Source organism: Pan troglodytes, chromosome 13, assembly GCF_028858775.2.
Source record: "Pan troglodytes isolate AG18354 chromosome 13, NHGRI_mPanTro3-v2.0_pri, whole genome shotgun sequence".
Lineage (NCBI taxonomy): Eukaryota > Metazoa > Chordata > Mammalia > Primates > Hominidae > Pan > Pan troglodytes.
This window is the reverse complement of record NC_072411.2, coordinates 144102676-144224571: the sequence shown is the minus strand read 5'-3', so window position 1 is coordinate 144224571 and position 121896 is coordinate 144102676. Positions and strand designations below refer to the sequence as shown.

Here is a 121896-nt window from a genome sequence, read left to right as displayed (position 1 = left end):
CAGGAGTGTGAGGAAGCCCTTACTTGTAGCATTTGCTAATTTCTGTTATGTATAGACTCCAACCATGGCTAATTTCACACTGCCCATGAGACAACACTGAATGAGGAGCCAGGAAGGGGTGCACTTGGTCCACTCCCCCAAGCCGATTCCAGCCACCTCCAGCACCCCACTGGGCCTATGCATATTGTAAACTATGAGAGCTGTTGGTGTTTTCTGTTCGTTAATGAGTCTTAATTCTAGCACATCTTGAGAAGAATGTTTCTATGTGCCAGATTGTCCAGGAGTGGGAATTTTCCAAGTTTCCAGTTAGGGCCACTGGTTGTACAAATGATGACAACTTGCCACAGATGGTTGGTCACCAGGGTTTCAGCAAAGAAGCTAGTAAACTGAAGATAGTAAAAGTGCATGTTAAACAGCATGGGTTTTTCCAAGCAGTTTTGTCAGCAGAAGTTTATTCCTTTTTGATTGAATTTAAAAATACAGAAAAAATAGAAAGGCAATATTTTCTAATGCAACTGGTCATAGCAAATCATTACGGTGATATGCTGCATGTTCTGGAAAATTAATTTGGGTTATAGAAATAATATGATGAAATGGTTAATGGGCATTCTTCCAATAACTTCTGGGAGCAAAAGAAATTAAAGCCAATTTAACTAGCAGAAATCCTTACTAAGTTAGAAGAGAAAGTGGAATTGAATAAGTGAAGATGTCAACACAAATGATTCTTATCTTTTGGAGAAAGTGCCTGATGCACACATGGAAAAGGTAAAATCAGAAGGTAGAAATTTAGCTTCTCTATTTAGGTGAGAACCTCCGCTCCACCGGGAGGGCTGAAGATGGCAAGATGGAAAGGGGGATGGATTCATGCCAGCTGGGGTCTAAGGGGGATGGATTCATGCCAGCTGGGGTCTGGATCTTCAGAACCAAGTTGGTGAAACAACTTGGCTTGAGGAATAAGTCTGTATAAAGGCCAAGGTTTATTTCGGTATATCCCAGGACCCAAGCTTGCCTGGACAGCCAAGTTCAGTGTCTCTGGCTAGTCGTAAATGAGGGAGGCACTTCCCAGCCTAGTAGCAGCCTCTTCTCTATTTGCTAGCCCACATTTTCCCCTTCCCAGATGTCTTTATCCACCTCCGTGGATAGCTGAAGCAAAGAATAGCAAAAATACCCACACTTCTGCCTGTTTTCCTAAAAATTCTCTATACTTTTACTCCAACATAACCAGGGCACTGATGGTGCAGTCCACATGTGCATAAGTTTGTTGTCTAAACTTCTAGGAGGGAGCCCTGCTGAGCAATTAGAACACAATGTAGGGTCTTCTAAAGATGACCTTAAAGGGATGAATAACAGTTAATACTAATGTCTCCACGTGAATCTAAGAGAATTATCAGTGAATTTACACAACAATTTCAAAAGGCAGAGACATTTGGGCACCAACATTGGGGTTTTTGTCTTCAATTAAACTCCAGATGAGCACTTCCTGGTGTCAGGAGTGGGCTCCATTTTCTAGTCCCACCAAAGCACTGGTGGGGATATTTCCTCCTGAGTCACCAGGTTCTTAATCCAATGCCCCTCCCTCTCATATGGGAAGGCGCTTCACATGTTCTGGGCCATGGTCAATACAGGGCTCCCTGTGTAGCTACCTAGGTGGGACTTGGCAATGTCTGGTGTCTTTCTGCTCTCTGATCCATGAGTAATGCATAGGCAGCTACTGATGAAAATTCCAAAGCTCATTGATGGGAGAAGAGCAACTAACGGGGCCACTAGGCGTGAGTGACTTGGTCAAGCTGCTCAAGTGGTGTTGCAAAGACTGAAGACATTAGCTTAATTTCTGTGCATTGATTCTGCTTCCTCATGTTGTACTGTTCCTGTTTGGGAAGAAAAAAAAGGAAAATTTACTCTTTCTTCCACTTTTCATTTCAGCTAAAAAAAAAATCCTACTTCTTTTCAGGGCAATGTGGATGCTGTAGTCAACTAGTGAGTGCAAAGTCATGCAGAAGGAAGTAGAGGAAAGAAACGTAAGAATATTATTATTTTGAGATTTTTTTGCCCTACTGGGAGCAAATTACACTAATAGAAAAGATTCTGCTAACATTATGAGCCAGACAGCCTTAGAGGTCCATGACAAATGGCAGGTATTTTAAAGAAAGAGCCTGAGAAGAAAATAAATGACATACTTTGTGTAGATGTTTCTCCTTCCACTGAAGGACAACTGTACAGTCTACAATACTTGTTGAGCTATCAAACTTTAAAAGAGCACTTATAAGAAGGAAACACAGATTTACTGTGATTCTGGCTATGATGTGTGAAGTGCCCTCTGGTTTTACCTTTTATTATCCTGAGATGGAAGGAAAATTGCCCAGTAAGACAGTATCTGTGCAGTATCATACAAAAACTGTATCTTTTAAGTTGAAAAGTTGGCATGAGATGAGGCACTTCTCAACCTGAGGACACCTTGACCTGCAGGTGTCTTTTACAGTGTGAGTGGTTCCTCACCTTGTCAAGGCTTTGCTCAAAAGCCACTTCTTATTAGCTCTACCCTTACTATTTCAGTTAGAGCTGCCACTCCGCACACTCAGGGACCCCTCACATGGGCTTATTTCTCCACCTTTTAACATACTGTGTCTTCTACCTATTTATTCTCTCTGTCTCTACCCGCAGGACATAAGCTTCACCAGGGCAGAAATTTTTGTCTCTTTTGTCACTGCTGCATCCAAGGTCCAGGCACATAGCAGACACTAAACAAATACTTGGTGAATAAATGAATGAATGGACAAATTACAGAACACATTTCTCATATAAGCAGTCTTATCTGTGGATGTTATTGTTCTAGGCCAGAAGAGTCTATTCATTACACGGTGTAACTGAAAGAATGCACAAAGAAGGTTGGTAAATGGAGATGTGCAGATTCTGTTGCTGTTTTACTTACTAAAGTTTGACAGTCTCCTTGCTTGTTTAATACAGCTGTAGAACATTAAGATACTGATTTGCTACCATTGTCAGTACTTTGTATGAAGCTTTTCCTATATTAACTAGAGATTCAAAGCAGGGAAGATGACTAATAAGAGAAATGTGGTTATGAACAATATAAGAGGTTGCAGAAAATAAAAAGATACAGGAAAGGAACCTGAAGAAGAGGAAGCCTCACCCCACACATTTATAAAATAGATGGGTCAACTCAAAGGGAGCAAATAAAATATGTCAGCTTGCTATTGATTAAATAGGCTTTGACAAGCCCCTGGGAAGTGTATATAATGTGATTTCTATGAATGAGGAGGCCAAGAACCAAACTATGGAGGATAAAAATGCCTCTCTAAAATTATTGCTTAGAAAGCAGACAGATTTCTTAGTTGCACTCCTATATTAATTAGTATATTATTACATTATTAATTACTATCATTTTGCTGAAACAATATAGTAGGTGGCATATACTATATGCTTAAGATTTATTGCATCAATAAATGGATAAAGATAGAAAAAAACCCAGAAAGTTCAGACAAACATAAGGAAGACACATTTAGAAACCACTCATCATTCCACCACTCAGAAATATCCACTGTTCTTTTTAAGTGAAGCCCTATTTTTAAGCCTCAAATTGTTATAAGGGAAACCACCATCTGTGGAGCTGAAGCCATCATTTGCAGAACTCCAGCACGGCAGATGTGCTGGTGCTGTGTTCCTGTATTTCAGGGTCCTCTGCACCATGCTTCTCCACCTGTGGTCCCCAGCTGCTTGCACTAGAGTCACCTGCAGTATTGTACTATTTATGTCAAATATGGATGCTCAAGCCCCGTCGTGCCTACACAGATTTTCTGGGGTGGGGTCTGGGCATAAACAAGCAGCTTGTTGCCCTAATGCACAGCACAGCCTTCACCCTGGGTCTAGACACACGGCTCCCAAGTCTGCCAGGCTGTGCACCCAGGCTCACCTGCAGAGCTTGCTAAAGCTCTGGAATGTACCTCCACCAGGTGTCGTTCATTTTAATGGTGGTAAAACCTGTGCCCTCCATTATCAAACATCTTTCCAGCTGATCCTGGGTAGACAGGCTTGGAACCTTGCTACAGATCAGTGCATTCCTACCTGACTTTGAAACGCTCAAACTCTTTGTTCCAGTGACTGACTGGGCTTTCAGTTAACATGTAAAGCAAATAAAGTGTTATTGCTCTATTCAAATCAGAGAATCTGGGCAGACTCAGGCTCCCCAAATCTCCACACTAGTCCTGAGGGGCTCTGGGTGAGAGGCGGTCTTGATGGTGGCCTCACGTGGCTGGGCTGAACTGCAGCCTCTGAAGACAGCACCAAGTCATTTTCATGTATTTGACCTCCCACAGGGGACGTAACAGAGGGTCTGGGTGTGGTCAATATATCATAAACATTTGTGGAATGAATACAGCACAGGAGGAGGAAAGCGTAACGTACTCGGATGTCTGCCAACCTCCAGGCGTGGCCCAGCTGGATGCCAATATTCAATTCACCCTTTGCTCCTCCTGTGCTGAATGGCCAGGTACTGTGTGGCCCAGGCGGGTGCCGGTAAGAAGGACAAATGAAATGCTCCTGGCTCTACCATATAAACCCTGTGTGCCTGGAAAACATTGCTTGATGTCCTATTAAGAATGTTGGATTCCAAGAGCAAATAAGCATTTCCCGCAGATGCTATAAATAACAGAACGACCACAATTTCTGAGGTAAAACTAAATATTAACTATTTCTGTATGCTTGACCCAATGTCAGTTTCCAAGAGCACTTTTCATAGTGGGTACAGGGAAGTGATGAAAATATATTAGACAGCATTTTGGTTGAGAAAATAGGGGGTAGGAAGGATTCTTGGCAGAGCTGTGCCCAGAATTCCCTGTGGTCCTGCAGACGCTTGGGTCCTCATTGTGGTTTGCTGTGGCCTCAACATTCCTCTGGCCTTCTCCCAGGAGGAGGTGAGGGAGAGATCAGTGAAGTTGCAAGTACTTACACCACCCAAATTAAGACAGAGAACAGCAACCACGTGACATGTGTATCTGCCAAAGGGGATGGAAAGAGGTCTATGTTACATTGCTGATCCTCCTGTCCCTTCTCAGGGGTGTCAGTCAGAGTCCCACTAGAGAAGAAACAAAGAAACATTCAAGATGGGATCATTTAAGGAGTGTTTAATAAAAGGACAGTGTACAAAATTGTGAGGAGGGTTTAAGAAAACCACAAGGGGTGGTGCAGACACCAGGCTGGTAACAGTGAGGCCTGATCCCCAAGTTGGCACTTGGAGCAGAAACAATGCCAGGGAGACGTCACCAGGGCACAGGAGAGGCCATTGCACATACACAGGTGTGCAAGGCAAGACTCCCTGAGAACCCTCAACAGCAGGTTTATGAATATTACGGGACAATGGCTGCTTCTCCTTGAGGAGGAGTAGAGAAGCAAGCTTGCTTACTGTTTCTTTTTCTTTTCTTTTTTTTTTTTTTTTGAGACAGGGTTTTACTCCCGCGGCCCACATTGGAGTGGATCGGGGCAATCTCGGCTTACTGCAGCCTTCACCTCTCAGACTCAAGTGATTCTTCTGCCTCAGCCTCCCAAGTAGTCGGGACTGCAGGGATGCACCATCATGCCCAGCTAATTTTTGTAGTTTTTGTGTGGGAGGGCTCTCGCCACGTTGCCCAGGCAGGTCTCGAACTCCTAGGCTCAAGCAATCGGCCCGCCTCCGGCCTCCCAAAGTGCTGGGATTACAGGCGTGAGCCACGGCGCCGGCCTGTTTACTGTTTCTGTGCATGTGAACGTGCGTCCTTTCTGAACTCTCACAGGGTGATGGCTAAATGTGCCACTAAATGATTTAACCCAGGGTTTAGAAGCCAGCCCTCTGACACCTTAACATCAGAAAGGCAGTTCTCCTAGAGTCAGGCCTGAAACAAGCATTCTTCTTGGGAATCACCCGTTATTGCAGAGGGGCCTGTAGACAGGGAACTGTGGTGGTTGGAAGGTGTGCGCACGGCCCTATGATTTAGGACCAGAGTTTCCAGAGCCTGTGCCCTGTGCCATGACCTCACAAAGTGCTGCTGAGTTTGTATCTCCCCTTCCCCCTTGGGTGGGACTGGAAGGCCAGAGGGGGCTGGAGTTGGGGTTTGCTTTTCCCCAAGTAGGTTAGACTGATGAAAAACTTGGGTCTGTTAGACTCTGGTGAAATAATTCCCCCTAAAGCAGCCCTCATGAGAACAGGGTGTATTTCAAAATAATCCTTTTCCCCTGGCTGTAAGTAAAAGGGGATATTTCCTCCCTCCCTTTTTTTTTTTTTTGAGACAAGGTCACCCTCTGTCACCCAGGCTGGAGTGCAGTGGCGCGATCTTGGCTCACTGCAACCTCTGCCTTTGGGTTCAAGCGATTCTCCTGCCTCAGCCTCCTGAGTAGCTGGGACTATAGGCACGCGCCACCACGCCCGGCTAATTTTTTGTATTTTAGTAGAGATGAGGTTTCACCATGTTGCCCAGGGTAGACTCAAACTCCTGAGCTCAGGCAATTGGCCTGCCTCGGCCTCTCAAAGTGCTGGGATTCCAGGCGTGAGCCACCGCGCCTGGCCGATTTTTCCTCTCTAATGTGGGAACCTGGTCGAGCTCTCGGAGGTAAAATTCACCAAGCGCAGGTCCCCCATGACTGGGTTCCCCTGGAGTTTTTCTCTCACTTGTCCAGGTGGCATCTCCAGAAATTCATGAGGGGCAGCTCAAGTCCCTGGCACTGGCCCCGCAGAGGTTCTGCTCCTGTCAGCTGAGGTTCTCGGAACCCACCTGTCTGTGTCTCCAGATTTGGGGGCCGTGCTTTGCCTGGTGACTCAGTTCTCCGACGGGTGAAGAAGAGTTGTTGATTTTCAGTTTGTTCATCCTTTTCCTTCCGTGTGGATGGGAGCTGGACTGGACCCTGGAGCCCGGAGCCGAGAAGTCAGGAAGATGATTCCGCAGGAGCTCAGGTGTGCCTGTCACCTGCACCCATGGTCCCTCCCCGAGAAAGCAGACCCGCGGTCCCTTCGAGTCCCTCCCTCCACGCTGCCCACCCTGCAGCAGGGCCTTCCTCATTCCCCTTCACCAGTGCTCACTGCAGGTAACAGAGGGGCTGGGTGTGGTCATTGTGCTGGACCCTGGAGCATCTGGGCATGCTCATGCTGATCTGGGCATACACCGCTGCAGTGTCCCTGAGAGAAGGAAAATAATCCAATAGAGACAAAATATATGTTTTTTTAAAAAAGAGGATCACCTGAAGGATGTTATCAGCAGCTTCTTAGCAGTGCTCATTTCACCTGCAGAAGCAGCTCTCTGCGTTTTGATTAATTCATTACTGGCTCTGAGATAAGGCTAGGACAGTCTGTATAGCGTGCTTAGAGATTAGGAAAAAACATTTCTTTTGCTGCAAACTCCTTCCTGCTAATCTTCCTTCTGATCTACCCTGGGCAGGGTGCACGGGTGGGAAATGCATGCAGCCATTCCACCCGTGAAGACGAACTAATAGAAATCCAGGCTTCTGAAGAAGGTGCCTCGGGGGCAACAACCCACCTTGCAGCAGGGTTCTTAGTGAATCCCACAACATACAACTGAATTGTGTAGCACAGATTTACAGGCACAATGAGGGTCAATGACAGAGAAGCGTGTCGACACCAGCTTAAAAACAATCAGGGGTTTTTGCACAGCAGGACAACACCTGGCTGCTGGGGAGGCTCAGAGTTGGGGTGCTCAAGGGTGTATGGGGCCATTCTAAATGAGCTCCCATCTTGGAGGCTGCTCTAGAAGCTAAGAACTTGCAGACCTGACTAAGGGCTGTAAACCTCATTTTGGAGTGCAGAGTCCCAGGCTGTGGTCTTGGGACCCCTGGGAATATGTTGAGCTGTCATAAGGGCCCTTCAAGCAACTGTGGTCTGAGACTGACATGTCTCCAGGTGTGGTTTTGGGTCCACCAAGGTGCTTAGATGCTTTTGTGATGAATTAAATACAAATTCAGTAAAATGTTACTAAACAAAGTGCCTTTTTGTCCTTATGCCCTTTCCCAGTAAATATTCTGAGAACAATAATATCAAGTATGTGTTCATGAGAAATTTTGACATAACTGTGTTTCATGCTGGCAGAGTCAGCAGCCACAGCAAAAACAACGTGAAGACGCATTCCGCCAGCTCCTGGGCGGGGAGGTGGTATGGGAGTGGGGCTCTAGCCCACCTGACTTGGCAGCTGGCCCCCAGCAGCCCGCTCAGCCATCATGCCCCGCTGGGCACTGCCCCATCATGGTCCTCAGTGTCTTCCCTTGGGACACTGGTGTCTTAGAGATGCTGGGGCACACATGGTGTTCACAGCCTCACATTTCAGGAATCAGAATGTATCTTAGTTACATGGCTTGTCATAGTTTAATTGGAAGTGTTTTTCCTCTCTCGGTTCCATGAACGCAATGGTGTGTCTACAGTCTAGAGCATCTTCGTGTGAGTGGAGCACAATTGATGCTGCTGGAGTCACTGGAGTGCTGGAGCTTAAAGGGTGGCCCAGTCTCAAAGGGCGCACCAGACCCTGTCCTAGGTCCACGGACAAATGCTCACAGCTCCCTCAGCCACCCCCACATTGCTACGAGAGGAGGACTGCCTTGTCCCTGTTTTACAAAAGAGGAAACTGAGGCACAGGTGGGTGAGGACTGGCCTGCAGGAGAGCCAGGCCTGCTCGCTGCACATCTGCACCGTGAGCCATCTCTACAGAGGGACAGACCGAAGCTGCCCAATTGACCCCCACACACAGTCAGCCGCCGGTCAGCTGCTGCACTGGTGATGTCACTGACAGGGAGAATCTGCTCCCACGGCTGCATCTCCTGCTGTCACCATCTCCTCTAAGCCTCCACTTCACTCAGCTTCATTTAATGGGGGACGTGTTCGTCTGTTCACAAACTCAACAAATGTCAAGTATTTCCTAAGCGTAGGCCCTGGGTTGAAGCCTCAGTGTGGGAATAAACAGGTTCGTGTCCCCATAGGGGTCGTGATCTAATGAGAAGAGAGACCAATCACATCACTTGGCTAATAAATAACAGGTTCTGAGATAGCTGCTGAGAGCGACAAGTATGGGGGCTATGAGAGTCTGTAAACCCGCTCCGGAGCGACAATTATGGGGGCTATGAGAATCTGCAAACCTGCTCCAGATGGAGAGGCCTGGGCTTTTTGTTCACCTCAAGCGTTGCATGAACTCTGAGGTTGAGAGGCACTTGACAGAAATGGCTGTGCTTACAGGAGCAGGGCAGACAGTGGAGAGAAGCAGAGAATGCGATGATCTTTTGCGTGGGAGCCAGGCAGAAACCAGGGAGCAGAAACGAGATTCACAGCAGGCGGGAAGGCGGCGAACTGCTGCCTTCAGGCAGATGCCCATGGTGACAGCCAGGCAGAAACCAGGGAGCAGAAACGAGATTCACAGCAGGCGGGAAGGCAGGGAACTGCTGCCTTCAGGCAGATGCCCATGGTGACAGCCAGGCAGAAACCAGGGAGCAGAAACGAGATTCACAGCAGGCGGGAAGGCGGCGAACTGCTGCCTTCAGGCAGATGCCCATGGTGACAGCCGGCAGAAACCAGGGAGCAGAAACGAGATTCACAGCAGGCGGGAAGGCGGGGAACTGCTGCCTTCAGGCAGATGCCCATGGTGACAGCCAGGCAGAAACCAGGGAGCAGAAACGAGATTCACAGCAGGCGGGAAGGCGGGGAACTGCTGCCTTCAGGCAGATGCCCATGGTGACAGCCGGCAGAAACCAGGGAGCAGAAACGAGATTCACAGCAGGCGGGAAGGCGGGGAACTGCTGCCTTCAGGCAGATGCGCATGGTGACAGCCAGGCAGATGCTGGCACAGGACCCACGCACCCACGGCGCCCTGCTGGGGCTGGTGGAGCAGCCACCCAGAGATGCACAAACCCTGATCCCCAGAGACTGAGTGTGTTGGGCATGGGGGAAAGGACACCCAGCTGCAGGTGGACTCAGGCTCCAAGCAGGGCCCTTGGGTGGGAGTTACCGAGGGTTACCCTTGGGGTCCTCATGTGGGAGGCCATCACTGCTGTGACCATGGAGGGGCCTAGCCAGGACCAAGGGCCTTGGAGCCTCTGGCAGCTGAAAGAGTGAGAAGCAGGTATATCAATTTTATATGATGCCACTTAATCTTTTTAGAAAGAATATACCTACATGAAGTAAGGAGAGAAAGGAGAAGGGGAATTCATGACCAACTCTGTGACCTGGTGGGGCCCAGGCCTCTGGTCCTCTCCAGACCCCGTGGGATGCAGCTGTGGTCGGTACAGCAGCCTCTCTTCACAGTGACCATTAGGTAGCAATTTAGGAATTCTTGACCCCAGTGTGAGGTCCACTTCAGTAACAATACCAAATTGTCACGAACACACAAGCTGTCCCTTTAAGAGGAGCAACGGTAAACTTGCTGAACGAAAGTGAATTTATTAAGTCATTGACCTCTGGAAAAGAATGATCCGGAGAGGGGTGTGTGTGTGGCTGATCTTCCCGGGCTTTGTGGCAGATCACGGGGCCCTTAGGAGGGAGGGGTCAGAAACCTCAGAACAGTGTCTCCATTTCATCGGAATGGCATGAAATGATTCCAGTTAGAAAAGAATGCTGAAGGTCAAATACGATGCAAGGCACTGGATGTATTTGCTAATTAGCATGTTAAAGAATGAGTCAGCTACGGGAGCAGGAGTGATCGCTAACCCGTAATAATAATCTGACTCTAATTGGAGAGCCGCCCTTTGGAAGCAGAGCTTAGAGAAGCAATTTGCAGAACACATCAAAAGAGAGATTTAATCACATATCTTTCTATTTGAAAATGTTAGCCTGTCGCTGTGTTGACATACAATCATTAATCTACCAGGTGAAAGATAGGAAGCTCAGCCCGCCCACTAATTCTTTTCAAAACATATTTTCTCTGATTGCTTGTTTTCTAACCAGGACACTGACTGTGTATGTGGCAGTTATCTTCCTGCTGCTAAACCGTTAATTGTTTAAATGTCCTGAGGTGATAACACGGAAAATCAGATGACTGGGAGCGTCTCAACATAAATTATGCAGACAGATGGAAAACAGAGCCCACATTTTCAGCCTTGAAAGGCAGCTCAGTGCCAGGCGCAGGGCAGAGAGGAGATATGGTGTGACCCAAGCAGGCTCCCTAAGACCCCAGGGTCACAGGCCCCCCCAAGCACAAGCTCTCTGTCCCTGGCGCATCTCATGTCCACAGACTCAGCAACGAGCTGGGCAGGGAAGGGAAAGAGCAGATGGACAGAAACAGGCCCAGCCAGGGCAGAGTCCTGCCGCCGATCCCTGCCAGGCCCAACCTTTGTGGGATTCCCAGGAGACCCCCTACCAGAGGTGAAGTTTGGGGCAAACCCGTGTGTCACTCTGCCTGAATGCCCCACCCCATTGACCTACTCTGTGGAGTACTTGTTGCCCCAAAGCCAGGTTCTGCCCCAGTGTTGGGTGCAGATGGGCACCGCAGCTGAGGGGCACTGGGAAGGAGGAATGGAGATGCGGGAGGCGAGAATGCGCCTGAGTCCATAAACAGTTTCCATTGTTCATGATCAGGGTTTCGGCCTGTGACGAGGTGGACAGGAGCGAGAGGCCGCCTCCACCCATTGGTGACCCAGGAAAGCTGAGAAGAGAAGAATGAAGTGAAAGAGGAGGGTAAGAGTGTTGAAGGTGTTCAGGGGAGCAAGCCCAGGTCGATGTGTTCTTTCCACAGCTCACTCCCTCGCCCTGCCTCCTGCTGGGCCTAGGGATGTAGCTGGTTCAGCAGAGCTGCCTCCTTCCCCAGAGGAACGACACCAGCCAGGAACCGCACAGGGTTACGCAGAGACACCAGGAAACAGAGGAACGACACCAGCCAGGAACCGCACAGGGCTACGCAGAGACACCAGGAAACAGAGGAACGGCACCAGCCAGGAACCACACAGGGCTACGCAGAGACACCAGGAAACAGAGGAACGGCACCAGCCAGGAACCGCACAGGGCTACGCAGAGACACCAGGAAACAGAGGAACGACACCAGCCAGGAACCGCACAGGGCTACGCAGAGACACCAGGAAAAATCAAACACTTAGGCAGGAAAAAGACGTTAGGCAGATGGAAAGCATACACTGCCCATAAATATCAAGAACACGAAAATGCTGCCAATTATCACTGCTCTTATTCAGCAACACATTGAAATCCCAAGCCATTGCAATACAATTCAAAATTACAAACAAACAAACAAAAAAACCCGAATAACTAGAAGAATAAAAAAGTAAAGCAAAAGATTGACTTTCTTGCGGATGCTATGATTCTATACATATAGAATTCAAGAGAATCTTTGAATAAATTACAGACATCAATACAAGAGTTCGGCAAGAGTGCAGAGAACAAGAGCTGTACTGGGAGTTCTTAGCATTTACTCTGGCAGTCACCAGATGGGGAATAGAACCCTAAATGTGGGCCATTCATGGCCACAGTAAAATCTATGACAGTCAGAGTTGAGCAAAATCCAAAAATATGTGCAAGACCTTCCTGGAGAGAACTACAAACATGTTATTGAAAGGCCCGAAGGAAGAATTTGAGGAGGAGAAGCACCAGTGTTTCGGACAGGAGTATTTGGATAACAGTAAATTCTCCAACATCTTAGCATTCAGTGAACATTCCATCAAGATTCATCAAAATATATGGGGACTTTAACAAACTGATTCCAGAGCACATATGGAAGAATATATGTGAATAAATATCTTCAGAAATGCTCACAGATGACATGGTGTAGTGCCTGTAATTGGTTTTAAAAGAGTCTGGGGGAGGAGGAGAGGCTGGTGGGGGAGCAGAGGCAATGAAATTGGGCCTGATTTGGTGATTTTTTGATGCTGAGGACAGACACATAGGAGCTCACTCTCCTATCCCATCTACTTTTGTTTTTTAACATTTTTAAAAATAACATAACGTTTAAAAGGTTTGAGGAGAAAAAACAGTTAAAACATTTTTTTTGGAAAAAAAAAAAAGCCAAATTGGAAGAGAAAGCAAATACATACAAAGGTATGGTAATGAAAACAGTGTGGCGTTAATAGGTTGGCAGAAAAGTGCAGAGCTCAGAGACAGACACTCGTGGGAGTCTGTGACCCGATGGAGACAGCTTCCTAAGTTTGGGAACAAGGCACTCAGCACACAGCCCAGGGACTGGGCTTTCATCTGGGGAACAGGGTTCCTGCCTCATTCCACCCTCAAAAGGATACTTTAGATAAATAGAAGCCTAGGTGTGAACAGCCAAAAACTAGTAGAATGAAATAGACCAGATGGATTTTGGGATAACCAGCACTGTGAGAAGAGGAAGGAGCAGAGTCATCAATGCAGGTCAGTGCCCGTCACGTCAGTAACATGCTCAAAAGACAGGTTTATGTCACGGATAAATGCAAATATACGGGTATGTGAAACTTAAAAAACAGTCATATAAAAATACAAACCAAATACCTCAAACTGGCTGCCCCGGGTGGGAGAGGCTGCAACTGTGTTGCTGTAAGGATCCTTCTGCCTTGCCAGAGTCCTTTCCAAAGGACTAGAAACCAACGTGGCAAAATATTTTGTTAATTCTGGTTGTGGGAATATGACTGTTCTATAAAATTATTTGTACTTTTTTTTGTCTTTAAAATGTTTCAAGACTGGGCGCAGTGGCTCACACCTGTAATCCCAGCACTCTGGAAGGCTGAGGCAGGTGGATCACAAGGTCAGGAGATCGAGACCATCCTGGCTAACATGGTGAAACCCCATCTCTACTAAAAATACAAATAATTAGCTGGACGTGGTGGCACACACCTGTAGCCCCAGCTACTCAAGAGGCAGAGGTGGGAGAATCACCTGAACCCGGAAGGCGGAGGTTGCAGTGAGCCGAGATTGTGCCACTACGCTCCAGCCTGGTGACAGACTGAGACTCCATCTCAAAAAACAAACAAACAAACAAAAATCAAAACTGAAAAGGGCAAAGAAGGAAGAAATCCAAAGAAACAACAAAATCGCTCCAAAGTAAGAGTCCAGTTAAGCCCTTCTAGGGAAAAGAACTGAAGGGTGTAAGGGCCCAGGGGCAGGTTGCGGAGTGAGGGAAGAATGCGCTATGATGGCTCAGGAAATAAATGCAAGAGGAAAACCTTCCAGATGTAAACATGTTAGCTGACAGAGAAGCCCAAAGAAGTAGAATAAATTGACGGGAAACAGCCCTTGACGCGTGGAACAGATCTGAGGAAGTCACACAGGATGACACGAAAAATAGCAATGCGACTGCAGTGACCTCAGAGAAGATGGTAGCTGTAGAGATGATGGGAAATAGCATGGGTGCAGTTGGTGCTCTTAAAGAAGACTGAAGAAATAAAGAAAATCAAAGAGCTGAGAACACAAAGCGTCTTTTAAAAAATGAAATATTTGTACCTGTTAATCTTCTGTTCCAAGAAAAAAAGTGATAAAGATCGATATCGTAAAATACCTTGACTTGTAACCAGACCTCAAGGACAAAGGCATCTTTTGGTAGCTCGAGGAAAAGAAAATCTATAAAGGCAGGAGAGGTATGGGCCCTGAAAAAGCTTTCTCTTCAGAAAACTCCAACTTCATGTTTCAACTTCATAACATTTACATTCTCTTTATTTATAATGCTCACATTGGTTGAGTCTTAGTTTCTCTGTTGAAGTGAAATTTTTTTTTTTTTTTTTGAGACGGAGTTTCGCTCGTTGCCCAGGCTGGAGTGCAATGGCTTGATCTCAGCTCACCGCAACCTCTGCCTCTCGGGTTCAAGCGATTCTCCTGCTTCAGCCTCCCGAGTAGCTGGGACTACAGGCATGGGCCACCATGCCCGGCTAATTTTATATTTTTAGTAGAGACGGGGTTTCTCCATGTTGGTCAGGCTGGTCTCAAACTCCCGCCCTCAGGTGATCCACCTGTCTTGGCCTCCCAAAGTGCTAGGATTACAGGTGTGAGCCACTGCGCCCAGCCTGTTGAAGTAAATTTTAACTTTGCCACCCTTTTTCTTGGCTTATTTCTTTGGTTGATTTTTGTCGTTATTGTTTGGATGGATTTTCCTTGAGTTTTTGATGACTTGAGAAAGATTGTCAGTTGCCTTTTTACTTAAAGGAAAATGTGGCTAGCTGGAAGAGGACCACATCCGCTTCCCTCGGGACCTCACAGAAGTGGGCGTCTCGGGCTCCAGGGACGCTGAGTCCGAGGCTGGCCCGGCTCTCCTCCACACCCCTGTGCTTATTCTTTCTCAAAGGACGTTGATACTGGTCCTTTGCTTTTCTGCTAAGTTTCACTTTCAGTGTTCTGTTTCAAATGCAAGAATCTGTGTTTATGGTAGATAAACACGTACCATAGGTGGATCGTTGGAACCGCAACCTGAACCCAGCATGTGCCATTTTAAAACGTCTTCAATATTTGATAAAATTAACTATGCTTGCGGCCCAATAAACAGTTCTTGAAATTTGAATGCATTTTTATTTAATAACTCACAAGATAAAACTTTCTATAAGCATCAGCCTCATGAATATATTTCCTATGGAAGAGTCTACAGAATTGTTTGGTTTTAATTAGAGAGTTATTTAAAAAACAACAATAGGGGCTGCTTTTGACTTTCAGCAGAACAAGATGATCTTTACCTGAAAACAAGATAAAAATTCCAAAGTCAGGGATATTGTGATTTACAACAGTGATTTGTGTAATCATTTGAGAGCATGCCTAACAGTCTCAGTTAACCCTTCCAGGCCCCCAGAGAAGCTCCCTCCTATACCTCAGCGCTGCTTCCCGGCTGTGGGAGGCTTCCTGGCAATGTCCCCAGGGATCGCTGTCACCAGCCACATGCAGATTCTGCAGGCTGGAAGCACAGCCCCATGCCAAAGGGGATGTCAGGAACACACGCGTGAACACACACTTGATCGGTGAGAAGAAGACCTGAAGGGCTGGGGGGAGCCGTTGTATTTAAAATGCAGGATGCCGCCTGGCTGGGTCATAGGTGAGGGAGGGCGCACCTGACGCCATGTGCTTCTTGGCTGCTGCTCGTGTGGCTTGTGTGCATGAGTGTGAGCGCGAGTGTGCATGTGTGTCTGAGAGTGTCAGTGAGAGTGTATGTGCATGTGTGGGACAGCTTGTGAATGCCTGTGAGTGTGTGCATGTGTGAAGCTCTCTGCATGCAACTGTATGTATGCAAATGTGTGTGCATATGTGTGTACTTGTAAGTATGCATGCATTGTGTGTATGCATGTGTGGGTGTGTTTCAGCATGTGTGTCAGTGTGTATGGGTGAATATGGGTGTGTGTGCATGTGTGTGTGTGAACATGTGTGTGTATGCGTGTGAGTGTGAATGCATGTGTGATTATGTGCATTGTGAGTGTGAACATTGTGCGTGTGTGAACATTGTGCATATGAGTGTGAATGTGTATATGCGTGTGAGTGTGCATGCATGTGTGTGAGTGTGCATGTGTGTGAGTGTGCATGAGTATGTTTGTGTTTCTCTGTGTGGAAAGGGTAGGGTGTCAATGTGTTCCCCGCAAATCCGTCCACAGCAGTGCTTTGCTCACAGGTGTTTAACTACACTTGTGCCCCCCGTCCCCACCTAGATTTTCATCTTAGGAGGCCAGGGCAGGGCCTTTTCTGTGTTAAACTCTCCCAGAGGCTGGGCTCAAAGAGCAAGGGCCTGGGTTAAACAGCGCTGTGCACAGCTGGGGACCTGCCCTGGCCTCTGGGCTCTGGGAAGAGTGGGGTTTTCAGGGTGGAGGCTCCAGCAGCTGTGTCCTGATCCTGCCCACTGTGCAGGAAGTGGCTCACAGCAATGCTGTGGGTGTCCTCAGGACCTGCCTGTGGGCCATGAGGCTGGGTCCAGGCCGGGGTTTGTGTAGACGGTGTGCCTCAGGGTAGGGGCTGGGCTATGCGGCCTCCATGTGTGGGTCCTCAGGGCTGCCCAGGAGGTGCTCATTGTTGGTGTCCTCCAAGCTGAGCCTTGGGAGGGGCGGCAGCTCAGGGAGAAAAATTGTTCTGAGATGACTAATTACAGAAAACTGGCTGGCACAACATCCAGTTCCTGAAGACCCTGTAGGAAAGCAAAATATTTCACTCCAAACTGTATTTTTTTGACCTATGTTGATACGGCCCTGCAAAGCCATCTTTTGTGGGGGAAATTTGCATCTGTAGAGAATCTCCATTAATGCAGCCAGGCCTTCCTTTCTAGGCCTTTCCCGGATCTAAGGGAGATTAAATGAGAGTCTGACACTTTCAAAGTCTGAAAAGAGACATTCACCTTCTATTCTCTCTGAAGACTGCGACCTGGGAGGCTTCATCTGCATAACAAGAACCGTGGTCTCCACAACCCCCTTATCTTAACCCAAGCCTTTCTTTCTAGTGACTTCAAGTCTTTAAAAAATGTTTAGCTCCGCCGGGCGCGGTGGCTCACGCCTGTAATCCCAGCACTTTGGGAGGCCGAGGCGGGCGGATCACGAGGTCAGGAGATCGAGACCATCCTGGCTAACACGGTGAAACCCCGTCTCTACTAAAAAATACAAAAAATTAGCCGGGCGTGGTAGCGGGCGCCTGTAGTCCCAGCTACTCGGGAGGCTGAGGCAGGAGAATGGCGTGAACCCGGGAGGCGGAGCTTGCAGTGAGCCGAGATCGCACCACTGCACTCCAGCCTGGGCGACAGAGCGAGACTCCATCTCAAAAAAAAAAAAAAAAAAAAAAAAAAAATGTTTAGCTCTTTCACCCAATTGTCAATCAGAAAATCTTTGAATCCACCTGTGACCTGTAAGCACCCCAAGTTGGAGATGTCCCACCTCTTTAGGCAGAACCAATTTACACCTTCCACGTATTGATCTATGTCTTTGCCTGTAACGTCTGTCTCCCTAAAATGTATAAAACCGAGCGGTGACCCAACTCCCTGGGCACACTTTCTCAGGACCTCTTGAGACTGTTCCCAGGGCCATGGTCACTCATATTGGCTCAGAAGACACCTCTTTAAATATTTAACAGAGTTTGGGGGGTTTTTTGGTCAACAATAGTATCAATTTGTGAACAGAAAATAAATTTGGGGGCCGGAAGATCACTAAGCTAAAGGGAAAAGTCAAGTTGGGAATTGCTCAGAGCAAACCTGCCTCCCACTCTAGACAATGTCATCTTTCTGCTCACTGAGACAAAAGCATATCTGATTGCTTCCTTTGCAAAGGCTCATCAGAAACTCAAAAGAATACAACCATTTGTCTCTTACGTTCCTGTGACCTGGAAGCCCCCTCCTTGCTTCAAGTTGTCCCCACCTTTCTGGATGGATCCAATGTACATCTTACATATATGAATTGATGTCTCCTGTCTCCCTAAAATGTACAAAACCAAGCTGTGCCCCGACCACCTTGTGCACACGTCGTCAGGACCTCCTGATGCTGGGTCACAGGCACGTGTCCTCAATCTCGGCAAAATCAACTTTCTAAATGGACTGAGACCTGTCTCAGACATTCGAGGTTCACAAATTGCAAGATACTATTTCCTAGAAGATGTTTAGTGAAATAAATATTGACCATTCCTGATATTTTTACTTTATCATTGTGAATCTACTTATTCTGAAATATAGTAAAACATTTTACTACATTTTCCAATCAATAAATTATCTGGTGCACATTGCCTTAGGACATCATATGAGGCTGAATGTGTTAGAAAAATCATAACTGAAAAATTTAAGAAATGAGGCCAGGTGCAGTGGCTCACACCTGTGTAATCCCAGCACTTTGGGAGGCCAAGGTGGGTGGATCATCTGAGGTCAGGAGTTTGAGATGAGCATGGTGAAACCCTGTCTCTACTAAAATTACAAAATAAAAATTAGTTGGGTGTGGTGGTGCATGCCTGTAATCTCAGCTACTCAGGAGGCTGGGGCAGGAGAATTGCTTGAACCCAGGAGGCAGAGGTTGCAGAATCGCACCATTGCACTACAGCCTGGGTGACAGAGTGAGACTCCATCACACACAGTGGAGTGATCTCGGGTCACTACAACCTCCACCTCCCAGCTGCCTGCCTTGGCGTCCCAAAGTGCCGAGATTGCAGCCTCTGCCAGGCCGCCAACCCGTCTGGGAAGTGAGGAGCCCCTCTGCCTGGCCGCTGTGCAATCTTCCAAGTGTGAAGTGACAGCCTTTCTGCAGGTGTACCCAACAGCTCCGAAGAGACAGTGACCATCGAGAACGGGCCATGATGACGATGGCAGTTTTGTCAAAAACAAAAGGGGGAAATGTGGGGAAAAGAAAGAGAGATCAGATTGTTGCTGTGCCTGTGTAGAAAGAAGTAGACATAGGAGACTCCATTTTGTTCTGTACTAAGAAAAATTCTTCTGCCTTGGGATGCTATTGATCTATGACCTTATCACCAACCCGGTGCTCTCTGAAACATGTGCTCTGTCCACTCAGAGTTAAAGGATTAAGGGCGGTGCAAGATGTGCTTTGTTAAACAGATGCCTGAAGGCAGCATGCTCGTTAAGAGTCATCACCACTCCCTAATCTCAAGTACCCAGGGACACAAACACTGCAAAAGGCCGCAGGGTCCTCTGCCTAGGAAAACCAGAGACCTCTGTTCACTTGTTTGTCTGCTGACCTTCTCTCCACTATTATCCTATGACCCTGCCACATCCCCCTCTGCGAGAAACACCCAAGAATTATCAATAAATACTAAAAAATAAAAAATAAAAAAATGAGCCATGCACCCTGGTACTGCACCCCCCATCTGGGTGCCTCTGGGGAGGGTCCTCGTGGCACCCTGGTACTGCACCACCCACCTGGGTGTGTCTGGGGAGGGTCCTTGTGGCACCCTGGTACTGCACCACCCACCCGGGTGTGTCTGGGGAGGGTCCTCGTGGCACCCTGGTACTGCACCACCCACCTGGGTGTGTCTGGGGAGGGTCCTCGTGGCACCCTCATACTGCACCCCCCACCTTGGTGTGTCTGGGGAGGGTCCTCCTGTTTCTTGTTAATGCACATCACACCCTTCATCCCAGGTAAGAAAAGGAAGATGGGGATGCTGAGAGGAGCCCTCTTCTTTTGTTTTATTATGTTTTCAACTCAAATATTCAAGGCCACTGAGACACAGGATCCATTTCCACGCCTAATCTTCCTTCACCAGTCTCTTGTTGAAGCATCTAAGAAGAGCAGGCCTCCCTTCATGCCATGGAGATCGGGAAATGACGGGCTCACAGGCAATTTGGGTGCACAGAAGAATCTGTCAGCCTCAAACACATCTCCTGGGGTCTTTTTTAAATTATGTTTGGCAGGCTTGATTTTGCCCCGCCTTCCTGTGCAGCTTTACTGCAAGGCTATTAACATTTAAATGAAGCACCCAGGTGAGGGTGTTAATTGTTGAGATTCTAGTAGCTGATCTCCTGTCTGGGATTCTTTGAACTTGTTAATCATTGAAATGAGTCCATTTGGGGCTACTGAGAGGTCGCAGGCCTGACACCAACTCTCTGCTCTGACACAGGTTTGGGATGTGATGGAGAACGAGCTGCACAAGTCTCTGGGCTCCTGTAAAAGGATTGGTTGCAGAAATGTCCTCAGAGTTGTTGGGAGGATTCAATAGAAGATGCATGCAAAGCACCTGGCTGAATGCCCAGAGCCCTGCAGACACTCAGGAATGAGTAACCATGCAGATTTTCTACACCTTTAGACCAGATATTCTAAGAAACTTCCTGCTATAGATTAACTAGATCCTGATTGTGTTTTTCATTTCCAGGCTTAGAAGAAATAAAGGAAATATCCCAGGAGCAAAAACAAAACACACACATGCTCCTCTCAAGAGTCACTGGCATCCCAGCTGAAAAGTCAGCTCTACACCTGTGGGACCTATGGGCCTGTTTCTGAGCTCTGTTCTGTCTCTTTGGTCCGAGTGTCTATCTGAGGCCAATACCACAGTACCAAATGCGGTTGCTTTAGAGGAAGTCTTGAAATCAGATGAGGTAAGCCTTCCAGTTTTGTTCAGCCTGTTGGCTATTTTCTATGAATTTAAGAAGCAGCTGAAAATTGATGTTAATTACAAAAAAAAAAACCTACTGAGATTTTATTGGGATTGCTTTCAACAGATTAATTTAAGGAGAGAGACACCATCCAAATATCCAGTCATCTGGTCCATGAACATGGTTTTCTTCTCTGTTTATTTAGGTCTTTTAAAACTTATCTTAGCAATATTTTCTAGTTTTCATTTTACAAGTCTTAAAAATATTTGTCAAATATTTCTCAAAATGTTCCATATTTTGATGACTTTATAAATGATATTTAAATGTAAATTCCCAATTGTTCATTGCAAGTTTATAGAAACAGTTGTTCTGCGTATCCTCAGCCTTGGTAACTTCCCTCTTAGTTCTAGGCATTTTTTTGTGTCAATGAAGAGTCAAATTCTGTAAAGTATTTGGAGAGATTTATTCTGAGCCAAAAGAGAGTGGCCAATGTCCTGTGATGCAGCCTCAGGAGATGCCAAGAACATGTGCCTCAGGTGGTCGGGGGCAGCTCGGTTTTCTACCTTTTAGGGAGACATGAGGCATCAATCAAACACATGTAAGACGTACGTTGGTTTCATCTCGAAGGGTGGGACAACTCTAAGTAGGGGACTTCCAGGTCATTTAAGATTTAAAGATTTTCTGATTGGCAATTGGTTATTATCGATAGAAGGGAGTGTCTGGGTTATGATAGGGGATTGTAGAGACCAAGGTTTTATCATGCAAATGAAGCCTCCAGGTATAGACTGTAAATGTTTCTTCTCAGACTTAAGAGATCTGTGTTGATATTAATGCTAGTCAGCTTTTCCTGAATTCCAAATGGGAGAGGGAATAACGAGGCTCGTCGACCCCATTCCCATCATGGGCTGAGCTATTTTTTCAGGTTAACTCTGGAATGCCCTCGGCCAAGGGGAGGGGTCTGTTTAGATTGTTGGGGGGCTTAGAATTTATTTTTGGTTTACATGTTATGCAGAATTTTCTACAGATGATGATGCCCTCTGTGAGTAATGATAATCTCACTCTTTTCTTTCCAAACGTGATGTGTTTTTTGCTTGTCTGAGTAAGCCGACTAGGATTCCTGGCACCATCGTGAATGGCTCTGGTGAGCACAGGCAGCCCTCTGCTGCTTCCGATCTTAGGTGGGAAACTGTCATATTTCACCACTAATAAAATTTTAAAAGACAATTCTGGCAAAGATCAGAAATGGCAAAGACAGTGGAGGGTGACAGAGGGGTTTGCCTGCAACAGTTCATGTTTTTTATTTTGTTAAAAGACAGTTACAATTATTACAGAATATTATCGGGTAGAAAACAAATGGTATTTGTCTTACATTATTCTTTCTACTTTGCTTTTTGTTTTTAAAAAATATACCAGAGAAATGAAAATAAAGTCAGCCTCTATAAAATTATGAAGAAGAAAGGCAGTATCATAATGATTATGCAGGAACCAAGGACTGGCCTGGAAGATGGGCCCCCAAGCTCACAGGGACACCAGCAGGCACTGCTTCTAGACATGGAGCCTCAGTTCCAGAATGTCCCGTGACATGACCAGGAGTAGGGAACCAGCCCTCCCGACCTCCATGTCTTATTTGCCAGGCAGGGGTAACTGCAGGCTGGCCCTGACCAGGATGACCACTGGCTCCCACTGTGCATGCATTTCGTGCGTGGCCTGCACTGGACATCGGCTCACCCACGTGCTGGGGTGTCCAGGGTCCAGGGGAAGCTCCAGGACACATTTGAGGATCAGGAGAGCAACCTGCATAGTGCAGGACTCTTGTCAGGGAGACCACGACCCGGGAGCCTTTCCTAGAAGACACAGAGTCCCCACAAATACCTGTGACAAGGGTCTCATCACAGCACTGTCTGAGAGTGCTTGGAGAGAGGGAACCTGCCTGCAGCTGTTCCCAGAGCAGTGGGGCGGGGGACACTCCCCTACTGAAGAAGGCATTTCCTTTTGGCGCCTCCAGTTCCTCCTGCCAGGACGTCAGCACCCAGGCTCTGATGTGGGCTGCTGGAGGCCACTGGCCGCAGCACTGCAGTGTGGACTCGGGGCCACGGCACTGCAATGCTGCCCTGGATTGAATGGGGCGGGGGCTATAGATGTATAATACGAGTTGGATTTTAGAGACTTGGTATGTGGCATAGAGTCTCAAATGTCCAAAGATGTGTCGCATTGATTTCAGGGTGAGTGGATAGTTGTTCTGATATATTGAGTTCAGTAAAATACATCGGCAGCAGGAATTTTACCGGTTACTGTTTTGTTTTTGTAAATATGGCTACCACAAAATGTAAGGGCACGCAGGTTCACGCCCTCACCCAGCACTGGCCTCCCCTTCCCAGACAATCAGCTGCATCTTCGCCCGCCAGCATGGCCCCTTGTTCTCAGGGCTCCTGCCCTCATGCTCCTGTGTCCTCCAGTCCCCCTGCCCTCTAGGAAGCCTCGTGGCCGATGGGGCTTTGCTCAACCTGGTCTCGCGCTCACCTCCACCTTTGGCTCTAAGGCTTGTCATCCCTAAATGAGTGCCACCGTCACGGAAGCTTCAGGTCCACAGAGCTGGATGCCCCGGCCAGGCCTGCCAGCCTCATTCCTCGTCCAGAGCACAGTAGCTCCTGCAGGTTCCCCTCCTATTTGACCAAAATAACCCTCCCGATCCCCTAAATTTAAAACTTCGGTGTGGACCCTGCCTGGGGTTCCGGGACCCCAGCCCCTCTGCTTCGCTCTCCACAGCGTTTATCACTCGATCCGTACCAGGCTCCTTACCCGTTTCTCCTATTTCTCTCTCCCTTTAGGAGGGCAAGACTATTGTTCACTGCTATTTCCCCACAGCTAGAACGGTGCTTAGAGATACGCAGGTGTGCACATCCAGGTGCACACACACAGGAATGCACACAGATACACATATACTCACAAATACACACACATCTTGTATGTGTGAAAATAAGTAAATCAAACATCTTCATATTGTTTCAGTACTTTAATATTTTAGCTCTTTAAAAGATTCCACGTTTACATGGTAGTGTTTCCTATTCAGCATTTTTCCCTTGATCACTCTGTCCTATTCGAAAATATTCTAAAACAATTTCTGAAGCCAAACCATCGAACTCTTCAAGACTAGGTCTCTAAGCAAATATGCCAAACAGACCCGATTCAAAGTCAGGCAAACCACAAGGCTGTCAGCCCAGCATGTTCCGTTGAAAGGCGAGTCTGAAGCAACGTCTCAGACCCCTGAGGTGGGCTCCATCCCAGCAGCTCCCCTGGGTCTGTGCAGGGCCCCCTATGCCTCCGAGTCGGAGCCAGCTCTCAACTGGCCAAAAAGAAGATGTGATGACTGTGAGAGCCTCTCCAGGTCCTTCGGGTCCGACCTGTCACCTAATTGGGTGAATTACGGCTGAATAGGTGAGGACTGTTTAACTGCCTTCAGGCATCTTTCAGATTGTGTGGTTAGCTAAGCCAGCTGCTGCAAGAAATGGAAACAAACTCATTCCGGGGTTGCCTCTGGAAGACACAGGTGCCCACGGCCCTCCAGTCCCCCTGAATCCTCATCTTAAAATAAAATAGGTTGGCCCTTTTTCATTACTAAACTTATTCAAATAAAGGTGTCCAGCTTGCACGGAATTACCCTCCATTTTCCATTTTTATGCACTAAATGCATATGCATATTTCTAGACTATTAGTTTCTGCATTTTTTCTTTACAAAAGAGGACTCTTTCTGCTTTTATTAATTTTGACTATTTTCTCTAATATACTGTAAGATTTAATGCATGTTATTTTCTAATTGCTGTATTTAATCCTGGATTAAAGTAACCTCAAAAAATAATCATCAAGAAGAGATGGAAAGAAAAGAGGGGAATGAGAAAAAAAATGAACTTTACCTTTCAACAAATTTATAAAAAGATGTGTTTTTTATTCTTTACAAAAACTAAATTATTGTTCATAGGCTGAAGGCTGTTGAATTATGAGAAAGCGTCATTTGAAGAGATGGATGCCTCTGACCCCGCCAGGCTCTGCAGACCTGAAGGTGGCTCCAGATCTGGGGTGTGCGGCAGCATTGTGTGTCCAACAGGTGATTAACTCTGCTGGTGATATGTGTTTTTAGATATGTGTGTCTTTTCTATGAGAGTAAATCATAAAGCCCACAGGATGTGCGAGCAGCCATTCTCGCTGGCCAGGCGGTGTTAGCGCTTGCAACGCACATAGATTATATCCAGGAGGATGCAGTCAATACTTTCTGGGTCCTTTTTAGGTTTTGGGGGCTTTGCAACACGCTTTACACTGCCCCTCATAAACCCGTCCTAACTGTGCGTTCCAGAAAATGTGCAGTTTCTTAAGTTTAGGAAATTTTTTTACCGCTTTTATTTTGAATGCTTGGATTCTTAACTTCTGGTCCCAGTGCAGGTTCATAAACAGACATGGGGACAGAGGTCTGCCTGGCCAGAGCTTAGTTCTGAGGGACACGCTTCGGCCATCCGGAGAGAGGGCCTGCTCCCCAGGCTGAGGAGACAACGGCCACACCGGGGAGCAACATTCCCAGTCAGGGCCTAAAGGGTGGAGCCTGGGAAGAGGGGGCTTGCTCCTCCGCCTGCTCCTGGCAGCACACCCCAGGTCCCCCCGTTACCTAGGGAATGGTGCTAAGCAGGGCAGGTCCCAGGGCGCCATGGAGAGAAGCATGTCAGCCGCAAAGCCCTTGGGCGACCAGGCCCAGAGCCGCCCACTTGGGACAAGCTGCCAGGAGCAAGGGCACAGCTTTCTTCTGGGTCTCGCAGGCCCCTGGCTCTGCACAAATGGTGGGAGGGACCGATCCTACCCTGGAACCGTAGAACCTCGTCCAGCTCTGAGTCAGGAGCCATGGGGGCCATGGCCTCCCGGGCCTGCTGACCTGAGTAAGGGTCCCAGCACCGCTTCCAAGGCCGGGACAAACACCTGCTCCTAGTGGGTCCCGCGTTGTTCCCGCTTGTTTTCTAAGAGATGCGGTCAGCCCTTCGGAAGCCCTCCGACCCCGCCCAACCCCCACACTTCTCCGGCCGCTGCTCCTCTTCCCCCATTCAAGCCAGTCTGGCCTCCGGCTCTGTTCAGAGCAAGCCCAGCCTCCTTGTCATGGACTGGAAGGACCCCTGGCTCCAGGCTCCCGTCCTGCTCACACCCAGGAGTGTGGGCCATGCACTCCCGGAAACTAACTGTGGGTGAATGCTGGCCCTGGCTCCAGGCTCCCGTCCTGCTCACACCCAGGAGTGTGGGCTGTGCACTCCCGGAACCTAACTGGGGCTGGAGCTCGTCCTTGTCTCCTCTGACATCAGCTGGACGCACCATTTCTCTCCAAACCACAAACTCCCCTGAGCTGCCCTTTCTCTGGGAATGCATAGCTGTCGGGATCCCCACGGGCTATCACCTGCCAGGTTGAGGTCTGGCAGGAGTCTTCCTACCTCATGACAAAGCTTCAACCCTCTCCAGCCAGGAGACACTTAACTCTGCTCATTGCCCCTTTGAAGCTTGTGATGTGAACAGACCCACATCCAGTACCATCTCTGCATCAAAAAGCTTTGGTTACGAGTGAGGGAAATCAGCCAAAACGCACTTATGCAAAAAAGGGACAAAATGAACTCTCATTAACTGGACAGTTCAAAAAGGGGAGGCTTCAGGCATGGCTCGATCCAGAGGTCAAACTCCTGCTGGTTGCTCTTGGTCTCCGTCTTACTCTCAGTTGGTGTTCAGGGCCATGCATGTTGCCTCCACATTTTGGCAAACATGTACTCTGGGCCCTGGGGGCTGAAGTCATCCACAGCTCTAGTGACTGCACACCTCAGCGACCTCTGCTTCCTCTGAGGTGAGCCTGGCAGGAGCACGTCCACAGGCAGTCACCAGGAATGAAGCCACTCAGGACTGTCACAGAGCCACATCAAGTGTCCAAGCCAAAAAGTCAAAGTGTAAAAAGGAAGAGGGAGCCCTCTCCACCCCTGCCTGAGGTGTTTAAACATGGCGAGCACGGACAACTAAATGCCATTCAATCAAACCTTACTTTCTATTCCTTCTCTGTCGTCGAGGGGCGCAGCTCTGAGGGTAGAACATTTAGCATCTCATTAACAATGGCCGTGTGCTGCTGAAAATCCGAGTGGGAAGCCAAAGTTTGCAGAGAAGCTTCGTGTGTGCTCCAGCCCATCGAGTGCTTGTTTACGGAGCAGGTGACAGGATTGAGGCTTCACCCGCTGCCTCCACATGTACAGCCATCGTGCAGGGCTCCTGCCGCGTTCAAAGGCATTACGTTATCTCTCAAGGGAAAGTCATACTTTTAAAATACAAAATTCTCTTTTATGCAGCAAAATTGCTGTCATACATATTTCAATGGAAAATCAAGTGTTGTAATAAAATATAACAAGGATGATAAAGGCATGTAGTATTTTATGCCATCGAATGCCATTATACCATCCCATACAATAAATTGGTACTGCTCTAAGTAACCTTCAAAACAATTTAGTGCCTCCGCACACACGTCAGAAGGAAGGGGCCTGGAAGGACAAGTTTTGAAGTGTAGGCCGGTGTTGTGATTGCTGGTTGGTTTGGCCTCTCGGCTCCAGAGCAGGTGGGGAATCCCCGGGGCGCTCGCGCACAGGACCTGGGGAGGCCACCACGGGCTTTACAAAAACGCAGTCCTGCTGGAGACGCCTCTCCTGGGGCTATTCCTTTCCGTTTTTAGGTGGCTTCCTCCCATCGGTGCTGCACGCAGCGGTTTTTCTGAAGCAGCTGCTGGTTCTCACCGGCGTCTTCCACCCCCGCTGCCTGAGCACCGTCTTTCCACCTTGTGCATTCTGTGCGCTGCGGCACGTCCCGGCGCGCCCTGAGGCCTAAGCCCAGTTCGCAGGGAGCCACAGATCAAGGTGTCCTGAGCACACGCCAGGACTCGGGAAATCACGAACAGCTCCCAATCCACTGATGACACCCACAGAACTCCAGTTTAAAAAAAAAAAACTGTGAAGGATAATATAAAAAATAAGTGTACCGTCTGCTTTATGATAGTAAACGAAAATTTCCCAAAAGCTTTCACCTGAAAGTATCAATGACTTGGAAACCTCATAAAGAAGCAAGTGACCCGGGAGACTGAAACGAGATCACGGAGGCTGGCCCTGGGCCGGCCCTGCTGCCGGCTCCCTGAGGCCTGGAGGGATGGAGCCTGGGAGAGGAACCCCGTCCAGGACAAAGCCTGGGGGCTTCACTTTGTGCATCTACCTGATGGCACCAGGGCGGCGGCTGGGACAGTGTTTCTGGGTGCGGCTGGGAGGGTGTTTCCGGACGCGGTGACCCCCGTGTGCTGGGCGTCATCCAATCCTCTGACGGCCTGAAGGGGCCGCGGTGGAGGAAGGAGGAATCGCTCCTGCTCGCCTGCCTTCCTTCCTGCTTGCTCCAGGACGCCTCATCTCACCGTCTCTGGACCAAGGTCTGGAATTTACACCAACCTCCCTCAGAGTCGGGTTGACTGACACCGCAGGCTTTCCTGGGTCCCAGATGGCAGATCCCAAGACCTCTCAGCGCCTGTCACCGCGAGAGCCAGCTCCTCACAATAAATACGTAAACCCATGTATGGGTGGGGCAGAGAGACCCTAAGCATTTCCACACCTGCCTTGAGTGTGTCTGCATCGTCGTTTTGTGATATACATTTCGCCTGCAGTAAGTGCAAAGGCCGCCATTCCTGAGACGCAGGCCTGGGCAAAACCCGGGACTCCTAGGTGCCCCGACGCCCCTCCCCAGACAATGCTCCCTCCCACCCACGAGGTTTCCTGGGAGCAGCCGTCGAAAGAAGAAAAAAACAGTCCCGATGGGGGCTGAGGGCAGAGGAGGCCCAGCTGGCCGTCCTCCAGATTCCCATGCTGCCAACAGCTGCCCTCCGGACGGACAGCTCTGCCAGGGACGGTGCCCAGACAGAGGGCAGCGCGTCTTTCTGGGACTGAACCGACGCCAAGCGTGCGTGTCACTGAGCCCATGTAACAGACAGCGGCAGGCGAGATACAGGCGTGCACCCCGGAGAGGACAGGCTGAGGACCCTCAACAGAGACAGGAAAACCTGCCCGTCACTGAGAAATGGTTGGAAAAGTAAGCTCTTTGTGATGTGACACGCGCTGTCCTTGCTTGAGAGATTGGCGCTGCATTTGGGGGCCCCCAAAAGGTGAACAGAGTATGTGACGTATCTGGCACAAGACGTGAGCCCACTCGCATTTCGCTGGGGGAATTGAACTTTGTAATTTTGTTTTCCCACTGGGATTCCTGCCGTCAACACCTTTGCGGGGGGAGAGTGTCTCCATCACCTGCCTCACAACACGCACCCCTTTGTGTGTCTGTTGTTGTCATTGTTGTTTTGTTTTGTTGCTGTTGTTGTTGTTTATGAGATGGAGTCTCGCTCTGTCCCCCAGGCTGGAGTGCAGTGGCATGATCGCGGCTCACTGCAACCTCCGCCTCCCGGGTTCACGCCATTCTCCTGCCTTAGCCTTCCGAGTAGCTGGGACTACAGGCGCCCACCACGACGCCCGGCTAATTTTTTGTATTTTTAGTGAAGACGGGGTTTCACTGTGTTAGTCAGGCTGGTCTGGATCTCCTGACCTCGTGATCTGCCCGCCTCGGCCTCCCACAGTGCTGGGATTCCAGGCCTGAGTCACCACGCCCGGCCGCGTGTCTGTTTCTTCTGTCTGCTGGTTTGCTGGTTCTCCCTTTTGCTGCTGGTTTGTTTTTGTCCCATGAGGGTTTAAAGGGCTGCCTTTGGGGGCTAAGTGTCCTAAGAGCAAAAGCTCTAATGCCCACGCTGCTCTCTGAAGCCCCTGCCAAGAACAGCCAGGTCTCAGCTGTCAGATGTTTTCCAGCTGTTACTCGGTTTGAATCTGACACCAGCCCCGGCTTCACTCCGGGAGGCATCTGCCCAGACACCAGAGGAGGTGCGAAGTTCCGGGGAAGCAGCTGGGCCCGGCCCTGACTGGTGGGTTCCGTGCATCCCACCCTCCTCATTGGATGAGTTTTCACTCACTGAATTCGCGCCAGCATCCTCAGCACAGGCAGGCGTGGCTGAGTTCAGTCCCTTCATGATCAACTTTGCATGTCTAAGTTTCTGGAACAAAGGGCGTGGCATCGATGGGCGATTTCTGTGGCCCTCCAGGGGCAGCTCCCCAGCAAAGCGCCCAGCACCCACATCACAACAGGCTGCGCAGGCCACAGCGCCCGCGCCTCTGCAGCTGGAAGCCCCCAGCCAGGGGTCACATCAAGCTCCTCGAAGGAGTCCCCAGCACCTGTTCATTGCAACCTGAGCCGAGCTCCAGAAGGCACCCTCACCCTCTCCACCTGAAGCAGGTGACGTGTTTGCAGGAAACGAGCCCGCGGGTCTCAGCTGCCTGGTTTTCCTCTCGGGCCGCGCTCCTGCCACCCTGTGTTCTTCCCCAGCAAGAGAGAAGAGCGGGGGGCGGGGAAAGAGAAATGCCTCCAAGGCCAAGCAAAGCCAAGCTGAAGAACAAAGTGCCCCGAGGGAGCCAGCCAGGGCTGCAGAAATGGCTCTGCCCACCCCATAGGCCCCGAGGAGCTCGCCGGACAGCGGCTTAGGGGCTCAGGCAGCCCCAGAACAGTGGATGCCTCATTCATTCCGAGACCCACTGCCTTGCACCCCGAAACGTGGCCCTGGCTCCCTTGTGTAAACCCCATCCTCAAGCACACAGCAGGGCCATCTACGGAGACCTGGAGCCAGGCCAGGACAGGCACAGCCCAGAGACCCAGGCTCCACGCGTCCCAGGGAGAGCTGACCCAGAGCCGGGCTCCCACTGCTCGGTGAAATCCGGAGGAGGGCTCCAGAAAAGGCTGCTGCTGTCGACACTTTCCCTTTGTCACGGACATTCTTTTTTTGTTTGTTTGTTTGTTTGTTTGAGATGGAGTCTGTCACCCAGGCTGGAGTACAGTGCTGCAATCTCATCTCACTGCAACCTCCACCTCCCGGGTTCAAGCGATTCTCCTGCCTCAGCCTCCAGAGTAGCTAGGATTATAGGCACCCACCACCAATCCCGGCTAATTTTTGTATTTTTAGTAGAGACAGGGTTTCACCATGTTGGCCAGGCTGGTCTCTTAACTCCTGAGCTCAAGTGATCTGCCAGCCTTGACCTCCCAAAGTGCTGGGATTACAGGCATGAGCCACCACGCCCGGCCTTGGACATTCTTGATGGCTGTAGATTGATATTCTAAGACTGCTGGTGTCCCGTAGATGCACGAGTCCAAAATAATTGGAAAGTAAACATTTCAGTCAGCCTCACTTTAGCATATTACATCAAATAGCAGAGCTGAAGTTTTTCAGTGTAACCTGCCACATTTAACCCCACTGCTGGGTTTACATATTTCAAACCAAAAGGTACCCAATAACCAGGTGTCGAGAGAGGCCAACTGAGCTGGGCACGCTGGCTCACACCTGTAGTCCCAGCACTTTGGGAGGCTGAGCCAGGAAGATTGCTTAAGCCCAGGAGCTCAAGACCAGCCTGGGCAACATAATGAGACCCAATCTCTACAAGATATACAAAAATTAGCCGGGCATGGTGGTGCACACCTATAGTCCCAGCTACTCAGGAAGCTGAGGTGGGACAATCACTTGAGTCCAGGAGGTCAAGGCTGCAGTGAGGGGAGATCGCATCACTGCACTGCAGCCTGGGCGATGGGAATGAGACCCTGTCTCAAAAACAAGGGATGGACTCACCTGGCACAGAAGCCACAGCCCCATCCAAGAAACACTCACCTCGCTGGTGGGACTGCAGATCACCCACACTAACACACAGAGAGTTAGAAGTGCATCATTGCTTAGATTTTAAAATGACTAAAAGCCCAAAATGGAATTTGCCCTCCATTTCTACTTCTGCCAACCCAGGAGACTGCTCCAGAAGGTGGAGCCAGTAGAGCGCTTAGGAGCTGGCCGGAAGCCACCTGAGGCCTGAGTCTCAGAGGGCAGCCTCCGCCATCCCCCACGCGCCAGGAAGGCGGGGACCACGACGCTCCAGGCTGAGCCAGCTCCTCTGCCATCCGGGTGCTGGAGCACAAACTCGTCAACGGGAATGGCATAAGGTGGCTGAGCTCTTCTCCACTTTTTATTTTCCAGAACATGAATAAAAGCCTCACTCTTAAGAATCCTGGAAGAGTAGCATACGATTCAGACGGGATAAAGATGTTTTGGGAGAAAAAAATCGAGCATCACACAAGACACCTGCAGAACGAGGACATGAGGGTTCGCAGAAGCGCTCTGAACAAGTGAGTCGGGGTGTGCAGTGCATCGGGGACCCCTATGCCTGAGCCGCGCTCGCCACCCAGGGGCACAGCCCCGCCACCAGTGTGCCCTGACACAGCCCTGGCCCTCAGCCCACCATGAAACCCCTCAGCTCCAGGCCTGTGAAAGGAGTCAATCCAGGAGCAAACTGACAGCCATTCACTCACCTTAGTGATCACGCTCGGAACAGTAGGTGGGAAATGACAAGACACCACGTTGCTAACTGTGAGACCAGGAGCCCAGATCAAACATCACTATCCAGGCAACACCACACCCCAATGCCCACAGACAATTCACCCACACCCCAACACCCACACCCACACCCCCTTCACCCACACCCCAACACCCACACCCCCTTCACCCACACCCCAACACCCACACCCCTTCACCCACATCCCAACACCCACACCCACACCCCCTTCACCCACACCCCAACACCCACATCCCAACACCCACACCCACACCCCCTTCACCCACACCCCCTTCACCCACACCCCAACACCCACACCCCCTTCACCCACACCCCTTCACCCACACCCCAACACCCACACCCCCTTCACCCACACCCCAACACCCACACCCCCTTCACCCACACCCCAACACCCACACCCCCTTCACCCACACCCCAACACCCACACCCCCTTCACCCACACCCCAACACCCACACCCCCTTCACCCACACCCCTTCACCCACACCCCAACACCCACACCCCAACACCCACACCCCCTTCACCCACACCCCAACACCCACACCCCCTTCACCCACACGCCAACACCCACACCCCCTTCACCCACACCCCAACACCCACACCCCCTTCACCCACACCCCAACACACACACCCCCTTCACCCACAACCCAACACCCACACCCCCTTCACCCACATCTCAACACCCACATCCCCTTCATCCACACCCCAACACCCACACCCCCTTCACCCACACCCCAACACCCACACCCCCTTCACCCACACCCCTTCACCCACACCCCCTTCACCCACACCCCAACACCCACACCCCCTTCACCCACACCCCAACACACACACCCCCTTCACCCACACCCCAACACCCACACCCCCTTCACCCACACCCCAACACCCACACCCCCTTCACCCACACCCCAACACCCACACCCCCTTCACCCACACCCCAACACCCACACCCCCTTCACCCACACCCCAACACCCACACCCCAACACACACACCCCCTTCACCCACACCCCAACACACACACCCCCTTCACCCACACCCCAACACCCACACCCCCTTCACCCACACCCCAACACCCACACCCCCTTCACCCACACCCCAACACCCACACCCCAACACCCACACCCCCTTCACCCACACCCCAACACCCACACCCCCTTCACCCACACCCCAACACCCACAACCCAACACCCACACCCCCTTCACCCACATCTCAACACCCACATCCCCTTCACCCACACCCCAACACCCACACCCCCTTCACCCACACCCCAACACCCACACCCCCTTCACCCACACCCCTTCACCCACACCCCCTTCACCCACACCCCAACACCCACACCCCCTTCACCCACACCCCAACACACACACCCCCTTCACCCACACCCCAACACCCACACCCCCTTCACCCACACCCCAACACCCACACCCCCTTCACCCACACCCCAACACCCACACCCCCTTCACCCACACCCCAACACCCACACCCCCTTCACCCACACCCCAACACCCACACCCCCTTCACCCACACCCCAACACCCACACCCCAACACCCACACCCCCTTCACCCACACCCCAACACCCACACCCCCTTCACCCACACCCCAACACCCACACCCCCTTCACCCACACCCCAACACCCACACCCCAACACCCACACCCCCTTCACCCACACCCCAACACCCACACCCCCTTCACCCACACCCCCTTCACCCACACCCCCACACCCACACCCCAACACCCACACCCCCTTCACCCACACCCCAACACACACACCCCCTTCACCCACACCCCAACACCCACACCCCCTTCACCCACACCCCAACACCCACACCCCCTTCACCCACACCCCAACACCCACACCCCTTCACCCACACCCCAACACACACACCCCCTTCACCCACACCCCAACACACACACCCCCTTCACCCACACCCCAACACCCACACCCCCTTCACCCACACCCCAACACACACACCCCCTTCACCCACACCCCCTTCACCCACACCCCAACACCCACACCCCCTTCACCCACACCCCAACACCCACACCCCCTTCACCCACACCCCAACACCCACACCCCCTTCACCCACACCCCAACACCCACACCCCCTTCACCCACACCCCAACACCCACACCCCAACACCCACACCCCAACACCCACACCCCCTTCACCCACACCCCAACACCCACACCCCCTTCACCCACACCCCAACACCCACACCCCAACACCCACACCCCCTTCACCCACACCCCAACACACACACCCCCTTCACCCACACCCCCTTCACCCACACCCCAACACCCACACCCCCTTCACCCACACCCCAACACCCACACCCCCTTCACCCACACCCCAACACCCACACCCCAACACCCACACCCCCTTCACCCACATCTCAACACCCACACCCCCTTCACCCACACCCCAACACACACACCCCCTTCACCCACACCCCCTTCACCCACACCCCAACACCCACACCCCCTTCACCCACACCCCAACACCCACACCCCAACACCCACACCCCAACACCCACACCCCCTTCACCCACATCTCAACACCCACACCCCTTCACCCACACCCCAACACCCACACCCCCTTCATCCACACCCCAACACACACACCCCCTTCACCCACATCCCAAAACCCACTTCCCTTCACCCAATCCTTTCACCCATACCCCAACACACACACCCCTTCACCCACACTCCAACACACACACCCCCTTCACCCACACTCCAACCCACACACCCCCTTCACCCACACCCCCTTCCCCCGCCATCTCCCTGACACTCCGTCCAGGATCACAGGAACTTTTCCAGGAGGAAATGTCTTTCTCTGGCTTGTTTTTCTGAGGTCACTGCCCTTGAGTGACGTATCTGTACTTGTGCCCTTCCTCCTCCTAGCAGACTTGCTCAGGAAGGCAGATACCAAGCCAGCACGCCTTTCTCTCCTAGGGCCAAGGCCAGGGGTCTATGGGTGCTCAGTGGGTGACCCTGAGCCAACCCAGGGTGTAGCCACTGCTCAGGGACAGCTGGGTGGGGAGCAGAGCTCCTCATTTGCCGCAAGACACTGGCCGGCACACAGCAGGAGCTTCCAGAGGCTCCAGGCAGCCCTCGGTGCTCAGGCCCCGAGCAAGAGAGCCGTGGTACCCCTTCAGCAGCCCGAGGCGGTCCCACAGAGCCTGGGGGTGCCCCTCCCCACTCACCAGCTACCCAACTACAGACATGGACCCAGCACAGAGCCCAGCACCACGCAGGCACTCGGCAGACGATGGTGAAGGAGAGGCCCCCCCCAACCACCGAGTGCTTGCCCCACAGGCCCTGCCTCATCCCCCCCCTGTGCTTCCCGGACGTGTGCCTGTGTGTGCCTACGTGTGCCTCCACGTGCCTCTGCGTGTGCCTGCATGTGCCATGTGCCCTGGTGTCCTCTGGCCATTGCCTGGGTGCAGGTCCCAGGAGTGGGCTCAGGCCCCGGGACTGTGTGTCCACGCTGCCTCCTCTGGCCCCTGAGGTGGAGGTTGGTGTCCAAGGCAGGCACCAGCGTTCTCTCAGGGGCCTCCAGTTGCACAACCCCCCTCCATCCACCCACACAGCCCAGTTCTCCCCAGGCCACGAGGCCAACCACTGCTTTTAAGGAGGTCACTCTTAGGGTTCCCTTTAGAGAGTAGCCTAACTTTCCTCCCCGCATGAAGCCCAGAGAGCTGAGAGGGTCCCGTGTGCTGGTGTGAGCCCAAGGGCCAGGCCCACCCCAGGAAGCCGCCATGAGAGAGGAGCTGGCCCATGTGGGAGACCGGCCATTCGCAGCCCCTGGCTCGGGACCCCACGGTCCCCTGTAGAGGGACAGGGGCCGCTGCTTCCACCACCATGGGGCTGGCTGTCCTGGCAGCCTCTCTGGGATGGGCGGCCGGCTGTGAGGGCCGAGGACTCCAGGCCCGGAGGCGCCAAGTCTGTGGGACTGCGGCAGCTGCTGACATCCTGCCCAGCTGACCCCCTCATGCATGGAGCTGCCCTGGGCCCCACCAGTCAGCAGCCATGGCCTGGCAAGGGTGAACATAGCTGTTGCTCGGGGACCATCACCGTGGGGCCCAGCCGTCCGGGGTACACTGCCTGCCACTCAGCAGCACCATCGTCATCTGGGTCCTGAGCATCTGGGACAAGTGTCCTCATGGACACAGCTCACCCTTGGCTGGAGCCGGGCACCCACCCCACTCTCCAACTTCTAAAGCCAAAAGCACTTGAGGCTGAAGGAAGCGGCAGCTGCGGGCAGGTGGGGATCTGCCCAGGTCTCGGGGAGCCTGGACCACTCTGACCAGGCCATTCCTGCCACCAGGTCCGCCCGTGCGTGGGGCTGAGATCACAACATAGCACCGTCCACTGTGGCCAGGCCGGGCAGGTGAGGCGGGCAGGCAAGCGAGAAGGAAGTGGGCACCCACAGGCAGCCAGGCAGGGTGCAGGGAGGCAGGCGGGCCCTAGGCAGCCACAGAGGCCGCCCTGTCCTGCGAGGGCACCTGCCTCTCCGTGAGCAGAGCAGAGACAGAGGCTGCAAGAGCTCAAGCTCAGGCACAGTCTCTCTGGGGCTCAGAAGCTTCCAGAACTGGGGGCCCAGGCTGCTTCCCAGGGAAGGCATTTTTCCTCTCCTGTGAGGAGGGTCCTGAGTGAGACGCGCCCCCACCCCCCCAACCACTGGGCAGCAGCCTGAGCCAAGGCCGGCCACGAGATCCCAGGGCCCTGGGAGACCCAGCAAGGTCACAGCTGCCGGCTGGCCAGGGACGCAGTGACACCCCCACCCCCGGCAGGGAGTGTCATACTCCTGCTCTCACAGGTGCCCAGGTGCTGAGAGACACAGGCTTGGCCGTCACTCAGTCCCGAGAGTTTGACTCACAATGCCGAAATTATCGCCCTGCCCCAGGCTCCGCGTGGGATGGGCTGAGCAGCTGGAGGGGAGGAACAAGATGCTGCAGGGCCCAGGGAGATGCCCAGACAGGGTCCCGGAGGCCACTGAGTCCCTCCACACCAAGGACAAGAAGGCGGCCTGAGGGCCCACGAGCTCCAGACTCTGCATGAGCTTCCAGAGGGTCATGGAGAAGGAACACCACGCGTGGGGTCCAAGCATCCACGCCAGAGTTCACAGGATCTTCATCATGGAAATGGCCCGCACCTCGCTGACCCCGTAATAATCCCACCTCGGGGTCCACGCTGCAGCAGAGTCCCAGGGTTCTCTAGCGCATCTCTGGTGCCCAATAAAACCTAAGTCAATTGGATTGAATGTTTCGTGCTAAATTTCCTTCCTGTCTTTAAGGTTTCTACGTAGTAAACACTTGCCATGATGTTACCGACTTGCAACAAGCCATGTAAAGAAACTGCTGCATCTCAGGGACTCTTCAGCTGCCTGACCACCTCCGATTTGCAGATTTAAATGCAATTTTATTTCACCTTTGATCAAAATATGTACATAAGTTTCAACTTCAGGACATTCCTTATACTGCATAAAGCTTTGTCCTTTTCCAAAATTCCTTTAATTATTTCATATTTAGTACCTGAAACATCTCAGAAAATTAAATATCCTCATTTTTACACTTGAAAAAGTTCAGGTTTAGAAAGGGCAGCATCTCCCAAGGCCACGAGGGCTGTTGGAGCCGAGATTCACCTCCTGATGCTCAGCATGGGCCCTGGGAGCCCCACTGCAAGCTGCAACCACGCTGGACAGGTCAGAGGGAGGGAGAGGGGCCGCCACACTGCCCAGAGGCCAGACGATCAAGAACCTGGGGCGGTCTCCTGGACAGAGGACGGTGCTCTCGGCTGCAGCCAAGGCCGGTTCTGACACGTGTACCCGCACCCCACACCTTGTATGCGCTCTTTTATAGCCGCAGGGATCAGCCCTCAGGAACACAGAAGCGCTGGGGCCTCAGCTGGCTGGGGCTGCTGTGGAATCTCACATCATCTCCCCAGTCGTAGATGTTGATGCGGTTCGGTTCTGTTTTGTTTGGACCCTCTGGTCAAGTTGTCAAAGACAAGGAAATTAGCCCCAGCTTTGCAGGTCATGGGTAACCCAACAAAGCACTAACGAGAGGATCGCGTAGCCAGGTCCCTGCTGTGCCACGTGCAGACTCCACGCAGGCCCACGCCATCTCGAGTGCGCATTTCTGGGGCTGACCATGAACTACTGCACAGACAGCACGTGCAGAAAGAAGGATCGGAACCTGACACAAAGCCCGGGTGCCTGGATGCCTGGTCTGCCAGTCAGTGGGCAGAAGCGCAGCCAGGGCCCTCACAACGCTGGCCATGGAGATGTCCAGGGCTGGGGTCACAGGTCAGCACTGGGCCCCACCCTCACCGCTAGTGACTCAGGGATTTGCAGGGAGTGAGGGAGGCGATTAACAGCCCTGAAGATAGTTCATGAACAGAAACCACTCGCTAATCTTTGCAAAGCCCCAGGCTGCAGAGGAGTGATTTTATCTGATGATATCCTCAGAACACTATTACTGTCAACACCGTAATAAACTGAGGTGTCAGACTGGACTTTTGGGGAGATGGAAGAGCATATTCATGCTGCAATCTTCATCACAGTTTGGCCCTGCAGAACCTTCCAGAACAGCCACCCCCTCCTGCTTGCCTCATGACCCAATTACTCTCCAACGATGCAGTCACCTTCCCATTGACAGCAGAGGTCCCGGCCACAGGGGCAGCGGGCAGTCTGCCAGCCACATCTTCACTCTGTTTTGTCATTAATCCTCAGGCAAAGCTGGGCCCAGCTCCCAAGGCTGGAAGGCGCCCAGTGCAGTAAAGAGACAGGGAGAGAAGGAGACCAGGGAGGGTAGGAGAGGGGCAAGGGGAAGAGGGATGGCTGGGCCGGCTTTCCAGGAGAGGAGAGGGACGCCAGCCCCCAGGGCTCTGAGCCCGGAGTCCCTTCTCACACCTGGCCCCTTTGCAATTCACCTGGTGTACGGAGGGCATTTCTGAAATCTTTGCTCCAGGAGCTGAATTTCAGTGGAATACCCATTGTTTGTATGAGGCACAGACCGGAGGGGACCTTGGTTGAATACCCAGTAATTGCAGGCACTCCCATGATCCACCTGCGAGGCTCGTCAGTTTTCTAAAACAGACACCATTGCTCAAGCCTGTTTACTTTTAAAGCACACAATAATGCTCGCTTGCTAGTTTGTTTTTGTCCTGCTAAATCTTTGAAAGGCTTTCCATAACTTCTGTCAAATGTTGCCAAATTCAACGCAGTTGGCGTTTAAATATAACTTTGGAATCATGCACTGTTCCTTTTTCATAACTGACTGCGACTGGGTTGGGAAGGGAGGAGGGTGCACTCCCGGCCGAGCTGCTTGGGGCTCCGGGGCTGGGCCACATCCTTTGCTGCTGGTGCCTCAGGTCTAGAATCGGGCCCCAGGATTCCTCATCCAAACAAGCTCTGAGACTCAGAATATTCCCAGTTTTAGAGAAGTGCTACAGTGCAGATCCCAGAAGTCTCCTAACACCTGTCACCAAGCATTTTAATGTTTCTGCGGTAAGACTCAGACACGCTCACGCTCAGTTAGGCGCGTGAAGACCTGGGCAGACTCAGTCATCTCAGACCAGGTCCTGCTGCCCAGCAACTCCCAGAGAGCTTCCCGTGCTCCAGAACTGCCGGACTTGGGAGCGGCGGGCGAGGGGCTGAGGGAGGAGCTGCCGGTGTGGGCGTGAAGCCGCCAGGCTCCGTCTGTGCCCGCCACAGTGCTTGGCGTTCATGAGGTGAGGCCCAGGCAGTGGGCCATGGTGCTTCCTGGCCTGGCCTGGGCACCGCAGCTCCTCCCTGCAGAGGCCGGTCTGATGCCGGGGTCTGAGCTCCTGTCACGGAGGTGCCATCAGGAAGGCAGAAACCGAGGCCACCGAACCAATTAAACCAGGAGGACATCCGTGGATGTATTTGCTACATGCTGTTTCCTTTTTCTCTAGTGCACATCTTTTTAAAATAAGAGCCTTTCCCTACAGAGCCAAAATCGAATTATCATACTTAACAAAACATATATCCTTCATATCAGCCAATATCTAGTACATTTTCCAATTTCTCCAGTTGTCCACAATTTCCTCTGAAGGCAGGTTTGTCTAAGGAAGATCAGACGTGGAACCAGTTCTGCCACCTGCCTCGCCGCCGAGGAGGCTGGGTGTCCGGGAAAGGTCCCTGCCGGGCCTGTTGGTGTCGCCACCTGCCTCGCCGCCGAGAAGGCCGGGTGTCCAGGAAAGGTTCCCCCCGGGCCTGTTGGTGCCGCCACCTGCCTTGCCGCCGAGAAGGCTGGGTGTCCGAGAAAGGTCCCCCTGGGCCTGTTGGTGCCGCCACCTGCCTCGCCGAGGAGGCCGGGTGTCCGGGAAAGGTCCCCGCGGGGACTGTCGGTGCCACCACCTGCCTCGCCACCGAGAAGGCCGGGTGTCCGGGAAAGGTCCCCGCGGGGACTGTCGGTGCTGTCCTGGGGGTTTCTTCCCCATCCCCCCCTTATTCCTTAGAAATGGAAATCAGCTCCACAGGTTGCCGGATTCACGGTGAACATTTCGGCTGGGACGTATCCAGGAAATGTGAAGCTCCTGCACTTCTCACCAGGAGATATGCTCCCTGGGTGACCCTCACTGGGAGGCTGAGGCTGATGCCCACACGAGGGGAGGCTCACAGCCTTCCCTGTCACCGATACCAGACAAGGGTCCTGTCCCCAGCAGCTGCTCACCTCACTGGTCTAAACACTCATGGGCTAACCTTGTCCTAGTCCATGATTTCAGTGGTGTTTGGAAAAGATGATTTTTCTAACTCAGTCACTCATTCACATTTATGGGCCGACATTCCTTTTTGTTGTTGTTTTTTTGAGACAGAGTCTCATTCTGTCGCCCAGGCTGGAGTGCAATGGTGCGATCTCGGGTCACTGCAACCTCTGCCTTCTGAGTTCGAGCAATTCTCCTGCCTCAGCCTCCCAAGTAGCTGGGATTACAGGCGTGTGCCACCACACCCGTCTAAAGTTTGTATTTTTAGTAGAGATGGGGTTTTGCCATGTTGCCAGTCTGGTCTCGAGCCCCTGACCTCAGCTGATCCACCCACCTCGGCCTCCCTAACACTGTAATCCAAAGTGCTAGGATTATAGGCATGAGACACCATGCCCGGCCCAACATTCCTTTTTAAAGGTCTTTCCTCATACCTAGTGCCATTTGGTTATACTGGCATCCTCTTTCTAGCACAAAACAAGATAATGTTCGATTTTTCCCTCTGGCTGCCAATATTCAAAATAAAGAGTTGGTTTAAGATCTGCCTGAGATGAGTTTTTCAGGCTTTCTCTTTTCTTAGAGTGTCATTGTGGATTCATGGATGTAAATGGATTAGATGTATCCCAGTTAACTATGGGCCTCATTCTTTTGGATGCTCAAGTTGTCCAGATTTCACCAATGCCACTTCTTTCAAACTGGCTCCTTGTCTTCTTGACAGGCCCCATTCATCCTGGAGAGCCCCCTCACTTTCAGGCACAATGAAACGTTCTGGGACCCTTGTGCATGTTGGCTGTCCCCAACCAGACACCTGCCATTTCTCTATTAGAAACCAGGGTTTGTCTTGATTGTCACAATGTAACATTAAAATTGCCTGTTCTTGAAATACTGGAAATAAGGGGGAAGCTGCAAATAACCCTATCCCTATTAAAGAAATTAAAGTTGTACATAAAAACCTTCCCACAAAGAAAACCCCAAGACTACAGTAGCAGGAAAAAAAGATTCAGTAGGTACTTATGACAAAATTCTTAGCAAACCAGAAATAATGGGGACCTTCCACAACCTGATTAAATACATTTATAGAAAACTAACAACTAAAACTAAACTAAAAGTGACCCATACTTAGGGCCACTTTTGACACTTCTGTTCCATACTGTACTGGGGGTCCCAGCCAATGCAATAAGGCAAGAAAAGGAAACAGAGGGCATAAAAATCAGAAAGAAAGATGGGGGGAGGGAGGGGAAAAAGAGAGGAAGAAAGCCATTATTTGCAAGCATGATTATGTGTTGAGAAAACCCTATGTAATCTACAAAACAAACTACTGAAAATGATTCAGTGAATCTAGTCAGGTTGCAGGATATCTGATCAAGTACAAAATTCAATTATCTTCCTATATTTCTATGAACAATTTAAAAATGAAATTGTTAAACAATTCCATATGCAATGGCATAAAAAGGCACCAGACCTGAAGAACAGAAGTAACGGAGCCCCAGCTAGACAGCAGCTGATGCCCCCTGAGAGGTCGCATGCACGGAGGGGCTAATTGATTAGCTGTCTCTGCAGCACATGCTGCTGGCGCCATGGCTCACAGCAATTCCACGCTTACACTCGCAGCCTGTTTCTCTGCTGTCGGAGCTCTGGTGGGCTGCAGGCTTAACTGCCACAACATGCGGGACCCAGTGCCCACCTGCCACCTCCCCGCGTGGGGCGCCTCTGGGCTGCTAGGCTGGTAAGAGGTCACCCCTGCCGTGACAGGGTAGCCAGTGCTGGACCTGCGTTCCTCCAGCAAATGGCTGTGAAACTGGACAAATACAGGGCCACTGTGATGGAGCCAACTGTGAGCCATGCTTCCCACCCTCCCCCTCCCACTCTGCCACCATAGGAGGCGGAGCTCGGGGAAACAAGGGCGCAGTGAGAGGAGGGCATAGCACCAGGGCTGGGGTTGGCCTGGGACAACAGAGAAGGAGCTGTGTGGGGGCTGGACAGGGGAGATAGGGAGGAAAATGACCATGGCTCACAGCAGCCTCGACCTCCTGGGCTCCAGGGATCCCCCTGCCTCAGCCTCCCGAGCAGCTGAAACTACAGGTGCACACCACCATGCCCGGCTAGTTTCCTTTCTTTTTAATAGATGAGGTATCACTGTGTTTCCGAAAGCAGTCTCGAACTCCTAAGTTCAAGCAATCCTCCTGCCTCTGCCTCCTAAAATTTGGGCATCACAAACATGAGCCACCACACCCAACTGACAGTTAATTTCTTAAAAAATTAACTTTAATTTATTCAAAAGATCGTCTAAAGCAAAAGTAGCATTGTGTTACGGAGTTTGTAATGTAGGTAGAGGTTAAACATATGGCAACTGTAACAGGAAGAACAGGGTTAGAGGAATTACACCGTTACAAGTTTCCCACATTTTGTGTGACATGAATAGGCTGATAAATTAAGCATTCATTTTGTTGTCTTTAGGATAACTACTAAAAATGGTAATACCAAGAGGCACAGCTAAAAGGCCAACAGAGGTGTAAAACGAAGTACTAAAAAATTTCAATTAACCCAAAAAAGGCAGGAATGGAGGAACAAAGGAACAAAAAAATGACAAATAAAAAACAAATGACAAGATAAGACACTTGGAAAACAAGTAGCAAGATGGGGGATCTACAGCAACCTCATCAATCATTACTGGAATTGCAAATGGAGAAACTCCATGTGCAAAGCAGGGATTGTCACCAAGACCCAACTCCATCTACGGACACCCACTTAAGATACAAAGACAGGTTGGGTGTCTAAAGGATAGAAAAAGATCCACAGTGGTCCAGGAGTGGTCCCAGCATTGTGGTAGGCACAAGAGTGAGGATCACTTGAGTCTAAGAGTTTGACCTGTAATCCAAGCACTTTGGGAGGCTGAGGCAGGCAGATCACCTGAGGTCAAGAGTTCCAGACTAGCCTGGCCAACACGGTGAAACCCTGTCTGTACTAAAAATACGAAAAAAACTAGCCAGGCATGGTGGTATGTGCCTGTAATCCCAGCTACTGGAGAGGCTGAGGCAGGAGAATTGCCTGAACCCAGGAGGCAGAGGTTGCAGCGAGCCAAGATCGCACCACTGCACTCCAGCCTGGGCAACAAGAGTGAAACTCCGTCTCAAAAAAAAAAAAAGGAGTTTGAAAAATACAAAAAAAAATTAGCCTGGTGTGGTGGTGCACGCCTGTGGTCTCAGCCACTCTGGAGGCTGAGGTGGAAGGATCACTTGAGCCCAGGAGGTCGAGGCTGTGGTGAGCCAAGATGGCACCACTGCACTCCAGCCCGGGCAACAGAGTGAGACCTTGTCTCAAAAAAAAAAAAAGGAAAAAAGTGGCCGGGCACGGTGGCTCATGCCTGTAATCCCAGCACTTTGGGAGGCCAAGGTGGGCAGGATCACAACGTCAGGATATAAAGACCATCCTGGCTAACACGGTGAAACCCCGTCTCTACTAAAAAAAATACAAAAAAATTAGCCAGGCGTGGTGGCGGGTGCCTGTGGTCCCAGCTACTCGGGAGGCTAAGGCAGGAGAATGGCGTGAACCTGAGAGGCGGAGCTTGCAGCGAGCCAAGATCATGCCACTGCACTCCAGCTTGGGCAATGGAGCAAGACTCTGTCTCAAAAAGAAAAAAAAAAGAAAAAAGAATAGAAAAAGGAAAAGATACACAGTGCCAATTCTGTGCATAAGAAAATAGCCCTGGAACACTCACATTAGACCAGGTAGCACCCCTGAAGATAAAGAGGGACATTCCATGATGACACCATGGTCAGCCACTGTCAGGATCACAGAAAAATCCTAAATGCCTAAAAAGATAATAACAGTTTCAAAAAACACGAAGTAAAAACGGACGGAACTGAAAGAATAGAGAAATTCACTGTTCCAGTTGGAGATGTAACAGCTCTCTCGGGACTGCAAGCACAGCGGGTGGGACAGGAAGGATTCGCCGGTTTAAAGAGCACTGTCAACCAGCTGCACCTCATTAACTCTTGGCGAGCATCCCACCCCACAGCTGCAGAACACAAGTAATTTTTGAGTGTACACGGAGCATTTACGAAGATAGGGCTTATGTTAAACAGTAAGAATAAGTCTCTGTAATTTTAAAAAGTGAGATCCTGCAGTTTGTTCCTTGATCAAAATGGAATTAAATCAGTAATAGCAAGATCCCTTTTAGTCTCTCCACGTATTTGGAAAGTGGGCAATACTCTTCTAAATATGCTTCTCAGAATAGGGGGTTTAAAAAATAAATACATACATAAAGAGATTCTCCTAAATAAAGCATGGGTCAAAGAAGAAATCTAAAGAAAATTAGCACTTATTTCAAATATCCATCAAAATATTACACAAAAATTGTAGCATAGTCTTAGAGGAAGATTTGTGACTTTAAATACTGACGACATTTCAACAAAGAAGGTACACAGTGATCAATACACTCATGAAAGGGTGTTCAACTCACCCGTCACAAGGAAATGCAAACTAACGCCTCACTGAGATCTGCCAAACTTCTGGTGCCGACTGTGACCTGGCCGCGCCTGCGGGGGGCAGAGGAGAGAAGGAGACTGGGGGTGAGGTCCGCGTGTCCCAGGCAGGGGGACAGAGGCCAGAAGAAAGTGGCTGCGGGTGAGATCCACATGTCCCAGCCAGGGACGGAGAGGAGGGAGAACCGGACAGCAGCATCTGCTTCCAGCCACGTCACGTGTTTGGAGAGGCGGTGTCACCTCAATGTGAGGAATGGCCACTCAGGACACGTCTGGACTTCCTCCCACCCAACTCTCACCAGGGATCAGAATCCCGGCCCCGGGGACCCTCGACCCATAAACATCTTGGGCCTACAGCACCACCAAGCACGCCACAGCCTTGGCCTGGGGCTGCTTCAGAGACACCGCACGGAGGGCTTCTCACTTCCCCAGCCAGGAGCCACCCACGCTGCACCTGGGGAGGCCCCAGTTGCATCTGTCCCACCTTTCAGACCGAGCCAGCCAGAGGCGCCCAGAAAGACTATGCCAGGCCTCAGCTGTGTTGAAACCCAGGTTGGGGACAGTGGCAGGACCTGTGCCAGCGTCTGCCCTTGCTCCTGGCTGGATTCAGTTACTTGGCTGGGCCCCAGTGAAGGCGCAGAGGGCACCACCACCTGCACAGGAAGGGAAGGAAGCCCACAGCAGAGCCAGCACACGTGTGGCCACGCCCCGGCCCAGCCCCCCCTCACACGTGGCCACACCCCCTGCCCAGCCCCCTCACATGTGGCCACACCTCCGATCAGCCCCCTTCCGCACGTGGTCACGCCCCCTGTTCAGCCTCCTCGCACATGACCACGCCCCCGTCCAGCCCCCGCGCACAGGGCCACTCCTCTAGCCCAGCCCCTCACACGCGTGACCACGCCCCTTCTCAGTCTCCTCGCTCGTGGCCACGCCCCCTGCACGGCCCCCTCGCGCGTGGCCACACCCCTGTCCAGCCCCACACACACACGCTGGGCCACGCCCCTACCCAGCCCCCTCACACGTATGGGCACGCCCCTGCTCCGCGCCCTCACACGCATGGCCACCTCCCGTCCAGCCCCTTAACGCGTGCTGCCCCCTGTGCCCACCTACAGCGGCCTCCTCCGCACCAGGGCTGACCCAGTGTGGGGTCCAGGTGGGCTCTGGTAGGCCCCCGGGCAGAGCTGTGCCCCGCGTCACTGAGGATGCACAGAGAAAAAGGAAGGGGCGGAGGAAGCCGAAACCCGACCAGCGCTGCCTGGGCGTGGCAAGCCCGCTAGTTTTCCCGCCCGCTCATCTGCTTTCCCTCCCTCCATAATAAGTGTGGCACCTGGAGTGTGTGAATTTCATGATTTTCTTTTAGGAGAAACATAACGCAGTCCTCTGTCCCGCCCCTCCTGCCGGGAATGGTCATGGGGGCGTAGTTAACCCCATGCGTGCGGAGGTACACCTTGGAGCCCAGCGCCGACACAGGTCAGGAGAGTGTTAGCCACTGCTGAATGACTCCTGTTGTGTGCAAAATTGTTTTGACTTTTAAAGACTACGCACAACCCATTCTGCCATTATTTAGGGTGAATTATACTGCTGGGTCACAAGAAGAAGACGTGGCTCCTCTTGATGCTGAGGGAGGCCTGGAAGTCATTGCTGGGAGCTTGGGAAGAGGGCTCCCCGAGGCAGAGCCTCCCAGGGGACAGAGGCGGCCCAGCGATGACCTGGGAGGTGGGCACAGGTGTGCGGGGCCCCTCGGGGCCCACCATAAGGCCCCACAGCAGGTCCTAACCTCCCCCATGTGTCCTAAGGCAGTTCCATTTGCATTGGCAATGGTCATTTCACTACTTCTGACCTGGAAGCGAGGTATATGTTTGGGGGTGACACGAGGCTCCCAAAGGGGTGCTATAGGGCGCCTTTTCTTATTTTATAAAACTTACATCGAAATGAGCCGCACCCTGAGGGGCAGCCCACCTGCTCACCCCTGGAGGGACTCTCCCAGGTCTGAGGGTCTTCCCCAGATGCTTCACCCGGGCTCCTCCAAGTGTGGGGTGGCCTTCAGTCTGCTGCGAAGAGGATGTGGGGTGTCTGGCAGCCACTCTGCTCTGGATTTGCGGGAACCTCTGCTGCCTCCCTGGTGCCCCTTGATTGGCGCTGGGTCTAGGAACCCCCTCTGGGTTGGAACTGGACTTGAAAAGGTCATTTTCTGCCTGCACCCACCAAGGCCACCTGGGGCTGTGGAGCCAGGAAACCCCTGTCACTCTCCTCAGATGCTGGCCCGAGGGCACCCTCAGTCTCCCTGAGTCCAAATCACCTTTTCTTCCCAAATGACCCAGCAGCCTAGGCCAGCCCCAGCTGGAAAGACTGCTCCCCTCTCCCCTCCGCTCTGCTCCCCTGCCCCTCTCTTCCCCTCCCCTCCCTTCCTTTCTTCTGCTGGCGGAAGTCCTGTGCCAATCCCACATCCACATCCGTCACTGCACTCCTGGATCACACCTGGACAGACACAGAACTAGTCCTGGGAGTGATCCCAGGGCCAGGACCCTAGTAATGAGTTATCTAAATGTCTCTGGGTGTCTGGAATTGGTTCTCTGCTCCAACTAGCTTTAAAGGCATTCACGCTCTGTTCCCAGGGGTACCAGGGTGCTAGCTGCCCACAGGAGTAGCATACAGGCACTCAGATTGCCACCTGCAGACATCTGTAATCAAATGGCCATAGGATGCCTGGCCCTGGGCATCAAGGGAAAAATTTAGGGGTGTAGCTGGGTGGGCGGATGCTTCTAAGTGTGCTGGAGAACCTGGGGAAAAAGAGAAAGGCCTCCAATTTAGCCCCCAAAGTCCCAGGCAAACAGGGACACTTGCCATAACAGGTGGAGACATTCCCCAAAGGCTGGGAGGCAGAGTGGAGGCATCGCCAGGACCCCAGCCCTCTGCTGCCTCTCCTGTACAGAGGTACAAAGTCCCAGGCCCCAGAAGGAAAGGGAAGGAGATCCCCGAACCTCTGCTCCAGCTAGGACCTCACTGAGGCCCAGGTGGTGTGACCCTCCACCTGCCAGCCAGCCTGGGGCCCGGATCACAGCGTGGCCACTCCTCCTGGGGACTTCCCTGGCCTCCCGCTCCCCTCGCCAAAGCTGCGGGTGAAGCAGCTCTAGCCCACCCTAGCTAGCCATTGTCCAAGGCCAAGGCCCGCCTGTCCACCTGAATACCCAGGGTCCAGGGTAACCAACCTGATCCTAACCCAACCCTGCAACAGGTAGCTACATAAATCAGCACAGACCCTACCCCACCCCCAGACACTTAGAGAGGCATTCGCTTTATCCACCACAGGGTGATGGGAGCTGCTGTCAGAGTTCTCGCCAGACCCTCCCAGGGAACCCCAAGCCTGTGCTCAGCCTCACATGCTCTGGGTGGACTTGATTTCAGCGGGAACCACATCTGACCCTGGATGAGCTGACCCCCATCACTAGGAAATGTACCTTAGCTCCCATTTTTACTAGTGAATGTAACAATTAATTAAATAAATACAATTACTAATGAAACCAATGGTAACAATGCTGATGACGGGTAGTTTTAACAACTCATCTGATTAAGCCGAGAGCAGTTCAACAGCAATGAGGGCAAGGGAGCGGCCCCAGAGATCCACGCCCTCCCAGGCCTCCCTCGACAACAAGGTCTGCTCTTCCCCCACAGCGGCCACACGGGGGCGCCGCAGGACAGCGCGGAGTGGGCCGGGAGAGGGAGGGGAGCGAGGAGAGGGATGGGGGTGGGGAGGCCGGGAGAGGGAGGGGAGCGAGGAGAGGGATGGGGTGGGGGGGCGGCCAGGAGAGGGAGGGGAGCGAGGAGAGGGATGGGGGTGGGGAGGCCGGGAGAGGGAGGGGAGCGAGGAGAGGGATGGGGTGGGGGGGCGGCCAGGAGAGGGAGGGGAGCGAGGAGAGGGATGGGGGTGGGGAGGCCGGGAGAGGGAGGCGAGCGAGGAGAGGGATGGGGGTGGGGGGGCCGGGAGAGGGAGGGGAGCGAGGAGAGGGATGGGGTGGGGGGGCGGCCAGGAGAGGGAGGGGAGCGAGGAGAGGGATGGGGTTGGGGGGCGGCCAGGAGAGGGAGGGGAGCAGAGAGAGGGACAGGTTGGGGGGGCTGGAAGGGGGAAGGGGGAAAGAGGGAGGGGAGGGGAAGAGAGAAAGAGGGGCGCTGGACAGGTACACGAGGAGGGGAGAGGGACGGGGAGGGGGCTGGGAGGACCGAGAAAGGAGGGTCGGGGGAGGGGTAGGAAAGAAGGACCAGGAAGGGGGTGGGAAGGGGGTGGGGAGTGAGGAGCATGGGGGGTGGGGGGCGAAGGGCGGGGTACGGGCCCTGGGGAGGTCGGGGAGGGGGGTAGGGGGCAGTTGAGGTCAAGCAGGCCAGGGAGCTGAGCGGTGGCCAGGGAGCTGAGCGGTGGCCGGGGAGCTGGGGGATCCCGGGTGCCTTTGGAAGCCCTGAGGGTGTTCTTCCAGGATGGGCGGGAACCTGCAAACTTCAGGGCCCCCTGGCAGGGTGCGGAAGGACCCCGAGGGCAGGAGTGTCTGGGCAGCCCTGAGGCAGACAAAAGGAAGCCCCTTGGGAGAGGTGGGGGTCTCCCACCGTTGCTGAGGCTGCCCCCCCTGCCCCCACGGCCTGCAGGGAAGGGGGTCCCAGGTGACAGTCGTGTCCTGTGTCCTGACAGGGTCAGATGCTGGGAGCTGCCCGATGGCAGGGGTGGGCTGGGAGCCATCCTGAAGTCTGAGCTGGGTGGGTTGTAGCGAAGGTGCCAGCCTTCCCTTCTTCCTCTTCGGTGGCCACATTTTAGTAGCCATGCGACCAAGCAAGGTCACTGCAGGGTGGCCCCTCTTGTGTTCATATGGGGACACCTGTGCACAGGCTCCTGGGGTGGGTGGCACTGAGGGCAGGGGCGTGGATCCAGAACACAGAGCCTCCCTGCGACCTCCCTTCCCTGGGCCCCAGAACTCACCCACCCTCTGGGCCCCAGCAAGCTCCCAGCCAGAGGTGGCCTGGCAGGCGATGGGAGAAGGGCAAGGTCAGGGCCTTGTGCCCCCTCCCTGGGGCCTCAGGTGCTCCTGTGATTCCCCCACCCACAGCGCCTGAGACCACCGCCCCATAGTGCTGGGCAGAAGGGGTGGGGAGGGGCACCTGCTGTCGGCCTGAGGCGGCCAGGCTGCCCACCCAGGAGGCCCCCAGAGCCCCTGCCCCACTAGAGGAAAGCAGATTCCCCAAACCCATCCCAGGACGAGGCAGGCTTGGGCCCTCTGAGTCGGTGTGTGGGGCTCCTGCCACCCTGCAGTTGCGCCCCCGGGGCCCTGGATTCCAGTTTCTCCTGGGACCCTCGTCCCTGCAGTTGGCCCCTGAGGCCCTGGATTGGGGTTTCTCCTGGGACCCCCGTCCCTGCATTTCGGCCCCTGGGACCCTGGATTCCAGTTTCTCCTGGGACCCTCGTCCCTGCAGTTGGGCCCCTGAGACCTGGATTGAGGTTTCTCCTGGGATCCTCGTCCCTGCAGTTGGGCCCTGAGACCTGGATTGGGGTTTCCCCTGGGACCCTCGTCCCTGCAGTTGGGCCCCTGAGACCTGGATTGGGGTTTCCCCTGGGATCCTCGTCCCTGCAGTTGGGCCCCTGAGGCCCTGGATTGGGGTTTCTCCTGGGACCCTCGTCCCTGAAGTTGGCCCCTGAGACCTGGATTCAGGTTTTCCCTGTGTGGGCAGCAAGCCACCCAGGCACCGAGGCAAGACACCAAGGACATGAGCTGTTCCAGTATAATAAAATATAAAACAAGAATAGTTATACCAGATATAGATCTTAGATATGATTATATATGAATATCATTAATCATTAGCTGCTAGTAATTACTCTTTATTCCAATATTATAATAATCCTCGCTCTACAATCATAACCTAGGAAAAACCAGGCCATACAGAGATAGGAGCTGAGGGGACATAGTGAGGAGTGACCAGAAGACAGGAGTGCGAGCCTTCTGTTATGCCCAGACAGGGCCACCAGAGGGCTCCTTGGTCTAGCGGTGACGCCAGCGTCTGGGAAGACGCCCGTTACCTAGCGGACCGTGGTCTAGCGGTATCGAAAAGTGTCAAGAAACAACACCCGCTACTTAGCAGACCGGAAAAGGGAGTCTCCCTTTCCCCGGGGGAGTTTAGAGAAGACTCTGCTCCTCCACCTCTTGTGGAGGACCTGACATCAGTCAGGCTCGCCCGCAGTTATCCGGAGGCCTAACCGTCTCCCTGTGATGCTGTGCTTCAGTGGTCACGCTCCCAGTCCGCCTTCATGTTCCATCCTGTACACCTGGCTCTGCCTTCTAGATAGCAGTAGCAAAATTAGTGAAAGTACTAAAAGTCTCTGATATGCAGAAATAATGGCATAAGCTGTCTCTCTGTCTCCTCTCTCTCTCTGCCTCGGCTGCCAGGCAGGGAAGGGCCCCCTGTCCAGTGGACACGTGACCCACATGACCTTACCTATCATTGGAGATGACTCACACTCTTTACCCTGCCCCTTTTGCCTTGTATCCAATAAATAACAGCGCAGCCAGACATTCGGGGCCACTACCGGTCTCCGCACATTGGTGGTAGTGGTCCGCAGGGCCCAGCTCTCTTTTCTTTTATCTCTTTGTCTTGTGTCTTTATTTCTACACTTTCTCGTCGCCACACACAGGGAGAAGCCCACCGACCCTGTGGGGCTGGTACCTGCACCCCTGGGACCCTCGTCCCTGCAGTTGGGCCCCCGAGGCCTGGATTCTGGTTTCTCCTGGACCCTCATCCCTGCAGTTGGGCCCCCGAGGCCTGGATTCTGGTTTCTCCTGGACCCTTGTCCCTGCAGTTGGCCCCCGAGGTCCTGGATTGGGGTTTCCCCTGGGACCCTCGTCCCTGCAGTTGGGCCCTGAGACCTGGATTGGGGTTTCTCCTGGGACCCCCGTCCCTGCATTTCGGCCCCTGAGACCTGGATTGGGGTTTCTCCTGGGACCCCTGTCCCTGCAGTTGGCCCCCGAGGCCCTGGATTGGGGTTTCTCCTGGACCCTCATCCGTGTCACCTGCAGGCTGGCTGCTGTCTCCAGCCTCTGTGCAGGGTGGAGCCTCCTAGGGCCGCTGGGGTCTCCATCGGTGCCCGGTAAGCAGAGGGTGCCAGGTTGGGACAAGAGGTTCTGCTGCTTCCCCTTGAAGCCCCCGCACCACCTGCATCCGAGCCCACCACAGCTGTGTGGGAGAACGCCCCCCCTGCCACTCCTCCCCCGCACACCCCAGGGGTCCAGGCCAGCCTGGCAGGCAGAATCTCTGGGCTGGCCCCCCTCCCCACCAGGGGCCCTGGACGCAGTTTCCCCTTTCTACAGGGCAGGGCTTCCCCAGTCACAGACCCCAGGGTCTCCCCAGGCAGTTCCCAACCTTCCAGGACCCTCAGGGCTGACCCTGCCTGAGAGGCCGGACAGTCGGACCCAGACACTGCCACTGTCAGGCCCCCACCTGGCTGGGACAGCCGGGAATCCCAACACCCCCGCCCCTAGGAAATGGAAACTGGACTCTTTTAAAATGAAAATCCAGTGTGTGGCTTTGAGTAACAGGAGAGTTTTCTGTCATCTGCAATGGATAGAATTTCTCAAACCCAGAGAGGCTCAGAGCCCCACCGTGGCCTCCCACCCTCTGGATGAGAGGTGCCAAGATCCCTCCAGAAGCTACACTGAGGCTGGAGGGAAGAGGGAGGGCGTGACAAGCCAGTCTCAGTGGGGGCTTGAGTCTTTCCTGGAGAGAGGTAAGTGGCCTCTTCCACAAGACCCCTGGGTCCACACAGGAGGGAGGTTAATTTGCACCTGACACGGAGCCGGAGCCAAAGCTTCCTCTCCTATCCCAGGAGCCACACATGGCCAGGAATTCGGAATCCCCAAGAGGGAGCTCTCCCCAGGGGAAGAAGTGGTGGGCGTGAGGGGCTCCTGCAGGGTGGAGGGACAGAAGGACCGGCCCAGGTTTCTCTCACCTGGAAACCTCCCCTGGGTGGAGGGCTGCGTGGCTGGCTTTGCTTGGTTTTATTGGAGTTACACACATAGGAAGAGGCTGGAGCACACAGGCACAGCTCAGGGCAGACCCACAAAACCAGGGGCAAGAGGCAGGAGGGGCTGAGCTGCTGGCGGGGGCGGGGTCTCAGAGGCAGGGCGGGGTCTCAGAGGTGAGGCGGGGTCTCGGAGGCGTGAGGCGGGGTCTCGGAGGCGTGAGGCGGGGTCTCGGAGGCGTGAGGCGGGGTCTCGGAGGCGGGGGGCGGGGTCTCGGAGGCGGGGGCGGGGTCTCGGAGGCGGGGGGCGGGGTCTCGGAGGCGGGGGCGGGGCCTCGGAGGTGAGGCGGGGTCTCGGAGGCGGGGGGCGGGGCCTCAGAGGCGGGGGTCTCAGAAGCAGGGGTCTCGGAGGTGGAGGCGGGGCCACGGAGGCGGGGCGGGCATCTCAAAGGCGGGGTTGGGGGGTGTCTCAGAGGCGAGGCGGGGTCCCAGAGGCGAGGGTTGCCTGAACTTCGGGGCGTCACACTTGCTGCGGGTAGATCCCGGGGTTCAGCCGACACATGCACATCAGCCAGAAGACGCACACGGTCATGGACACCCAGATCCAGAAGTCCTCGTAGGGCTCGGCGTGCGGCCTACGGCAGGCACGGCCAGGGCGCTCGTCTTCCTCCCGGCGGCACCCACAGCGGGCCTTGTGGAACCTGGACCTCAGCTGCCTCTTCTGGTAATAGCCTTGGGAGACGCAGCCATTGCCCTGGGGGCCGTAGGCAACGTGGCCACCGCCCTTGCGCTTTATGATATCGAAGACTGAGACGGGGATGGTGATGGAGCCCTCACTAACCGTGATGGGGCCCTCGGCATTGGCCTCCAGAGGGGCGTCGTGACCCGCGGTGACCAGGCCACCTTCCTTCTCTTTGCCTTCAGTGATGTCAGTAAAGGCATCTTTGCCTTGGACATCAGCAGGGAAGGAGAGGGCAAGGGAGCCCTTGACCTGGGAGGGGAGGCCACCAGCATTGGTCTCTGGCAGGGCGTCGTGACCCACTGGGACCAGGCCCTGGCCGCCTCCTTCCTTCCCATTGCCTTCAGCCACCTCAGCAACGGCATCCTTGACATCAGTAAAGATGAAGGGGAAGGTGATGGAGGCCTCTTTAGTGGCCACAGGGCCATCGGTGGGCTCCGAGAGGGTGTTGGTGAAGATGCTGGTGAGGGAGGAGGGGAAGGTGAGGGAGCCCTCCCCGCTGGCCGAGAGGCCCACACAGTAGAACACGGTTGGCGTGTGTTTCCCCACAGGGACGAGGCCATTGTTGAGGGAGATGGGGCCCCAGCCCTGGGCCACGCCAACCGGGCTGCAGAGGGAGCCCCGGCCTTTGAAGAGGAAGCCCTTGAGCTCGAAGGTCTGGATGCTGCTGCCGAGGAGGCCGGGGCCGTGGAAGAGGGGGTCTCCAATGGCCACCGGGAAGCCTTTGCCCCCAGGCATGGCCACAGAATCCCCAGACAGGAAGATGGAGCCCTGGCCGATGACCAGGGCCCCACGGCTGCCGGTCACAGGGAGAGAGGCCCCCGCAGGGGGGGCAGGGCCCTCAGCGATGGGCACCTGGTCATTGCTGGTGCCCACAAGGGAGAAGGGGATGGCGATATCACCACCACCCTTGCCAAGGTCGTCGCCAGGGGTGGACAGCGGTTTGCCCCTGGAGACGGTGCCAGTGCCACCCCAGGCCGTGGCGGGGAAGTTGCCTTTTGTGGCGTTGGCGCTCCAGGCAGGGTCTGGGGCTTTCTGGAGGAAGCAGACCCCCAGCTCACAGGCCTCACAGCAGCCCTCATAGGCCTCCCTGGGGTGCCGGGCTGGGCCGGGGCCATCCCCGTAGCAGTCCTGCAGGATGTGCAAGACCAGCCTGCTGAGGAAGGGCTGCTCGCCCGGGGGCCTCACCTGGCAGTCCCCGGGTGCGGGGCACAGCCTGCACCGCTGGCCCCAGATGCGCATCTTCACCAGCCCCCGGTGGCCGGCCCTGTCCCACCACAGGTGGAAGAGGACGTGCACATGGGCCGAGTCCCAGGTCCCCGGACAGTGACCGCACTGGAGCCTGCGGGGGGGGAAAGAAGTGTGTGTGAGTGCAGGAGAAAGAAGCCCCACGCCCAGCCCTCGCACTCTGCTCTGCGGCCTCCTTGCCCATCCGACGCCAGCGCCTCGCTGCCCCCTGCCTCACATCCCACACTCAAACCTCAAACCTCAAACCTCACCCCCCAGCCACCCAGGGCCGCGGCCAAGGCAGCCTAGCACCTGCTCCTGCCTGTGCCGAGGCTCTGAAACCACCAGCCCCTCGGCCACACACAGGCAAAAGCAGGCCCGTGCACACTAGCCCGCAGCCCCCTCATGTGCAGCGCTGAGAAGCAAAGCAAACCTCCTCTCAGCAGTTTTTCAACAAAACCCGCTCCGGCCTGGCCTCCGTGAGGCGTCAGCAGCCTGCCACCTGCGTGGCTCTGCTGGTGTTTTGTGAGTTGGGGTTAACACAGGAAGAGGCAGGCCTGCCGACACACTTAGGAGGGGAAAAGCATGCATGTGGGGGCTGTCCCTGGGGGCTCAGCAAGTGGGGGTCCCTGTCCTGACTGAGAGGAGACGATCCAGGAGGTCGCCTGCCAGCTGAGGGGAAGGATGTCGCGGAGGCCTGCGGTCATGGCCCGGGCAGCCCTGCTGGGCGTCACCAGGCGAGGGGAGATTTGGGGAGAGCACTGGGAGGGATTGGCTTGTCCACGGCGGCCATCAGACCGGTGACCATTTGCTAGCCACACAAGCAGCTGTGAGCTTCAGGGAACCCTGCACGAGTGAGAGGCTGTGATTCAGTTCCAGGCAGTGGAAGTTTCTGGATGACAGAATGTTCTATAGCCACATTGCCCTGCCTGCAGCCTCCAACCACACTGGCCACAGAGCCCATGGACACGTTCATGCTGGAGGAACTGAACTGCTGACTTTATTTAAATGGGACTGAGGAGCCAAAGCCACGGGCGCTGGGGCTGCATGTTGGGGCAGCCATCCTCAGTTCTCTCCCGCCAGCTGGGAGCCGCTCAGAGCCATCTCCACCTGGCTGTGGGAACAGTGATGTGCTTCCCAGCACTTCTCAGACCCCAACACGGGTTATTACTTTCCCAGCTTCTGAAAAAGCTGGGATTCTGCACACACCTGGCCCCAGGGGTCTCAGGCACTGAGGAGCTGTGTCAAAGGGCAGGACGACTCCCCCTTTGCCCAGGGTGTCTCCACAGAGGGACGGACCAGCCAGCAGCCTGGGGGCCTGTCAGGCCAGGCATCTGCGAGGATGTGGAGCTGCCCCGCGCCCCTCCCGGCTGGCACCCGGCAGAGCTGTGGATGCCTTGCCAGTTGGAGAAGCACATGGCGCCCGCCCTGCTGCGCTGACGGCACCACAACCGTGACGACGGCCTGTGAGGCTCACTTGTGACCCACAGCCACCCCGGGCCCCCGATCAGGGCCGAGCACCCCGCTGTGTGCAACACAGGGCCGGATGGTGACCACAGGCTCCGGCACGCCCCAGGGCCCACCTGTCAGCACTGATGGCTGCGAGACCACGGCAGTGCCATGGAAGCAGGAGATGAGCCTGTGTCCAAGGGCAGCGCTGGCCCAAGGAGCCGAGTGAGGGAAACCAAACTCTCCATGAGGCACCCGCCATGTCTTCCCCGGGACCCCTGCGTCAGCAGCCATGTGCCCAGCATGGCGAGGCAGGGGCTCCGGCGGGAGAAGGAGCACCCAGCCCCACCCTCCCGTCTCGGGGACAAGACGAGGCCCGACAGCCCCACCCAGGCTCTGGGACCACACAAGGTCCCGTGGAAAAGCACCTTCAGCCCCCTGCCTCTCCCAGGGTCCCCAGCCTCTGGCCGCACCTCGAGAGCCCCACCAGCAGGTACTGGACACCACCGCCGTCCAGGCATCCCGGGACCAGGCTGTGCTCAGGTAGCAGAACCCAGACGTCCTGGGGCTTCCTCTCGGCCATGGCCAGGGTGAAGGTGCTGGCCCACATGTCTGCCCCAGCCCGGTCCATGCTGCCGCCTGGCTCCGCAGTGCGGGCTGAGGGCTGCGCCCGCCGGGGGCCCAAGGAAACGTCCCCGCATCCCGCGCCGGCCAATCAGCCACCTTGACAACAGCATGGTCTCCATGGCAACCAGATTTGTCTCCGAGAAATGGGAAGCAGAAAGGAAAAATACAATACAATGCAATCTCCCATGACCCCGCCCCCCAGAGAGCATCCCTGTGGCAGCACCGTGGTGGTGGTGGTGGGCGTGGGCCCGTGGACACGCAGGGGCCTCCCCAGACCCATGCATGTAGAGGCCCGGGTGTTTTCACACATCACACCAAGGAATCATCCGCAGCCCTCTCTTTCTAGTGCACATCAGGAGCGGTGGCCCACACTCATCCCTTGCTGAACACTTGGTATTTTTCCAGCTTGTGGCTATCATGTAACTTATTCACTCAGCTTCTCTCTGCAAACAGCACTAATGCTTTTCACACAAACAAAGCTGAGAAGAACTTTATAGAACGTGTATCATTGCAGATTGTCCCGTGGGTGTATTCTTTTAAACTTTTTACTAGTGAGAAATATAAAATATTTACATAAAATGCCTAAAACATAAATGCAGAGCTTCACAAATTATTCTAAAGTCTTAAGTCACCACGTCCTATAGGAAGAAACAAAACCTCGCTCTGCCAGCCTCCAGAGCTGGCTGCCTGTTCCCTCCTGATCTCAGCCCGCGGCCCCACCCCCACCCCCTGCCCTCCTGGCAGAGGTGCCACCAGCCTGGCCGTGCCTGCACAGACAACGTTGAGGCTTCAACACCTATGATGCCTCCCTCACTGAGCCCTTTAGCTGTGCAGCTTCTGAGCTTTACATAAACAATTCATGCGTGTGCCCAGCTTCTCACGCCTTTTCAGGTTAATTTGTGAGATTCAACAGCATTGCTGTGCATGGCAGCCACCTGTCATGGCACAACAAGAAAGGGTGAGCTGAGAAGGAGCCGGGACGTGCAGGGGCGGAGACAGCCAGCCGATCCCTGCAAAACCTCAGCACAGATCTGCCCCCGGGAGGCTCCCGGCCACCCGGCTCTCCTCACAGCTCCCATCTCGCCATCTCTCTGCCCTGCACACTGAACAATCTCTTCTCATTTTTCTACCACTTCACACATTATCTCCTCATCTCTGTCCACTCTGCAGCTAATGCTGGCAAGCGCCTTGTCATAGTTTTCATTTCTGAACCTTCTTTTCGGCCCTTTCAAACCTGTGACATCTTCCCGCCTTGCAGCTAGGTGTGGCTGCAAGATAGAAGAGGAAGCCAGTGGACGCACTCTGGGAAGGGGCCTCCATACAGGGCCAGACTGCCAGGGAAAGCCCCGCGTTTCTCATCCCAGCTTCATTTTTTTCTATCCATCAGTGCTGGGATGATGGCCGCACTCCAGCCTGTCTTAGACCTGCCTCAAGCACAGAGCCGCGAGCCCAAGGAGCAGGAAGGCGGGACCCCGGGGCTGTGGTGACAGATGGAGTCGTCACACCACTGGAGGGTCGCCCACCTCTGGGTTTCCTGTTCACACGAGAAGTAAGCCAGCTGCCACTGTGGTCTCGAGGCACTGTTCTCTGGCACTGTGGGTGATCACACAGCTAGCCGGAGCAATCCTAACTCACTCGCCAGGCTGCATCTAAGGTCCTGGGGTTTGCTGGTTGGCTCCGGGCCACTGTGCGTGTGTGGGCCCCTTGTGGTCCTGGTCGTGTGCCCCTGCAGGGGTCTAAGAGACACCTACTGTCCATTGCCTCCAAAAGCCTCGGTCCACAGGGGACCTCCTCCCACCACAGCCCCCCAGAGCCAGTGTTTCCTGGCTGCTTCCGTGCCACGCTGGGGCCACAGCCCTGCCTGCCAGTCCCACCTCTCAGGCTCCTCAGCCCTGGAGGCCACACCTGGCTCTGAGTTTAGGGAAAAGCTTTGGAATGATGACTGACCACAGTCACCCAAAATAACCTTTTGGATGGCAATTCCGGCCCTTATGAAATGCAAGGAGCTGGTTGCCCGGGCATTATTTGCTCAAGAATTGTTGAGTTTTCCTTAGACCCATCCCAGAATACCTCCAGAGGCCTGGGCGGCAGACAGCAAAGAGGGCATCCTGTCCACGCCTCTGTCTGACTGCCCATTTGTCTGTCTCCCAAACCCACAAGCCACGCCCTGCAAGAGCTGCTTACGTGGCCCCCTCACAAACCAGCCAGCCATGAGCACCCCCTCTTCTTCGCCAGGGATGGATGAGGCAGGGTGTGCACAGCACCCACGGGTCCCTGCAACATGTGGCAGGGTCCTCCTTGGGCCTTCTGCATCAGCGCCCACCTGGAGCCGGCCACGGGAGCCTCTCTCCAGGCATGTGTGGTCCCTCCAAGGACAGGCCCTAGGACCCAGGCCTGGGGCAGACGCCTTCTGACCCCGCTCCCTGCCCAGCCTCCCCGAAGGCTGGCTCCAGGACAGGGTGAGATGGGGGTGGGAGATCGGGCCACAGGGAAAAGAAACGATCGGGGAAGCCGGGTGCCCCTTCAGCACTGCTGCCCAGCTGGTGTGGTGGCTTAGCGCTCCCTCTCCCCGCAGACACGCGCTCCTTCTGGGGCCCCTTCCTCACACGCTGGTACCCGTCTTCCTGAGCTCAGCTTCTGGGGAGGGCAGCTGGCAGGCCGGGGACAGCCCTCCCTTGGGAAGCAGAACTTGCAGCTCAGGTGAGTCCCACCACAGTCTCCTGCCAGAACGGATGCACTGCCTGGGCCTGGAGGAGCAGAGGCAGCAGCTCCCGGCGAGGGAGGAGCAAACGCCAAGGCCCGGTGGGGCCAGAGGACCGGTCGGCTGACGGGATGGTGGTCCTTGCTCAGAGGGAGAAAGAGACGGGCAGGAAAAGGAGCCGGGCAGAGAACGGTGGCCGTTCGCAGGTGCTGGGGCTCACCCTCCCCCCACAGACCTCAGCTGGGGCTCACCCTCCCAACACAGACCTCAGCTCATGGCTGCAGCGGCAGGGACAAGGCCGCCTCCCAGACCCCAGGCCCTGCAGTCCCACAGGCCCCACCGGCAAGGGGTCGTTCCTGGCCCAAGGCTCCGTGTGGCTGTGCCCCAGCGCTGCCCAGGCGGGCAGGGATCCCAGGACCGGCAGCTGCGGGGGGGACGCAGCCTCTGTCCAGCCATTCTGTTGCTGAAAGCGCTTCCACTGTCCAAGAGGCCCCTTGCTCTCCCCTCCAACCCGCGGTCCTGCTGGGGCCGGGGAGGCCATTCCGAAGGAGGAATGCAAGGGACCTCCTGCACTCGCCCTCACCCTCGGGGCATCCCTCCCTGGGGGACCGCTCACTCACGCTGCGCAGCCCCCGCAGCTCAGCATCCCCCGCAGCTCAGCAACCCCCGCAGCTCAGCATCCCCCGCAGCTCAGCAACCCCCGCAGCTCAGCATCCCCCGCAGCTCAGCATCCCCCGCAGCTCAGCATCCCCCGCAGCTCAGCATCCCCCGCAGCTCAGCATCCCCCGCAGCTCAGCCTGGCTTCTTCGGCTTTGGAGCCCAGCAGGGGGACCAGCAGGGGGACCAGCAGGGGGACCAGCAGGGGGACCAGCAGCGGGACCAGCAAGGGGCCTGAGTGATACCCACTGCCCTGGAGTGAGAAGGCAGGGGCGCCACACACACACAAGACACCACACACCACACACACTACACACGCCACACACACACAGGACACCACACACTACACACACCACACACCACACACAAACACACTACACACACCACACACTACACACACCACACAACCAAACACCACACATGCCACACATGCCACACAAACCACACACCACACCACACACCACACACACCACACACACCAAACACCACACATGCCACACACACACACCACACACTACACCACACACCACACACACTACACATACCACACACACACCACACAGCACGACACTACACACACCACACATACAACACACCACACACTACACCACACACCACACACACAACACACACCACACACAACACATACTGCACACACCACACACACACTACACCCACCACACACCACGTACACACTACACACACCACACACAAACGCACACTACACACACCAAACACCACACTACACCACACACCACGCACACTACACACACACTACACACATCACACCACACACAAACGCACACTACACACACCACACACACCACACACTACACCACACACCACACACCACACATTATGCACATCACAGCTCACACACAACACAGCACACATACCACACACACTACACACAACAAACACATCACACAAACCACACACACAACACACTACACACACACCACACTCTACACACATCACACACAGCTCACACACAACACACACCACACACAGCACACACATATCACACACAAACACACACAGTACACACAGCACACATGCTACACACACAACACACACTACAACCACACACACTACACAGACACCACACACACTACACACACCACACACCACGTACACTACACACAACACACATAACACATACTACATACAACACACAATATACATGAACAGAGATACACACCAACACACACAATACACATACCACATACAGTACACATAAACACACCTACACACACACATATACATGTACACACTGGGAGATTTAAAACATAAATTGACATTTAAACTACTAACCACATTCTAGAAAGTTTAGAAAACAGCAGGGGGGGGCTAGAAATCACCTGCCACCCCCCCCTTAACAAACAGCCCAACGATTTTTTTGTGTGTGTATAATAAATTGTGGAAATATCTCATTCAATTTTTAAAAAGTTTATTCTTAAATTGGGCAGATAAATTGGGTGTTATTTTTTAACTTCTGGGAAATGTTTCGAAAACAGGATAGAACAGAGAGTTTTTATTTGCAAACACTATTAACCATTTCCTGTTCCAACCTCAGAAATTGCTGTGAATCGGGCGCTGCCTCCCCACCGCGGTGCCCTTGGCCCGGCGGCTGCAGCATGGTTTCCACCCGGCCAGCCAGGCGCCCGGCGCCTCCCACTGCAGAAGCAGTTTCGGGATGGTCCTGCTGTTTCCAGCGCTTCCCCGGACCGTCCCTGCGCGGATGGAAACTTCCCACTGGCCCGAGCGAGCACGGGGATTCCCCTCCTCTCGCCACTTTCCATCGCTGCTGGCTCATGTTCCAGCACACGGGGCCCATCTCACCACTGCCGTGCGCCGGGCGCCATGCGTCATGACGTGCAGGCTCCTTGGAAACTGTAGGGTTTCTCTTCTCAGTCCAGGAACATGGGAGGGCCCCCAGCGAGGGGAACCTTCTCCAGGCCCCTGAGAGCAAGGCCCCAGTCTCGGAAAGCAGTCCTAGATCCCCTGGCCTCCTGGGCGCCCTGGCCCACAGAGGGCTTCCGGGGCCTTTAGTCATAGTCACCAAGAACTGGAGTCCACCCAGACTCACTTAAACTGAAGAATGGCTGACTAAATTGTGGTGTGGTACGTACATCCACACCACAGCCTGGATGGCTCGGCACAGAGAGGAACGGGCTGCTGAAACACACGCGCTGGAGGCATCTCCAGGGAATCCCGGAAGGATGCGTACTGCACCTTCCCACGGCTGTCGCTGGAATGAAACAGTGATGGGGGTGGAGGACAGGCTCGTGGCCACCAGCAGGGAGGTGGGTGTATTGCCAAGGACACCCGGAGGACCCCGTGGTGATGGGGACATTCTGCAGCTTCGCTGTCAGGGGACGCAGGAGCCTTCGCTTGTGCCCACATTGTGCAGCCTTTGATAGGCACACATTAGCCAGAAACGGGGACTCAGGATGGGATCGAGGTGTCACATCAAAGTCATTAACCTGGTTGTGATGTTGTACTGTGGTTTTCCAAACTATTATCATTCAGAGAGCCTGAGCAGAGTGTATGAGGAAACATCTGTGTAATTTCTTACAACTGCAGGTAAATCTACAATTATCTCAATTGTAAATGATACAATACTCAACCAAAACATACAACCATCAGCCAGGTGTGGTGGCTCACGCCTGTAATCCCAACTCTTTGGGAGTCCAAGGTGGGAGAATTGCTGGAGGCCCGGAGTTTGAGACCAGCCTGGGTAACATAAAGAGACCTCCTCTGCCCCCACCCCAAATTCTACAAAAAAAAAAAAAAGTTAGATATGAGCTGGCCACGGGGTGCACGCCTGTGGTCCCAGCTACTCAGGAGGCTGAGGTCGGAGGATCACTTGAGCCCAGGAGGTCGAGGCTGCAGTGAGCCAAGATCACACCACTGCACTCCAGCCTGGGTGCAGAGCAAGACCCTGTCTCTAAAAGAAAATAAACAGACAAAAACCACATACAACTTTGCTTGTTGTAAATTATCTTTTAACTGAATGCCCTGGATTGAATCTGGCTGCTGCCATCCCAGGGCCAGTGATTTGGAGGGGGTATGACCCTCTGTGAGGAAGGAGCAGGCGGTGGGGGAAGGGCCTGGGTGTCCAGGTTCCCTGGGAAGGAAGGCTGAGAAAAGGAGATGGGGGAGGGGTGGGCAGGGGTGGGCAGGGCCGGCCAGCCAAGGGCCCCTTAGCCCCATCTACCCTGCTCCCCGGACTCCGCCTGCCTTTCCTCCTCGTGACAGAAGACAGTGGAAGCCTACTGGGTGGAAGGCACGGGCTTAGGATGTGTGTGGGAGGAAAGTGTGTGTGCTGGGGAGCATGTATGGGCGTTGTGTGTGTTGGAAATCGTGTGTTGGGGATTGTGTGTATATTGCAGATTTTGTATGTGTGTTGGGGATTGTGGTGTGTGGGTGTTGTAGATTGCGTGTTGGGGATTGTGTTGGGGATTGTGTATGTGTTGGGGATTGTGTGTGGGGGAGATTCTGTGTGTGTGCTGGGGATTGGGTGTGTTGGGGATTGTGTGTGTATTGGGAATTGTGTGTGTGTTGAGGATTGTGTGTGTTGGGGATTTTGTGTGTGTGTTGGGGATTCTGTGCATGTTGGGAGTTGTGTGTGAGTTGGGGACAATGTGTACAGAGGATTGTGTGTTGGAAATTTTGTGTGTGTGTTGGAAATTTTGTGTGTGTGTTGGGAATTTTGTGTATGTGTTGAGGACTGCGTGTATGTTGGGGATTGTGCATGTTGGGAATTTTGTGTGTGTGTTGAGAATTGTGTGTGAGGGAATTGTGTGTGTTTGAGATTGTGTGTGTATTGGGAATTGTGTTGAGGATTGTGTGTGTGTTGAGGATTGTGTGTGTTCTGAGGATTGTATGTGTTGGGAATTTTGTGTGTGTGTTGAGGATTGTGTGCAGGGGGATTGTGTGTGTTGGAGATTGTATGTGTTGGGAATTTTGTGTGTGTGTTGGGGACTGTGTATGTTTTGGGGATTGTGTGTGTTGGGAATTTTGTGTGTGTGTTGAGGATTGTGTGCGGGGGAATTGTGTGTGTTGGAGATTGTGTTGGGAATTTTGTGTGTGCGTTGAAGATTGTGTGCGGGGGGATTGTGTGTGTTGGAGATTGTGTGTGTGTTGGGGACTGTGTGTGTGTTGGGGACTGTGTGTGTTGGGGTGTGGTGTGTTGGAAATCATGTGTGTTGGGGACACTGTATGTGTTTGGGGGAGGGTGTCAATAAGTGGCCTGGAGTGTGATATTGGGGTGCAGGCTCCATGAGTCCCCACCCCACACCTGAGCCCTGGGACCGCCTATCTGCTTCGGGGTGGGGTCCCAGGACACTGTAGGTTCAGCCTACTAGTCCAGGCCCAATGCCCAATGCCTGCATCCCTGCAGGCCCTGTGCTCTCCAGGCTCAGACCCCTCGCAGCCTTGCAGACCCTCCCTGGGTCCACGTGTCTCTTTGCAGGTGCTCCAGCGAGTAGCAATGTGGAGAGACCATCAGGCAGCCCTGGCCTCAGGGGCCACAGTCCCCTGGCTCCACGCTGGGCCCACCCCACCAGGTCTCCTCTCCCATGGCCCAGGGGCCTTCAGTGGGACTGAGGGGAGGAGGGAAGGAGAGCGGGTGACAGGGAAGAACTGCAGGGAGAGAGGAGAGGGGTGGGAGAAGGAGAAGGAAGGAAGGGGCAGGATGGAAGCTGGGATTCTCCCTGTGCCCACCCCCTACTCCAGGACACGTGTCCAAGCCCTGGCAGGTGGAATTTTGGGGGCAGGGCCTTGGTGGTGAGGAGACCTTCCAGGGGTCTGATAGCATCTCCCATCTCAGAGCCCACCTCCTGGGCCCAGCCTCCCCTCCAGCCCACACAGTGGCATTCCCAGTCCTCAGAGGACAGCTTCGTCCCACAAAGCTCAGAGCCTTGAGGAAGGCCCACTGCTGTCCTGGAACAGAGACAGCATTCAACAGAGGTTGGAACAAGGCTCTACAGGGCTGGGGGCAGAGGGAGGTTCTGTCCAGAATCTGCCTTCAGGACAAGTACAGCCAGCAGGGGCAGCTTAGCCACTTATCCACTGCCTGGGCGAGGCGCAGGGCTATGGAGGCACCTACCAACCAACAGTTCTCCAGCCCCAGAGCCCCAGCCCCTGGGGCACGAGGGTGGGCGTGCCAGGAGACAGTTGCTGCGGGCCACCTTAGCTGTCTGGCAGCACAGTGGGTGCTGCCAGGCTCCCTGGGGGCCCCCGCCAAGCCCACCTGGCCAGCTGGGCCCCCCCCACCTCCCCACCAAGCCACCCACACAGCCTCACATCTCTGAGACCCGGGAGTGGCCCTTTGTTCATAAACGAGAGCTTCCTTGCCGTGGCCGCGCCTCGCAGACATCATCTTTGATGCTCTTTTTCCACTGTTTCGGTGCTTTAATGTTTTCCCTTCAGAGCCGGGCCGAGTGTCTCTCGGAGCCAGGCAGCCGCGCCAGCTGTCAGGCGGTTTCTAGCCTCGCTTCGGTTATTTTAAGCTGATGAGCCTGACGCATCTCATCACTAATATCAGCAGTTTCATTTCTCCTGTTTTCCATTCGCTGTAATAAAATGCTCAGCACAGAATACAAGGAGATAAGCAAGCCGTTTCACAAACGCCGGGCCGCCAGCCAGGCCCAGGCACTGGACCCCCTGAACCACCCTACCCTGGCATGAGTGGGCTGGAGGGCAGGGCCCCAGGGAAGAAGGTCAAGGCTGGAAGGGGAGGTCAGCCTCACAGCCAGCCCCTGCCACCGCCCCGGCCCCCCGTCAGGCTGTTGCAGGCATCACACGGTGGAAAGATCTGGAACTGTGGCCATGGTGTGGGGCCATCCACAAGGTGGAAGCTTTGAGGGGGAGCCGATTGGCCATGGACAGTTGTCATTCAGTAGGGTCACCTGTGCCCCAGCGAAGGGGGATGGGCCGGGAAGGCAGAGGCCAGGCACCTGCCCCCAGCAGGGGCAGAGGCTGTGGGCAGCCGGGAGGCTCCCAGAGGCTCCGACAGAATGGGAGTGGGGTTGAGCCCACCCCTCACTGCAGCCCAGGAACCTGAGCCCAGAGGGGGCCACCCACCTTCCCCAGGCAGGGAGGCCCGGCCCCCAGGGTGATGGGGGGACGGGGGAGGAGAAGGGCCTGCCCCCACCCGGCAGCCTCAGGAGGGGCAGCTCGGGCGGGATATGGAAAGAGGCCACAGCAGCGAGCAGAGACACAGAGGAGGAAGGGGCCCTGAGCTGGGGAGACCCCCACGGGGTAGGGCGTGGGGGCCATGGGCCCACCTCCTCCCCATCTCCTCTGTCTCCCTGTCTCTGTCTCTCTCTCCCTCCCCCACCCTCTCCCCAGTCCTACCCCCTCCTCACCCCTCCTCCCCCAGCACTGCTTCTGTCACTCCCGCCCACGTGGATGTGGAGGAAGAAGGGGCGGGAGCAAGGGGCGGGCACCCTCCCTTCAGCCTGACCTGGGACAGTTTCCCTTCCGCTCACCTCCGCCTGAGCAGTGGAGAAGGCGGCAGCTCTGGTGGGGCTGCTCCAGGCATGCAGATCCCACAGGCGCCCTGGCCAGTCGTCTGGGCGGTGCTACAACTGGGCTGGCGGCCAGGATGGTTCTTAGGTAGGTGGGGTCGGCGGTCAGGGGTCCCGGAGCCAGGGGTCTGGAGGGACCTTCCACCCTCAGTCCCTGGCAGGTCGGGGGGTGCTGAGGCGGGCCTGGCCCTGGCAGCCCAGGGGTCCCGGAGCCAGGGGTCTGGAGGGACCTTCCACCCTCAGTCCCTGGCAGGTCGGGGGGTGCTGAGGCGGGCCTGGCCCTGGCAGCCCAGGGGTCCCGGAGCCAGGGGTCTGGAGGAACCTTTCACTCTCAGTCCCTGGCAGGTCTGGGGGTGCTGTGGCGGGCCCAGCCTTGGCCCCCAGCTCTGCCCCTTACCCTGAGCTGTGTGGCTTTGGGCAGGTGACTGCCCAAAGTTTGGGCAGCTCGAACTCCTGGGTTCCTCTCTAGGCCCCAACTCCTCCCCTGGCCCAAGTCCCCTCTTTGCTCCTGGGCAGGCAGGACCTCTGTCCCCTCTCAGCCGGTCCTTGGGGCTGCGTGTTTCTGTAGAATGACGGGTCAGGCTGGCCAGAACCCCAAACCTTGGCCATGGGGAGTCTGCGTGGCGGCTCTGCCTTGCCCAGGCATCCTTGGTCCTCACTCGAGTTTTCCTAAGGATGGGATGAGCCCCATGTGGGACTAACCTTGGCTTTACGACGTCAAAGTTTAGATGAGCTGGTGATATTTTTCTCATTATATCCAAAGTGTACCTGTTCGAGTAAGGACAGTTCTTCTGTCTCCAGGATCCCTCCTGGGTGGGGATTGTGCCCGCCTGGGTCTCTGCCCAGATTCCAGGGCTCTCCCCGAGCCCTGTTCAGACCATCCATGGGGGAGGCCTTGGCCTCACTCTCCCGGATCGAGGAGAGAGGGAGCCTCTTCCTGGGCTGCCCGTGACCCTGGGCCCTCTGTGTCCACTGTGACCACAGCCCACTCCTGGACCCTCTGTGCCCGGCTGGCTCTCTGTGCCCAGCCAGCCTGCACCTGGGGATGCCAAGGCCTGGGGAGGGTGGTTTCACCCAGGCCAAGCCTAAGACAGTCCCTCTGGGCCCTGCTGGGTACCGGGGTGTGACACCACTGGGAGGACAAGATGAGGAGCACCCCTGGGGCCGCCCTGACACCCCCTCGAGGCTCCTGTTCTGGGGGTCCTGGTGCCCCTTCACTGTGGCAGGCGACTGGGGGTTCCCCACCTCGGCCCCTCTCCTGGGGCCTGCTCCCCGGCACCTGAGGCAGCATCCTTGTCGGGGCCCTGCCTTTCTGCCTCAGCGCCACCTCTTAAGGGAGGCCCGTGGGTCACTCAGGACTCAGAACTGGAGATGCTGGACAAAAGGCAAAGAGCAAAGGGCCAAAAGGCATCCCAGGGAGACGACTGCAGGGGAACCAGAGGGCAGAGGGGCGCTCGTCACAGGGGAGGAGGAGCTGAGTGAGGCAGGAGGGGAGCCGAGCCTCTCCCCCGTGTCCCGGCTCTTCAGGCACGTACTTGAGACACCACCCTCCCCGACCCAGGCGGGAAAGATAAGAGCAAGGTGTCTGCAGCCAGACACTCATGCCTCAGGTGCCCGCGCTTGTGCCGGACAAGACTCTCACAGGTGGCATAACTCGGTTTCCCCACCGGTAACACTCAGCACAGGGCACTCAGCAAGGCGCAGTGGGCATGACTGGGGTCCTGTGTGTCCTGACCCAGATGTGGCCACCCCGGCTGCAGTGGTCTTCATTCCAGGATGCCTCTTTTCCCTCCTGATCTATTCACTGCGTTTGCCATTCGGTCATTCCCGGGGTCACCACTCCCACCTCAGGTGTGTGTTTCCCTTGTGTTTTATGGGATATCCCCAACCCGGCTGCTTATTGGCCCCGTCCGAGGGCAGGAGCATAAATAAGAGCCTCTGCTTTGGCGTGGGACCACTGTGAGCTCCAGTCAGCGCTGCCACTGCTGAGCTCTGGGCCTTTGACAGGACTTGGCCCCTTACTGACTTCTCCGTGTGCTTTGCGTCATGGGTGAGGACGCCTCCTGGCAAGGCTGCATCCTGAGGATTAAATCGGGTCATCTGTGAAAACTGCCCAGCCCAGCCCCTGACACTTTTTTGTTTGTTTCTTTTAGTGACAGGGTCTTGCTCTGTCACCCAGGCTGGAGTGCAGTGGTGTGATCTCGGCTCACTCGACCTCCGGGGCTCAAGCAATTCTCCCACCTCTGCCTCCAGAGTAGCTGGGACTATAGGCACGTGCCACCCTGCCAGGCTGATTTCTTCCATTCTTTTTAGAGACAGGGTCTCGCTATGTTCCCCAGGCTGGGCTCAAATGGTCCTCCCACCTCAGCCTCCCCAAGTACTGGGATTACAGGCATAAGCCACTGCATCTGGCCTCCATGACACATATTTTTAAAGTCTGATTTTTAAAGTCAAACTTTTGAAGTCAGATTTTAAACCGACTATTTTGAAAAATATACAAAAAAGTTTAAAAACAATGAATATCCCTCACCTAGGATCAATAACTAAGAATATTGACACATTTGCTTTGGGGACTGGGCGGCTGGAGCTGCCATAACAAAGCTCCGCCGACCGAGTGGCTTTTAAACAGAGCCTGCCCTCTCGCCGACCGAGGGCTGGACGTGCAGGATGGAGCTCCGCAGGGTTGGCTCCCCTGTGCTCTGAGGGGCTCTGCTCAGCCTCTCCCGGCTGTGGCTTAAAAACAGAGCCTGTCCTCCCGCCGTGGGGGGCTGGACATGCAGGACCGAGGGGCCACAGGGTCGGCTCCCTGTGCTCCGAGAGGGCTCTGCTCAGCCTCTCCCGGCTGTGGCTTAAAAACAGAGCCTGTCCTCCCGCCGTGGGGGGCTGGACATGCAGGACCGAGGGGCCACAGGGTCGGCTCCCTGTGCTCCGAGAGGGCTCTGCTCAGCCTCTCCCGGCTGTGGCTTAAAAACAGAGCCTGTCCTCCCGCCGTGGGGGGCTGGACATGCAGGACCGAGGGGCCACAGGGTCGGCTCCCTGTGCTCCGAGAGGGCTCTGCTCAGCTTCTCCTGGCTGGGGGGTTTTGTGGCCACCCTCTGTGTTCCTGGGTTCAGAAGCATCCCCCAGGCTCTGCCTTCATCTCTGCACGGGTGACTCTGTACAGGAAGCCAGGGCTGCTGGTCAATGCCCACCCAGCCCTGTGCCCTCATCTTACCTAGTCCCAGCTGCCGTCACCCTATTCCTAATAAGGCCGCCTTCTGAGGTCACAGGGTTAGGACTTCCGCACAGGAATTTGTGGGGACACGGTTCGGCCCACAGCCCTTCCCACCTCCACACACACACACAACTGTGAGGAGTTGGAAGATCCCACTCCTCACCCCTGCCAGGTCCTCTAGGGACAAGCTCGCTGTCCTCATCCCAGCACAGCCCGTGGGACGGTTTCCTTGTCCCTAATGGGACCACGGTCAGAGATGCCGGGTCTGGTCTGGGCCAGCAGGTTCCTCCGCCCGGGGCAGGCAGCCTTCTTCTGTGCGCTTCTGGAAAGCAATGTCCTGTAATGCGGTCTCTCTGCGGGAGCACCCCCACCGCCACCTCACAGGCCTGTTCCACAGCCCCGGGATGGGCTCTGTCTCCCTCCTGACCCTGCATAGGGCACAGCCCTCTCTCATCAACCCACGATCCTACGTGGATCCAAGAGGGAGCACCTGGGGAAACAATGGAATCCCATAGAAACACCCCAAATCTAACTTGACCCAGGACCAGCCAGTGGTCACTTCTGAATATTCACATTCCTAGTAGACACTACCAGCCAAGGGAGGCCAGGAAGCCTTCCTGGAGGAGGTGGCCTGAGGACTGGGGTGAGGCAGGCCCTGCGTGGGGGCCGCCACCCAGCACCCCCACACTGGGTGGGAGCCAGTCTCTGAGACTGGCTGGGGGAAGTAGGAGAGGGGGCTGCTTGAACTGCAGACACCGAGGTCTAGCCCCCACCCCACCCAGCCAGTTGGTGGAGGCAGGGGAGGCCGAGGGGCCCAGCTGGACCTGCTCCCCGGGGTGGATTCCAAAATAGGGGGGTTGGGGGGGTGCGGCACAGGAGCCCAGGGTCCTGGCTTGAGGCCCAGTGGCTGAGGGCTGGTGCAAGCCAGACAGGAAAAGGGTTGAGCCTGTCAGCGCCAGCACAGATCAAGTCAGGAGCAGGTCCCTCCACCAATGTGTGCAAATAAATAGCAGCTAAGTTTCTAGTTACAAGAACAATGCACAGATGGTCCCAGGGACATTGCGGTGTGGACACGCAGCGGCCATTGTCCTGTCGCCAGCACCTCGCCCTACAGCTGGGGGGTCCCTTAGCACTTCCTAGCCATGCAGGGTCCTTGCTCACAGTACCCGTGATGACTTCGGTTCCTCACCTGCCTGTCTGTCCCGACAGCTGCATGGCAGCCCTGGCCTGGGAGATGGAGACCCCGAGGGGCTGCCTGCGGTGGTGGGGTCCCTGGGTCCCCACTGCATTCCCAGAAACCCAGAGGGCAGGGCATTTCCCCTGCTCTGTGCCGACTCCACCCAGCCCCAGCCTAGGCCCAGTAAGGGCTGCAGCCCACCCTGTCCCAGGCTGCCTCCCAGGAGCCCTCTTGGCCCTGATGCCAGAAGCCCATCTTCCTCCATTCAGGCAGGTCTCTGAGTGCCCTGGCCTGGCTGCCCGCTGGCCCTGAGAGTCACACTACCCCACAGCCCTCCTTGGTCAAAATCCACTCTGGAGTGGCTGGAAGATTCCCAGGGCCCACCCTGCACACGCCTATGCAGGGAGCTTCCCCTGGCCAGCCGGCAGACAAGGGCGGTCTCAGAGAGGGGGCTCACCTCAGCAGCCCCTTGTGTAGCTGGCCCTCGCCCCTGCCACCTCTGGGAACACCACCAGGAAGCTGGGGGACAGGCACGCAGGTGAAGGAGGCGAGCGCTTGTCAGCCGGGAGGCCATGGGCACAGAGGGAACAGGGACACCCTGGGTGGCCTCAAGGTCACTTCAAACCCCTCACTCGTCCCCTGGGAGGGTGCCCAGTGAGGTTGGCACTAGGAGTTGGTCCTGGTCACATGACAGACCCACCCACCTCTGGTGTCCAGCCAGCACGCCGTGGGCCAGCCTGGCTGCAGGGACATGAGGGCAGCAGCCCCCTCCTCCTCTGAGCTGGTTGCTCCTCGAGTCATCACCACCGCCTGCCACGGAGGCCGCCCGTCCCAGGAAGCAGAGGGACCGCAGCTGTGGCAACCAGGGCCTGGTCTCTGTATCACCTCGCTGGGGGGCCGTGCCCAGGCCTGAGACGGAACTGAGTGACAGTGCACTGGGTCTGACAGTGCGGGGCTGGCACCATGTTTGGGGAACCCTGTGGCATGGGACATGTGAGTGAGCCGGGAAAATCACCCCGTTGCATGGCATCTCGGGCCTGGATCTTAAGCGCCTGTGTTGGTGCCTCTGCCTGGCGGAAGAGCCGCAACCTCCACGTTGCCATGCGGGTGTCCCAGGCCCTGGCCCTGGCAGGCATATGTTTCAGGAGGTCCTTGTCTTGGGAGCCCAGGGTCGGGGGCCCCGTGTCTGTGCACATCCGAGTCAATGGCCCATCTCATCTCTGAAGCATCTTTGCTGTGAGCTCTAGTCCCCACTGTCTTGCTGGAAAATGTGGAGGCCCCACTGCCCAGGGCAGCAATGCCCATACCGCGTGGTCCCAGCTCCGAGCTTGTCCTGAAAAGGGGGCAAAGACTGGACCCTGAGCCTGCCAAGGGGCCACACTCCTCCCAGGGCTGGGGTCTCCATGGGCAGCCCCCCACCCACCCAGACCAGTTACACTCCCCTGTGCCAGAGCAGTGCAGACAGGACCAGGCCAGGATGCCCAAGGGTCAGGGGCTGGGGATGGGTAGCCCCCAAACAGCCCTTTCTGGGGGACTGGCCTCAACGGGGAAGGGGGTGAAGGCTCTTAGTAGGAAATCAGGGAGACCCAAGTCAGAGCCAGGCGCTGTGCAGAAGCTGCAGCCTCACGTAGAAGGAAGAGGCTCTGCAGTGGAGGCCAGTGCCCATCCCCGGGTGGCAGAGGCCCCAGCAGAGACTTCTCAATGACATTCCAGCTGGGGTGGCCCTTCCAGAGCCCTTGCTGCCCGAGGGATGTGAGCAGGTGGCCGGGGAGGCTTTGTGGGGCCGCCCAGCCCCTTCATCACCTCTCTCCATCTCTCAGATTCCCCGGACAGGCCCTGGAACCCCCCCACCTTCTCCCCAGCCCTGCTCGTGGTGACCGAAGGGGACAACGCCACCTTCACCTGCAGCTTCTCCAACACATCGGAGAGCTTCGTGCTAAACTGGTACCGCATGAGCCCCAGCAACCAGACGGACAAGCTGGCCGCCTTCCCCGAGGACCGCAGCCAGCCCGGCCAGGACTGCCGCTTCCGCGTCACACAACTGCCCAACGGGCGTGACTTCCACATGAGCGTGGTCAGGGCCCGGCGCAATGACAGCGGCACCTACCTCTGCGGGGCCATCTCCCTGGCCCCCAAGGCGCAGATCAAAGAGAGCCTGCGGGCAGAGCTCAGGGTGACAGGTGCGGCCTCGGAGGCCCCGGGGCAGGGATGAGCTGAGCCGGTCCTGGGGTGGGTGTCCCCTCCTGCACAGGATCAGAAGCTCCAGGGTCGTAGGGCAGGGACCCCCCAGCTCCAGTCCAGGGCTCTGTCCTGCACCTGGGGAATGGTGACCGGCATCTCTGTCCTCTCGCTCTGGAAGCACCCTAGCCCCTCTAGTCTGCCCTTACCCCTGCCCCTGACCCTCCACCCTGACCCCGTCCTAACCCCTGACCTTTGTGCCCTTCCAGAGAGAAGGGCAGAAGTGCCCACAGCCCACCCCAGCCCCTCACCCAGGCCAGCCGGCCAGTTCCAAACCCTGGTGGTTGGTGTCGTGGGCGGCCTGCTGGGCAGCCTGGTGCTGCTAGTCTGGGTCCTGGCCATCATCTGCTCCCGGGCTGCACGAGGTAACGTCATCCCAGCCCCTCGGCCTGCCCCGCCCTAACCCTGCTGGCGGCCCTCACTCCCACCTCCCCTCCCTCCACCCTTCCCACACCCCACCCCACCTCCCCCCATCTCCCCCCCAGGCTAAGTCCCTGATGAAGGCCCCTGGACTAAGACCCCCCACCTGGGAGCATGGCTCAGGGTCAGCCTGGTGACCCCAAGTGTGTTTCTCTGCAGGGACAATAGGAGCCAGGCGCACCGGCCAGCCCCTGGTGAGTCTCACTCTTTTCCTGCATGATCCACTGTGCCTTCCTTCCTGGGTGGGCAGAGGTGGAAGGACAGGCTGGGACCACATGGCCTGCAGGACTCACATTCTATTATAGCCAGGACCCTACCTCCCCAGCCCCCAGGCAGCAACCTCAATCCCTAAAGCCACGATCTGGGGCCCCAGCCCACCTGCAGTCTCTGGGGGTGACTGGCCCACGCGTGTGCCTGCCTGCGGTCTCCAGGGGTGCCAGACCCATGCGTGTGCCTGCCTGCGAGGGCGTGGGGTGGGCTTGGTCATTTCTTATCTTACATTGGAGACAGGAGAGCTTGAAAAGTCACATTTTGGAATCCTAAATATGCAAGAATGCCAGGGACATTTCAGAGGGGGACATTGAGCCAGAGAGGAGGGGTGGTGTCCCCAGATCACACAGAGGGCAGTGGTGGGACAGCTCAGGGTAAGCGGCTCTTAGTGGGGGGCCCAGGTTCGGTGCCGGTACTGCAGCCAGGCTGTGGAGCTGCGGGCCTCCTTCCTGCGGTGGGCCGTGGGGCTGACTCCCTCTCCCTTTCTCCTGAAAGAAGGAGGACCCCTCAGCCGTGCCTGTGTTCTCTGTGGACTATGGGGAGCTGGATTTCCAGTGGCGAGAGAAGACCCCGGAGCCCCCCGTGCCCTGTGTCCCTGAGCAGACGGAGTATGCCACCATCGTCTTTCCTAGCGGAATGGGCACCTCATCCCCCGCCCGCAGGGGCTCAGCCGACGGCCCTCGGAGTCCCCGGCCACTGAGGCCTGAGGATGGACACTGCTCTTGGCCCCTCTGACCGGCTTCCTTGGCCACCAGTGTTCTGCAGACCCTCCACCATGAGCCCGGGTCAGCGCCTTTCCTCAGGAGAAGCAGGCAGGGTGCAGGCCATTGCAGGCCGTCCAGGGGCTGAGCTGCCTGGGGGCGACGGGGGCTCCAGGCTGCACCTGCACCAGGCACCGCCCCACCACAGGACTCATGTCTCAATGCCCACAGTGAGCCCAGGCAGCAGGTGTCACCGTCCCCTACAGGGAGGGCCAGATGCAGTCACTGCTTCAGGTCCTGCCGGCACAGAGCTGCCTGCGTCCAGCTCCCTGAATCTCTGCTGCTGCTGCTGCTGCTGCTGCCTGCAGCCCGGGGCTGAAGGCGCCGTGGCCCTGCCTGACGCCCCGGAGCCTCCCGCCTGAACTTGGGGGCTGGTTGGAGACGGCCTTGGAGCAGCCAAGGTGCCCCTGGCAGTGGCATCCCGAGACACCCTGGACGCGGGGCCCAAGACTGGGCACAGGGGTGGGAGGTGCATGGGGCTGGGGACTCCCCAGGAGTTATCTGCTCCCCGCAGGCCTAGAGAAGTTTCAGGGAAGGTCAGAAGAGCTCCTGGCTGTGGTGGGCAGGGCAGGAAACCCCTCCACCTTTACACATGCCCAGGCAGCACCTCAGGCCCTTTGTGGGGCAGGGAAGCTGAGGCAGTAAGCGGGCAGGCAGAGCTGGAGGCCTTTCAGGCCCAGCCAGCACTCTGGCCTCCTGCCGCCGCATTCCACCCCAGCCCCTCACACCACTCAGGAGAGGGACATCCTATGGTCCCAAGGTCAGGAGGGCAGGGCTGGGGCTGACTCAGGCCCCTCCCAGCTGTGGCCACCTGGGTGTTGAGAGGGCAGAAGTGCAGGCACCTAGGGCCCCCCATTTGCCCACCCTGGGAGCTCTCCTTGGAACCCATTCCTGAAATTATTTAAAGGGGTTGGCCGGGCTCCCACCAGGGCCTGGGTGGGAAGGTACAGGCGTTCCCCCGGGGCCTAGTACCCCCGCCGCGGCCTATCCACTCCTCACATCCACACACTGCACCCCCACTCCTGGGGCAGGGCCACCAGCATCCAGGTGGCCAGCAGGCACCTGAGTGGCTGGGACAAGGGATCCCCCTTCCCTGTGGTTCTATTATATTATAATTATAATTAAATATGAGAGCATGCTAAGGAGTTCTGTCCTGTCCGGTGGCTGTGGGGGCAGTGGGCAGGAGGGAGGGAGGCCTCCAGGGAGGGGCAAGGCTGCAGCCAGGCTGAGGCTGCGTGTGGAGGGTGCTGGCGGCTCCCCTGGATCCTGGCCTGAGTCAGGCCTTTCCCTCGCTGTCCCAGAAACACGCAGGCCCTCCTCGCCCTGTTTGCCCCACTCACACATAGAGCCCTCCGGTGAAAAATTCCTCCAACATCACGGGGCTGGGGACACCATCTTCCCCAAGCCCAGGCCTTTTAGGGGGGTCCCACGGCCCCCTGGCCCCAGGCTTCCTGGCCAGGCATGGGTGTCCCTGAGTGACTGTGCCTGCTCCATAGCCCCCGTGTCCCCATGTCTACCAGTCCCTCCGGGCAGGGGTGGTACCTGGTGCCAGGGCGTCCACAGCGGGGTGGGAGGGCTGCCCTGGGCTATGAGGGACACAGCATCTGCGGGTCCCTCCCCAAGTACACAGGGTGGGGGCAGCGGGGGAGGCGGGGTCACGTCTGCTGGAGCCCTATCACCCTGCTGGGGTCCTTGGCAGCTAGCAGCAGGGACGGTGCAGGGAACGGAGCCCTGCCAGGCCCTCGGGCGCCGCAGCCACACACCCACTGACACCCCGGGGCTCATTCTCTGCTTGCCATCCTGGATCCCAGTCCTGGACCCCATGCCTGTGTCAGGGACAGGCACAGAGACCTCGCAGCTCTGGGAACTCCCGGTGAGATCTGGCAGATCAGGCCTGGCAGGGAACGCTGCCCGGGGGCTCTGCACATGATGTGGGTTTCCATCCGCAAAACCCAATAGGTCCCAGGGAAAATGACCACAGGCAATGAGAAAGCCAGAGTGCTGCCTGTGAGATCAGCGTCCGGAACTCACAGCTCTCAAACACCCATTCACAGCGCAGCGCGCCAGCATCCAGAACTCAAGGCTCTCATTCATCCATTGACAGCGCAGCGCGCCAGCGTCCAGAACTCACGGCTCTCAAACACCCACTCACAGCGCAGCGCGCCAGCATCCAGAACTCACGGCTCTCATTCATCCATTGACAGCGCAGCGCGCCAGCATCCAGAACTCAAGGCGCTCATACACCCATTCACAGCGCAGCGCGCCAGCATCCAGAACTCACGGCTCTCATTCATCCATTGACAGCGCAGCGCGCCAGCATCCAGAACTCAAGGCGCTCATACACCCATTCACAGCGCAGCGCGCCAGCATCCAGAACTCACGGCTCTCATTCATCCATTGACAGCGCAGCGCGCCAGCATCCAGAACTCAAGGCTCTCATACACCCATTCACAGCGCAGCGCGCCAGCATCCAGAACTCACGGCTCTCATTCATCCATTGACAGCGCAGCGCGCCAGCGTCCAGAACTCACGGCTCTCAAACACCCACTCACAGCGCAGCGCGCCAGCGTCCAGAACTCACGGCTCTCATACACCCACTCACAGCGCAGCGCGCCAGCATCCAGAACTCACGGCTCTCATTCATCCATTGACAGCGCAGCGCGCCAGCATCCACAACTCAAGGCTCTCATACACCCATTCACAGCGCAGCGCGCCAGCATCCAGAACTCAAGGCTCTCATTCATCCATTGACAGCGCAGCGCGCCAGCGTCCAGAACTCACGGCTCTCAAACACCCACTCACAGCGCAGCGCGCCAGCGTCCAGAACTCACGGCTCTCATACACCCACTCACAGCGCAGCGCGCCAGCATCCAGAACTCACGGCTCTCATTCATCCATTGACAGCGCAGCGCGCCAGCATCCAGAACTCAAGGCTCTCATACACCCATTCACAGCGCAGCGCGCCAGCATCCAGAACTCACGGCTCTCATTCATCCATTGACAGCGCAGCGCGCCAGCATCCAGAACTCAAGGCTCTCGTTCATCCATTGACAGCGCAGCGCGCCAGCATCCAGAACTCACTGCTCTCAAACACCCATTCACAGCGCAGCGCGCCAGCATCCAGAACTCACGTCTCTCATTCATCCATTGACAGCGCAGCGCGCCAGCATCCAGAACTCAAAGCTCTCAAACACCCATTCACAGCACAGCGCGCCAGCATCCAGAACTCAAGGCTCTCATACACCCATTCACAGCGCAGCGCGCCAGCATCCAGAACTCACGGCTCTCATTCATCCATTGACAGCGCAGTGCGCCAGCATCCAGAACTCACGGCTCTCATACACCCATTCACAGCGCAGCGCGCCAGCATCCAGAACTCACGGCTCTCATTCATCCATTGACAGCGCAGTGCGCCAGCATCCAGAACTCAAGGCTCTCATACACCCATTCACAGCGCAGTGCGCCAGCATCCAGAACTCACGGCTCTCATTCATCCATTGACAGCGCAGTGCGCCAGCATCCAGAACTCACGGCTCTCATACACCCATTCACAGCGCAGTGCGCCAGCATCCAGAACTCACGGCTCTCATTCATCCATTGACAGCGCAGCGCGCCAGCATCCAGAACTCAAGGCTCTCATACACCCATTCACAGCGCAGCGCGCCAGCGTCCAGAATTCATGGCTCTCATACACCCATTCACCCCATTCACAGCACAGTGCGCTAGGAGATGGAGTGGCGGGCGATGTTTCATCTAGGACAGCAAGAGAGAAGATGCTCCCGGCATAAACCTAGCCAGAAACGTGGGAAAGCTGCCGCAGAGGCTGAACTCAATCAAAGGCACCCTGACCCCCAGGCCCCGAAGAGGCGCCACAGCTGCAAACATGCACGTTCTTCCGATACAATTTGTAAATTTAATACGATCCCAGTAAAAACCACAGTTCTGGAACTACCATGCTCATATGGAAAAATTAACAAGCAAGTAACAGCCAAAAAAACCATGAAAAGAAAGTGAAAGAGGACCAGCTTTATGAGCTCAGGGGAAACTTACTGTAATGAAAACAGGGTGGGATAAGCACCAGAAGACACAGGAACAGGCCCAGTCCCTGCGACCCAAATCAGTGAGGGAAAAACGACTTTTTAACCAACTGCCCAGGGATAGGGATAGCCATCTTGGAAAAGTATTAAGTTAGACTCATATGCACAAAATCCCAAATGCAGCAGAGAGAAAAGCATAAAAAAAGAACCCTGGCCGGGCGTGGTGGCTCACGCCTGTGATCCCAGCACTTTGGGAGGTCGAGGCGGGTGGATCACAAGGTCAGGAGATTGAGACCATCCTGGCTAACACGGTGAAACCCTGTCTCTACTAAAAATACAAAAAATTAGCCTGGCATGGTGGCGGGCACCTGTGGTCCCAGCTACTCAGGAGGCTGAGGCAGGAGAATGGCGTGAACCCGGGAGGCGGAGCTTGCAGTGAGCCGAGATCATGCCACTGCACTCCAGCCTGGGCGACACAGCAAGACTCCGTCTCAAAAAAGAAAAAAAAAGGAACCCTACAAGAAAGAAGAAACCGTGGGTGCATTCTTACAGTGTGGGAGGGGAAGGCATTCCCAATGAATAAAGGACATCAGGCAACAATTAAAGAGAAGACTGATACACTGAACTCCATATATTGGAAAACAAAAAACTTTAGCTTGGCAAAAAAAATCATAAACAAACTGAGGGAAAATGTTTGCACCACCACAAAAGAGCGAATATGCCAGTCGTAGGAAGATCTAAGAGTCTGGAAAAAGCAAGGTCAAAAGTACACGAGAAAGTGCAGGAGACATAACCCAACAGCTCAGAGAAAATGTGTGTGCGTGAGCCTGTGTGTGCACGTGTCTACACGTGTGTGGACATATGTGTGCATACAAATGTGTGTATGTACATACACAGGGGTATGTGTGTGGGTGTGTGTGTACAGGTGTGCGGACGTGTGTATCTACAATATATGTATATACGGCAGTGCATGCGTGCATACCCATATCCCTTAAACAATGAAAGGTTGTTCAGTTTCTCTCAACAAGATACAAGTTGAAACTACATCCACCAGGCTGACAGAGCTCTGACAACGGTGCGGCTGTTGGCGAGGCAGCAGGGAGCAGGCCTGAGGGGCTGGCGGGGAAGCCGAGCTGGAGACGCACCGGTGCTGTCTGGTAAGCGGTGGGCACCTGCCCTTTGCCCCCTCAACCCCCGTCCTCATAGAAACACTTCCCAGAGGTCACCGGCAAACATGTGCAGACGCAGAGCCCACGAGCTCACGGCGCTGGCTCGGCAACGGCAAAGCCGTCCAAAGCCGGCCGGGGGCTTGAGCCCGCCCTGGAGTCTCCATCAGCTGAGAGCTGGGGCAGCGGGAGCCGGGAGGAGGCTCAGGGCTCCCCACAGAGGGTCAGGTCACTCAAGACCATGAGGGGACACACGCGCAGGACAGAACAACTCGCTGTCCCCAACTTGCTGTCGTGTGAAAATGACACGGCAGCAGTCTGAGCATCAAACGATGCCAAATTAAAATTAAAAACCTAACTGAGGCTTGGCACAGTGGCACTTTGGGAGGCCGAGGCGGGAGGGTCGCTTGAGCCCAGGAGTTTGAGACCAGCCTGGGCAACAAAGTGAGATCCTGTCTCTACAGAAAAATTTTAAAATTAGCCAGGTGCGGTGGTCCCAGTTCCTCGGGAGGCTGAGGCGGGAGGATCCCTGGAGTCCCGGAGGTGGAGGCCGCAGTGAGCCACGATGGTGCCACTGACTCCAGCCTGGGCGACAGAGCAAGACCCTGTCAAAAAAAAAAAAAAAAGCCTAATTGATTGACACACTTTGAGTATGTTAAAAAGAACATGAGCTCAGATCGATACTCACAAAAAGAGACAAGGCGGGCGGGGAGGGAGGAAGCGGTCGCTGTCCCCGGGCGGGCCAGGCGGGCGTCCGCGGTGTGTTGGCGGCTGAGAGAACGCGGCGCAGTCAGCACTTCGCCTCCCGCCTTCCCGGCAGGCCGCCCCGCGCCGCCGCGCACTCACTTTTTCCGTCCCTGGCTGGCCCCGGGCCTGTGTCGCCGCCTGGCTGCGGCTGCGCTCCCGCCCCACCCACGCGCCCCAGGCGGGTCGTCCCGGCCTCGCACAGCAGCGGCGGCGGCTTCAGGAGCGCCCTGGGTGTGGCCGGGCCTCGGGGCTCCCGGGGGACAGTGCTGGGAGGAGGCCAGGGCGCGTGGGATCCAGAGCGAGAGAGGCGCGGCCCCGCCCCGTGTCCCAGGGCCCTGAGCCCGGCCAGCTCCACCCACCCCCGCGCCCCCGCGCCCCCGCGCCCCCGCGGCCCCGACCCTGCAGCGCCGCCCCCACTCCTGCGCCCCACCCCACCCCCGCCCACACCGGCCGGGTCTACGGAGTGCGTGGGCGTTGGACGCCTTACTCTGCACGGGGGACCGCGGGTCCTGTGGGCCTGGTGGATGGAGCCCAGTGTCCTTGGAATTGGGCGGGGTGGGGGGAGTCTGCCCAGGGCTCCCAGCAGGAGCGAAGGTGAGCAGGGGGGCCTCTGAAAGGGAACCCACCCTCGGGCTACAGGAGACAGGGCTGGCGATCTGGGTGCAGCGCCAAGGCCCTGGGGGCTGGTGGGGCCGCACGAGGGGCTGCGGTGTGAGTCCTGGTGGTCTCTGCCCTCGTGCCTCAGGGCTCCAGTGTGGACAAACCTCGCTCTGAGTCTGGGTGAGGCTCCTGAGATTCTGGAGAGTTCAGGATGTGGAGGTTCCTCTGGAGGGTGACCGAGGCCGTGTGACCACACCATCGCCGTGGCCCCCTCGACTGTGGCACAATCGCTCCCCTTCTTGGGTGGATCTCCACGTGTTCTCCCCATACCTCTGACCCCAGTCAGTCTGCCGCACCCACCAGTGGGGGCCCCTGTGTTTGTCCAGCCTTAGAAAACCTGGCCGGGGTGTGGCCGGAGGGGCACTGCCGGGGCCACTGGCCAGGGCTGTGAGAGCGCAGGACGCCTGTCCCGGGCACGGGGGCACCATCATCCCCAACTACTTAGCCACAGAATCCAAGATTGGTTTGGGGTCTTAAGTTTTTATCTCAATTCAACCTGCAAAACCAAGTTATTACATACATGGAGTAGTATTCAGCCTTAAAAAGATGGAAGTCAGTGCACCCCATTCACAGCAGCGCAATTCACAATTAGCGGCCATGTGGAAGCAGCAGCTCCGTGTCCACCGCCGGAGGAAGGAACGGACAGCACGGTGATTCCGCACAGAGGGAGTCACCTCAGGAAGGAAGGGCTCCCACACCCGCCGCAGCGTGGAGGAACCTCGAGGACGTCACACCGAGGGGCACAAGCCACAAAAGGACAAACACTGTGTGACTCCACACACACGAGGTCCCCAGAGTGGGCCGGTTCATAGGCAGAAAAAGCAGACGGTGGGGCCCGGGGTCGGGGGAGCCAGCGGGAAGTGAGTGTTTAATGGGGACACTTTCTGTTTTGCAAGAGAAAAAGAGTTTCTGTTTCTGGGCTGGGAGGTCAGCCGCTGAACCGCTGAACCACAGTGGCTGGGCGGGGAAAGTGGGCCTCGGCCACTGCCTGGCCTATGCAGGCTGCCCCGGAATCAGGGGCAGGGGCAGGAGGGCCGGGTGTGAGCCCTCAGCCCATGGCAGCCTTCAGCCTCGCTGATGGACAGAAGGGGAAACTGAGGCCCAGGGAGGTGTAGCTGTAGTAGTGAGAGTTCTCTAGAGAAATAGAACCAATGGGCCGGGAGTGGTGGCTCATGCCTGTAATCCCAGCACTTTGGGAGGTCAAGACGGGCAGATCACTTGAGGTCAGGAGTTCAAGACCAGCCTGACCAACATGGAGAAACCCCATCTATACTAAAAATACAAAATTAGCCGTGGGTGGTGGCGCATGCCTGTAATCTCAGGTACTTGGGAGGTTGAGGCAGGAGCATTGCTTGAACCCAGGAGATGGAAGTTGCAGTGAGCCGAGATCGCGCCATGGCACTCCAGCCTGGGCAACAAGAACAAAACTCCGTCTCAAAAAAAGAAGAAAAAAAAAAAAGAACCAATAGAATGTGGAGACAGAGAGAGAGAAACTTACTTGGAGAAACTGGCTCACATGACTGTGGCAGGCAGGCAGGCTGGGGACGCAGGAGGAGCCGAAGTAGCCACTCAAATCCAAAGATGCCTGCAGGCAGGATTCCATCCTCCTTTCTCTCCTTTCTCTCCGGCCTTCATAGACTGGATGAGACTCCTGTGTCGCGGAGGCTGACCTGCTGATTCAAAGTCTACTGATCCCAGCGGTAATTTTATCTTCGAAAAATACCTTCACTGAAACTTCTGGACTGCTGTTTGACCAACATCAGAGTCCTGCGGCCTGGCCAAGCTGACACAGAATGAACCATTGCAGGCCGAAGGAGGCGGAGCAGGTGGCACGCAGGACCCCAGCTCTTCCAGGACGTCTGGGCTCGTCGGGGGAATGGCCGGTGCGGCAGGGGGTCCCTCAGCCAAGGCGGGCCTGCAGCCGATCACGTTTTCACGAGTCCATTGGCCACGTGGATGCCCTCAAGATTATACCGATTGTCATCCACTTTCTTCCTTCTCTTTTCTTGGAATTTTTATAGCTACCCTTTTTTAAAAATTAATAGGCTCTACTATCTAAAGCAGTTTGGGGTTTATGGAAAAGCTGAGTGGAAAGTAGACGGAGCACCCATGTGCCCCTCGCCTCGCCCCTCACACAGACCCTGCACCCCTGTTGTTAGCGCCTTGCCTTGGTGCTGGGTCCTTGCTGTGCGACGAATCTGCGCTGACCTGACCCCATCACGCAGGGTCCACAGCTCGAATTGGGGGCCAGTCTTGGCGTCTTGCGTTCCGGGAGTCCTGGCAAGTGCATGAGGTCAGGTATCCACCATGATGGTGTCAGGAGAGGCTTCCCTGCCCCGAAATTCCCCCGAGCTCCACTATTCACCCCTCCCTTCCCTGGCAACCACTGAGGATTCTTACTGTCTGCGTAGATTGCCTCTCCCGGAATGTTGTATAGTTGGAATCATACAGCATGCAGCCTTTTCAGATTAGCTTTGAGAACTAAAAATAAAATTCTAAGCTCCCAGTCAACTAAAAGGACACCTGTTAGCCAAGGAGACCCCAGAGAAACCTTAACACCTGAGTTCCCAGCTAGGACGGGACAGGAGGACATATACACCTCGTTAGAGCCCCTCCCTTTTGTGGTTTAGACACAAATGCCCAGAGTGAATGTTGAAATAGAGACCATAAGATTGGCAGGACTGGGCCAGGCGTGGTGGTTCACGCCTGTAATCCCAGCACTTTGGGAGGATGAGGTGGGTGGATCACTTGAGGTCAGGAGTTCAAGACCAGCCTGGCCAACGTGGTGAAACCCCATCTTTACTAAAAATAAAAAAATTAGCTGGCCATGGTCGTGGGCGCCTATAATCCCAGCTACTCGGGAGGCTAAGGCAGGAGAATCGCTTGAACCTGGGAGGCGGAGGTTTCAGTGAGCCGAGATCGCACCACTGCACTCCAGCCTGGAAGACAGAGTGAGACTCTGTCTCAAAAAAAAAAAAAAAAAAAAAAAAATTGGCAGGGCTGAATACAGAAGTAAGATGCCAAATTATCAACAGGACCTGAGGCTGCACCAGGCAGGGTAAAGTCACACACGCTGCGCTGACTTATGGCCTGCCTGCCATGAGGTTTTCTTTTTTCTTTTTTTCTGAGGTGGAGTCTCACTCCGTTGCCCAGGCTGGAGTGCAGTGGGGCCATCCCGGCTCACTGCAACCTCTGCCTCCCAGATTCATGCCATTCTCCTGCCTCAGCCTCCTGAGTAGCTGGGATTACAGGCATGCACCACCACACCCGGCTAATTTTTGTATTTTTAGTAGACAGGGTTTCACCATGTTGGTCAGGCTGGTCTTGATCTGACCTCGTATTCTGCCAGCCTCGGCCTCCCAAAGTGCTGGGATTACAGGCGTGAACCACTGTGCCCTGCTGAGGTTTTCTTTTTCTCTAGCAGCTAAACAAGCACCAGCCTCTAGGGAAGCCACATTCACACAGCTGCATCTCACCTGCCGCCAGACGCTGGCTCATAACTCGCTCCCCTCGGCCACCAGCCCTAATGACCACTTTGATTGGACAAGAGACTGATTTCTGTAACTTTTCAATGAAAAGGAATCTTGTGTGGTAAATTTTTGTCCTAAAGTAAAATGACTGGTTATTTAAGAAAGAGAGAGCACAGGACAAACCATTAAGTCCCAGCATGTTGTAAACAGTCTGTATAAGTTGTGATAAGGTTCATTAAAAAAATGTACACCTGTAATCCTAGCACTTTGAGAGGCCAAGGTGGGCAGATTACTTGAGCCCAGGAGTTCAAGACCAGCCTGGGCAACATGGTGAAACTCTATCTCTACTAAATTACAAAAATTAGCCTGGTGTGGTTGTGCATGCTTGTAATCCCAGCTACTCGGGAGTCTGAGGCAGGAGAATGGCGTGAACCCGGGAGGCAGAGGCTGCAGTAAGCTGAGATGGCACCACTGCACTCCAGCCTGGGACACAGAGAAAGACCCTGTCTCAAAAAAAAATTTTTTTTTAAGTATGAAAGGAATTTTGTGTATGTTTAAGTTGGCTATTACTAAAAGGAAATTGCTTATAGCAGTCTTTCTAAAGATTGAACTTTGATATTAAAAGTACACTAATTGGTCCAGGTGCAGTGGCTCACACCTGTAATCCCAGCACTCAGGAGGCCTAGGCGGGCGGATCATAAGGTCAGGAGTTTGAGACCAGCCTGGCCAACATGGTGAAACCCCATCTCTACTAAAAATACAAAAATTAGCCGGGCGTAGTGGCAGATGCCTGTAATCCCAGCTACTCAGGAGGCTACAGCAGGAGAATCGCTTGAGCCCGGGAGGTGGAGGTTGCAGTGAGCAGATATCACACCACCGCACTCCAGCCTGGAAGACAGAGACTCTATCTCAAAAAAAAAAAAGAAGTAGTCAGGATTCAAGTATTGAAAGATGTCGATGTCATTGGTCAAGCTCCCAGGGTGGGGGTTTGCAGGAGGGAAGCCGGCTGGGGATGCCTTGGGAACCTGAAGAAGCAGGAACAGCTGAGCACCAGGGTCAGACAACGCCGGGGGCCGAAGCCTCGGGCTGAAGGGACCGGGCCTGGTCCCCGCATCGCTGTGCAGTAATAGCAGCTGACGGTCTCGCTTTGGGAGAAACGGGAGATAGATACACACACACTGACATTGACATTTCACTTGTGTGCGTTTGGGGAAAGCTGCGGAATGAATGGGACGGAACGACACTCTGGTCTGAGCAGGTAAAGCAGGTGCTTGGGGCCACGAGAACTTTTTTAATCACATCAAGTGGAACACGCTTGAGAGAATGGTTTCGGAAGCCACGCAGGTGCGCTGCGAGATCGTTTCTACCACCTGAGAACCGTCAACAACAGAGGACTTGCCGGGCCTTGATCTCCACATCTGGAAAACAGACACGTTCTCCACCCCGCGGGGCTTCATTTCATACTAAACGGAACGACGCGCTTGAAGCACGTGGCGTGGAGCGAGCCTTCTGCGCATGCGCAAATGCTTCCTCCTCACCCCTCTGCGCACGCGGCAGGAGCAGAAAGTCAGACCAAGAGAACGTCGTGGAGAAGAACAGAAAGGGAGACAGAGACACAGAGAAAGAGAGAGACAGAGACACAGGGAGACAGAGACACAGAGAGAGAGAGAGACAGAGACACAGGGAGACAGAGACACAGAGAGAGAGAGAGACAGAGACACAGGGAGACAGAGACACAGAGAGAGAGAGAGACAGAGACACAGGGAGACAGAGACACAGAGAGAGAGAGAGACAGAGACACAGAGAGACAGAGACACAGAGTCAGAGACAGAGAGACAGAGATACAGAGACAGAGAGTCAGAGAGACAGAGACACAGAGAAAGAGAGAGACAGAGACACAGAGAGAGAGACACAGAGACAGAGACACAGAGAGAGAGACGAGACACAGAGCGAGACACAGAGAGAGACACAGAGAGACAGAGACACAGAGAGAGAGACACAGAGACAGAGACACAGAGAGAGAGACGAGACACAGAGCGAGACACAGAGAGAGACACAGAGAGACAGAGACACAGAGTAAGAGACAGAGAGACAGAGATACAGAGACAGAGAGTCAGAGAGACAGAGACACAGAGAAAGAGAGAGACAGAGACACAGAGAGAGAGACACAGAGAAAGAGACAGAGAGAGAGACACAGAGACAGACACACAGAGAGACAGAGACACAGAGACAGAGACACAGAGACAGAGACACAGAGAAAGAGAGACAGAGACACAGAGACAGACTCAGACACAGAGCGAGACAGAGACACGGAGTCAGAGACATAGAGAGACAGAGATACAGAGACAGAGACACAGAGACAGAGACACAGAGAAAGGGACAGAAAGCGTCAGAGACACAGAGACAGAGACAGACTCAGAGACACAGAGAAAGAGAGACAGAGACACAGAGACAGACTCAGAGATACAGAGAGAGAAGAGACACGGAGTCAGAGACACAGAGAGACAGAGACACAGAGTCAGAGACACAGAGAGACAGAGACACAGAGTCAGAGACACAGAGGGAGACAGAGTCACGGAAAGAGACAGACACAAACACAAAGAGAGACAGTCCGAGACACAGAGACAGAGAGAGACACAAACACAAAGAGAAACAGACACAGAGACAGAGAGACAAGAACAGAGAAAGGATGGGGGAGGGAGAGAGGGAGCAAGAGAGTAACTCCCAGCTGATTAAACACAGCAAAGAGAATTCGTGAACTAGAAAAAAAAAAAAAGCCAAGGAAAACCAACCAGAATGCAGCACAGACACGAACGAGAAGGAGAGTGCACAGCAGAGGGCCATGCGGATGGTGAGGGGTCCCACACCTGCGTCCTGGAGCCCAGAAGGCGGGAGCAGGGTGGGACCCTGGTGGCCACACAGCTGTTTCCTGAGGCTGCGTAGCAAATCACACAGACCTGGAGCTTGAAATGACACAAATGCATCCCCAGAAGTTCTGGGGGCCGGGGGTCTGACATGGCCTCCCCGGGCTAACATCAAGGGGTCCGCAAGGCTGGTTCCTCTGCAGGCTGTCGGGGCTTCGCTTCCCGTCTTTTCCAGCTTCCAGAGGCCACCGGCTCCTCAGCTGTGGCCCCTCCTCCATCTTCAAACCCAGCTCCAAGGCCTCTTCCCTCCTCTCCCACCCTTTGTCCCCTCCCATAAGGACCCTGGTGAGACCCTGGACCCACCCAGATGACCAGGATGATTTCTCACCTCAAGACCCTCAGCCGGCCCTTCGCCATGACGTCGTGGTGCAGGCCCCGGAGTGAGGACGCAGACGGCTTCCGGGCCCTTGTTTGGCCTATCAGACATCAAGGCTGTTTAACATCTTCCTGGAGGTCCTTGCCAGCCCAGTAAGCCAGGACAAGAGGTAAAAGGATGAGGGTTAGGAAGGAACCACAGAGACATCCTGCCTCCACGACAGAGCCCTGACCCCAACACTGGCACCGTGTTCCCCGCCACATTCCTGAGCCACTGCCCGGCCCGGCCTGGGCACAGCAGCAGGGGTTGCCCCTAAGGCTCAGGGTGTGCGTTCGCCCCCCTCACCCTACTGTGAAGGAACACCGGAGGCTGGGTGATTCTTAAAGAAAAGAAGCTTAATCGGCTCCCGGTTCTGCAGGCTCTACAGGAAGCGTGGTGCTGGCATCTGCTCGGCTTCCGAGGAGGCCCCAGGAAACCCACAATCCTGGTGGAAGAGAAGGGGGAGCAGGCGCGTCACATGGCAAAAGCAGCAGCAAGGTGGGGAGGTGCCGCACACCTTTAAACAGCCAGGTCTCGGGGGAACTCGCTGTCATGAGGACAGCACCGAGGCGATAGCAGTAAACCCTTCCTGAGAGTCCACCCCATGATCCAGTCACCTCCCACCAGGCCCCACCTCCAACACTGGGAATTACAATTCGACATAAGATTTGGGAGGGGACACAGATCGAAACCATACAGGGGTGGAAGGAAGGAAAAGAGGCTGGGAGAGCAGCCGTCGGGAATGTGGAGGTGGGGCAGGGGCTCAGGAGCCGGTTGGGTGCCTGGGAGCCGCCCGTGGTGGGAGGAATCTAGGGGGCTGGTCTCTCTCGAGGCACAGGCCTCCCAGGATGCCAGAGGAACTCCCAGTGCAGCAGGGGGGAAGGACTGTCCCCAGGCACAGCGACCCCCCCCCACCAGCAGACACCAGATGTCCTGAGCCTGCCACAACTGGGGCAGTGGCAGGAGGGCAGGAGGAAGGGCTCAACCTGCCCTGAGCCAGGCAGCCCCCCCGCCACACCCTCTCCCAGCCTGGGGCATCACACCTGGCAGAGCCTTCCCCGGTCCTGAGCAGCTGCCCAGACCTGGAGGAGTCAGGGCCTCGGAGCCCTGGGCCCCACCTGAGGAGGCCACGGCTGCTAGGAGGGGCCCTTGGCAGGGCCAGCTCCGGCCCCTTCTTCAGACCTGACCCAACCCCAGCTCAGAGGGTGCTCCAGCCGCAGACAGCCCGGGACGTCCAGAAGCTCCACCACAGCGACCAGAGCTCCTGGGGACCTCGAGCCCAAGTCTGTCTGACACAGGCCGAGGCTGCACACGACCGGGCAGTGACGGCCAGGACCCCCCGGGGTCTGAGGCCCACGTGGACGGACGGACAGACGGCAAAGGCAGGAAGGTGTGCTGCTTCCCAGGCTGCTGCAACAAATCTCACCGACTGGCGGCTGAAGCGATGCAAATGCGTCCTCTCGCGGCTCTGGAGGCCGTCTGAAGCCAAGGGTGACAGGCCCGCACCCTCTCTGAAGGCTCCAGCGCAGGGTCCTTCAGCCTCTTCCAGCTCTGAGCATCCCCCGTGGCTGGTGGCGGCATCACTGCAGCCTCTGCCTCCGCCTTCACATGGCTTCTCCCTGCGTCTGTGACTCACGAGGACGGTCGTCACTGGGCTAAACCCACTGCAATCCACTATGACCTCCTCCTACCTCCATCACGTCTGCAGAGGCCCTGCTTGCAAATAAGGTAGCAAAGTCTGAGCTTCCAGGGGGACATGAAGCTGGGGACGCCGCTCACCCCAGTATAGAAGAGAATGACGAAGAATGGGCCATGCAGAGCTGCAGTGGGCTCCACGGCTTCCAGAACCCCAGAGAGGCCTGTGGCTCCTTTGCTTCAGATCTGAAGGCAGAAGAGTGGACTGTGATGACCCTGCTAGCCATGAGCCAGGACACACGCATGACAGGATGCACCCAGCACACGACCTACACACGGGCCACGAGCCAGGACACACGCATGACAGGATGCACCCAGCACACAACCTACACACGGGCCACGAGGCAGGACACACGCATCACAGGATGCACCCAGCACACGACCTACACACACACCACGAGGCAGGACACACACATGACAGGATGCACCCAGCACGCGACCTACACACACACCACAAGGCAGGACACACACATGACAGGATGCACCCAGCACACAACCTACACAAACACCACGAGGCAGGACACACGCATGACAGGATGCACCCAGCACACGACCTACACACAGGCCACGAGCCAGGACACACGCATGAGAGGATGCACCCAGCACACAACCTACACACACACCACGAGGCAGGACACACACGCATGACAGGATGCACCCAGCACGCGACCTACACGGGCCACGAGCCAGGACACACACATGACAGGATGCACCCAGCACGTGACCTACACACGGGCCACGAGCCAGGACACACGCATGACAGGATGCACCCAGCACGCGACCTACACACGGGCCACGAGCGAGGACACATGCATGACAGGATGCACCCAGCACACAACCTACACACACACCACGAGGCAGGACACACGCATCACAGGATGCACCCAGCACGCGACCTACACACACACCACAAGGCAGGACACACACATGACAGGATGCACCCAGCACACAACCTACACACGGGCCACGAGCCAGGACACACGCATGAGAGGATGCACCCAGCACGCGACCTACACACACACCACGAGGCAGGACACACGCATGACAGGATGCACCCAGCACACAACCTACACACGGGCCACGAGGCAGGACACACGCATCACAGGATGCACCCAGCACACGACCTACACACACACCACGAGGCAGGACACACACATGACAGGATGCACCCAGCACGCGACCTACACACACACCACAAGGCAGGACACACGCATGACAGGATGCACCCAGCACGCGACCTACACACACATCACAAGGCAGGACACACGCATGACAGGATGCACCCAGCACACAACCTACACAAACACCACGAGGCAGGACACACGCATGAGAGGATGCACCCAGCACACAACCTACACACACACCACGAGGCAGGACACACACGCATGACAGGATGCACCCAGCACGCGACCTACACACGGGCCACGAGCCAGGACACACACATGACAGGATGCACCCAGCACGCGACCTACACACGGGCCACGAGCCAGGACACACGCATGACAGGATGCACCCAGCACGCGACCTACACACGGGCCACGAGCGAGGACACATGCATGACAGGATGCACCCAGCACACAACCTACACACACACCACGAGGCAGGACACACGCATGACAGGATGCACCCAGCACGCGACCTACACACACACCACAAGGCAGGACACACACATGACAGGATGCACCCAGCACACAACCTACACATGGGCCACGAGCCAGGACACACGCATGAGAGGATGCACCCAGCACACAACCTACACACACACCACGAGGCAGGACACACGCATGACACGATGCACCCAGCACACAACCTACACACACACCACGAGCCAGGACACACGCATGACAGCATGCACCCAGCACGCAACCTACACACGGGCCACGAGCCAGGACACACGCATGAGAGGATGCACCCAGCACACAACCTACACATGGGCCACGAGCCAGGACACACACATGACAGGATGCACCCAGCACACAACCTACACACACACCACAAGGCAGGACACACGCATGACAGGATGCACCCAGCACGCGACCTACACACACACCACGAGCCAGGACACACGCATGACAGGATGCACCCAGCACGCGACCTACACACACACCACGAGGCAGGACACACGCATGACAGGATGCACCCAGCACACGACCTACACACACACCACGAGGCAGGACACACGCATGACAGGATGCACCCAGCACGTGACCTACACACACACCACGAGGCAGGACACACGCATGACAGGATGCACCCAGCACACGACCTACACACACACCACGAGGCAGGACACACGCATGACAGGATGCACCCAGCACGTGACCTACACACACACCACGAGGCAGGACACACGCATGACAGGATGCACCCAGCACACGACCTACACACACACCACGAGGCAGGACACACGCATGACAGGATGCACCCAGCACGTGATCTACACACACACCACGAGGCAGGACACACGCATGACAGGATGCACCCAGCACGTGATCTACACGTGCACCCCAGATTCCCATGTTGAAATATTAACTCCAGGGTGATAAGGTCAGGAGGTGGGGCCTCCTGGGAGGGTGGAGCCCTCATGAACGGAATATTGTCCCGTACAGGAGACCCAGGAGAGACCTCTCCCTCCCGCCGTGTGTGACACAGCCAGAGGCCGCCATCCACTAGCCGGAAACTGGGCCCTTACCAGACACGGAGCCTGCCCTCATGATCACAGACTTTGACCTTGGACTTATAGCCTCCAGAACCATGATAAATACATTTCTGTTGTTTCCAAGCCCCCTGGTCTGTGTATTTCATTTTGGCAGCCCCAAGGGACTAAGACAGAGACCCCCCTAAAACCAGCACTGCCAGGGCCCGGGCAACGGGCCCCTCCTATGAGCGGCTGAGGCTGCCTGAGGTGGGGAGGGGCCCGGGGTGATTGTGGGAACTCAGGGCTGTCAGGGTCCCCGGATCGAGGCCCCCATCCTGCCCCCGTCTGGAACCCAGTGGTGGCCCCTCTCAGGCAGCAGCCGTCCTGGCAGGGCAGTTGCTGGGGAAAAGGGGGCCGCAAGGGGAGGTCATCTCTGCTCCCCTGGGGACCCTCGGCAACTCAGAGACCACCTGGACGCTCCGCACTGCTGGGGGCTGGCCGTGGGTCCCCACCCTTGGGAGTGGTCACCGAAGCCAGCCCAAGGGGTGACCAGACCCAGAGACATGCAAAGGAGCCCATCACACACAATTCAGGGCCGGGAAGAAGGTGGCACACGTGTGCACCCCCTGGCTGATGCCATCGTCCACGGGTGTGACACACGTGTGCACCCCCCGGCTGGCGCCGTTGTCCATGGGCGTGACAGCAGGCTGGGCAGGACCGTTGAAAGGAAGCCAGAAGGAAGGGCCCGTGGGGAGAGGGGCCCGGGGGCTCACTTCTCTTTCTTCTTTATAGTTTTCTACATTTTCCAGATTTTCTTTTTTTTTTTTCAGAGTCTCACTCTGTCACCCAGGCTGGAGGGCAGTGGCACAATCTTGGCTCACTGCAACCTCTACCTCCTAGGTTAAAGTGATTCTCCTGCCCCAGCCTCCCGAGTAGCTGGAATTACAGGTGCACACCACCACATCCAGCTAATTTTTGTATTTTTAGTAGAGACGGGATTTCACCATGTTGGCAAGGCTGGTCTTGAATTCCTGACCTCAGGTGATCCACCTGCTTTGGCCTCCCAAAGTGCTGGGATTACAGGCATGAGCCCCCGTGCTCGGCTCATTTTCCAGATTTTCTACAGTAAGCATATGTTGCTTTTATCATCAGAAATGCAGACTATAAAAGGAGAAGAAATAAAAAGGAACTTCCCTGGGGAAACAGCCCCAGTGGAGCCCAAGCCCCCTCCAGGGTGGGGTCAGGGGAGCAGGACACTGGACTGGTCCTGGAAGGTGACCCCCTCCTGGCGTCCAACTCTGCGGGGAGAGGCCCTACCTCCTACTCCTCCAGCAGGATGTTCAGAGAGCACGGCAGACCACTTGCAAATCACTGTCACCGGAGGCCAGGGGTGGAGGCCGCTTCCTCCCTCCCGCCTTCCCTCTGCTGGCCCCAGGACATTTAGGAGTAGAGCTTTGCTAAGGCAGCGGGATTTTGGGATGGGGGTCAGAGAAGTGGGCTACAGCAGAGCTCCCCTCCCCAGGGCTGGAACCTGAAAAGGAAAGAAACGTCTACCCCGACACAAGCACGATTCCTTTATTTCGAGCCAGAAAGCAGCCAGTAAACAAGTGCTGCCACCCACAACACCCTGGGCTACCTGCGGTCCCGCGCCTGGCCCTGCAGCCTCGGAAGGGAGCTGTGGGGGTCACCCAGGGCCCACTTCGTGCCCCCACCCTGCCCTGCTCACTCCCAGCTGCTGCTCCCCTTCCTAAAGAGTAGTCCCTGCTTGAGAGCTCTGAGGAGCAACTTGTTTCTAATCCACAGGATCCTGCACTAAGAGCCCCCCCACAGCTATGGTGGGGCACCCCAACGTATTCCACCCCTCTGCCCCAGGCACCCAAGGGGCATGGGCACGGCCAGAAGGCCTGTCAGGAGGGCCAGCAGCACCCCCGAGGCTTGTCCCCAAGGTTGGGCGGCTCGGGGCTGGCGGGCACGTTCTCCAGGACCTCACGCAGGGAAAATGTACAGAAGGAAATCTCATCATAGGAGGTCCTGGCCCCGCTCTCGTACAGGCAGGCAAAAACCAGGCCCCCCTCAGGGGCCGGCCCGATGGACGCCAGGTCGGAGTAGCCGCTGGGGCCCTCGTAGATCACCCAGGGCTCTGTCCAGCTGCGCGGGTCCAGCGGGGACTGGCTCAGGCGGATACCCATGTGTAGCCGAGCCCTGCGCCCCACTGGGTGGGAGTACAGCAGCCACGTGGGGCTCTGGGGCGGGGCAGCAAAGGGCATGGGGAGTGCCAGGGTCCAGGACCCCACATCCCCACTGACCCCAGGCCTGGGGCCAGGCTGCCTGGGGCCATCCCCCCGAGGCTGCAGACGGCTGAAGGGCCCACCAGGCACCTGGCCTCCACGGGGGTCTCCAGCAGCCTCCTCTAGGGGTTTGTGGACTCCAGGACCGAGGAGTGGAGGCTGGAGGGGACTCCCGGGGCCCACTGACCAACTGTCATCCCGTGGCCTGTTGGGGGCGGGGGCTGGGAAGCCCACGATGCTGCCCTGGCAGCCCCAGGCAGTCTCGGGCAGGGAAGCCACGCGCTCTGCGGGCAGGAAGGAGGTGCCCTCGTCAGTGCTGAGCGCCTGCACACGGCTGCCCAGTGGGCTCCGGGCATTGCAGTAGAGGAAGCTGCCGGCCTGCCCACCGTCCACCGCCGCCAGCTGGCACTCGCCTGAGCGCAGGTTGGGCACGAGGCCTCCACAGCGCCAGGTGCGGCCGTGGTCATCGCTGTAGAAGGCGAAGGAGTGAGGGCTGGTCCGGCAGATCTTGCCAAAACACTCTCGGCGGTCCACGCGGTAGGTGTAGGCGGGTACCAGCAGGCGGCCTGAGGGCAGCTGCACGCCGTGGCCGGGACCCACGGCAAATGTGGCCCAGTCTGCAGGGAGGAGGGCAGAGGTGGGAGGGGCTGCTGGGTCCCCGAGGTCGGGGGGCTGGAGGAAGGCACAGGGGGACGGGGAAGGAGGGGGTGGTGCCTCGGGTTAGGACCGTCGCACTCTGACCGCCCTTCCACACGACTCATCCCAGCCGCCCTGAGTCCTCCCAGGCTGAACAAGCCTCTCACAGCCCTTAGCAGCCGAGCCCAGGTGGACGGCACCCAGGGAGGCTGGTGAGCGCTGCCCACACAGAGAGAGCGGAGGGCAGGCGGGGGGCATGAGGCCCTGCAGTGGGGTCCCTGGGTTGGCCATGTGTCTGCTCCACTCCCTGCTGTAGCTCCCACGGGCCGGGGTCAGGTGGCCACAGAGGATGGGGTGGAGGGAAAGTTGTGGGTGAGGCCTGGCCAGGCCCTGGGCAGGGTGAGAAGGGAGTAAAGAATAAGAGGAAGGGGTGGGGTGGGGTGGCTGTTGGTTTGGGAGCTGAGAGACACCTCAGCGTCCAGCCTTCTCCTCTGCAGATAAAGAGATTAGCGGGGGGGATGAGAGAGAGTCGGGTCAGCCATAGAGGGCCTGCTCCTGCCCACTGGGTGACTGGGGGTGATCAATACCCATTTGCCTGGGACGGGAGGTGCAGGACAGTCCTGGGGAGAGGGATTTGTCTGGGACCGGAGGCTCAGGACGGTCCTGGGGAGAGGGATTTGTCTGGGATGGGAGGCGCAGGACGGTCCTGGGGAGAGGGATTTGTCTGGGATGGGAGGCGCAGGACGGTCCTGGGGAGAGGGATTTGCCTGGGACGGGAGGCTCAGGACGGTCCTGGGGAGAGGGATTTGCCTGGGACGGGAGGCGCCGGACGGTCCTGGGGAGAGGGATTTGCCTGGGACGGGAGGCGCGGGACAGTCCTGGGGAGAGGGATTTGCCTGGGACCGGAGGTGCAGGACGGTCCTGGGGAGAGGGATTTGTCTGGGACCGGAGGCGCAGGACGGTCCTGGGGAGAGGGATTTGCCTGGGACGGGAGGCGCAGGACGGTCCTGGGTAGAGGGATTTGCCTGGGACGGGAGGCGCAGGACGGTCCTGGGGAAAGGGATGGTTGGTTCCCTTGTGGCTGGAGGCAGGGGTGGGGCAGAATGGCAATTTCCCGCTGGAATCTCCCTTCCATGTGGACCGTGGCCAATCAAAGGGACCCAGACCGGCACCCTGCCCACCTACCCTGCACGGCACCACCGATGGCCTCCTCGGTGAGGTCCCGGGCGCTGCCCCACGAGAGGCCGGCGTCACGGCTGGCCACACAGCAGAGGCGCGCGGCGTTCCTTCCCGTGGCGATCTGCACGGCCTCAGGCGTGTGGCCCAGCACCGCGATGAAGAAGAGGAAGACGGTGCCCGTGCCAGCATCGTGCACAGGGCAGGGGTTCATGGACCGGTGCTCCGCCAGGGCCGCTGTCCCCAGCACGTGCAGGGCACCCCACTGCCCAGAGGAGGAAGTTCCGCTGACCAGGACGTCCAGGGACCTGGGCACAGCCCCCCGCAGGGCACCCAGGATCGCTGAGCCTGGTTTGCTCATCTCTACCTCGGGCATCTGCCTGCCGCCACCACCCCCACCCCTGTCTCGGGGTGTGCAGCCCCAGCAGATCCGGCCACTACACCCACACAGAGCCCCCGGCCACTCACTCACCCGCACGGAGCCCCCAGCCAGCGTGCCCCTCCTCAGCACCAGGCGGTGGGCGTGGGAGTCGTCAGGGCTGAGCCGCTGCTCCACAAAGGCCAGCAGGGTGGGCCCGGGGGGCACGGGGAGCAGCGAGGGCACGCGGTAGGTCAGGCCCGTCCTCTCCCGCTCGAAGAGCACTGTCCGTGAAGGGGTACGAGGGACCCCCATGCTCTGCTGGTCAGTACAGGGCCACAGGTCAGCAAGACAGGCCCAGGGAGCCCCACACTCGCTCCCGGTCTGGACTGGGGAACGCGCTCAGGAGGTGCAGACAGCTCCTGCCCACACCTGGGCCTCTTCCTGTACCCACCTTGGGGTCAGCCCTGTTTCTGACTCCCTCACCCCAGATCTGGAGCAGCCCCTCCCCCACCCTCCCTCGCACCCACTGCACCCCAAATGTCTGTGGAATCAGCCCCTTCCCCTCTCAACACGGCTCTGGGAGCTGACCCTCGGCCAGGCTGGTTGGTGCCAGGGTGCAGGGGAGGCTGGCCAGAGAGCCCCCGGGACCCTGCCAGCCATGTGCCCAGGACACAGGGTCATCCCAGAATTCGCCCAGCAGGAGGTCATGTGGACAATGACGACCCAAAACCTCGAGCAAGGAGGAGCTCAGTGTCCCCAGAATAGAGGCCACAGCACCGTGGAAGCCACAGCAGAGACACAAAGAGGTGAGCCCACAGGGACCTGTGGGAGCCACGGGGCTCTCTGGGGACAGGGGATCTGCTCCCACTTCCTGAACGTCATCGGGGGAGCCACGGGGCTCTCTGGGGACAGGGGATCCGCTCCCACTTCCTGAACGTCATCGGGGGAGCCACGGGGCTCTCTGGGGACAGGGGATCTGCTCCCACTTCCTGAACGTCATCGGGGGAGCCACGGGGCTCGCTGGGGACAGGGGACCCGCTCCCACTTCCTGAACGTCATCGGGGGAGTCACGGGGCTCTCTGGGGACAGGGGATCTGCTCCCACTTCCTGAACGTCATCGGGTCGCCACAGCCATCCTGCAGGGGACAGGTGCTTGGTGATCAGACCCCTGCCTGCAGGCAGCTGGCCCCACAGTGCCCTCATTCCAGTGCCTGGTGCTTCCCACCTGCAGGGCCCTGACCTGAGAAGCGCCCACAGGAATCAGAAGCTCCAAAGCCGAGTGGGGCCCGGCGGCCATTCTGGGAGTTTGCTCCCAGGCAACACCCACCAGGGCAGGGCCCGGGTGAGGGGGCATTTGGGGCACGCATGGGGTCTGCTTGTTGCAGGCGGGACCTGCCTGGGGGGTCTCTCAGTCTGATCGCACAAAGGCAGACGGAGCCGAGCGTGAGCACGCACAGCCCGGCACAGGGAGGTGGCACAGCTGCAGAGAGTGGGAACGCTGGTCCTCCACCATGCAGGAGCGGTCAGATCCACGGCCAGCCGCCCAGGCCGGGCACACGGGGCACCTGGATGCGGGGCTAAGGGAAGGAGGGAGGAGGGAGATGGCCGGATGCCGGACACCACGCCTGGCCAGGGCAGAACGCCTGCCTACGACGGGGACCCATGCACACCCACGGGTCAGGCGGGACCCACTGACAGAGACCCGGGTAAAGGCGCAACACTCGTGTAAAACCCGAGCAGGCCTTGCCCCGACACCTGAGGCCCAAACAGACAGCTCCACCTCTAGCCACCTCTGCCCTGGGCCACCGGTTCCTGAAAGGCTCTTGGCTAGGACAGCTGGCTGGCCCCTTCCTGCCGCTCCCCCACCACCAGTGCGCGGCTTCTGAGAGCAGCTTCCGTCCCCAAGAAGCCCCTGGCTCTGCTCTCAAAGGGCAATTGTGCCCAAGCGGGAAGCAGGTGCAGACGCCACGTGTCCCTCTGGGCTGAGCAGGCACAAGCAAGACATTCTCTCTGCACTTGGCTCCCTCCCCAAGGCCCGGACCACAGGAGCAGGTGTCAGCACCCCCTGCAGACATGAGGCCCAGGCCCACCCCTGGGGACAGAGAGGGAGAGAAGGAGACTCCAGAAACCAGCTGGTCACTCCCCTTGTTGCACAGAGGGGAAACTGAGGCCCACAGAGAGGACAAGGCTGCCACACACTTGGCTTGGGGCTTCCTTGCCACGGCCAGGCCCTGGATTCCACAGATCCTCCGTGTCCTCCGTGTGGCCAGGCCCTGGGTTCCACAGAGCCTCCGTGTCCTCGGCAGCCCCCTCTGTCTCGGAGGCCAGCCCCGCTCAGTGTAGCCAGTTCAGCACATTCCAGGGGTTTGGCTTGACTGGGACAGCCATGTCCTGGACATTAACCAGTGCCCCCCGCCCTCCCTGACAGGGCCCTCCTTGGGGGTGTGGAGTCACAGAAGGGGAAACCGAGGCCCGGGGGAGATGGGACCTCCAGGAGAACCTGGCCTTCTGGTCCCTGGACCCCTTGACCGGTTGTAGGGGGGTCACTCTGGCTCAGCAGGGGGCCATCACAGACCCCCTCCCACCCCCGCCAACCCCTCACAGCCCATCCTGTGTGGGCCCCCCCAGAGCCTTGAGGTCAGACCAGGCCCTCTGCACACACCCTCTGGGGTCCACACACACCCTCTGGGGTCCGCACACGCCCTCTGGGGTCAGCACACACCCTCTGGGGTCCGCACACACCCTCTGGGGTCCACACACGCCCTCTGGGGTCAGCACACACCCTCTGGGGTCCACACACACCCTCTGGGGTCCACACACGCCCTCTGGGGTCCACACACACCCTCTGGGGTCAGCACACGCCCTCTGGGGTCCACACACGCCCTCTGGGGTCCACACACGCCCTCTGGGGTCAGCACACACCCTCTGGGGTCCACGCACACCCTCTGGGGTCCACGCACACCCTCTGGGGTCTGCAAAAGCCCTCTGGGGTCCACACACACCCTCTGGGGTCAGCACTTCTTGTCGTGGGAAGTGTCAGGTGCAGGGTAGGAACATCTTGGCGAGGGGCATTCACATGCACCCACATAAAGTGCAGAGGCCCTTTGCACAGAATCCCGGCAGGGGGCCCTCGGCGGCTCTGACCCTCAGCCTGCACCGTGAGCATCCTGTGCCCTGGCCAGGGTGAAGACTCCGACCACAGACCCTTCACCTGGTAGAGCGTCCCCAACCAGCCCATCTGCAGAACGACCCTGTGGGCTGGGGCCGGCCCCCTGCATTGGGCCCCTCACAACCAGTCTGTCTCCATCCCATGCCCTGAATCTGCCCCCAGGAACCCTCAGTGTCACACCCACCCTGTGGGCCAGGAAAGTGTCCCATTGGGAGATGCATGTGGGACCTCTTGCTGGAGGGGCCCTCGGAATCCCTGCAGCCCGCCCCTTGTTTGAGAGCTGAGGAGCCACCCTGGGGTTGGCAAGGAGTGGGACTCGTCCAGCACCCCCAGACAGAGGGGGCGGCCAGCTGGACAGATGCCTCAGGAGTGGGTCCTGACCCTGGGCCCCAGGGTAGAGGGGTGAGGGTGCTGGGGGTGCAAAGGGCAGGGACTCACCGGCCACCTCGGGAAGGCTGCAGAGCTCATCATGGGTGGCTGCCTCGCCTGACCCAGAGCAGAGACAAGGGCCCACTGTGCGGGCAGCAGGCCAGGGAGCCGGCCACGTCTCAGGGCTACGTCAGGACCCTGGACACTCCCACGGTGGCACGGCTCCACTGAAGCCCAGAGCAGGGACAGGGGTGCAGATGGGCACCCAGGAGCCACACAGATGGCCGGGACCAGCACAGGCTCCCCTCTGCAGGTCAATGCACTCAACACTGGGGTGCTGAGGACACGGGGGTGCGCCCTCCAACAAGGGCTGTGCTGGGACGGGCCCAGCTGTGAGGCTGCAGTTGACCTCCCAGGGGGACGCGGCCCTGCCAGGAGGGCTCCGTGAGTGCACACTCTCCTCTGGGCTTCCCGGGCACGGGGCCTCCCCTGGCACAGCACAGCCCCTCACAGCACAGGCCTCGCCGGGCTCTAGCTCTGTATCTGTGCTCCCGGCAGGCCAGCACCCCATCGCAATGTCCTGTGCCTCTCAGGGCCCAGGGTGACCCCTCCCCAGCACAGCTGCCCCGCAGGACTCCTGCCAGTCCCATTCACGCTGGCCTGCCCCCAGCCTGCCCCCGCAGGACTCCTGCCAGTCCCTTTCACGCTGGCCTGCCCCCAGCCTGTCCCCGCAGGACTCCTGCCAGTCCCTTTCACGCTGGCCTGCCCCCAGCCTGTCCCCGCAGGACTCCTGCCAGTCCCTTTCACGCTGGCCTGCCCCCAGCCTGTCCCCGCAGGACTCCTGCCAGTCCCTTTCACGCTGGCCTGCCCCCAGCCTGTCCCCGCAGGACTCCTGCCAGTCCCTTTCACGCTGGCCTGCCCCCAGCCTGCCATTTCAGAGGCAGCCTTGGTAACCAATGCTCAAATGACCACTGCCCAGGCCAGAATCTCAGAGGAGGCCACAGGTCCCCGGTACGCTCTGATGGGGCAGCCTCCATGGGGGATCCCTGGGCCCTGAACACCCTCCTTTCTCACTGTCCCTCCCTCCCCTGCAAAGGGCATCCTCAGCTGCTTCTGAAACCTGGGGGGCTGTGGTGGGAAACAGGTAGGTCACGTGGTTTCCAGGCTGAGATGATAAACCTGCCTCATCCCTCCAGGTCCTAGGGGCCTGAGGGGATTTACTGGGGCGAGCTGGGAGGGGGGCAGGGAGGAAGCAGGAGGGGTGGGCCCCAGCTCCTTCTGACTCATCTGAATGCCCCCCGTGGCCCCTCGGCTGCCAGAGCTCGTGAAGACGGTTAAGGAAAGCTTCCCCCCAGTGGCCTTCACCCCACGGGGACAGAGCCCCAGAGGTGCCTGTGGGCCCAGTGCCCTGTGCACTCACAGCCCCAGGAGGGGCGGACCCAGTCCAGGCAACTTGGCCATCGTACACATCCTCCCGCTCACAGCCGAGAATCCTGGGGCAGGGGCAGGTGGGTAGGAAGGGACAACCTCCCCACCCCTCAGAAGCCCCACCCCAGCCCAACCAGAACTGGGTGGCCCATCTCCCTTCTCATGTCCCCCAAGTCTGGGACTGGTGGAGTCTGACCAGGGCCATCCCCTAAGTACCCAGGCTTACAGGGAAACGGGACCTTGCAAAGTCCCCTCCTGGGCCACCCTGAGACACAGGCCGGGTCTGGAGCAGGGCTGTCTGACCAGGGTGTGCCCACAGAGCTGGGGTGGGGGGGCAGGCCTCACTCCCTCTGCTCCAGGCTTTTCAAGCCCACTGTTTTCAATCTAGAGATTTCACAGAAAAACCCGTGTTTTCAGCTTCTCTTGAAAAGTCAGATCTGCCCTCAGGTGCCACCCACTTCCCCTGGGCATCTCTGCCTGGACAAGCCACTCTCTACCCAGGGTATATGCCAGCCACGGGTCCCACCAACCCCCAACTGTCACCCCATGGCCCACGGCTGCTCAGAGGTCCCTGGGCACATCTGGGGCTCTGTCCCTGTGGGGTGAAAGCCACCCGGGGGAAGCTTTCCTTAACCGTCTTCGTGAGCTCTGGCAGCCGAGGGGCCACGCTGACCCCAGCATCACACGGAAGGCTGGGACGTGCCCCCTCCCCCAAGAGCAGTTTCGGCTACTCTGTGTCCCCCTTTTATGGGCTGCACGACGTGGCAGCATTTTAACCGCCCCTTCTCAATGCACAGCCCGGACAGGCTGTTCTCAACACTCTCTACTGCAAACTACACACAGTTTTACGTCGCCAGAAAGACCCCAAATTTCTATTCAAAAAGACGGTACCAGTTTCAGTTCCCACCAACCTCAAAGGCAGAGACAAAAGGACGGTGCGCCCTCCTGTAACTTCATTTCTTCGGTGACTGTGAAGCTGAGGGCAGAGTCCACGCCTGGGGACAGGGCTGCCACCGCAGCGGCCACCGCGCCCGACGCTCGCTCCTCCTCCCAGAGACCACCTGCGTTCCGCTCAGGGACAGGGCTGCCAACGCAGCGGCCACCGCGCCCGACGCTCGCTCCTCCTCCCAGAGACGACTTGAGCTCTGCTCAGAAGCGGCACCTCCTCATGCTGGACTCACTCGGGCCCGCATGTGCCAAGGGGGCCTGGTTTTGGGGCCGGCGGGTTCTGCCTGATGCTCAGAGGGTAACTGGATGCTGAATTTGGGGCCGGCGGGTTCTGCCTGATGGTCAGAGGGTAACTGGATGCTGAAAACTGTGAGTCTTTCTTCAACTCAGGGGAATGTTTCCAGCGCAGGCCAGGCCTCACTCACGCAGGCCTCCGTGACAACTGTTCAGCACTGACTGAGGGTGAAGTGAAATCCTGAAAGCTGAGAGCCAGCGCCCTCACACGAAGGCTGGGACGTAACAAAAGCCCACCAAGAGTTTTGCCCAGGGCTTTCTTGGGCCTTGAAGCGTGACGAGACCAGGACCCGTTTAGGATTAAACAAGTTTTATTGGGGGTCTGAAAAAACTCCCCAGGCCTCCACAAACAAGTGGAGAAGGAACTCCCCAGGCCTCCATGATTTAGCAGAAGACAAGATAAGGGTAAACACCTGGGCCCATTTAGATCAAGTAAATATACTGAGTCTCCAGAGGAAGATCTCCAGGACCAGACCTCAGTTAGAGATGAGAAGAATTGAATCACGCACGTCTTTAGACGAATGCACACTGACACGGAGACACAGAGCTTAGAAGGTGTGTAAGCTCTGGAAAAACTCTGTAATCTGGAGTTGGTCTGGCGATCATTTCCAGGCCTTCTCCCTGTAACCAGTTACAGAAATAAAATCCCTCTTCTTCCCCAGTTCATCTGCATCTCGCTGTCGGGCCTCGGGAATGAGCAACCCGACCCTGGGTTTGGCCCCGGGAACGTGTTGTTCTCTGCGTGACCTGCTTTCTCATCTGTGGTCTTTTCTGTCTTCTGGGACTCCTGTTGTTGGCACGTGGGCTCCTCCCGGGCCACTTTCCCTTTACCTGGCAGGATCCTCTCCTGTGCCTTCCCTGGGCTGAGGGGGGAGGGAGGGAGGGAGGGAGGGTGGCCTGCAGAGGTCCCTGGGCTGAGGGGGGAGGGAGGGTGGCCTGCAGATATCCCTGGGCTGAGGGGGGAGGGTGGCCTGCAGATATCCCTGGGCTGAGGGGGGAGGGTGGCCTGCAGATATCCCTGGGCTGAGGGGGGAGGGTGGCCTGCAGATATCCCTGGGCTGAGGGGGGAGGGTGGCCTGCAGATATCCCTGGGCTGAGGGGGGAGGGTGGCCTGCAGATATCCCTGGGCTGAGGGGGGAGGGTGGCCTGCAGATATCCCTGGGCTGAGGGGGGAGGGTGGCCTGCAGATATCCCTGGGCTGAGGGGAGAGGGTGGCCTGCAGACATCCCTGGGCTGAGTGGGGAGGGAGGGTGGCCTGCAGACATCCCTGGGCTGAGCGGGGAGGGAGGGTGGCCTGCAGAGGTCCCTGGGCTGAGGGGGGAGGGAGGGTGGCCTGCAGAGGTCCCTGGGCTGAGGGGGGAGGGAGGGTGGCCTGCAGAGGTCCCTGGCTGACTCTGACTCAGCAGAGCTCCTGCCATTCTTCACGGCCGACTCTCACTGAAAATTCACTCTTCCTGAAGCTCCCCCATTACACTGAGGTCCGAGGGAGCTGCCTATGCTGCTGTTTCGGGTTCTCTCCCTTCTTTGAAATGCTGGTTTCCCGTCCCCAAAAAAGCGTGGACACACCTAGACCTGCAGGCCTAGATCCACTGCTGGGGTCTCAGCCTCCAGGCTGAGCATGCTGCAGAGTAGCTGCGTTTCCTGGGTGCCCCAGGCATCGGCTGGTCCCGGCGAGTGCACCCCCTTTACCCGCTGAGCCCCTGGCAGCCAGGGATCACGTCCTGCCAGGCAGGGAGGCTCTGTCCCTCCCTGTGAATGACAAAGAGGGTACCCACAGCTGCCCTCTGGCACCACACCCAACGTGGTCTCCAAGGCAACCAAGGGTGTGTGACCCCCAACCACTCCAGCCTCCTTTGGCAAGTGAGACTCCTCTCCTTCACGAGGCATCAGGGGCTGACCAGCAGGGGTCGTGGAGCTGAGCTCGACCTGGGCTCCGGCTAGAACCCTGGCCTTGTGAGCAGCTGTGCCATCTCTCTGTAGAAAACATCCTTCCATCAGAACCAAACCTCCTACAGCGAAAGATGTGGAGCTGTTCGGGAGCGGCTGAGCCCTGGCCCCTGCCCCGCTCCCGGGCCGGTCTTTGTGGCACTGCCTGTGCCTGCACCTGTCTCTGGGACCAGCACCTTGTCGCCAGGGCCGGGAAATTCAGGGGAACCACTCTGAGTTCCTCCGAGGACCCACAGCCCCAGTGCCCAGGACCCTGGGGAGTCCCGGGGCTCACAGGCATGCGCATCCTGCCGGGCAGGTGCTGACCTGTGATCCAGCATCCCCCACTCCCCACCCTCGTGTTCAGTTCTATTCAGTGAACAGAGGCACCGCCTCGGAAGGGGGGGCGGGTGGCTGCAGCCTGGGCTCAGGGCCCTCTCTGGGAGGGATCTGCGCGGATTGTGGGGGGTGCTCTTCACTGGGGTCTCCGCCCTCTTCATTTTAGAGCCGTGGCCGGCGGGCCTGGGTTTCCCAACGCCCCAGAAGCCCTGCAAGGATCCCCGGCCTCCCCGGTGACGGCGGAGAGAGGAGCTGGTGTCCGCAGGAGGCCTCGTCCCCGGCCCGGCCCCTCTACGCCCCCAGGAACGGGATGTTCTTGCGGGGCTTCTCCGGGAACTGCAGGGCGTACAGGCGGGCCATGTACTGCAGCTCAGGCATCACAAGCCTCTGGCACACGCCCAGCGTCCGGTTGTCCAGGCCCGGCCGGAGGTTGTAACCCAGGATGTCGGCCTTGCCGGGCTGGTAGGGGCGCAGGCGCGGGTCTCTGATCTGCGTGTGGTTCTTGAGCGCGCCGCCGTCCTGCAGGCACAGGGTCGCGAGTTCGCGCCTCCGGGCGCGCAGTCGCTCCACCTCCCCGCGCAGCCGCCGCGGCCCCAGCTCGGCGCGCAGCTGCGCCCAGAGGGTGCGGTTGAAATGCTCGTACAGGCGCCAGTCCAGCGCGCACCAGCTCCGCGCGCGCTCCCGGGTCTCGGGCGACAGGCGGGCCACGGAGCGCGCGCTGCGGGAGTTGAGCCTGAAGGCCACCACGTCGTCCAGCGCCCAGCGCAGCCGGCGCCGCAGCAGCACCAGGGACTCGTCCAGGTGCTCGGCGATGAGCACCAGCTGGAAGCGCCGCTCCACCTCGGCGATGCGCGCGCGCACGTAGCCCTCCTCGCACTGCGCGTTGGGGTCGAAGCCGAAGTCGAACCACATGTTGTTCTTGGCGTAGACGTTCCTGAGGAGGCGGCTGTCGTTGTAGAACGTCCGCGGCGAGGCCAGGAACGCGTCCAGGCTCGGGGCGCCCCGGAAGGCGGGGGCGTAGGTTTTGTAGTAGATGAAGGAGGACTCCAGCTGGAACACGGGGTTCCTCAGGATGGAGAAGTAGAAGGTGTCGTTGGGCATGACTTTCTGCACCTGTGTGGCGACAGAGAGGCGGGCTGCGGACCGCGGGCCCAGGCCAGGGTGGCCCACCCGCGGGGAGGAGGCGCGCCCTGGCCACACCCGCTCAAGGAGCACCCCCATCCTCACATCTGCCGAGGAACCTGGGCCTGGCGCCTCCTCGTGCGGCAGCTCCGGGAGCAGAGCCAGGGCCACACGCAGGCCCTGCAGCCCAGTCACTGGTTCCCGGGCGCCCAGAACAGAGGCCAAGGACGCCAGGAAGGGGCCTCAGGAGGAGGAGGCTGTGGGCAGAGCAGGAGGAGGGAGGAGGAGCTCCCACTGGCATCTCGAGGAGACCCAGAGGCCTCTAGGAGTGGGATGCTGTGGCGCACAGACAGCACGAAGGGCCCTCCACGGGCCGCTGGCACAGGGGGCTTCAGCACTCCACCAGCTGCCCACAGGCCAGGGTGACACCCACCTAACAGACAAAGAAACTGAGGCCCAGAGAAGGTCCGTGACCCAGGTTCCCCACAGGGTGAGTCTGGACTCACCCTCGCTTGTGCCCCCTCAGAGGTCCTGGAGGATATACCCCACCCACAGAAAGTAAAGTCTTGCAGAAAGTCACGCCCAACTACACCGCCTGCTTCTCCATCCTCAGAAACCCAGGGAGAGAACAGTGGGAGGCCTCCTCCCTGCGCCCACCCTCTTCCTTTCCCCTCCTCCCGGCCCCTCCTCCTCCCTCTGCCCCGCAGCCCCCACCCCACAGCACACCCCCGCTGCCCCGCTCTCTGCCCATCACCTCTCCCCACCCGGCCTCCCTCTGGCCCCGCCTGGTCACCTAGCCTCTGCTGGCCATTCTCCACAGAGCGCTCGGGGTGACCCTAAAACACCTGTGCCTGCCCACAGCCCTCCCACCCACACTCCCTGCCCTGCTTCCTTTGTAAGGAAGGTCAGGGAAGCCCTGGGGGGAAGCCGGCTCTATGCTGAGACCCAAGGGACCCAAAGAAGGGCCTGCAGCCACAGAAGCGAAGGTCACAGGGTGGGGAGAGCCGGGCCTGTGCACAACCAGGAGGCCAGAGAAGCGGGGGAGCGCTGGGGACGCCCTTGGGCAGGGGCTGTGGGGCTCCCAGGTCTCATTCCAAGAGCAACGGCAGGCGACTGGCCGCCTGGAGGGGCAGGGGTTGGCTCAGCAGGGCGTGCGGCCCAGGCCCTCCCAACCCGCCTTCTGCACGCCCCGCCCGCAAGCCTTACACCCCTTCTCTCCAGCCTCCAGGCTACGCCACCCTGACCCACAGCCACAGGCACGGCCGCAGCCCGCCCTCCTCCCCAGCAGGCCCGCGGTACCTGAGGCAGGTTGAACCGCAGGTGGTTGCACATGATGTTGAAGCGCTGCTGCGACCCCACGCCTTCCACGTAGCGCGCCAGGAAGAGCCAGGGGTAGCCCAGGTGGACGCGTGAGCCGGCGGGCAGCGCCACGGACAGGTTGTGGGTCTCGGCGAAGCGGTAGAGGATGTTGAGCACCGTGCTGCTGGCCGTCTTGTGCGTCTTCAGGAACATGATGTTGGTGACCGGCAGCCCCTCAGCCTGGCCCCCAAACAGGCTGGGAGGGAAGGCACACGCAGCCTTCAGCAAGGGTGCAGATGCCCCAACCCCCGCCCAACAGCGACCCCCAGCCCGGCAACCGCAAGGAGAGACCTCCCAACCCGAGCCCCCCAACTCTAGGCCAGGGGGCCAACTGGGTAAGCACCGACCCATGGCCCCAGTCCTTGCCCCACTCCACAACCTCCCAGCTGGTGGCCCGAACACAAACTCCCCCAACTGTCTCCCGTAACCATGCTCCCCCAACCCTGTGCCCCCGAGAACTAAAAATAAAACCCTAAATGAACCCCATCTTGGCCAAGGGGACCCCAGACCCACCTTAAACCTGAGTTCCCAGCAGTGATGGGATGGGAGGTCAGGCGCCTCGTCACACCCCCTCCCCTTTGCGGTTAGACCCAGCAGCTGCCGGGTGTGAATGTTAAATAGAGACCATAAAGAAAACGTGGCACATCTGCACCACGGAATACTGTGCAGCCATAAAAAAGAATGAGTTCATGTCCTTTGCAGGGACATGGATGAAGCTGGAAACCATCATCCTCAGCAAACTAACAAAGGAACAGAAAACCAAACACCACATGTTCTCACTCATAAGTGGGACTTGAACAATGAGAACACGTGGACACAGAGAGGGGAACAGTGCATCCCAGGGCCTGTCGGGGGTGGGGGGAAGGGGAAGGAAAGCATTAGGACAAATACCTAATGCGTGCGGGGCTTGAAACCTAGATGACGGGCTAATAGGTGCAGTAAACTACCATGGCACGCGTATACCTGTGTAACAAACCTGCACGTTCTGCACGTGTGTCCCAGAACTTAAAGTAAATTTTTTAAAAATTAAAAAATAAAAGGAGACCATGGCCCAGCAGAACCGACTGTGGCCATAAGACGCTACATTATCAACGGGACCTGAGGCCACGCCAGGCAGGGGCGAAGTCACACACGCTGCACTTACTTATGTTCTACCTGCCACGGGAGTTTTCTTTTTCTCTGACACCCAAACGCTGGCCTTGAGACGAACAACGTTAAAGCAGGTGCAGCTCACCCCCTGCCAGACGCTGCCTGGCTGACCCCTGCTCCCCCAGCCAGAACCACAGCCGCCATCGGACAAGAGCCGCATTTCAGTAACTGTCCCCTGAGCAGGGACCCCCAGCCCCGGACTGGTTCTGGAGGTTTACGGAGGCTGCGCACCGAGTGCTTCCCGTCCCGGCTCCACCTTCTGATGTGCAGGGCCTGATTGTAACGCAGTTAGATGTGCGGTCTCCACCCCAAGGTGAACGTGGGTCACAAGTAACACACCTGTTTGTTCAGGACACGTGCGTCAGGACCCCGTTCATGAATATCCACAGCTCCTCCCGTCACCTGCTGAACGTGTACTTGGCCAAGCCAATCAGCGTAAGCCCCTGTCCCACCCCCTCCCTCGAAGTGCCCGCTCACAGCCTGGGTCGGCGGCTGTGCTCCAGCCTGTGGGATGTCCACACTTTATAAGAAACAAAGTGTCCTCGCCACATTCATAGATGTCATGAGTCTTCAGTCAACACCCCCAACCCTAGAACCCCCACCAGACCCATCACTGCACCCCAACCTAGAGACCCTCAGCCCCAGCCTCAGGGCCCCACGGAGACAGTGTCCTCAGACCCATCCCTGTTTCCCTCGGGGGCAACACACTCTGGCCCACACATCACCCCAGCCTTCTCCCTGGTGCCCAGGCACGCACATGCAGCTGGCTTTGTGACCTCAGCCACACGTGCAGTGCTTCTTGTCCCTTCACACCAGGAAAAGGAAGGACCCCAAAGCCGAGACCAGCGGCCAGACGTAGGGCTGGGCCCACTCCTAGAATCCCATCATGACACCCACCCAGTGGGGCTGGAGTAGCAGGCGCCCTCCCTGCCCCAGAACAGGGCCAGCAGAAGTGACCAGGATGGTGGGGTCAGGGTACCCAGGCCTGGCCAGCCTGGGTGATGGGGGTGAGCAAAGACAGGGTCCTTGGCACCTGTCTCTGGCAGCTCGGCCCAGAGGGATTGGTGCTTCCTCTCTCTCCTCCAACCAGAGGGGCTGGGGAGTGGCGGGGCCTGGAAGACCCTTCCAGCAGCCTGGCTAAAGCCCTGTCTGGAGGCACAGCTGGGCTGCGAGGTGAGCACAGGTGGGCACCTCCATGCAGCAGGGGCTCCACAGAGGATGTGCCACAGGCAGGCAGGGGAGAGGGTCCCAGGTGGGCCCATGGCTGCAAGGTCTGTCCTGAGCACGGTTCTGACCTTTTCCTTCCCAGATCCCAGCCCTGGCCCAGCCCAGATCCAGCCCAGGCCCACAGGCCACCTCTGTTGTGGGGAGCAAGAAGGAGGCCTCCAGCCCTGCCTCCCACACATAGGGACCCTCTGCACACACTGGGTCTGCCCCCAAACCCAGACCCAGCCCCTGCTCCCCAGAACCCTCCCCAGAGGCCCAGGTGGGTTTGTGGCTAACAGAAGACTCTCAGCGTCCCCCCAAGGAAGGGCCCATCCACCCCTCCTCTTCCAGAGGGAGACAGGCCCAGTGGGGGGCGTGATCATGCTGGGGTCCCAGGCTCTGTCCTCGGGGCTGTTAGGAGGTACCCAGGGCAGGACTTATGGTGGGGGCAGGACTTACGGTGTGTCCAGCTCTAAGTCCGAGTGCAGGAATCCGGCCAGCAGGAGCAGAGTCAGGGCCAGGAGGAGGAGGAGGATGACCCGGAAGTATCTGTGGAAAGGGCAGGCCGTGAGTGCCCAGGCCGGGTCGTGCCAGCCCCACCCCCACCTCCCATCCTGCAGCCAAGTCCAGGCCTTGGGCCACACTGGTCTGGGCCTCCCCTCACCTCTGTAACGTCTTGTCCTCAAACCCACTGGGTGCCGGCCCATGGGCTAGGGAGTCTCAACCCAGGACAGGCCTGAATCTGACCCCACCCCGACCACCCCTGAATGGCTTAGGGCCGGAAAGAGCCTAGTGGATGAGCCATCCCTTTCCCTGGGGTTCAGGAGCTGACAGGGCCGCGCTCCTGGGACCAGAGGTGGGAACAGGTCAGGGGACCTCTACCCACGCAGGGCCCCCTGGGAGACTGTATGGGACGGAGACCCCCAGGCCCCCAGGGGATCTGGAGAGGCTGAGAGTTTGGTGCAATGGACTGTGCGCCCCCAAAATCCACAGGCCAAACCCCTAACACACAGCGTGACGGTGCCTGGAGGTGGGGCCTCTGGGAGGCGTTAGGGTTGGATGAGGTTTGAGGGGGGGTGGAGTCCCTGTAATGGGATTCGTGTCCTTCTAAGACAAGGAAGAGACCAGAGTGCAGCTTCCACTCCCCACCCTCGCTCCCCATATGGGGGCACAGAGAGAAAGTGGCATCTGCAGGCCAGGAGGAGGGCCCTCCCCAGGAACCCGCCACGCTGGCTCGAGATCGCATGCCTTCCGGCCTCCAGAACCGTGAGAAGCACATGTCTGCTGCTGGGGCCAGCCTGTCTGTGGTGTCTGTTGTGACAGCCCGGGGTGACTGAGCCTGGAGGAAGCATGATGTCTCCAAACAGAGAGGCGGGGCCCACATGAGGAGGCCTGAGGAGGCCTGGCCTGGGTCCCAGGAGCCTAGCATAGCAGGTGCAGCCAAATCAGGGAAGAGCAGATCTGGGTAAGGCCTGACTGTGGAGTCGGGCGGGGAGCCAGGGTCCCCCATCCTCTGGGCAAAGCCCCCCATCAGTACAGAGCAGCCAAGGGGCCCCTCAGTGATGGGGTGGGGCTACCACGTGGGCCGTGTCCCCTCAGTGATGGGGGTTGCCACGTGGGCCGTAGCGTCTCAGTGCAGGTCAGGCACAGGCTACGAGGGAACCAGACACCACACCTGCACTCGGCGAGCTCAGCATCTGGAGAGGACACAAGGGGTGAGCTTCCTGCTTGGACTGGGGCCTTTGCATGGGGCTTTACAGGGTACATAGGAGCACAACAAGCCAGTGGGGAAGGAGGAATTGTAACCAAGGCAAAGCGGGCCAGGGGGCTGGGGGTGCTAGAACAGCAGGGAGGCAGGACCCAGGCCCAGTGCAACGTCACTCTTCACCCTCCCGGGACGTGGAACTGGGTTAGGATCAGCCCCGCTGCTCAGTGGTCACACGACCATTCAAGCGCTGCCATGGGAGCAGCAGGGAGGGCTGGGCTGGCTCTGCCATGGGAGCAGCGGGGAGGGCTGGGCTGGCTCTGCCATGGGAGCAGCGGGGAGGGCTGGGCTGGCTCTGCCATGGGAGCAGCGGGGAGGGCTGGGCTGGCCCTGCCCGGCCCCACTGGCCCCTGCCCAGGAAGAGTTCCTGAGCAGCAGGTCCTCACTCCCACACGCTGGCCCGGCACTCCTCTCCTTTTGGGGAAAGGAGATGATTTTTGCATAAAACAATCTTGAATTTTAGCATAATCCCGAAGAAGAGAATTTTTAACTAAGAAGTCACTTCTAAAGTTCAAATGGACAAAAAACATATAGTGATGGCCAGAAAAATTCTAAACAGTCACGATAACGAACATCGGCTCTCCCAGATCTGCTCCATGGATGAGAATCAGTTCCACATGGGTCAAAGATTTAATGTAAAAAAATAAAACCACTGAAGTCAGAGGATAAAGGAGAATGAGGCTGCCGTCTAAGCAAGACACAAAACCAAGAGGGTATGAAGAAAAGAAACACAAATCTGGCAAACACGTAATGTTTCAGGCCAGGCGCGGCGGCTCACGCCTGTAATCCTAACATTTTGGGAGGCGGAAGTGGGAGAATTGCTTGAGCCTAGGAGTTTGAGGCCAGCCTGGGCAATATAGTGAGACCCCATCTCTACATTCTTAAAACATTGCTGTCAGAATGGCTGACAGAATGGCTGTCAGGATGGCTGCGCCAGGGCGGCCAGGTCCATGCTAACAGCAAACGGGGCAGCCCTCAGGGCCTCAAGCCCCCCGCAGTCCCCTCACCCTGCATGGGACCTCAACGCACCCCTGGGGCTGTGGCCACAGCAGTGAGCTGGCTCTGGTCAAAGTGCCTGCCCCACCCAGCCACTAGCTGACCCCACATGGGGCCAGCTCAGGGCCGCCAACAGCCCAGCCCCCCACGGGAACCACCCAGTAACCATCTATCCCGGGCGCTCAGCTGCTGGTCAGGACCACTCTGTTTCCCCCAACCCCAGCCGATGGCCCTGCTCTGTGCCTCCCTATCAGACAAGACCAGAGCCGGCCCTGCTCCCCCCGGCCATCAGGGAGAGAACAGTGGGATGTGGGGACATGGGTGTAGCAGGCTTCACCTATGACAGCAGAATAAATAACTTTGGATGAAACAAATCTGTCTTCTGCAGAAGCCGCTCACCACAGAAATGGGGTGACGACTCAGTTCCCATGACTGAGCAGAGCCCTGATACGTGACGACCATCAGCTCCGTGGCCGGCCCAGGGAGGGCTCCCGCCCTGGTCCTCGACGGCTTCCCTGCTGACCAGGATGCTCCGAGCCTGCTTTGTACGTCTCCTGGCCCAGGTCTGGAGTCAACCACGTCTCCAAGGAGCTCTGGGTCCCGCTGGTAGGAAGTGGTCTTTAGGGACCACATTCGGGGTGCTGGGGTGCTCACTGCCCTGAGAAGGTCATATGTCTGGGCCTTCTCTGTAGTCAGAGCTCAGAGCTACACATACGAAGACGGAACCCCTCATGAGTCCACACTGGAACCTCCAGCTCCAAGACTGCGTCTTTCAACAGAACCTCTTCATATGACATCTTGTCTCCTTTCTTCCACACCAAGGGTGTGGGTCTCGAAGACACTGGGGATGGTAGAACTAGGACCTCCCATAATTTCTCACACTTCATCCTCACGGCACACACGGCACCTCAGACTCCAATGCCAGTGCCACCACAGCCACACTTCTAGGAGACGGGACAGGAGCTTCCAGGCCCTCCCTTCACCTCCACTCTACAATTCTTCAATGCACCCCTCCAGTCCTTATGTCAAAATGGAACCACCTTGAAGAGGCTCCCAGCAGCCAAGGCCCGGTAAACACTAGAATTCCCAGGCACAGAGAGGAGAGCGAGAGGGGCCGCAGAGCAGAGAGGGCCATGCGCCCCACGCGGGATCAGGGTCCCGCTGGAGACACCCACGTCTTCGTGAGAGAGGACATGTTTTCCCAAACCCAAACGAGGCCCCACACTGAGAGCGGAGCTCCTGCTCTGCCGTTGGGCCACTTCTGCGGACTTCCCAAGACCCACCCCGGGAGAGTGGCCGCACGAGGTGGGAAGGGCAGTTTTACGGCTCCGCACAGTTAGAGATTAACTCACTGATAAGGCCCACGCAGGACTTCACCAGCAGGGTCTCTCAGCCGCCACCCTTGGCCGTCACTTTGTTCCGCCATAGTCAACTCCTTCCTCAAACACCCTGCACCTTTATGGCCCCTCACCCTCCACTTTTATAGCCCCTCTGCACTTTTATGGGACCACTGGCCGTCTGTTGGAGACGCTGCTTTCACACTTACAATACCCCCCTTGGCCTTGCGGCAACATGAATCTGTCTCTGTTCTTTGCAACTGCCCAATTAAAACAATGACGTTTCCAGAGAAATGCTACAGCCTTCTCAAGGCAGGCTCTTCCCTTTTGCCAAAAGACCTGCTGGTCCCACACCTGCAGGGGTCAGGTAGGGTGGTCAGTGTTGGAGCAACCGGGAAGGGGGTGACCTGGGGACCCAGGAGGTGAGCCCAGCCACAGGTGCCCATGACCGACCCAGAGCACCATGGGGCAGTAAATGGGTGATGTGTTCCACCAAGCAGAGAGATGGTGTTTCTGTCCTTACACGCAGGAGTTACACATTGCTACACATTCTTTAAGGAGAGCCTGTGGCTGCACTACTGGGAATTTACTAGAAACCAGTGAATTGTGCACTTTAATTGGGTAAATTCTTTAGTGTGTGAATTGCATCTCAATAAGGCTGTTAAAAAAATAAAAAATCAATTAAAAACGTTCAAGAGTTCAGCTGCTAAAAACCTTGAAAGCTGATTGTGGAGGGAAAATGAAATATTGCCAAAAATTGTAAACCATTTGACATTGCTTTCAGGTGCCTTTAGCTTTTAGGAGCTCCCTAAAGTCCCCAAAGACCCTCCCCTCAAGCTAAAGCTGCCTTATGGGACTCACAACCATGGGGACTGCGGCCAGGCCCTGCTGCCTTTGCTCTGGGGGTTGCCAGAGTAGCTCAGTCGTTCCCAAAGAGTCTCAAACTTCCTGCTGTTGGAGCCTCGGGGCTTGGAGGCCACTGACCTGCTGCCTCACTGGGAGCGCCCAGAAGGTCTGGCTTTCCAGCTCTGGGCAGGTTGGTGGGGCTGATGGTTCCTGATCAGGCAGGGCCATCAGGGGCCACAGTGCACCAGCCCCAGACAAATGGCCCCAGCAAGTCCCTGAGGCTCCCCAAAAGAAAGAGAAGAGAGGCCTGGGAGAAACTGGCCCAGTTCCAGTGGGGACAGAGGGGACAGCTTGAGGCACCAGGCCCAGGCCTCGGCCCTGCGAGCACCACCCGGTGAGCTGTGAGCTCCTGCAGGACAGCAGTTCCCAGGGCATTCGGGGAGAATTCTGCAACTTCTCAGTAAGAACCCACAAAATATCTAAAATGAGGGGTAATAAAAGTCTTGGCCAGGTGTGGTGGCTCACACCTGTGATCCCAGCACTTCGGGAGGCTGAGGTGAGAGGATCAATTGAGTCAAGGAGTTCAAGATCAGCCTAGGTGGTATAGTGAGACCCCCATCTCTACGAAAAGTACAAAAATTAGCCAGGTGTGATGGCTCCGGACTGTGGTCCCAGCTACCTGAGAGGCTGATGCAGGAGGATCACCTGAGCCAGGGAGGTCGAGGCTGCAGTGAGCCCTGATCTTACCACCGCACTCCAGCCGGGGTCACAGAGCCAGTCTCTGTCTCAAAAAATAAACAAACAACAACAACAAAAGCGACTTAAGACATCCCATCTCCAGCTCAGGGAACTTCTGGTTTTAGAAACCTTGTTGACTATGAGGAAGACTCATGCAAATTCTTATGGCGATGGTTTTTTACACTCCAGGATTAAACACACACACAAACACACACACACAATACACACACACACAACAATACACGCTACACATACACAATACACACATACATACATATACACACATACACACATGCATACACAATACGTACATACACATATACACACACATACACAATACGTGCATACACACACATATATGCATACACAATACATACACACAAACACAATATGTACACACACAATACACACACATATACACATACATACACACACGCACACATATACACATACATATATACACACAATACACACACACATACATATACACACACACAATACGTACATACAATACACACGCATACACATACACATGCATACACAATACATACATACACATACACAATATACACACATGTACATGTATACATATACACACACATGCATACACAATACATACACACACAATACACACACATACAGATACATACACACACACACACGGACACACACATCCCCCTGCGGTTCCTTCTGACCAGCTCGCTGGACATGGATGAACTTTATGGCAAAATAAACTTTCTAAATTAACTGAGACCTGTCTCAGATTTGGGAGGTTCATAGGTTTCAGTTAATTTAGAAAGCTTACTTTGCCAAGGGTGAGGACGCGCGCCCGTGACCCAGCCTCAGGAGGTCCTGATGACATGTGCCCAAGGTGGTCAGGGCACAGTCTGGCTTTATACATTGTAGGGAGACATGAGACATCAGTCAGCATATACAGGACGAACATTGGTTCGGTCTGGAGAGGCAGGACGGCTCGAAGCAGAGGCAGTGGGGAGGGGACTTCCAGGTCACAGGCAGGTAAGAGACAAATGGTTGCATTCTTTGGAGTTTCTGATGAGCCTCTCCAAAGGAGGCAGTCAGATACGCATTTATCTCAGTGAGCCGAGGAGAGACTTTGAATACAATGGGGGGCAGGTTTGCCCTGAGCAGTTCCCAGCTAGACTCCTCCCTTTAGCTTATAGTGATCTGGGGGCTCAAGATATTTTCCTTTCACATTTCCCCCCATTTTCTCTTTAAAATCTTGGAGAAAGCTTTTCAAGATTTTAGAAGAAAATGAGTCTCTGGTCCCAGGTTTCATCTGATCTCTCATGGCTAGGATGGTTTATTCCTAGATGGGCAGGTCCTAAGTTATTAGGAAAGCTCATTTTTAGCAGGTTGTGAAGTCTCATGTCCTAGGAAGAGAAAATAGGGGGAGGAAGAAAGAAAACAACAACAAACCAAAGAATAATCCTGCAAAAATCGATATAGGCCACATAACTTTAAAGTCCATACATTGGTAGGCCATGAAAGTGGCTTATGTATGAAAATAGGTTGCTGTTATTTTCTTCTGAAGTTTAAGTTGTCTGGCTTCAGTTTGCAGGGCTTTAAGAAAGCACAGCTTAGGTTTTAGTGACTCCAAATTAGGAAAAATAAGGGGGGCGGGTGGGTGCAGTGGTTCATGTCTGTAATCCCAGCACTTTGGGAGGCTGAGGCAGGTGGATCACCTGAGTTCAGGAGTTTGAGACCAGCCTGGCCAACATAGTGAAACCCCATCTTTACTAAATAATAATAATAATAACAATACAAAAATTAGCTGGGCATGGTAGCAGGTGCCTGTAATCCCAGCTACTAGGGAGGCTGAGGGAGGAGAATTGCTTGAACCCAGGAGGCAGAGGTTGCAGTGAGCCGAGATCATGCCACTGCACTCCAGCCTGGGCGACAAGAGCAAAACTCCATCTCAGAAAAAAAAAAAAAAAAGACAGAAAAGAAAAGAAAACAGAAAAATGGGGGGTGGGGCAAACAAAGGAAAAAAATTGCAAACATTATTTTGAAGACTTGTAGCCAAGGAAAATCAGAATTTGGTCCAAACTGTAGAAAATAATAAAACTTGAAAACATTAGGCAAGACTGGAATCTAAAAATAGGTGTACCATAGTATTGAAACATAATTTTTCTCCTCCAGTTTCCCATTTTCACTAAAGACAAATCATGGTAAGACTGGTTTGCTTTATTATACTTGGCCTAATTATTTGTATACAGTGCAGCAAGAATAATTACTTTTTACATAGGCTTTTAAATTGGCTTTGATGGAACATTGCTCCATAGGAGGAATCTCAGATAAGACTTTTTTAAAGCTGAGCCCAGCCACGAATTTGTGCCATCAAATACCTATGAGTTGAGTCATCCTCATCGCTTGAGGTTCCAGGATAAACCTGGGGCTCCTGGACCTGTCAGAAAGTGATATTCTTTTCTTGCCACAGGTCAGGAACCCTGTACAGGGACTCTGTAGACAAAGGTATGAGGCCAGTTTTTCCAAGGGGCTTTCATTGGCTCCATAAGTCAAGTTTGATTCCTTAAATGAAAGCTCACCATTCCAGTCAAAGCCTTAGTACATTGGAGTAACCAGTTTCTCCAATTGTGTCCTGCTGCAAAATGAAAACAAATTCTTATTGCACTTATACAAATAACTGTACTCCCATAAATTAAAAATACTCACAAATAGTTTCCAAATTCTGGGGAAACCAGGTAGAGAGTGTCGACAAAAAGAGTCAAATTGTAAAATAATTGCAGAGATCTATTCTGAGCCAAAATGAGTGACCATGGCCCATGACACAGCCCTCAGGAGGTCCTCAGAACATGTGCCCAAGTTGGTAGGGGTACAGCTTGGTTTAAAACATTTTTAGGGAGACATGAGACATCAATCAAATACATATAAGAAATACATTGTTTTGATTGAGAAAGGTGGGACAAATCAAAGCAGGGGCTTCCAGACTACAGGGAAATTTAAACATTTTCTGGATGACAATTGGTTGAGTTTATCTGAAGACCTGGGATCAATAGTAAGGAATGTTCAGGTTAAGGTAAAGGATTGTGGAGACCCAGTTTTATTGTGCAGAGAGGGAGCTCTCAGATAGCAGACTTCAAAGAGAGAGCAGGTTGTAAAATGTTTCTTATCAGACCTAAAAGGGTGCCTGGCTCTTAGTTGATTATCTCCTGGATCTGGGAAGAAAGGAAAACAAAGGAGAAAGGTGATTCTCTATAGAATGTGGATTTTTCCCACAAGAGACATTGTAGGGCAATTTCAAGGTATGACAAGGAAATATATTTTGGGGTAAAACATTGTTATTTTCTTCCTTGTTATGCCAGACTCAGATTGGAAAGTAAATCATGATATACAGGGTCAAATAAAAGCCATCTGATGAGAATTTATGGTTTGTAGGACATGACTCCCCAGATCTCTTAGATAGGAATTTGGGCAAGATACAAAATCAGAGCTTAGTCCGTAAGAGAAACAAATATACCCCAAATTTTGTTCATAGGAGTATACTGAATTGTAAAAAGCTGTCAATAGCTCAAAAGAAAAGTTTTCTCAGCTCTGAAAAATACAAAAGAAAGAATCAGCAACATTTAAAGCAAAGGTCAAAAAGATTCTTTAGTCTTCTATCAGTTCAGTTTACACAGTTAACTCCTGTTCTGCTTGATATTCATGAACATTTCTGCTCTCCATGAGAGTCTGGAAAGTTTCTTTCTCTATTCTAATGCCACAATCCCCAAAGTTATCAGAATCCTATATTTAAGAACACCTGTTAGAGTTCTATAGCTGATTACAAAACCACTTTCTAAGGAGGACCAAAACAAGACAACAAATGTCCGTGGATGACAAAAAGTTTTAGGGCAACCATAGTCAAAGACACAATTGACAAGGAAATTTGTTTCCTCTGTGGCATACAATAACTTAACATAACAATTATAATTGTTATTGATAAAGCATACTAAGTTATATCAGAATTATAGGAGTTTTCCATAATTTTGGAACACATACCAATAACATATTTATACAAACACAGCCTAAAGAAAACCAAATACCATTTTATATTTGACAATCCTTCCTGTATAATTTTTATACCAAATAAGCCAAACTATGTCACTGTTGGACTTTAGCAAACCTAATGTCTTAAAGAATTAATTAAGTCAGAAAAAGACATAATTTATAATTGGATTTTGGAAGTTTGTCAAATATCAAAGGTTTAAAATACTTGATATCACAAATTGGATCATTCATTTAACCAAAGTGGTAACTCAAGGATTTCAAAAAAGGCAAAAGCCTTCTTTCTTTGAGAGAGGAGATTTAATGTTCCAAACAATAAGCCCTAATAAAAACAGCAAGAAGTCAATTAAATTTGTTATTTATTTATTTATTTATTTATTTATTTATTTATTTTTGAGACAGAGTTTCACTCTTGTTGCCCAGGCTGCAGTGCAGTGGCATGATCTCGGCTCACTACAACATGCAGCTCCCAGGTTCAAGCAATTCTCCTGCCTCAGCCTCCCAAGTAGCTGGGATTACAGGCGCCTGCCACCACATCCAGGTATTTTTTGTACTTTTAGTAGAAATGGGGTTTTGCCGTATTGGCCAGGCTGGTCGATCTCCTGACCTCAGGTGATCCACCTGCCTCAGCCTCCTAAAGTGCCCAGATTACAAGTGTGAGCTACCATGCTTGGCCCCAAGGAGTTGAATAGCTTTAATTTCTGACCCTGTGTTTCAATAATGCAGTTTATTTTGATTGGCATCTTCTACCAGGCCAGAAGATGGGGCTTTAATTACTGTCAGTGTTGAAAATGTAGCAGGACTTGGTGTCCTTTTCACACTCAGGAGTCAAAGTCCTGTAACTCATGTCAGAAGTACTTTAAAAGCTCATATAGAGAGATACAAGGAAGTAATAACCTTAGTTTTAAAAAAAAAGTTTAATCCCAGTTTTTTTTTCTAACCACACCAAAATTTAATAATAATGTGACAACTTAATCATATAAAAGTTTTTGGTTTCTTTGTATATAAATCCTCTTATTGTGACTTACACAGACTATTCATGACATGCTTGGATTTTCTGGTTTGTCCTGAAC

General features: G+C 56.0%; 5 protein-coding genes and 1 long non-coding RNA gene across 13 annotated transcripts; 2 read left to right on the top strand and 4 right to left on the bottom strand.

Annotated features, from left to right (window-relative positions):
- Positions 1-426: 426 nt before the first annotated feature.
- LOC112208420 (uncharacterized) lies at positions 427-46866 on the bottom strand. Of its 3 annotated transcripts, none has more exons than XR_010149983.1 (3): positions 46754-46866; positions 45626-45701; positions 427-1868 (listed from the first exon to the last, which is right to left on the bottom strand). It is a non-coding gene; the product is annotated as an uncharacterized LOC112208420 (long non-coding RNA). The 3 variants fall into 3 exon arrangements; XR_002942909.2 differs by lacking the exon at positions 46754-46866 and adding an exon at positions 46132-46318; XR_008546767.1 differs by lacking the exons at positions 427-1868; positions 46754-46866 and adding exons at positions 5440-7159; positions 46132-46318.
- FAM240C (family with sequence similarity 240 member C) lies at positions 20101-37750 on the top strand. 2 transcript variants are annotated; one of them, XM_054679704.1, is made up of 4 exons: positions 20101-20924; positions 24898-25023; positions 32056-32204; positions 37343-37750. In XM_054679704.1, the coding sequence occupies exons 2-4, from the start codon at positions 24916-24918 to the stop codon at positions 37467-37469; spliced, it is 384 nt and encodes a 127-aa protein (XP_054535679.1). In that variant the 5' UTR covers positions 20101-20924; positions 24898-24915; the 3' UTR covers positions 37470-37750. The 2 variants fall into 2 exon arrangements, with proteins under 2 accessions (XP_054535679.1, XP_054535680.1); XM_054679705.1 differs by lacking the exons at positions 20101-20924; positions 24898-25023 and adding an exon at positions 28933-29039.
- A 7130-nt stretch (positions 46867-53996) lies between the features above and the next one.
- On the bottom strand, positions 53997-61017 carry RTP5 (receptor transporter protein 5 (putative)). Its single transcript, XM_016950953.4, has 2 exons — positions 57526-61017; positions 53997-55718 (listed from the first exon to the last, which is right to left on the bottom strand). The coding sequence occupies exons 1-2, from the start codon at positions 57681-57683 to the stop codon at positions 54158-54160; spliced, it is 1719 nt and encodes a 572-aa protein (XP_016806442.1). The 5' UTR covers positions 57684-61017; the 3' UTR covers positions 53997-54157.
- Positions 61018-67493: 6476 nt separating this feature from the next.
- On the top strand, positions 67494-76798 carry PDCD1 (programmed cell death 1). 4 transcript variants are annotated; one of them, XM_016950951.4, is made up of 5 exons: positions 67494-67661; positions 73785-74144; positions 74412-74567; positions 74782-74816; positions 75388-76798. In XM_016950951.4, the coding sequence occupies exons 1-5, from the start codon at positions 67586-67588 to the stop codon at positions 75625-75627; spliced, it is 867 nt and encodes a 288-aa protein (XP_016806440.1). In that variant the 5' UTR covers positions 67494-67585; the 3' UTR covers positions 75628-76798. The 4 variants fall into 4 exon arrangements, with proteins under 4 accessions (XP_016806440.1, XP_063647094.1, XP_063647096.1 ...); XM_063791024.1 differs by having other exon boundaries at positions 67509-67661; positions 75391-76798; XM_063791026.1 differs by lacking the exon at positions 74412-74567 and having other exon boundaries at positions 67509-67661; positions 75391-76798.
- An 18101-nt stretch (positions 76799-94899) lies between these two features.
- On the bottom strand, positions 94900-101526 carry NEU4 (neuraminidase 4). 2 transcript variants are annotated; one of them, XM_016950947.4, is made up of 4 exons: positions 101414-101526; positions 97918-98124; positions 97455-97710; positions 94900-96250 (listed from the first exon to the last, which is right to left on the bottom strand). In XM_016950947.4, the coding sequence occupies exons 1-4, from the start codon at positions 101444-101446 to the stop codon at positions 95253-95255; spliced, it is 1494 nt and encodes a 497-aa protein (XP_016806436.1). In that variant the 5' UTR covers positions 101447-101526; the 3' UTR covers positions 94900-95252. The 2 variants fall into 2 exon arrangements, with proteins under 2 accessions (XP_016806436.1, XP_016806437.1); XM_016950948.4 differs by having other exon boundaries at positions 97918-98121.
- A 4741-nt stretch (positions 101527-106267) lies between these two features.
- GAL3ST2 (galactose-3-O-sulfotransferase 2) lies at positions 106268-111890 on the bottom strand. Its single transcript, XM_016950949.4, has 3 exons — positions 111575-111890; positions 108701-108956; positions 106268-107392 (listed from the first exon to the last, which is right to left on the bottom strand). The coding sequence occupies exons 1-3, from the start codon at positions 111820-111822 to the stop codon at positions 106571-106573; spliced, it is 1326 nt and encodes a 441-aa protein (XP_016806438.3). The 5' UTR covers positions 111823-111890; the 3' UTR covers positions 106268-106570.
- Between the last annotated feature and the right edge of the window lie 10006 nt (positions 111891-121896).

Bases quoted from the DNA above. Each gene is read 5' to 3' on its own strand.
- FAM240C (XM_054679704.1), top strand. From the start codon at position 24,916: ATGAGAAAGCGTCATTTGAAGAGATGGATGCCTCTGACCCCGCCAGGC. The intron at 25,024-32,055 runs GTGATTAACTCT...TTTATTTTCCAG, and splicing joins CAGCATTGTGTGTCCAACAG to AACATGAATAAAAGCCTCAC. The intron at 32,205-37,342 runs GTGAGTCGGGGT...GCCCTGCCCCAG, and splicing joins CGCAGAAGCGCTCTGAACAA to GCTCCGCGTGGGATGGGCTG.
- RTP5 (XM_016950953.4), bottom strand. From the start codon at position 57,683: ATGGACCGGGCTGGGGCAGACATGTGGGCCAGCACCTTCACCCTGGCC. The intron at 55,719-57,525 runs GTGCGGCCAGAG...CCCCCCCCGCAG, and splicing joins CTGCTGGTGGGGCTCTCGAG to GCTCCAGTGCGGTCACTGTC.
- PDCD1 (XM_016950951.4), top strand. From the start codon at position 67,586: ATGCAGATCCCACAGGCGCCCTGGCCAGTCGTCTGGGCGGTGCTACAA. The intron at 74,145-74,411 runs GTGCGGCCTCGG...GTGCCCTTCCAG, and splicing joins GGCAGAGCTCAGGGTGACAG to AGAGAAGGGCAGAAGTGCCC. The intron at 74,817-75,387 runs GTGAGTCTCACT...TTCTCCTGAAAG, and splicing joins GGCGCACCGGCCAGCCCCTG to AAGGAGGACCCCTCAGCCGT.
- NEU4 (XM_016950947.4), bottom strand. From the start codon at position 101,446: ATGATGAGCTCTGCAGCCTTCCCGAGGTGGCCG. The intron at 98,125-101,413 runs GTGAGTCCCTGC...TGTACTGACCAG, and splicing joins CAGCCTTCCCGAGGTGGCCG to CAGAGCATGGGGGTCCCTCG. The intron at 97,711-97,917 runs GTGAGTGAGTGG...TCCTCTGGGCAG, and splicing joins TGGCTGGGGGCTCCGTGCGG to TGGGGTGCCCTGCACGTGCT.
- GAL3ST2 (XM_016950949.4), bottom strand. From the start codon at position 111,822: ATGGGCCGGCACCCAGTGGGTTTGAGGACAAGACGTTACAGAGGTGAG. The intron at 108,957-111,574 runs GTAAGTCCTGCC...CTTCCCTCCCAG, and splicing joins GACTTAGAGCTGGACACACC to CCTGTTTGGGGGCCAGGCTG. The intron at 107,393-108,700 runs GTACCGCGGGCC...GTCGCCACACAG, and splicing joins TGCGGTTCAACCTGCCTCAG to GTGCAGAAAGTCATGCCCAA.